Source organism: Crassostrea angulata, chromosome 4 (assembly GCF_025612915.1).
Source record: "Crassostrea angulata isolate pt1a10 chromosome 4, ASM2561291v2, whole genome shotgun sequence".
Taxonomy (NCBI): Eukaryota; Metazoa; Mollusca; class Bivalvia; order Ostreida; family Ostreidae; genus Magallana; species Magallana angulata.
This window is the reverse complement of record NC_069114.1, coordinates 7,216,683-7,333,741: the sequence shown is the minus strand read 5'-3', so window position 1 is coordinate 7,333,741 and position 117,059 is coordinate 7,216,683. Positions and strand designations below refer to the sequence as shown.

At 35.1% G+C, this 117,059-nt stretch overlaps 7 protein-coding genes across 11 annotated transcripts; 3 read left to right on the top strand and 4 right to left on the bottom strand.

The window, feature by feature from the left end:
- Positions 1-586: 586 nt before the first annotated feature.
- LOC128179603 (exportin-7-like) lies at positions 587-2,010 on the bottom strand. Its single transcript, XM_052847068.1, has 3 exons — positions 1,880-2,010; positions 1,338-1,465; positions 587-1,035 (listed from the first exon to the last, which is right to left on the bottom strand). Exons 1-3 carry the CDS (start codon positions 1,919-1,921, stop codon positions 927-929), a joined length of 279 nt encoding a protein of 92 aa, XP_052703028.1. The 5' UTR covers positions 1,922-2,010; the 3' UTR covers positions 587-926.
- LOC128180614 (exportin-7-B-like) lies at positions 1,925-13,881 on the bottom strand. Its single transcript, XM_052848744.1, has 9 exons — positions 13,866-13,881; positions 13,058-13,195; positions 12,528-12,608; positions 7,343-7,397; positions 6,960-7,119; positions 4,981-5,119; positions 3,330-3,353; positions 2,293-2,447; positions 1,925-1,978 (listed from the first exon to the last, which is right to left on the bottom strand). The coding sequence occupies exons 1-9, from the start codon at positions 13,879-13,881 to the stop codon at positions 1,925-1,927; spliced, it is 822 nt and encodes a 273-aa protein (XP_052704704.1).
- Positions 13,828-17,194, top strand: LOC128179599 (uncharacterized). The gene is made up of 3 exons (XM_052847062.1): positions 13,828-13,964; positions 14,984-15,105; positions 15,404-17,194. Exon 3 carries the CDS (start codon positions 15,445-15,447, stop codon positions 17,110-17,112), a length of 1,668 nt encoding a protein of 555 aa, XP_052703022.1. The 5' UTR covers positions 13,828-13,964; positions 14,984-15,105; positions 15,404-15,444; the 3' UTR covers positions 17,113-17,194.
- Positions 17,195-24,588: 7,394 nt separating this feature from the next.
- LOC128180291 (exportin-7-like) lies at positions 24,589-57,445 on the bottom strand. Of its 4 annotated transcripts, XM_052848268.1 has the most exons (31): positions 57,358-57,445; positions 47,723-47,869; positions 47,360-47,453; positions 46,706-46,776; positions 46,383-46,478; positions 46,134-46,211; positions 45,488-45,505; positions 44,459-44,608; positions 44,105-44,231; positions 43,477-43,550; positions 43,016-43,135; positions 42,428-42,574; positions 41,935-42,110; positions 41,246-41,303; positions 40,923-41,055; positions 40,433-40,538; positions 39,291-39,426; positions 38,967-39,040; positions 38,511-38,655; positions 37,672-37,831; positions 37,326-37,393; positions 36,664-36,752; positions 36,165-36,355; positions 35,804-35,858; positions 35,419-35,578; positions 32,097-32,235; positions 31,630-31,653; positions 30,591-30,745; positions 30,167-30,265; positions 25,345-25,472; positions 24,589-25,112 (listed from the first exon to the last, which is right to left on the bottom strand). In XM_052848268.1, the coding sequence occupies exons 1-31, from the start codon at positions 57,370-57,372 to the stop codon at positions 25,004-25,006; spliced, it is 3,342 nt and encodes a 1,113-aa protein (XP_052704228.1). In that variant the 5' UTR covers positions 57,373-57,445; the 3' UTR covers positions 24,589-25,003. The 4 variants fall into 4 exon arrangements, with proteins under 4 accessions (XP_052704228.1, XP_052704230.1, XP_052704229.1 ...); XM_052848270.1 differs by lacking the exon at positions 31,630-31,653; XM_052848269.1 differs by lacking the exon at positions 45,488-45,505.
- LOC128180293 (BBSome-interacting protein 1-like) lies at positions 57,432-59,227 on the top strand. Its single transcript, XM_052848272.1, has 2 exons — positions 57,432-57,566; positions 58,006-59,227. The coding sequence occupies exon 2, from the start codon at positions 58,013-58,015 to the stop codon at positions 58,238-58,240; it is 228 nt and encodes a 75-aa protein (XP_052704232.1). The 5' UTR covers positions 57,432-57,566; positions 58,006-58,012; the 3' UTR covers positions 58,241-59,227.
- Positions 59,228-65,568: 6,341 nt separating this feature from the next.
- On the top strand, positions 65,569-71,559 carry LOC128181083 (casein kinase I-like). 2 transcript variants are annotated; one of them, XM_052849348.1, is made up of 8 exons: positions 65,569-65,857; positions 65,994-66,100; positions 67,279-67,405; positions 68,219-68,317; positions 68,768-68,986; positions 69,589-69,663; positions 70,246-70,458; positions 71,281-71,559. In XM_052849348.1, exons 1-8 carry the CDS (start codon positions 65,693-65,695, stop codon positions 71,293-71,295), a joined length of 1,020 nt encoding a protein of 339 aa, XP_052705308.1. In that variant the 5' UTR covers positions 65,569-65,692; the 3' UTR covers positions 71,296-71,559. The 2 variants fall into 2 exon arrangements, with proteins under 2 accessions (XP_052705308.1, XP_052705309.1); XM_052849349.1 differs by having other exon boundaries at positions 70,246-70,462.
- A 6,316-nt stretch (positions 71,560-77,875) lies between these two features.
- Positions 77,876-90,685, bottom strand: LOC128180496 (probable DNA double-strand break repair Rad50 ATPase). Its single transcript, XM_052848618.1, has 8 exons — positions 90,526-90,685; positions 89,847-90,284; positions 86,240-86,545; positions 85,681-85,755; positions 85,119-85,304; positions 81,164-81,463; positions 80,728-80,847; positions 77,876-79,978 (listed from the first exon to the last, which is right to left on the bottom strand). Exons 2-8 carry the CDS (start codon positions 90,282-90,284, stop codon positions 79,553-79,555), a joined length of 1,851 nt encoding a protein of 616 aa, XP_052704578.1. The 5' UTR covers positions 90,526-90,685; the 3' UTR covers positions 77,876-79,552.
- Between the last annotated feature and the right edge of the window lie 26,374 nt (positions 90,686-117,059).

The window sequence follows — 117,059 nt, the reverse complement described above, 5'->3', positions numbered from 1 at the left end:
CCTCTGTAACGTTGTAGATGTAAACGGTTAACCCTTGGCTAGCCAAGATGTCTACAACCATTTGTTGAGCAAAAAGGTTGAAACTTACACATTAAATTATAAAAATGGCCTTCTTCCCATTAATTTAAAGAAATATTCTGAAAATTTAACTTGCTTGCAGTTCAATTAAATAATTCATGTAGCAATTATTTTATAGTTTGATCTTTAACACAATAGGGCTTCATAGTGTAATGTACTGTCTATCATAATATACTTGAAACAAAGTTCATTTAATCTTTTTATTATTGAAACCACCCCTCCCCCCAATTGTTTTATGTTGAATTGTAAAACATTAAAAAAAATTAAAGGTGACAATTATATTAAAATATGATTAAAATTCAGCCATTCAGATATTTCAGAATGTCCAGTAAAACCTTAAAGCATCCTTCAATCTTCATTATATTACGTAAGCCACGAGAGTTACTGATATATATTATGAGATATGATCATGATAAATATAAGCAAGAGCAGTGGCATTTGTTTAAATTTTTATTCCACACCATGGGGTGCATTAGTACCACACATATGGCACTATAACATTGAATAATAAAACCCATAACAATGAACAGTTGGCACTGATATACACACTCCTACACAGCCACAGATCCTAGTCTATTACCATTAGCACTTTAATTGATTCCATACACCTAAGTCACATCCATTCCAAACACCCTCGTTCCTCATCCATATAAAAAGAAGGGATAGCAGACCAATGCACCAATTTCACCACCTTTGAAAGTTGAAAATCCACAAAACCAATCACATTGTCTCCTAATGCCCCAATCGCAGCCTGTTTCAGACATGATAAGGAATGTCAATGTGAACACATGTCTGATTGGCTCACTGTATCACATGATGAGGTCACATGACACACAGCCTGCTGTGTACTAGTTCATCATGTCCATGAACTGTGTACAGTGGGTTGGACTCTGTCCGTTGGCCGCCTTCATCGAGTCGTCCACATCTCTCCTAAACAGCGACAGGTTCTGTGTGAATCTAAAGGGTGAACAAACCAAAAAATAAATTTTATATAACAAACGCTTAAAAAGAAGTATCAGCTTATGATGAATACCTGTACTTAGACTATATTGATTTTTTGCAAACGTTCTTTACAAAGAATTAATTTCCTTTGGATAGTAAACCCTATGAATTTTTTATGATTTTTACTCCAAAATTCAGCTTGTGAAAGATTGTGAAAGTAATGTCATCCATTATTTAAATCTCTCTCTCTGTCTTTCTCTCTCCACTCACCAGGTTCTCTCTCTCCCTCTCTCTCTCTCTCTCTCAACACCCTTTACTTGTCTCTATTCTTTGTGTGTAGGGACCTCTCGATTCCACTCATCAGGTTCTCAAAGCACTGGACCATGGCCTGCTGTTTGTCTGGGGGCTGGCTGGCTATGATGCTGTCCCGCAACTTGTTAAAATACTGAAAACACACATTCATTCAAACCTTAACAACAAATGACCAATTTAATAAATAATTGAATTTAATCAAAGACATTTTCTATCTCATGATGTAAAAGTGGTTATTTAATCTGGTAATTTTTAATCATAGGCACAGGGATATTTTGCAGTTCTAAGCTTACCGCATAACTAGTGTAAATTTCCTGCACACATAAATAACCACTTGTACAGTAAATATTATTCATGAGGCAATGGATATTAAATCTAGAGCTTTTTTCAAAGACTTCCCCATTTTCCAACATCAATAGCTTCATGGACCTGCAGCTCTCTAACCAATAGTTCAAACGGACAAAGACTTACTTGGAACGCTATTAGGGAAACAGAACAACATATCCTTGATTTTTTATATGCAAGTTATAAAATAAAAATGTCCTACCTCCTCGTTAAGTAGAATAAGACCCAGTAAAGGCCTTGACATGGACTATTGGTTCCGACAGTCCTCAAACATGATAATGTTGAGTACTGTAGAAAGCATCTGTAATAAAGCATGACAGTATTAATTACTAAGCAATTATGTCAAAATGGCGTCAGTAAACATTTCATTCTTTAAATATAATATCAACCAACTTTTATCCCTGTAGAAGAAATCTCAAGGTTCGCAAAACCTCAACTGTCTCTGGTATTTTATTTTCTAGATAATCTACACCTTGATTATGAAAATTGGTTGCTACTAACTAGTTCACCTCCATTAGATCGCAAAGCATAGTAGTCGTAAAGAATAGTTGGTTTACAATAGTCTGAAGAAGCATTTATCTACGGCCAAAGAGCATATCAAAAAGGAGTATTTACTTGCTGAAGGATTTCTGGGTGAAGTTCTAGGATTCGAAAAAAAGCCTCGTTTTGCTGCATGTGATTTTGTTTCTTCTTTTTGATTGTAAGGTTCTTGAACAGATAGGTGATGACTGTATCCAGCGTGGCACAGCATCCGGTACAAACCATGGTATCTGTCAAAGAGAGACACACACTTACATTCATTCAAAATGACAGGCAGATAGTTTTTGTAAATTTCCTAGAATTCAGAAGTTCAAGAGGATTTTATTTAGTCCAAGGGCAAGGGATACCAATGGAAACTTCATCAAATTCATTAAACACCAATAACTACTGCAATACACAGAAATACTCGCCCCCGTTTTATTTTCACCCCTTTCCCTCTCGTTGCCAGTGGGTGAATTTAAGACTTAGCGAATTCAAATGTCTTCAATTATCTCTCTTGAAACACAACAGTTACTGTATCTCGGCGAATTCAAGATGGGGCGAAACTGTTTACAAAAGTAGAAGGGTGAAAATTACTCGTAGCAAAAATAACCCTTATACAGTAATCATAAAAGAATAATAGATAATTATACATAAGATATGAATCTTAGAACTTTTTCTTGTATAGTCAAAATCAAAATATAAGCAAAGTAACAAAAAGATATCAATATGATCAATAAAAATATGTCCTTCCTAAAACTGTAAGATACGTGTGCTTGAGAAACTTAGGAAGTCGTAAGAAATCAAATTCTAAGAGGTAAAAAACACTGAAATCTAAAGTGAAAGACACGAATAAAATTTCATAAGATTACAATTATGAACAACACTCACGAAAGTACATGTATAATAGTGTGTTTATTTAAAACACAAAGAGATGAGACTAACCCAAGCAGTACCATTTCACCTTTCAACAAGGAATATAGTTTTGAGATGACTTAAATGAAACTAGAGATTCTTATTAAGCTACATATAAACACATATTTTAGACAGCATCAAATATAGAATAAACCATAGCATGACATTTTGATCTTTAAAAAATAAATTCCACATCCCCGAGCAGTTTGACATCTTACCTTGGATAGAGCTCCATTTGTATGCTGTTAAAACAGGAACAAACTCTTTATTCCTGTTTTTATATACACTGTTCTCCCCCTCTTAGTTTTACAGATACATACCAGCATATCAAAACGACGTGTTTCTATTTCTAATATGCCAAATGAATGAACTTGTAAAATTCATAAATAACTGAATGCACTAAAGATGAAATTGACTGACTGAATCCCATGGATGATTATTTTTATCCATGGGACATAATAATTTTTCAGAGGAACAGTTACCCTTAAACAAAGACAGATAATTAACAAATCTACCAGAAGAACTTAGCCCCTAATCACCCATCCCATTAAAAATGAACATTCTTCTTAATTTTAAGATCTGGCCATAGAATGACTCACATACAAATAAATAAAAATAAACACCATCCAAGTACATGAAGTAATACAGAGTGTTTGATTATTACCTAAAGCTGTGAGACCCTAAGATATGGTGGCCAGGATGTAGAGAAAGACTTGGGGTTCTAAGCTACTGATGAAAGCCATGTGATCGTTGGCCAGGCACTCCAGCAAACTATAGAAGTTCTGGCTCAGCTTGGGGTAGTCCTGTGAAAGTAACAGAGGTACTCAACATTAATGGACTACAAATTACAATCATTACTCAACCCCAAACTTCTCTTCAATTACATGTATTTATGAATATACATCGTGTATTTTTCTTATTCATACAGTCTCTTAATAAAACAATTAAGTGAATAATGGTATGCTGTTTAACCTTACGAAACATCGAACCTTAGAACTTTTTCTTGTATAGTCAAAATCAAAATATAAGCAAAGTAACAAAAAGATATCAATATGATCAATAAAAATATGTCCTTCCTAAAACTCTAAGATACGTGTGCTTGAGCAACTTAGGAAGTCGTAAGAAATCAAATTCTAAGAGGTAAAAAACACTGAAATCTAAAGTGAAAGACACGAATAAAATTTCATAAGATTACAATTATGAACAACACTCACGAAAGTACATGTATAATAGTGTGTTTATTTAAAACACAAAGAGATGAGACTAACCCAAGCAGTACCATTTCACCTTTCAACAAGGGCTATAGTTTTGAGATGACTTAAATGAAACTAGAGATTCTTATCAAGCTACATATAAACACATATTTTAGACAGCATCAAATATAGAATAAACCATAGCATGACATTTTGATCTTTAAAAAATAAATTCCACATCCCCGAGCAGTTTGACATCTTACCTTGGATAGAGCTCCATTTGTATGCTGTTAAAACAGGAACAAACTCTTTATTCCTGTTTTTATATACACTGTTCTCCCCCTCTTAGTTTTACAGATACATACCAGCATATCAAAACGACGTGTTTCTATTTCTAATATGCCAAATGAATGAACTTGTAAAATTCATAAATAACTGAATGCACTAAAGATGAAATTGACTGACTGAATCCCATGGATGATTATTTCTATCCATGGGACATAATAATTTTTCGGAGGAACAGTTACCCTTAAACAAAGACAGATAATTAACAAATCTACCAGAAGAACTTAGCCCCTAATCACCCATCCCATTAAAAATGACTCACATGTATACAAATAAATAAAAATAAACACCATCCAAGTACATGAAGTATTGCAGAGTGTTTGATTATTACCTAGAGCTGTGAGACCCTCAGATATGGTGGCCAGGATGTAGAGAAAGACTTGGGGTTCTAAGCTACTGATGAAAGCCATGTGATCGTTGGCCAGGCACTCCAGCAAACTATAGAAGTTCTGGCTCAGCTTGGGGTAGTCCTGTGGAAGTAACAGAGGTACTCAACATTAATGGACTACAAATTACAATCATTACTCACCCCCAAACTTCTCTTCAATTACATGTATTTATGAATATACATCGTGTATTTTTCTTATTCATACAGTCTCTTAACAAAACAATTAAGTGAATAATGGTATGCTGTTTAACCTTACAGAGCTCGATCAAACCATTTATCAAAACTTCTATAAATTGCTTCCCCTTGTTTAATGCATTTTTTGTCATCTGTTGAAATTATTTTTTAGATTTTCAGATTTAATTCCTACTTTCCTATTGATTCCTCTTATAATTGCATGTAATTATAGTAGAATGAATCCCTACTTCCCTTCCCATTACTCTTATAATTCCATGTAATTGTAGTAGAATAAATCCCTACTTCCCTCCCCATTACTCTTATAATTCCATGTAATTATAGTAGAATAAATCCCTACTTCCCTACCCATTACTCTCATAATTCCATGTAATTATAGTAGAATGAATCCCTACTTCCCTTCCCATTACTCTTATAATTCCATGTAATTGAGGTAGAATACATCCCTACTTCCCTCCCCATTACTCTTATAATTCCATGTAATTATAGTAGAATAAATCCCTACTTCCCTTCCCATTACTCTTATAATTCCATGTAATTATAGTAGAATAAATCCCTACTTCCCTTCCCATTACTCTTATAATTCCATGTAATTATAGTAGAATAAATCCCTACTTCCTTTCCCATTACTCTTATAATTCCATGTAACTATAGTAGAATAAATCCCTACTTCCCTTCCCATTACTCTTATAATTCCATGTAATTATAGTAGAATAAATCCCTACTTCCCTTCCCATTACTCTTATAATTCCATGTAATTATAGTAGAATACATCCCTTCTTCCCTTCCCATTACTCTTATAATTCCATGTAATTATAGTAGAATAAATCCCTACACAACACTAACCATTACTCTTATAATTCCATGTAATTATAGTAGAATAAATCCCTACTTCCCTTCCCATTACTCTCATAATTCCATGTAATTGTAGTAGAATAAATCCCTACTTCCCTTCCCATTACTCTTATAATTCCATGTAATTATAGTAGAATACATCCCTTCTTCCCTTCCCATTACTCTTATAATTCCATGTAATTATAGTAGAATAAATCCCTACTTCCCTTCCCATTACTCTCATAATTCCATGTAATTGTAGTAGAATAAATCCCTACTTCCCTTCCCATTACTCTTATAATTTCATGTAATTGTAGTAGAATAAATCTCTACTTCCCTTCCCATTACTCTTATAATTCCATGTAATTATAGTAGAATAAATCCCTACTTCCCTTCCCATTACTCTCATAATTCCATGTAATTGTAGTAGAATAAATCTCTACTTCCCTTCCCATTACTCTTATAATTCCATGTAATTATAGTAGAATAAATCCCTACTTCCCTTCCCATTACTCTTATAATTCCATGTAATTATAGTAGAATAAATCCCTACTTCCCTTTCTATTACTCTCATAATTCCATGTAATTGTAGTAGAATAAATCTCTACTTCCCTTCCCATTACTCTTATAATTCCATGTAATTATAGTAGAATAAATCCCTACTTCCCTTCCCATTACTCTTATAATTCCATGTAATTATAGTAGAATAAATCCCGACACATCACTAACCATTACTCTTATAATTGCATGTAATTATAGAAGAATAAATCCCTACTTCCCTCCCCATTACTCTTATAATTCCATGTAATTATAGTAGAATAAATCCCTACTTCCCTTTCTTTTACTCTTATAATTCCATGTAATTATACTATAATAAATCCCGACACATCACTAACCATCAGGTCTCTCTGGGACACAGACAACAGGAGCTTGACAAACATTCCAAACGCCTTGTCCAGCGCGTTATCTCCATACAGACGGAACACTCCAAAGTTCACATAGTTCCCACAGAGGGCCGCCTTCAACATGGAGAAACACACCGAGATTCCTTTCAATGTAGGACAGGTTAAGGAAACTTTTACTCTCGTTTTACAACATTAAAACATAGCTTTCGTGTTATATCTTCATAATATTTCACCTAGCAGCCAATTAATTCCAAATAAAAGCTGAAAGATCTATAATATCTCTTTAAACTGTTCAAGTTTGTCATTTTATATAAAGCCCAGCCACCTGAAAAATATAATTTATCTATGAACAATCATAATAGTGTAAAGGATATTTCATAGTATAGACTTGATCCTTTGGAACTTCTCCTATTGTTAATATTCTTGACCCTGAAAAAATTGAGAGTGCAAATCTTATAAACTTAAATCAAATCAACATATAATGTTATATTTACATTTGCAATCATATTTTCCTCTAGGAACTTAGTAGGGAGCAAAATCATTTAATTCCATGTAAATAATAATAGAGGTCAAAAGGTCATATAATGTGAATGTTTATTTAATACATAATGGTATTTACATAAAATGGCCCTCACTGTGGCTGTCAATCACTTTGCTGACCTCTGTACCTTAATAAATTTCTAATACAATATCATCAATGTTCATTACATATTTACATAACACATTTACAAACATCTTTAATCTGCGATTAGCCTTCAGTACAAATGTTGCTGGTTCGAGTTCCCATTTGCTAATTGGCTGTGTGGTTATCTAGACTTAGCAATGCCATTTCATCTTGTCCAACTTCATATTATAATATATTACAGTTAAAAATACTAATTTCTGTTTTAAAAAGGAGGTATTTGTACCTGTCCACCACTGCAAAAAAGCACAATTCTTCCTTTTCAATCCAAAAACTTCTTACCCTCAGACTACTGGTCACAGCAAACTCCCACAATCTGTTTGATCAGGTCCGGATAATTTGTGACCTTGACTAACTCTCCCAGCTGTTAATATGTTTTCAGCCTTGTTAACAGGCGATAAAATCATGGTAGTTACTCGGATCAGACAAAACCTGCAACAATACATGGAATTTGCATTTCAAGCCTTAATCTTTTCAAATTTCCAATTACACATTTATTTCAGTTTATTTTCAAAATCAATAAAATATTGGATATTTCTTCAGTTTTAATTCATTTAAATATATATTTCGTGGCATTGTTGGGGAATGTCACTCAGTACCAATTCCTTCCCCTAGCTCCAAAATATAAGTAATAAAAATACATGTACTATCATTAATTTTTCTTTTCATTCTTTTTGATCCCACAAATAACAAACCAAAATAACAAACACAAAGTACATGTATTTTTTTTCTTAGACAGAAAAATTTCCCCACAAAATCTCGTGATCGCACATATATATTTCAGTAAAAGAAGTAGACCAGTGTGGTTGATGCACCACTGTGCTTCAGATTCATTAAATCGTATAAACAACAGTTCTGGACTATAATGCTCCATACCTGTGGATTTTCTAGAATGTTGCAGACACCAATCACCAGCTTGTTGAGAAATTTGGCACGCTCCGTATTGTTAAACAATGATCGTCTCACTGACGCATTTGACACATTTTTCTTTTTAACAATTTGGGATATTAGTATGGAGCATGCAATACCTAACTGGGTATGTTTTTTCAAGTACTATCATATCTACATGTACTTTTGTCAAAAAATTTATATCTGATGTTCTTAATATATGTAAAACAATTAATCTCAATAAATGCATTTACCTAAAACTAAAACGCTCACTAACAGGAAATGCTTGAAACAAGTAATACAGACCCTGAAACGTGCTACTACACCTCTAAAACGAATCGTAGCGTTCCGTGCAAGAAACAACCGTACCGTTCAAAAAACGAACCGTACCGTTCACAAAACGAACCATACCGTGCAAAAAGCGTGCAAGATAATTTACGCAAGACCCGCCAGCAGACGGACAAAAAAGCGTACCGTACCGTACAACTTCCATATACGGCTTATTAACCTAATGTCTTTCGATGAATACGGACGGAGATTATCGCTGACCAGTTAAGTTCAACATTTTGCTAGCTTTTTTAATGCGGGATAAGAAAACATATACTAAGATTTAAAACTGTAATTCTAATTAAAACAGTTACAAAATATTTTAATTTAATTTCGTTTCTAAGACCGTAATCATCTCAAAACTTGCATCGCCGATTGCTTAAACATTGTTAACTATTAATGTTCACACAACTCGTGGTTATGCTATCTCGTTACCTAAGACGTTAAAAAATAGCGTATGTTTAGAAATAAATACATTTTGGCTAAACAAGGGTTGACACATTACAATATATAATTTTATATCCCTTTCAAATTAAAAAAAAATGCCGACTTAAGTTACGCGGACCTTTTGATTTGTTAATTAATCTACAGCTAAACTTTAAACCAATTAAAAATGAGAAAAGAAAACATTTCAGATCATGTTTTTAAATATATGTGGAAGTGCTGTAGTAAATAACAACCACAGATCACCAGTGACTCGAGTTATTTGTACTTCAGCTATTTATGTAGCAATAAATAAACAAAAAATCACTCTTATATGATATATCATAGAAAAATAAATGTGCAAAGTCTTAGTAAATTAAATGCAAGCATCGAACGAAAAAAGTACACACATTTCATAAAATAACTATCAACTGTATTTCCCGCTTAACTGGCAATGGCGTCGTGATTTCACATGAACAAAAACCACTCGTGCGATACACGTGTACAGAAGCTGATCAGAAACACAACATAGTCTTTCATCTTGGGTTCTATACACAACAGGTGTCACTGTCTAATTTTTTTTGGCAGTTATTGTACTTTACAACTAACTCTGTATATTTGGACGCTTAAATAGGTGTACACGAGATGCCGGTATTCACACCTTTCCACGGACACCTGTTTGGTAACTCATTACAACCTGTCGTGTGTAAGTCTGAATATACCTTACTTCTACTTTGTTTGTTTCGTGACTTTTCTTAATCTCTAAAAAAACAAAAGAACTGTAGATATGGAAGACTATCGGCGCGTGAACCCGTAGAACAATTCAGCGACTCAATACATGCGGGATTTTCACAAATATTAACTTGCAATAAAATATCATTTACCGGGAACATTAATGTACCAAAAAACTGATTAATTATATTGTAAATAGTTGAATGGGATTTTATCATTTTGCAAGTAGATATAAGCACAAACACAGCTCTTTTTGAATTAATTTCAATCTAATATGTGTGATGTGAATTAGCGTCAAAATTTTAACCGTCGAGATCAATCTGAATACATCGTCTACTGTACAAACTTTTAATCATTGTGTTGAAATCATTGCGAAAACCATGAGTCTAAAATAAATAAAATTCATACCAATAAAAATCTAATAATTCCAAATTGTTTGCACACAATTACATACACTTTCAGAGAGAGAGAGAGAGAGAGAGAGAGAGAGAGAGAGAGAGAGAGAGAAATTTGTGTTGATTATATCATTTAAATTAAAGTTTAAAGAACTACTAGTATATTATTTCGCTTTAGGTTTCTATAGTTGGTCATTTGAGCGGGATTTTATCTCAGGACTTCACCTGCTTCGCCTGTCAATCAGTTTAAGTATAACAGTACAGATCACGCCATGTGCCGCGTGCTACTTGGCTCCTCCTGTATGGCTAGAAGAAAATAATCGAATGAAAACTTTTTTGTTTTATGTTTTCTTAAATCCCTATTAAAAAGAGTGTTCCTATTTGAAATTATTCAACAATAATTTCCTTCCGACTTCATGATTAAATAACTCATGTACTGGCGATCAGAGTCTTTTTCCCTCGTTCTCGTATTATATTTGTTACTAGATAAGTTCATAATATATTAATCACTTTAAACATTCATTTGTTGATTACCGGATATTTTTCCGTGACCTGTTTTCTATAAGTCTTTGTGTAAAAAGGTAAATAAAATACAAACAGGTAAGTCAGCATCTGTAAATCGTCAGCTAAATCGCATGCATACAGTGAAGAGCGGACACTTGTTCAACAGAATGATAAATATCGCCATTAAAAGCTACTGTGGTTTCATTAATATTAAAGGGCATCAATTTTCGTGGATAAAGTGAAAATCACAGTTTCAAGTATACGTAAATTCGAGGCCAATGAACCTATCAATACAAAATGTTAATAAAAATTGCGCTTCATTGAACATTTTTAATTTTGTGGATCAACTAAACAACGAAATCCATGAAAATTGGTATTCAACAAATATTGATGAAACCACAGTATTGACTTGTGTATATCCAGTTGCGTACATATCGTAAGTAATATGCTACATGTACATGTATAGTTTAACGGAAAAATAAAAACTAATAGTCATATTTTGACTATACACGCGAGCTTAGTTTAGATAGGAGAAGCGATGACGGGTTACATGATCTGTGTATACGCACAAGTGCAGAAAATCGTAGAATCAATTTTTTAAAAATGAATAAAAATTCGTGTCATTGCTCAAAAACAATATAACAGTTGATTTCAAGATTTCTTATCTGAAATTCATTGTTTATCTTGTCATTAACTGCGTGTATTTTTACATCGTCTATTCACTAAGGGAATTTGATCGGCAATATTACTATGTACAGTACATGTAGTTCGCAATAAAGAATGATCAATCGAATTTGAATAAAGAAAAAGAAAGATGCTTGAAAAAATAACAACAAGCCGAGAAACAAGACAACGATAAAGGAAAATTAAGAAATATCGGAATAAAGTCGGGTCAATTTTTTATAGCAATTTTAAATGGATTAGAAATATTTAATGACTTCAATTCAAGTACATGATTGTATAGAAATAAAAACTTAAGATGCTATGTAAAATTATCAACAGCTTGCTGAATGAACAAAAATATATCGGATTAAAGTCAAACAGTTCCTTTTATCTATCTTAATGATTACATTCATCTAGAATTAAATACTAAGATAACAGACTAATCAAAATAAAAATTACCCCCGCTTCCCGGTTGTCACTGAGTACACGTTTCACAAAACGTATTAAAAACAGGGAACGGATGGAAGTTCTGGTTTTAAATAGATTGAAATACGTTTGTAAAATATCATATAAATAAACCAAAAATTTCATTATCATATGAGATAATTACCACCTTGCTGAAGTAGATCGGGTAAAAACTAAACGAAATTATATCGAGAAAAATCAAAGCGTTCAGGCCACGCCTACCTCATTAATAAAGCGCACTAACTGCTCACGAAGCGTGCAGCTATTTTTAGCAAAGCGTACCGTGCAAGAAGCGAACCGTTCCGTTCACAAAGCTTACCGTACCGTTCACAAAGCTAACCGTACCGTTCACAAAACGAATCGTACCGTTCACAAAGCGAAAAGTACCGTTCAAAAAGCGTAACGAACCGAACCGTGCAACTGGTGTAGTAGCACGTTTCAGGGTCTGTAACAAGTTCAGAGTTCGTAAGGAAATTTTACTATGGATGAGAGTGAAGGGTGTAAACTGGAGTAGAGGCTGAAGATTAGCTCCATTGTAAAGAAAAGCAAAGTCCAGGAAAGCTGAAATCAAAGAGTTGTCAGTATTACTATCAATATGTTGAGGCATATTTAGTTATTTTATAGATGCATTTCTCTCAAAACTCTTGTCTTTCAAGCAGCCATTCAATTCCAGTACAAAATGAAAATCTATAAATTTAAAACACTTGTAAATGTTGGTATAAACAGATAAAATAATTTTATGAAAAGGCAGTTAAAAGTTTTAGCCGTAACCATCTAAAGAACTGTGAAAAATGCTTATATTTTTACCTGTATATCATTTTTATTTTTTCATTTTAAAATTGATAATATACAAAATACAATGATTTTAATAGAATCAATAAATAGACTTGAGCTTAAGTAATTTGATCAACAAAAGTCTTTGTTTACATGAAGAAGAAGTGTTTGTTCACCTTACACCAAAAGAGTATGTTTACGTGACAACAGGAGTGTTTGTTTGTTTGTTTGTTTACCTGACAGCCAGCTTCTGGGTATCTGAACTGTATACAGGTCATCAGCTGTTTCATCTGTGGGGGTGCCGATAAAGTCAAAAGTCAGAGAGTTGTGGGTCAATCGCAGAGTAATTGAGAGATCAAGAAGATCAAGCCGTGCTGAAAAACATAAATCATGGTTTAATCATTTGATAATAAAAACTGAGAAGTAAAGTTTTAATTTACAAACAGAATTTAACCAAGATTTAAAACTCTGATTTACAGAAGAATCATCTTTATCAACCTTTCAATGATTCTATTATATCAAAGAGTAACAAGAATATTTTTTTTATGTTAATGCATGTATATATGTATGAACATGTATTGATGACAATACGGGGTTATGTATTTTTTCTGCAATGTCGCCACCTTCATATCCCACATGAATCACCAAAAAAGCATTTTATTGTGTAAATATACCTTGGTAATTTAATACTGTAAACATATCTAATATGTTTTTATCAAATAAAGAAGTTGTTTTCTGTTTAAATTTCCTAACAATGTTTGACCTAGATTCGACTAAATTATATTGGATTGGCCATGCCGTTTTATGACCACTTTACATTGAATATAACAAATGCAGTAGTGAAAAAGCCATTGCCATACCTATGAACTAGAACAATCTATATAAACACTCACATATCTGTGTGAGGTTAAAGGTAAGAGTACTCAGATATCTGATTTATCTGTCCTTATTTGTCATATTACGGGTGTGTACCTGACACGAATCTGAATCTTTAAGTCTGAATCACGTGATCCTGTACAGGTAGGAGGACCAGGAACAATTAACACCTGCGACCCGCCATGTTGGATTTTTGAAGTTTTTCTTCAGTTTTAAACATTGTGGAAGTTGGTCTATAATACCTTCTGGCAGCCTTTTTACATGCAAGTATGATTTTTTACATCAACTGTAATACATGTATCTTTTCAATAAATTTATGATTATAACAAAGGACTGCGAACGATAGCATTGTCTAGCCGCCTAACTAAAAGTCATTTTTTGAAAGTTGTCTAATTAAAGTTACTTTTTTATAATAATGTAAACATTTATGTATATTTTCATTAAATATAAATGATTTGGTCAAACAAAGCGAGATAACTTTGTATTTTGGGTTAAAATAGCTCATTTCATAATAGAAAATAACGGAAAACGGAAATGTTTTTTAAAACATCTCCCCCCCCCCCGTGAAACAAAAATTCCTTTTGAGGGGTTTTATTATTGTTATTTAGTATATTTTTACCAAAGGGTTTGTTGTTTCACGGGGGGGAACATATGTCTACAGACCGAAATACATTCCAAAAAAAGAATTTTGCTTTGTTAATTTTCGAAAACTAAGTAACAGATATGAATTAAAATGAAATTTTACTTTAATACATATCGTAAATATGTTATTAGTAATTTTTTATGCACATATTGGCCGCTAATTAAAATTTTCCTCACTCATAGAGACCGATTTCAATGAAATTATTTTAGACCCTGCGTTAGCAAAACTTTCGTTTAAGAATAAATAGTTTTATTACAAATTTTGTATTGATATAAATTGATTAGGATTTGATTATACTTTTGAATAGAAAACTTACTTTTTGAATATCTGACAGAAACTCTGAAATATTTGGATGTAAAATGTAGGCGGGAAGCGGGCTTTAGCGTTCGCAGTTCTTTTTAAATGAAAATCAAAGATGATACAGAAAAATGAACAAAGACCATCAGACATGCATGTGATGCATTCTAAGTATCCCACTTTCTATACAACTTTATTTTTTAATGGGGGGGGGGGAGCATTACACATATAAATAGTTTTAGAATAATGGGTTGGGCTTTATCAAAAATTCAATAGCTGGGAATGAACTGCCAGTATATTATGTTTACTTGTTGACAAAGAACATTAATTTGTCATCTACATATAGATTGTGGACAGAAAATGTTGCAACCATTCCATGGGCAGCTGGGGGTCCAGGAACAAAGTAAAACACCCAGAACCCGCCATGTTGGATTGTGACGTTTGGTAGTTTACCTGGATTTGACTTGAGTAAGTTCTTCAACTTACTAAAAATGTTTTGAAATTTCCATAGTCATTTTACTGAATGTAAACATTTAAGTTAAAAACCAGTAAATTCCACATTGAAACAAAAAATAGCATGTTATAGATTATGTTTATGATTTGATATTTTACATTTAAATACTCAACACACATGTGTGTACTGCCTAAATTTGTTCAAATGCATTATTAATATACATGTAATTCTATGTAATTTTGTCATCATGTGTACACATATTTGCATGTTCCATGTAACATGGATTTACATGTTCCAAATTATTCTCGTCAGATTAATATCCCTATAGAAAATAAAGAAAAGGTCAGCTGACTATGGACGGGCCCTGTAACAGCGCCCAGGATGTTGTACGCTGCACCCTGTGTCAGGACTCTGTGGGCCCCATGTACTGTGAAGTTTGTCATATACATCTGTGTAAAGACTGTGTAGAGACCCATTTCTCTGATTCCTCTAAAGTTCATAAAGTGATGTCTCTTAAACAATATTTAACCACCCTGAACTATCCCAAGTGTAGGAAACACCCCACCAAACAATGTGAACTCCACTGTGAACAATGTGACATTCTTATTTGTGCACAATGTAAATCTTCTAAAAAACATTTAGGACATATACAAGTTGACATTCTTAAAACCTTTGAAAGCAAAACGGAAAAACTGCAAAAAGATTTGCAAGAATTGGAGAAATCTATTTATCCTAAATACAAAGAGATTGCATCCAACATCCCAGTGCAGAAATCTGATCTTAATAAAAACTCCCAGAAATTGATAACAGCAATTGACAACCAAGGAGAAGTCTGGCACAGAGAAATAAACGCCATGATCAGAAACCTGAAATCTAACGTAGAGGAAATGGAATCCAAACACCTGGTCGTCCTAAACAAACAGGAAGATGAAATCACACGCACCATTTCTGAAATCACACAGACTATTGCTGAACTGAAGAAGTTACTGAACTCCAAAGATGTTTGCTTTGTCTCTGAGTACAAATCCAGGAACGCTGAATTCAGAAAATTGCCTCCAAAACTCAAAGTGTCCTTATCAAACTTTAGGCCTCAGAAAATTCACACAGATCAGCTTATCAAACAGTTTGGTTCTCTGTCAGCATTATCTTTTACAACAGAGGAACAAGACTACAGCATGCCGACCCAGGGAGCCGAGTCCTCTCCCCCAGACCGGTCATTGATGGATGATCCCCGGGTTACCACAGCTATAGACACAGGGTATAAACCTCTATACGGCGTGACGTGTCTGAATGATGAAGAAGTGTGGACATGTGGTGGTGGCAGCATGACGAAACTCTTCAACCTGCAGGGAAAAGCAGTGAAATCCATCCAAACAAAGTCAGGGAATCAGCCAGAGGATATAGCAGTGACAAGGAGTGGGGATCTAGTTTATACTGATTACTTTGATAGAACTGTGAACATAGTGAAGAATACACAGATACAGGCAGTAATCAGACTACAGGGGTGGAAACCTATCTGTGTCTGTAGTACCTCCTCTGGTGACCTCCTGGTTGTCATGGACAGTGATGATGATAAACAATCAAAAGTTGTGTCTTACTCTGGCTCCACAAAGAAACAAAGTATTCAGTACGATGACAAAGGACAACCTCTTTATTCATCTGGTGGCACTAAATACATCAGTGAGAACAGAAATTTAGATATCTGTGTTTCAGACTGTTACGCCCGTGCAGTAGTGGTGGTCAATCAGGCCAAGAAACTCCGGTTTACCTACACTGGTCCTCCCTCTACTACCAAGGGATCATTTAATCCACGCGGCATCACAACAGACAGCCAGGGTCGGATCCTGACAGCAGACTGTACCAACAACCGTATCCACATCCTGGATCAGGACGGACAGTTCCTCCGCTACATTTACTGTCATTTACGGGGTCCATGGTGTTTGTGTGTGGACACCAGAGACAACCTTTTTGTGACTGAACTTTTCACAGGTAAAGTGAAGAAAATCCAATATTACATGTAAATCAATTAGCTGCAAAAATTAGATATAAACAAACAACGTGTAACATGTAAACAATTTAACCAGATCTATGATTGGCTGTGTCTATTTATTATTAAATTATATAAGATGACAGTTTATCTATAACATGTCAACAAACTTTGTTTTTTTAACATGAAAAATGTTAAGGTCTATATCAATGCGTCAAATGTGGTTATCAACAAACTTGTTGTTACATGTTTAAATACATGTAACGAAGGTTAATGGGCGTGTAGCACTCAATTCTTTACCAGCAATGGAGCGAGGCCACAAAGGGACATCAGCCCATTACTTATAAAGAGGAGTGGTTCAGGTATATTAACCCAAGTAGAATTCAAACTGTATCTGCTTATTATCATTACTTACATTTAAGTCTTAAGATTAGGAATAGTCATGTGTCATTTTCTAACAGCCATGTTTTCTTTGATGAATGTTCAAATTTCAGAAAATTTACATCCAAAAGATTCAGGGCCTAGTTGTTTTCTCTCTGAGTTTTCTTTTGCTGAACTCATCGGTCGCTACTGAAAATTTTAATTAAACAAGTAGTATATTTACATGATGATGTTTTGAATGAATTTTGAGTTTTTATAATAAAATTTTTGCCAGAGAAATTATGTTTTAATTCATATCAACAGTTACTTTTTTAAAGTGGCATTTAATCCATATGATCAAAAATGCCATCTCTCTCTCTCTCTCTCTCTCTCTCTCTCTCTCTCTCTCTCTCTCTCTCTCTCTCTCTCTGCACAGACCCCTTAAATGTCATGGTACATGTATACCCTCTCAATATAAATATATACCAGGTATGCAACAACCTTTGTTACTGACAAAAGGCACTGGCAGGAATTTTAAAACAAGATAAATATTAAAGTACTGCTGCCTTACTGTGTCTATATTTTGGCAAATTTGAAACCTTTGAAGCATAAAATACCAGATAAATTAATTTTGGACATAGCTCAATCTTCCAATCTAATATATAGAGGATATCTATATTGTGTGATTTTATATTTGCTTTATCCAACGAGTTGAAATGGTGTATATATTCGCGAGGCTTGCCGAGCGAATATAACCATTTCAACGAGTTGGATAAAGCAAATATAAAATCACACAATCATAGATGTTCTATTTATCTCATACAATTTGATTTATATTATGAAGCTTTTGAGACAGTCCCTTATGTGACCCGAATTGTGTTTTTTTTTCAAAGATTAAAAACGATGATGCAACGTTGTGTTATGCAGCTATTGTGACCTTGCGCAATACAATTTAGTACGTCATTCCCGAGATAAATCTAACCGTTTAAATGTAAAGTTTCACTGAAATAAACCTTGAAATAATTTTTTAGCTCTAAATAATTTTTCTTAGAGCTTATTCAATTGATTAAATGGAAATTCCGAAGAGAAGACTTGAATAATCAAGTTTGTTGACATAACGTTACACGAAGTTGCGAATGCTCGTTCGAACGAGGAACAGTTGTTGATGTTCTATAAAACAGACACTAGCCTTATGATTCGAAATTAAAGTGAATAAAGATGCTTACTGGTGGTGGAATAAACTTCTTATGAAAATTATTTCGGTAAGTTCTTGTATATAAACACAACCAGAGCGCTCTGTTTTCGTCGCGTCGTCAGGATGAACTCCTTGATAGTTAACGTAGTTTGCAGTTTTATAAAAATCACAAAGCAAATTGAAAGTTGGAAGGGAGCTAAACTCATCAAAAATCTGTGGTTACGGTTGTGTATAACTTTCAAAATTGTGGTTACGGTTATGTATACCCCCCCCCCCCCCCCCAATTTCCGACGCCTATGCGACGCAGTTATGTGTTTTCCTTCATATTTGTAATTTAAATCTTTGACAAAATCCCTTTTATATCAATTTTTGTAGTAAATATAGTTATGTTGAAAGTACTAGATCTTTGTAAAAACATATAGGTCACTGAAGCGTTGAAGCGAGGGGCTGTGTCAAAAATAGTTCGGACCGGAAGTATTTGATATAGCATCACCCGTTTGATATAGCAGAGGTTTATCACACGGGTAATATACACCACACGTATGAGATAAAACTGTATAAATAACTGCAAAGTTTAGCTAGCAACGGGTGAAGATACCTGGTGTTTCTCTACCAATAATAAATATAATGATAATTCCCTTTTACAATATATATTACACTTTGTACACCGTGACATCAATGTTAGGCAGAGGACCTTTATGTCTCTCTATGGATCGATGATACAGTGAGTACATATATATATATATATATATATATATATATATATATATATATATATATATATATATATATATATATATATATATATATATATATATATATATATATTATTCTTTATACTGTGTAAAGGCCTAACGTGATAAATACACTTTAGCAGAGACATAAATAACTTATTCTTTATCTCTCTGACTTAAGAGGCATGTGCTTTAAAAGTAAGAGTTTGACAACACACGCTTTATTAAAAAAAAGTAACACTGCACAATGTTGAACCAGAAAATAAACTATATAAATTACGTCTTTTCTTTACGAGTAAAAATTGTCCTTCTGCTGCAGTCTGCATCCTCCAGACGACAAGTCATTGTATTCCGAACCCGACCTTGAAATGTCATGCAATAGTCACCAAGCCCCAAGTCAATTTTCATGCGAGGAAGGGGGGGGGGTGTCCTCGCAGCAGAAAAGGGTCTCAAAATTTGTCCTGGAGAAAAATACAGAGATTTTCTTAATTTTATTTTTTCCATTGATCGAATATGAAGAGTAACTTAATTTGGCAAACGTTTTCCATTAGCCTACTTTTTGAAGAGCCCGGGGCCTGCTAAGAATTTTGAAGAAGAAGAATGTAAGTTCTGAAATAGTCGAAATAAAGTAAGTGGGCGACGATATAATTTAGATCTAGGAAAAGAACAAATTGTATGCGCGGATCCAAGAAATTTTCTTGCGGTGTTGGGGGGGGGGGGTGGCAGAGCATGGTCCGGGATCTTTTTCTGTCAATGGAGAATAATTATAAACATTGTTAAAGTTTTCATGGGGTAGAAGTGGGGTCCAACCCCCTCCACCCCCACCCCAAAAACAAAGAATAAAAAGACGGGCATGAATTGGGTTCATTGCCAAGTGCCACAAAAATATATTTAAGAATGAAAACATTATTTAAAACTTAAATCTGGCTCTTCAGTTTTCTTATAAAAATATTTCAATATTATCAAGAAAAATTTTTCAGATGTATAATACATAGCAATACTTAATATAGGTGAGATAATTTGGAGCAGTATTTGTTATAACGAGGACAATTTATCAACTAATCCAGCACAATTACTAAAGTGACTCGACTAAAAATAAACACGGTACATACATTTATATATCGTAGATTTACAATTAACTGATTGAATACCAATCTCAATATTAATGCAAAAATTCCACATTCAGCTGCCAACTGCTTTCTACACTAGCTGCTTATTGCCGAAATGCGTGTGCTCAACATGTTTTATAAACACTAGTATCGACATCAAATATTTAGTCATCCGACGCGCAATATGCCTTGCTTTTATAATCAAGAGAATATTATTTGAGCATTTAATTTGACATATTTTGCATTTTATAAGCGCCTCCGAGTGTAATCATGGTAATATTGAGGATCATTTGAAAGGGGAGTTCAAGTTTTTTAATGTAGGACTCAAAAACAGTTTGAAATTTGTTGTTTTTTTTTATGAGTGATTGACGTTTTGTTGAAAGTGACATACATAAACAAATATAGGAGAATGTAATCATCAAATATTTAATTGTCCTTGGATATTTATTATTTACCCCCCTTTACTGCTGTCACATGAACTTTTTCTTCCGTATATCTTATCATTTGAAATGCAATAACTTTAAGCTATGTCCTGATGAGGTCATAATTGATGTCTATCTTCATCTTCGCTAGCCAAATGTCCGATTCGTTTTTCTCATCTGAGATTAAAAAAAAAAACGAATCGGACACTTGGCTACCGAAGATGGTCTTTCTTATTTAAGTTTGTTTTCGTTCTTTAATATATAAACATCTTCATGTATTTTGAAACATTGAGATAACAGACTGATCTATTTTCTTGATCCTTCGTCACTTAATGAATATCTCGGTTTTTTTTGGATAAAACATTTTAATCTATCATTTTTTTTACCTCATCATAGAGTATTAAGTTTTCATTCTACAGATCCTTAAGAGGATTGCATCATAATCAGGTGAGCGTTAAAGTCCTTGGGACTCTTGTCTCTGTATGTGTACGCACACGTTTGTTTGTATATATGGCTTTTTTTACTTGGCTTGTCACAGGTTGTTGTGGGACAGCCCTACTAGTATAACCATCTTGGGACTCTTGTCTCTGCACAATTTGTTTTTTGGTTTTGTTGTTGTTTGTTTGTTTTTATGGCTTTTTTAACTTAGCTTGTGACAGGTTGTTGTGTGACAGCCCTACTGGTATAATCATCTTGGTGTATATGAACAGTCACTGAGTGTTGATGTAATTAATTAAGTATAATCATCTTGTTGTATATAAAGAGTCACTGAGTGTTGATGTAATTAATTAAGTATAATCATCTTGTTGTATATGAACAGCCACTGAGTGTTGATGTTTTGGTTGATGTTGCTGGTTATTTCATACTGCAGATATATAGTCAGGTTCCTGACAACTGCCAATCGTCGTTGTTATATTATAACACTCTGACATAGATATATCTAACAGGTCCACCCTCCCCCTTTTCCTTAAATACACAGATACACCCACAGACATATCTTTCAAATCTTCTGGACTTTCATGAAGATAAGAGACAAAAGAAAACGCAGTTTCGAAAAATCAACACATTAGTGAGCTCGACAAATAAATCAATATGCATATTACAAATTTAATCAAATCAATTATTATCTCAAGGCGTTTGTTTTTACAAGTATTAAACTTTAATTATTGAATAGGGCCGGGGCAATAACTTAACACGGAACAAGGCAAGTTTGAGTTGCCTTTTATGAATTGTGGCTCAAATACTAGTACATATATGTGTTAGCATAGGCGTCGGAACCGGGGAGGCCACTTTGTTTGCTAAGTTAGACCTAACCATTAGGCACATAGCAGAATAGAGGGTTCAGCCACCCACTTTTTTTTCGCAGGAAACATTATTGTTCCGTAATATACGTTTGAAAGATTGAGAAGTTGGAGTCAAATGGCCGGAAAGATTCCTTGTTTTGGGAGTATAGAATTACCCCCCCTCCCCCCCTACGGATTAGGATTTTCATGATTTTGGGAATTAGGTTTTTTCTCCCAATATTTCTGAGGATCAGTCTAGCCCCCCCCCCCCCCCCCCCCACTTTCAATTTGCTTCCGACGCCAGTGGTTAGTTTGATAAGAAAAATAAAATAAAAAGCTATTTGTCAACGAATGTTAAGATTTTCAAATTTTCAACCTTAAATATTATAAATCAATTTTTTTTAATACTTTAAATGATTTTGATTTAAAAACGATAAACAGATTCCCTAAAAATATAACGAGAACTCCACTATCGCTCGACGAAAGCTTCCGATTGAGTGACTAGTCCTGAGTAAAATTGACATCCCTAGTTAAAACAAAGTCATGTTTAAAATATTTAATTGCATGATCATTCGAAATGTCTTAAACGTTTATATATTGTGCATTGTTCTTTTTTTAATAAACGATTTGTATAAATATTTTCACTTTTAGTTCAATCATTTTCCATTTCAACGAAAAGGCAATAACTTTGTACTGCAACATTGATTCCAGACAGGCAAAGTTTGGCTGTCCACGTTATTATTCTGAATACTTGTTTAATTCAGATAAATTAGAAATATTACTAGTATTTTATATCTGTATTCATAATCATATTCCACTTGCACATATACTTGTGGCTTCTAGCGGTGACGAAGCTAGCCAACCTTGGATGGGTCCGCTAATTCAGCAAGAGGTTCAGTGGCAGCTGTAAGCCCAATCATCCAAGGCCACAGCAAAACCGGGGGGGGGGGGGAAGGGGGGGAGCAAAGCTCCCGAGAAAATTTTGGGTTCTTTAAAATAAATTCATTTCTAATGTGTATTATATAAGTTCTGTCAGCTTACTGAATGGAGGGTCCTACCACTTTGTGCATTAACTGCCCAAAAAAGATGTCAAAATATACAACAGCAATAATTGTGTGGTTTTACATCATCTCTTAAAGCTGCTTGGTCCGATTTTATATCAAATTTTATGCACGCTTTTAAACGATGGCTATGCTAAGTTTATGAATAATAATAGACATTGCAGTAGTTTTACCCGTCAATTATGCCAAATTTCAATGAAGAAAAATACGTACAAAATTTGCTAACAAAACAAACGACATTAAAAGGTACCGCGTTATTTCGCCTCATGTTAAATTTCACCCCTGACGACGAGACGGGTATGGTTGTATTACGAATTTGACATCGCTTTAAATAAAGGTCAAAATGATCAGACAAATTACAAATAAACATGTGTACGTTTTGTTCGCTAATATTTCCAAAGTCTGTTCTCTTTACAATTGATGCATAGCATGCGGGTTGAATAACCCCAATCATTCGGGGGACGAAACCAAGCGGTCTCCTTTTCTAAACATTCCCGTGATGCATTTTGGTTTGTTTTTTCGTTTGCCCAAAGAGAAATTATTTTTATTTACTTTGAATATTTCTAACTTTGAAAGGAGACCGATTCTGCTCGTGTAAATAGGAGAAAGTCCATAACTTTCTAAGATAAATGATTTGTATGAAAAAAAAATTGATACTGTAATTGCAAAAAAATCGGACCAAGCAGCTTTAAATGCAAATTGTGCTCACAGGTACAGAACAATGCAGTTTTTAATCTCTAAAAACAGAACTACGCAGCTGCAGATTTGAATCAAAGACCTTAAAATATAACTAAGGGGGTCATTAGTGTCCATCTTGGCTAGCCACGCGTTTACGATCCACTGTGCTCCTCTGTAATGTCTGGACGTAAACGGTTAACCCTTGGCTAGCCAATATGTTTACAACCATTGAGCAAAAAGGTTGAAACTTACACATATATATAGTATAAATATGGCCTTCTTCCTATTAATTTAAAGAAATAATCTGAAAAGTTCACTTGCTTGCAGTTCAATTAAATAATTCATGTAGCAATTATTTTATAGTTTGATCTTTAACACAATAGGGCTTCATAGTGCAATGTACTGTCTATCATAATATACTTGAAACAAAGTTCATTTAATCTTTTTATTATTGAAACCACCCCTCCCCCCAATTTTTTAAAGTTGAATTGTAAAACATTAAAAAAATTAAAAGGTGACAATTATATTTAAATATGATTAAAATTCATCCATTCAGATATTTCAGAATGTCCAGTAAAACCTAAAAGCATCCTTCAATCTTCCTTATATTACGTAAGCCACAAATGTTACAAATATATATGAGGTATGATAAATAAAAGCAAGAGCAGTGGCATTTGTTTGAATTTTTATTCCACACCATGCGGTGCATTAGTACCACACATATGGCACTATAACATTGAATAATAAAACCCATAACAATGAACAGTTAGCACTGATATACACACGCCTACACAGCCACGGCTCCTAGTCTATTACCATTAGCACTTCAATTGATTCCATACACCTAAGTCACATCCATTCCAAACACCCTCGTTCCTCATCCATATAAAAAGAAGGGATAGCAGACCAATGCACCAATTTCACCACCTTTGAAAGTTGAAAATCCACAAAACCAATCACATTGTCCCAAATGCCCCAATCGCAGCCTGTTTCACACATGATAAGGAATGTCAATGTGAACACATGTCTGATTGGCTCATTGTATCACATGATGAGGTCACATGACATACAGCCTGCTGTGTACTAGCTCATCATGTCCAGGAACTGTGTACAGTGGGTGGGACTCTGTCCGTTGGCCGCCTTCAGCGAGTCGTTCACATCTCTCCTGAACAGCGACAGGTTCTGTGTGAATCTAAAGGGTGAACAAACCAAAAAAATAATTTCATATTACAAAATCACAAAAAGAAGTTTCAGCTTATGGTGAATACCTGTACTTACGCTACATTGATTTTCTGTAAATATGTTCTTTACAAATGATTAATTTCCATTGGATAGTAAAACCTTTGAATTTCATGATTTTTTATCTTCAAAATTCAGCTTGTGAAAGTAACGTCATCCATTTTTTAAAAATCTCTCTCTCTTACTTGTCTCTATTCTTTGTGTGTAGGGACCTCTCAATTCCACTCATCAGGTTCTCGAAGCACTGGACCATGGCCTGCTGTTTGTCTGGGGGCTGGCTGGCTATGATGCTGTCCCGCAATTTGTTAAAATACTGAAAACACAACAATTCATTGATATCTATATCCACAAATTTCCAATTTTATATATAAATATTGAATTTAGTCAATGACATTTTCTATCCCATGCATGATACTGTAAAAGTGGTTATTTAAACTGGAATTTTCTTATCATATGCACGCGGGGATATTTTGCACAGTTTTAAGCTTACGGCATAACTAGTGTAAATTTCCTCCACACGTAAATAACCACTTTAAATTTACAGTAAATAATCTTCATATGGCAATGGATATTAAAGGACTAAGTGCGGTATTATGTTTTTTTGCCTCCAAAGTTTTATTACAAGCTTAAAAAGTAAAATAAAAGATAGTTAAAATCTTATTGAAAGTAAGGATGTAAAAGTTTATCACCAAAGTGATGTCATAATGTAGAAATGACGTCATGAAGATTGCCTTATTTTGATAAATTGATGTTTTGTTGCAAAATGTGGGTGTTTTCCGATAGTTTTTCGACTGGAAAACATTGAGCGCAGGCTTCCTCAAGTACCAGTTTTTTAGTATAACGTGTTTGATAATCAGATGAAAAACATATCTTAAAATCGTACTTGAGCAGACCTGCGCTCTATATTTTGAATGCAAAATATAAAGCAAAAATGAGAATATTTTCGTTTGTTTGCACATTTGCAAAAATTAGGTCATTTGGATGACGTCATAGATTAACAGCAAATGCGCAATGACGACTAAAATCAAGATTTAAGTGATAGACATCCTCTGTTAAATGATTTATCAAGATTTGATTTTTATACGATACTATTTATAAATTGGTAAAAATTCGGGGCAGATATTTGGTGGCAGGGGACAGTTTTTTTGATCCAATTCATTGTAGCCAAGGGATGCATGTCTTCGGAACTCTGTAACTAGAATTTCCTCAGTTCCCATTCAGCACAAATACCTTTAATTCACTCTTTATAAGGCCAATCACCAATTTCTGAAGAAAATTGCTAATCAAAACCTGTAAAATTCTCTACATACTGGTTTTTATGAGATTTTGACCCTTTCATATTTTGCTAATTTTTCATGATTTTTCAGCTTTTCAGACCTCCCCCAGCTAATTCCCTGCAGAGGGTTGACCTTCCGTACCGCGTGCATGCTGCACTATCACATGTCAGAAACTTACCGGTGTAAAGTTTACAATGTCCCATCCACCTACTTTTCGTGTTATTTTACCTCCCGTCTGTAACTTGCAATTTCTCTGTGTAAAGTCAGCACAACAGTCAAAGCCGCAGGTTTCGCATTTTACTTCTGATTCTCATGTACCTAACATAAGGGGCCTACATATTGCATATCAATTTCAACAAGAGACACCCCTCTAACTAATGATAATCATTAAAAATCATTTCATAAATTTTAGCAACACTCATAAGCCTTCAAGTACAGCAACTCTCAATTTTACAAAAATATTGACGGGTACTTTATTCGAAACTGTCCCTTGCTACCTTTAACATACACTCACATTCTCTGAAAAGTCATCTTGTCTTAAAATTACAAAGCTTATGCTATTCTGAACAAAAATACACCACATTTTTCCAATTCCATTGAGGTTTAAGAAAAATATGGCCATTTAAGTGAACCCACCATTTCCACTTTCCTCTATTTAACACAGATTCACAGGGCTCTCCATAAATAAAGCATCTTTACCTTATCTTTTAGAGGTCAACTGTTGTTCAACCTCCTTAAAGCTGAACACCGCTCGTAAATAGGCATTGTCCGCCATATTTCTTTCTAATTCGCCTTTCATTCCAGAACCCCTATATAAGCCTTTTGTTAGTTAACGGTCCAACGCATTTCGATGTTCGGGTTTCACCTGTGTAGGTGCTACCCACGCTTTGCCGTCGTAAATAGAGTCCTCGAACACGCTGACCGAGTACTCGCGTACCATTTCGCAATTAGTGAAGAAAGACTCCAAGTAAAAAATGGCATCAATTGCACAGGTTAGTGCTATGCAACAAATACAGCAAAATGCCATAAATGCAGTAAAATATAAGCAAAGTAGCAATGCAAGATAACCGACACATGTACACGACTTCCATTCGACTACAATGGTCAGGGTCAACAAAGTGCTACTTTCGTTTTCTATTACACATGCGCAGTTTAGTCCAATGACAAATATCGGAGAGATGGATGTCAGTGAAACGTGGTGTCTTTGAAAACGCGAGTTTGTGTACATTTTATTGGCATTGGAGAAATATTTTCTATTTAGGTATTTATATACCCTAACTTCTTACCTATTGTGGAAGCTTTGCAGATATTTGTCGATAGACAGCCGTTGTTCGAAGTAAGCACGTGGGACTTTGCCGGATGAATATTCCAACGTACAAACGCGTACAGTACTACAGGTGAATAAATGGTTCCGCGAGAGGTCTGTAACCCTTTTAAATGCAGGAGAACATTTTATTGCCGTGCACATTTTACGGAAGAGTGATATAAAGAGTTTCTTTTTCAGTTGTGTTTTTTATTTTTTCATTTTCATTTCATTACCCCTCTTGGCGCCCCTTGAAAGACGGAGGTTTTGTCACGTCGATAGTAGTGACTTGAAAGCAACCAGGCGTAACGAAATCGGAGAGTATACCCTAGTGTGGGATATCGGAGATAGAAAACTAATATGGCGTATGCCTATTTACGAGCGGTGTTCAGCTTTAAATAAGAAACCTTATTGAATACTACATGCATCTGCTTGATATTATCATGATAAAAGCATCACATCACTTAGAAATCCCTTTACATGTATACCCTCCCCCTATCTTTTGATTTTCACAAGACGCATTAGTTTGAACACTTTAACCTAATATTATGAAACTTGTGGCAGTTTCCTTGAGTCATTTCTTACACATTATTGAAAACAACCATCACTGATATTTAAAATTGATCTTTTTTGGTAAATGGATGATTTGTAGCATTTTTATTCACAAAAAGTCATGTCGCCCTACATGTGATTTCTTGTTTTCATGAAAAACTAAGCCTATAATCATATTTAGTGGATATCTTATATATTCTGGTTTCTAGTCTCCTTTTAACTTTGCTAAATTAGTAAGACCTACAAGTGTGACATGTGCGTTTAATTAAAATGAAATTCAAACACACCCGGGTACCTGGGGACGGATGAGAATTCCATGAAAAAGGTTCAAATTTCACATGTTTTTCTACATTTTTGATGCATATATACAATAAAAGGGTAAAAAATGTTGTTTTTTGTTCATTTCAAGAGTAATTATCATAGCAGTTGTTATTTCAAGGTCAAATGTACAGTTACATATCCTACATGTAATGGTAGTGGACTCCATTGGAAAGAAGGGGTGGCTTTTTCAATTCTGTAAATACATCTAAAATACCATTTTTTTGATAGGAAGGAGCAAAAACTTGAGTTTTTTGACATATTGTATACTTTGATAACTGCATTTGTCTACATGTAAAGTTCATTTGAAATAAAAATATGCTGTTTTAAAAAAATTGGGTGATATAAGTCAGGTGGATTAATGTTATTTCATAAAATCAGACAGCAAAATGGCTGCAAATTCATAAATTGAAATGATTTAATTGATAAAAACTGTTTTAAAGTATTTATTCTTATCTCAGTAATTAACTTAAGCCTATTAATTGTCATCAGGATAGGAAATGCCTACTCTCTAAGCCAATTTACTCTAGTGGTGGTCATTCTACACATTTAAGAGGGAGTTACTCCCCTTGAATATTTTAGCTAATAAATGATGTCATGACATCTATAGCCAAGAAAATCATCCATTTTCACAAAATGTATTACTTATGGTACAAAATCCACTCAAAATTACACTTAAAGGAGAAATATGAAAATACCATGTAGTCTTGAAGGTGGCAGGGGACAGTTTTTTTGATCCAATTCATTGTAGCCAAGGGATGCATGTCTTCGGAACTCTGTAACTAGAATTTCCTCAGTTCCCATTCAGCACAAATACCTTTAATTCACTCTTTATAAGGCCAATCACCAATTTCTGAAGAAAATTGCTAATCAAAACCTGTAAAATTCTCTACATACTGGTTTTTATGAGATTTTGACCCTTTCATATTTTGCTAATTTTTCATGATTTTTCAGCTTTTCAGACCTCCCCCAGCTAATTCCCTGCAGAGGGTTGACCTTCCGTACCACGTGCATGCTGCACTATCACATGTCAGAAACTTACCGGTGTAAAGTTTACAATGTCCCATCCACCTACTTTTCGTGTTATTTTACCTCCCGTCTGTAACTTGCAATTTCTCTGTGTAAAGTCAGCACAACAATCAAAGCCGCAGGTTTCGCATTTTACTTCTGATTCTCATGTACCTAACATAAGGGGCCTACATATTGCATATCAATTTCAACAAGAGACACCCCTCTAACTAATGATAATCATTAAAAATCATTTCATAAATTTTAGCAACACTCATAAGCCTTCAAGTACAGCAACTCTCAATTTTACAAAAATATTGACGGGTACTTTATTCGAAACTGTCCCTTGCTACCTTTGACCAAGCGCACATAGTCCTTTAGAGCTTTTTTCAAAGACTTCCCCATTTTCCAACATCAACAGCTACATGAACCTGCAGTTCTCTAACCAATAGTTCAAACAGACAAAGACTTGCTTGGAACACTATTTGGGAAACAGAACAACATATCCTTGATTTTTTGTCTACAAGTCATAAAATAAAAATGTCCTACCTCCTCATTAAGTAGAATAAGACCCAGTAAAGGCCTTGACATGGACCATTGGTTCCGACAGTCCTCAAACATGATAATATTGAGTACTGTAGACAGCATCTGTAATAAAGCATGATAGTTTTAATTACTAAGAAATTATGTCAATATGGCGTCAGTAAACATTAAATGTAATATCAACCAACTTTCATTCCTTTAGAAGAAATCTCAAGGTTCGCAAATATATCTCACCATGAACCAGTCCTCAACAGTCTCTGGTATTTTATTTTCTAGATAATCTACACCTTGATTATGGAAATTGGTTGCTACTAACTAGTTCATCTCCATTAAATCGCAAAGCATAGTAGTCGTGAAGAATAGTTGGTTTACAATAGTCTGAAGAAGCATAAATCTAAGGCCAAAGAACATATCAAAAAGGAGTATTTACTTGCTGAAGGATTTCTGGGTGAAGTTCTAGGATTCGGAGAAAAGCCTCGTTCTGCTGCATGTGATTTCGTTTCTTCTTTTTGATTGTAAGGTTCTTGAACAGATAGGTGATGACTGTATCCAGCGTGGCACAGCATCCGGTACAAACCATGGTATCTGTCAGAGAGAGACACGCACTTACACTCATTCAAAATGACGGGCAGATAGTTTTTGTAAATTTCCTAGAATTTAGAAGTTCAAGAGGATTTTATTCACTGACAGTCCAATGGTAAGGGATACCAATGGAAACTTCATTAAATTCATTAACCACCAATAACTACTGCAATACACGGAAATATTCGCCCCCGCTTTATTTTCGCCCCTTTCCCTCTAGTTGCCAGTGGGTGAATTTAAGACTTAGCGAATTCAAATGTCTTCAATTATTTCTCTTGAAACACAACAGTTACTGTATCTGGGCAATTCAAGATGGGGCGAAACTGTTTACAAAAGTAGAAGGGTGAAAATTACTCGTGGCAAAAATAACCCTTTATACAGTTATCATAAAAGAATAATAGATCATCATACATAAGATATGAATCCTAGAACTTTTTCTTGTATAGTCAAAATGAAAATATAAGCAAAGGTTCAGGTATAACAAAAAGATATCAATATGATCAATAAAAATATGTCCTTCCTAAAACCCTAAGATACATGTGCTTAAGAAACTTAAGAAGTCGTAAGAAATCAAATTCTAAGAGGTAAAAAAGTGAAAGACACGAATAAAATTTCATAAGATTACAATTATGAACAACACTCATGAAAGTACATGTATAATATTGTGTTTATTTAAAACACAAAGAGATGAGACTAACCCAAGCAGTACCATTTCACCTTTCAACAAGGGATATAGTTTTGAGATGACTTAAATGAAACTAGAGATTCTTATTAAGCTACATGTAAAACACATATTTAAGACAGCATCAAATATAAAATAAACCATAGCGTGACATTTTGATCTTTAAAAAATAAATTCCACATCCCCGAGCAGTTTGACATCTTACCTTGGATAGAGCTCCATTTGTATGCTGTTAAAACAGGAACAAACTCTTTATTCCTGTTTTTATATACACTGTTCTCCCCCTCTTAGTTTTACAGATACATACCCGCATATCAAAACTACATGTTTCTATTTCTAATATGCCAAATGAATGAACTTGTAAAATTTATAAATAACTGAATGCACTACAGATGAAATTGACTGACAGGGAGACATTTGTATTTTTGTACATTTAATACTATTTCTTATTTATCCATGGGACATAATGATTTTTCAGAGGAACAGTAACCCTTAAACAAAGACAGATAATTCACAAATCTACCAGAACAACTAAGCCCCTAATCATCCATCCCATTAAAAATAAACATTCTTCATATTTTTAAGACCTGGCCATATAATGACCCACATACAAATAAATAAAAATAAACATCATCCAAGTACATGAAGTATTGCAGAGTGTTTGATTATTACCTAGAGCTGTGAGACCCTCAGATATGGTGGCCAGGATGTAGAGAAAGACTTGGGGTTCTAAGCTACTGATGAAAGCCATGTGATCGTTGGCCAGACACTCCAGCAAACTGTAGAAGTTCTGGCTCAGCTTGGGGTAGTCCTGTGGAAATAACAGAGAGACTCATTACTTACCACCAAACATCTCTTCAATTACATACATTTATGAATATACAGTGTATTTTTCTTATTCATATACAGTCTCTTCACAAAACAATTAAGTGAATGATGGTATGCTGTTTAACCTTACGGAGCTCGATCAAATCATTTATCAAAACTTCTAAAAACTGTTTCCCCTTGTTTAATGCATTTTTTGGTCATCTGTTGAAATTATTTTTTATCAGATTCAATTACATTGTACTACTTCCCTTCCCATTACTCTTATAATTCCATGTAATTATAGTAGAATAAATCCCTACTTCCCTTCCCATTACTCTTATAATTGCATGTAATTATAGTAGAATAAATCCCTACTTCCCTCCCCATTACTCTTATAATTCCATGTAATTATAGTAGAATAAATCCCTACTTCCCTCCCCATTACTCTCATAATTCCATGTAATTATAGTAGAATAAATCCCTACTTCCCTCCCCATTAATTATAGTAGAATAAATCCCTACTTCCCTTCCCATTACTCTTATAATTGCATGTAATTATAGTAGAATAAATCCCTACTTCCCTTCCCATTACTCTCATAATTCCATGTAATTATACTATAATAAATCCCTACTTCCCTCCCCATTACTCTTATAATTGCATGTAATTATAGTAGAATAAATCCCTACTTCCCTTCCCATTACTCTCATAATTCCATGTAATTATTGTAGAATAAATCCCTACTTCCCTCCCCATTACTCTTATAATTCCATGTAATTATAGTAGAATAAATCCCTACTTCCCTCCCCATTACTCTTATAATTCCATGTAATTATAGTAGAATAAATCCCTACTTCCCTCCCCATTACTCTTATAATTCCATGTAATTATAGTAGAATAAATCCCTACTTCCCTCCCCATTACTCTTATAATTCCATGTAATTATAGTAGAATAAATCCCTACTTCCCTCCCCATTACTCTTTTAATTCCATGTAATTATAGTAGAATAAAGCCCTACTTCCTTTCCCATTCCTCTTATAATTCCATGTAATTATAGTAGAATAAATCCCTACTTCCCTTCCCATTACTCTTTTAATTCCATGTAATTATAGTAGAATAAAGCCCTACTTCCTTTCCCATTCCTCTTATAATTCCATGTAATTATAGTAGAATAAATCCCTACTTCCCTCCCCATTACTCTTATAATTCCATGTAATTATAGTAGAATAAATCCCTACTTCCCTCCCCATTACTCTCATAATTGCATGTAATTATTGTAGAATAAATCCCTACTTCCCTTCCCATTACTTTTATAATTCCATGTAATTATAGTAGAATAAATCCCTACTTCCCTTCCCATTACTCTTATAATTGCATGTAATTATTGTAGAATAAATCCCTACTTCCCTTCCCATTACTTTTATAATTCCATGTAATTATAGTAGAATAAATCCCTACTTCCCTTCCCATTACTCTTATAATTGCATGTAATTATAGTAGAATAAATCCCTACTTCCCTTCCCATTACTCTTATAATTGCATGTAATTATAGTAGAATAAATCCCTACTTCCTTTCCCATTACTCTTATTATTCCATGTAATTATAGTAGAATAAATCTCTACTTCCCTTCCCATTACTCTTGTAATTCCATGTAATTATAGTAGAATAAATCACGACACAACACTAACCATTACTCTTATAATTTCATGTAATTATACTATAATAAATCCCGACACATCATTAACCATTACTCTTATAATTCCATGTAATTATACTATAATAAATCCCGACACAACACTAACCATTACTCTTATAATTCCATGTAATTATAGTAGAATAAATCCCTACTTTCTTTCCCATTACTCTTTTAATTCAATGTAATTATAGTAGAATAAAGCCCTACTTCCCTCCCCATTACTCTTATAATTGCATGTAATTATAGTAGAATAAATCCCTACTTCCTTTCCCATTACTCTTGTAATTCCATGTAATTATAGTAGAATAAATCCCTACTTCCCTTCCCATTACTCTTATAATTCCATGTAATTATAGTAGAATAAATCCCTACTTCCCTTCCCATTACTCTTGTAATTCCATGTAATTATAGTAGAATAAATCCCTACTTCCTTTCCCATTCCTCTTAAAATTCCATGTAATTATAGTAGAATAAATCCCTACTTCCCTTCCCATTACTCTTATAATTCCATTTAATTATAGTAGAATAAATCCCGACACAACACTAACCATTACTCTTATAATTCCATGTAATTATACTATAATAAATCCCGACACATCACTAATCATTACTCTTATAATTCCATGTAATTATACTATAATAAATCCCTACTTCCCTCCCCATAACTCTCATAATTCCATGTAATTATAGTAGAATAAATCCCTACTTCCCTCCCCATTACTCTCATAATTCCATGTAATTATAGTAGAATAAATCCCTACTTCCCTCCCCATTACTCTCATAATTCCATGTAATTATAGTAGAATAAATCCCTACACATCACTAACCATTACTCTTATCATTCCATGTAATTATAGTAGAATAAATCCCTACTTCCCTTCCTATAACTCTCATAATTCCATGTAATTATACTATAATAAATCCCGACACATCACTAACCATTACTCTTATAATTCCATGTAATTATAGTAGAATAAATCCCTACTTCCCTCCCCATAACTCTCATAATTCCATGTAATTATAGTAGAATAAATCCCTACTTCCCTCCCCATTACTCTTATAATTCCATGTAATTATAGTAGAATAAATCCCTACTTCCCTTCCCATTACTTTCATAATTCCATGTAATTATAGTAGAATAAATCCCTACTTCCCTCCCCATTACTCTTATAATTCCATGTAATTATAGTAGAATAAATCCCTACTTCCCTTCCCATTACTTTCATAATTCCATGTAATTATAGTAGAATAAATCCCTACTTCCTTCCCCATTACTCTTATAATTCCATGTAATTATAGTAGAATAAATCCCTACTTCCCTCCCCATTACTCTTATAATTCCATGTAATTATAGTAGAATAAATCCCTACTTCCCTTCCCATTACTTTCATAATTCCATGTAATTATAGTAGAATAAATCCCTACCTCCCTCCCCATTACTCTTATAATTCCATGTAATTATACTATAATAAATCCCTACACAACACTAACCATCAGGTCTCTCTGGGACACAGACAACAGGAGCTTGACAAACATTCCAAACGCCTTGTCCAGCGCGTTATCTCCATACAGACGGAACACTCCAAAGTTGACATAGTTGCCACAGAGGGCCGCCTTCAACATGGAGAAACACACCGAGATTCCTTTCAATGTAGGACAGGTTAAGGAAACTTTTACTCTTGTTTTATCACATTAAAACATAGCTCTCCTGTTATATATCTTCATAATATTTCATTTAGCAGCCAATTAATTCCAAATAAAAGCTGAAAGATCTATAATATCTCTTTAAACTGTTCAAGTTTTTCATATTATATAAAGCCCAGCCACCTGAAAAATATAATTTATCTATGAACAATCATAATAGTGTTAAGGATATTTCATAGTATAGACTTGATCCTTTGGAACTTCTCCTATTGTTAATATTCTTGACCCTGTAAAAAAGAGAGTGCAAATCTTATAAGCTTAAGTCGAATCAAAATATAATGTTATATTTACATTTGCAATTATATTTTCCTCTAGGAACTTAGTAAGGAGCAAAAACATTTATTTCCATGTAAATAATTTTAGAGGGCGAGAGGTCATATAATGTGAATGTTTATTTAATACATAATGGTATTTACATAAAATGGCCCTCACTGTAGCTGTCAATCACTTTGCTGACCTCTGTACCTTCAATAATTAATTTCTAATACAATATCATAAATGTTCATTACATATTTACATATAATGGCCCTCACCATAGCTGTCAATCACTTTGCTGACCTCCCTGAACAGGAGATAGCCGTTGGGGGAGGAGACGTCAAACAGGAGTCTCTGTGAGCGGCTCTGAGCGAGCTCGGCCATCAGCTTGAGTACAGGGGTGGTGACCGCCGGGTCGTGGTACCACACCTCGATCGCCCGGTGCAGAATGGGTGTGTAGGACGGGTATCTATAGATTGTTAAACTCAACATCTCACAACAAAGTTCCCCGATATCTACATCTCATACAGCTTTATTAAACAACAAAATATTTGACATTAGTTATTACTTTGTGGATTTTTTTTTTAATAGGAAAAAAGGAATGGGGAGGGGGGGCAAGTTCTCTGCATTTGTGTTTAGATTATTTGCTGACATGAAAAAATAAAATCAATTCCATCAAAAGCTTGAATAAAGGCAAGGTAATAAATGTATTGGTCCTTTTCCTTGTCACCAAAAAAATGTAACTCAATAACACAATATGCAACCTATAAAGGATACATCCAATCAAAAAACATCATGTAGCTTGTTTTGGTGTTGAAGGCGAATGCCACGCCCCTCAAATCTCGGGCAAGTCCTACCACTGCTCTCTGTCAAAACAAAACAAGCCACAATTATCAATGTGTGTTATATGTACGGTAAGTGGCAGAAATGGACTACACCAATTAATAATACTTTATCTTTAATCTTTCTCAATAAATGATAACATTAGGAAAGTATTTATGACAATGTGGTTAAGGAGATTTTCTAATAAACAGGTTTTGATAACCCAATTTCTCTGCTCCACCACGAGAAAAAGTCTGGCAAATCTATAGGACCTGGTATGGAAACTGATACATATAAAAAGACTAGCATAATTCTTCCAAGTTCAGCATTCATTCTAAAGCCATTCTATTTCTGGACAAAACAGACTATTTCTTGTTATTTGGTGTCATAGAACTAACATACAAACAATTTCAAAATGATTTTGTAAACCATCTTTTATTCATAACAATTTCATTCTGTACCTCAGATAGGTAAACTAGTTCATGGTGACTAATATAGGGGACTAGGCCTTTATTAATGATTTCAAACAAGAACAAGAGATTTGTTGGCAGGTAATTATTATCACTCGGCAATTCACAAAATTTTCTAATGGACAAATAAAGTATACCCCCACTGACCTTGGCTTCTTCCTCTTTCTGGGGCGTGTCCATGTTTGTCAGCATTGTGCCCACCGACTCAAACGCAGCTGTCAAAGAAAGCAAGTGATTAGTTCAGTCTGAGACAAATAGCAGAGAATGATTAACACAGGATATAGGGAACACAGCATGTGCAGGAGAAATATACATGTAAATGTACAAAGTATTGCAAATTACATAATTCATTATATTCTTAACTGCCTCAGTTTTGTTCTTTGGATAAAAATAAATATCATTACTCATTCTTGAACTTTAAGAATGACTAAGTTAAAGACAAAGACATGAATGTCAGAGCCAACATATTAACATATATAAATGAAGCACCTACATGTTAAAGGGACCATGAATTCTTCATATTTGTCTTCGTCATCTTCTCTGAGGTCGACCATTAAGAGGCGAGCCAGAGCTGTGTAAAACGTGGTCCTACACCTCATGTCAGCGAACGAACGGTTGTTTGCGTTCAAACCCAAGAACGGAAAGTGTTCATTCTGAAAAATCAAATTAGTTAGAGATTTCCATGAGATGACATGATTACAACGAGGGTAATCTTACATTGTTTCAGAGTAATCAAATTTAATATATTTGAGTGTCTAGAAGGTTTTTTTCATTGAATTTCAATCAGTCGTTTGAAATATTTTGGTAGATTTTTAATTCGAACAAATGAAAATAACTCTGTAGAAATTTTTGCAGTTTGTTAATAAGGGCAATTGCCCCCAAAATTCCAAATTTTGCAATTCACCAAAATTACCATATAAGGTCAGATCGACTGAAGATTAAAATGTTTTCTAATTTACTATAGGAGTATTTTAAGAGGGCACAATGGTCAAGGCCATTTTCAGCCTTTATTGACCTTCTTTAGAAAAAGAACTCTATATAAAAGTAAAGAAAATTACCTACAATTAACAAGTAAAATGAAATATGCATTTTTTCTTCACTAAATAACAGTCTATAGGTAAACAAATCATATCTTAAAATCCTAAGTAGATTTGATGGTTAATTTGTCGACCATCAAGCCTCGTTAACAATCAAACATATTTCCATTTTCAGTTTTTGCATACAAATCAAGCTATAAAAGCTTCTTTAGTAGGAATTCTTTCTCCAAACAGTTACACACTTGTAATTAGCAATTTGATACCTAACTTTAGTGAGCGACTGTTAAATACTTACCGTATGATTACTTAAAACAAACTGTACAGCATCTAGCTTGACTAATTTTCGGACAGAGCTGTAGCCCACGGACAGATCGTTTAGAAGCTGCAGGGTCTTCCATGTTATTTGTTCACTTCGGGCCCAATATTTTAAGTTTGTAATTCTACAAACACAAATCTAAATTTAATTATTTCAACAAACATAAATTTAATATCTAAACCCTTCAACTGCACAGATAACAATTGTCAAAATAACATGACAAAAGAGATAAATTTGTAGTATCCTTTCACTGATGGAAAAAATATCACATCAGTACGAAAATCCTCACACTACTGATAATGTTAATGTTAAAAAAATTCAAAATTGAAATATTTCTCTCTATTCCTTTCTTAAAAATGTTTATTCAGCATTTCTCATATTAGTTAAATAAAGCATGCACAGAGAAAGTAAATATATAAAAGTATGTGTACTTACATTTTACCAATAAAAACACTCAGTACCATAGATTCATCATTTAATCCTAACACTTCTGATAACCGTCGATAAACCTGCAAGCAAACAACACACTAAAGAACCTATACACCTAATGCAGTAGATGACATATTTGGACATGTTTGTTAACATTTGCAAATTTTTCCATTTTGATAACTGTTCATCATTTTGGTAACTTCATCTACGTCATAAAACAGTCTTGTTGACAAAATCTATTGACATTGATAATTATTCTGACAATTCATCTAAACATTATTCATTATAAACAAAACAGTTTTATGAAACAAGACAAGATCTGTATCTCACCTTAGACATTTTAGGAACTTGGTCCCCAACATAAATTTTCCTAAATTGTTCAAAAAAGCTTAATATGGCAAGGTCTAGTTTTTCACAGGCATACTGGGCAATCCTAGAGTCCACTAAATTCATTAACTGTAAAACCCTGCAATGAGAAAAACATTGTGACCATGGTACTTAAATCACTACTTTCTTCCTTATTGTACAGAATAAATACAGGTACTAACACACATTGCAAACTTCAAGTTCACCCACATTTATGATAACAAAAGGGCCTCAAAGCCTATATTTACATCTTTTAAAATAAAAGATACCAATAAGTTCTAAATGTAGGTGATAAGAATTTCAATAGCATGTTCATATAACTGAACCAGAAGATCCAACAGAAACACAAACCAAATGATATGTCTCCAGTATCAAAAGTACTCTCTCTCCCCTTACCTACAAGCTAGCTTCCTGTCAGAGGGACCCCCTCTCCCCTAACCTACAAGCTAGCTCCCCATCAGAGGGAATCCCTCTCCCCTTAACTACAAGCTAGCTCCCCGTCAGAGGGACCCCCTCTCCCCTTACCTACAAGCTACCTCCCTCTCAGGGGGACACCCTCTCCTCCCACCTACAAGCTAGCTCCTTGTCAGAGGGACACCCTCTACCCTTACCTACAAGCTCCCTGTCAGAGGGACACCCTCTCCCCTTACCTACAAGCTAGCTCCCTGTCAGAGGGACCCCCTCTCCCCTTACCTACAAGCTAGCTCCCTGTCATAGGGACACCCTCTCCCCTTACCTACAAGCTAGCTCTCCACTTACCTACAAGCTAGCTTCCTGTCAGAAGGACCTCCTCTCCCCTTACCTTCAAGCTAGCTTCCTGTCAGAGGGACCCCCTCTCCCCTTACCTACAAGCTAGCTCCCTGTCAGAGGGACCCCCTCTCCCCTTACCTACAAGCTAGCTCTCCACTGACCTACAAGCTAGCTCCCCGTCAGAGGGACCCCCTCTCCCCTAACCTACAAGCTAGCTCCCCATCAGAGGGAATCCCTCTCCCCTTAACTACAAGCTAGCTCCCCGTCAGAGGGACCCCCTCTCCCCTTACCTACAAGCTAGCTCTCCACTTACCTACAAGCTAGCTCCCCGTCAGAGGGACCCCCTTTCCACTTACCTACAAGCTAGTTCCCCGTCCATGGCGTCGTGATCGTCTGTGCTGGCGAAGGAGATCCGACCACCTATCACTGCTCCTATTATGTACACTAACCAAGATAATCGACCTGAAAGAGTGAAGAAAGCACAGGTAAAAATAAATACCTATACTAACCAAAATTATCAACCTTAAAGATTTTACAAACTATCTAACCAATTACTGTCTACAGAAATTTGCACTAATGGAGCCTTATTCCTAATGTGATTTTCCCTGTTACTTTTAATATTTTTATCTCTACCTGTATATCATCTTTATATTAAATAGTACTCTTTCTCTCTCTGTATATCATCTTTATATTAAATAGTACTCTTTCTCTCTCTCCCTCTCTCTCCTCTCTCTCTCTCTCTCTCTCTCTCTCTCTCTCTCTCTCTCTCTCTCTCTCTCTCTCTCTCTCTCTCACATTCATCATATTACCTAGAAATGACCTTGATCACCATGGAGATAACCTCACCTTCTTGTATCGTAATTTCTACCCCCTGGGTTCCTGAATTGATGGCCTCCTGATACCGCTGGGCTGCCTCATCAAACAGCTGAACCAGGAGACCACAGGTCTTCTCGTATTCACACCTCCCAATGGTAGAGAGCTATTACCAAAATGTCACCGTTACAAACTGTTACACCATACAATACACACAAACAATACTATATCTGTTAAATCTGATGCATACAGCAAAGAAAACATGCATATTTTAGTGCATTTGATTTTGTCTTACTTGAAATTCATTATCTATCTGAAATATAGGTCATGTTGTCCTGTACTAAATCATAGCTTACCTGGTCTAACTGTTGATTGATCATTCCCTGGTCCTCTAATGGATCTTCTAATCCGTCTCTACAACGTTGTAAAGAATGTACATTTTCATGCAACACTGAAGAATTCAATCAAAATACTTATACTTTGAAGATGTACATAGTTTATCATCTTAAAAGAAATCAACCTTCTACATAGTAACATACATGTACAATTAGATCCACCCTCTACATAGTAACATACATGTACAATTAGATCCACCCTCTACATTGTAACATACATGTACAATTAGATCCACCCTCTACATTGTTACAGACAGGTACTGTACAGTTACAAGTCTTGAGCCTTCTAAATTTCTTAGCACGTGTGTACCAGGCAATCTATATTAAAATAAGTTTAGATCCACTTTTTGTTAAGATTTTTTTCTAAACATGTCATTTACAAGCATGACTTATGCACTAGCTCTATACCACAAGTACTAGTTCTATATTACAAGAACAAGCTCTATTCAACAAGTACTAGCTCTATATTACAAGTACTAGCTCTATATTACAAGTACTAGCTCTATATTACAAGTTCTAGCTCTTTATTACAAGTTCTAGTTCTATATTACAAGTACAAGCTCTGTATTACAAGTACTAGCTCTATATTACAAGTACTAGCTCTATATTACAAGAACTAGCTGTGTGAGGACTATGGTGACAATGCTCACTTGATGACCACGGTGACCGACTCTAGGCGGGACATAGTGTAGGCCTTGAAGATCTCCGGGGTGTACGTCTCCAGCAGGTGGGGCTCGTTAGCCTTCACGTACGGCATGGACGCCACCATCTTCTGCCACAGGCTCAACAGGTAGTGTACACTGTTAGGCGCAAACTGCCACATTTGCTGCAAAACAAGCATCCTATACTTGTTAAATTGTCACTATCTAAATCTCTGGTACTCTTGTTAAACACAATTACAAATTCTATATTTAATCTAGGATTAGCCATCAATTCAAGTGTTGCTGGTTTGAATCCTCAATTGTTAATTGGCTCTGTGTGATCATCTACCAGGTACACTTAGCAATGCCATTTGGTCTTTTCCAACACCAAATTATAATTTATTACACTTAACACTCATTTCTGTTCTAAAAGGACACTTGAATAATTCACCATTGCAAAAAAGCACATTCGTTCCTTTTTTATCCATTTAAAAATTCTTACCCTCAGACTGGTCACAGTAAACTCTGCAATCCGTTTGATCAGTTCCGGATAATTTGTGACCTTGACTAACTCTCCCAGCTGATAATTTGTTTTTAGCCTTGCTAACAGGCGACAAAACTCATGGTAGTTACTCGGATCAGACAAAGCCTGCAACATTACATGGGATTTTGTATTTCAAGCCTCTAATCTTTTCAAATTTCCAATCACACATATATTTCAGTTTATTTTCAAACTTGATTTCTTAAAACTAGTTCATGTAAATAAATATTTTTTAGCATTGGGGATGTCACTCACTACAAATTCTTTCCCCTACTAACCATTAAGTCATAATAAATAAGTAATAAAAGCACATGTACTATCATTAATTTTTCTTTTCATTCTTTTTGATCCCACAAATAACAAATCCAAACAACAAGAACTAAGTACATGTATTTTTTTTCTTGGACAGAAAAATTTCCCCACAAAATCTCCTGACCTCACATACTAGTATATATAAGTTGACAGTAAAATAAGTAGCCCAGTGGCAGTTGATGGACCACTGTGCTTCAGATTCATTACTTAAACACATAGTAGACTAACACTTCATACCTGTGGATTTTCTAGAATGTTGCGAACGCCGGTCACTAGCTCGTTGAGAAATTTGGCACGCTCTGTGTTGTTGAACAACGATCGCCTCACTGACGCTATTTGTACCAGACAGGATAGGGCCTGAAATCAAAAACCAGCTACATGTAATTGTTAATCAAAAAATTTTTAATGTGATTGTATAAACATTGTATCAAGTCTTACATGTAGAAGCAGGGATTAATCTTTGCCTCGTTGGCATATTTTCCTTTTTAATAATTTGGGATAATAGTATGGAGCATGCAATACCAAACTGGAATGTTTTTTTCAAATACTATCATTTGTAGTCCAAAATTTTATACCTGTAAAAGTGTTCTTAATAAAACAATCTCAACACATAAATTTAGCCAAAAACTGAAACATTCATGCTCAAGGAATGCTTGAAACAAGTAATAACAATTACAGAGTTCATAAGGAAATCTTACTATGGATGAGAGTGAAGGGGGTAAACTGGAGTAGAGGCTGAAGAATAGCTCCATTGTAGCCCCATCTAGAAAAGCTGAAATCAAAGACTGGCCATTATAACCAATAATATGTTGAGGCATATTTAGTTACATGTATTTTTGGATGTATCTCTCTGAGAAAGCATGTCTTTCAAACAGTCATTCAATTCCAGTACAAAATGAAAATCTATAAATTAAACATACATGTAAATGTTGGAATAAAATGGCTTTTTAGAAAAGATAGTTATAAGTTTCAGGGGTTTTTTTCATCTGAAAACATCTAAGGAACTGTGAAGAAAGCTTTTTTTTTTAAATTTGATAATATGAAAATAGCAATCTTAACAGAATCAATAGCCAGGAGCTAAAGTAACTTGATTAACAGAAGTGTTTGTTTACCTGACCACAGAAAGTGTTTGTTTACCTGACAGCAGATGTATTTGTTGTTTGTTTACCTGATAACAGAAGTATTTGTTGTTTGTTTACTGACAGCAGAAGTGTTTGTTCTCTTGACAACAGAAGTGTTAGTGTTCCTGACAACAGAAGTGTTTGTTAACCTGACGACAGCACTGTCCGTTTACGTGACAACAGAAGTGTTTGTTTGTTTGTTTACCTGACCGCCAGCCTGTCGGTATCTGAACTGTACACAGGTCATCAGCTGTTTCATCAGTGGAGGTGCCGATAAAGTCAAAGGTAAGACAGTTGTGGGCCAATCGTAGGGCGTGGGAGATCAAGCCGTGCTGCAACAAAAAAGCCAGGTGCACATAATTCACGGTCAAATTATTGGATTATCAGATTTTAATCCACGTGTGAAAGGATTTAACCAAGTCTTAAAGTTAGGATTTACAGAACAATCATATTTCTTACCAACCTTTAAATGATACATTTACATGTACATAGAAAAGTAACAATAATATCTCACTTTAAGTCACTTTTGCATGTTCACGTACACACATCATCGACATACCTGTGAATCATCAGAGAAGTCCATGCTTTTGATGTTCCCGGCAGCAGTCTGCAATAATTCACAGGACAACTGGAATATCTCAAACAGCTGGAGGTCGCGGAAGGAGGAAGCAATTTTTCTGTGTTTGGTCAGCGACCTACTGGAGTCAGCCTGTGAACAAAGGTCAAGCATACAAAGGTCAAATAAAAGAGGTCAAGGACACGAGGTCAGATAAACAAAGGACAAGTCAACAGAGATCAAGTTTACCTTGAATTGTATTTGATGTACAGTACCTCGTATTTAGAATTCAGGAGACATTGGAATATTTTAAAATCTCATTTGTCCTTTTCAACTAATAATTTTACATAATGCCAATACCAATTTCTTGTTTTAAAGGTGAAAACCACACATTATGAGCATAATATTAAGGAAGTTCAAATACTTCAGTTTCTGTGCTGACTTCAAATTGTGGGGTGATTATGAAGAAGAAAGCTTGATTAGCATTGAAAACATTCTGATAGCAGACTGAAATTTTACATAATCACTTTTCTGATAACTATTACAATTAATATTGGATTTTCAAACTCTTTGTCCGCTTCTAAAAATAGATTTCAAGATAAAAAACATGAATGGAAATGTTCGAAATAATTATATTGTAATCTAAATAATTGGAAAAAAACAACGAAGACAAGAGCATTATGTAAAATTATCAGTCGTACAGAGCTAGAACAATAAACCACTCTATATGTTATTCTATATAATGAGGAAATGATGAAACAAGTCATGAAATGACCAGCCATTTATTTATGTCTCTTTCTTCATTAAGCAGTTCTTGGTTAGCCTAATAATCTCTCTGTAAACCCTGTGCTGTACTCTCTTTTTTCACCAAACACCATTTTCACCATAATCTTTCATTTCTTACATTTTCAAAAATCAAAAATAATCTTTAAAAAATTAAGATTTTTGCATATACTTTCAGTTTTTTTAATAAAGAATGGAGAAATGAGGCAATGTGATGAGGTAGACACACAGAGAAGCACCCAACATTACCTCACGTTCATCATCCTCCTACAGAACAATATCAGAATGGAGGAGATGAGTGTTAAAAACCCACAGGAATTCACTTTTTGTTTTCATCAAAATTAAAACATTTTTGGAGAAAAAAAAGTTCAGTTTGTAAAGAACTAAAAAAAAAAACAACTTACATTTTACTATATTTTTGCTCAAAATTATTAAAAAGATAATTCACAGGTGTCTTAACATCAAATGCAAGTTGTATCTAATAGAATACTTTTATACAGATAAAACATCATTTTGCTATATTTGTATGTACCTCTCCTTCCTGAATATAATGTGTCTCTGTATTGAAAAAACCAATGGTTTGTTTTGTAATTAATTGTAATATTTATATTGTGATTTTTTTGTTGCTATTGCAAACCACTCTGCCATTGAAAACTGTTGAGATAAAGTAGTCCGACACTAAAAAAAATTGGATTACCAAATTGAATACTAGTAGCATGCAATATCCCGTAAAATGCCTCTATCATAATCAATCACTTTACCTAAACAGCTCTCAAGGTTTATTTTAAAACTTCATCACAACTGCATGTCCTGCCTGTCACAAAACTTATTCATGACTGATTTTCTTTGATATTGCCGGAGAGTATGTAGATGACCTTTGGCCTTTAACCCTTACCTCACTGACTTGGTTCATTTCACACACCAACTGTGACAGAAGTTGTACTCCAATCATCACATGCTGGGTGGACCCACTCTACAGAATATAAATAAATGCAGGCATTTAACAAATCCATTTTCCATTTATTTTTAAAGTTTTTCCAATTTAAGCAAAAGTCAGACATTAGAATTAAAAAATTTCTGAATTAGATTGACTGGGTCTTTCTTGGTCCACCATATCCAATTGTTTCTGAGAATGTGTACATACTTGTATAAACTTGGTGACATCTGTGATGACGTTACGGAACACATAATCTTTGTCTTGAATGTCAAACCAGCCAAGTTTGGTTATCCGAGCAAAAAGCTGAAACAAAATGAGTTGATCTATACTGTATATCTGTCTATATATAAATATATCTAAATCATGAACTTAATATTTATCAAATCAATTTGAATGAAAGTAAAGGATTTTGTTTTTGGAAATAACCTCTTCAAAGTTATAAGATGTAATGATAGAATATGTAAATGGAATACAATGGTAGATTCAATGACATTGGATAAGTTCCTACATATAAGTCACACAATACACACCTGCACAAGTGCTTGTAACACGTAGTGTACCAATTTGGGGCGTGATGCCAGGTATCCCAAAACATAATTCCCTGTTGAAAGAAGAAAGAAAAGGTTCCTAAATGGCTGAATATTGATTTTTTCTACATTACAACTGATGTGCTTGTCATTCATACTCATTCCAACAGTTCTCTTTGGTCTAGAAAATTTATAATAAATACAAATATATCAACTTCTTTTTCTCACTGACATTGCAAGATTCTGTTATGCTCAAAACAAACAATAAGTTTGATATGTTTTGACTTTATTGTTAGTCTTGTGAATGTATTTACTGTACATAATTGCTGAATCTGCAATTTTGGTAGTTTAGCATGTTTAGTTTGTAAGTTAGTTAAAACAATATTTATTCTTATAGATTCAAATATATAAACATGATGATAATTACAATTGTAAGATCGGGAAACACGCCATAGGACTTATATTAATCCCTCTCTTACATACACTGCAGAAATGAGAGGTGTACAATGAGATGTAAATACAAGGAACAAAATAGGAAAATGTGTCAAAAATCAAAGTTGGAAACACTTTTTTATTTTAATTTTGAAGTTAGGCAACAGCATTAACCCCGAATGTACAAAACTAACTTGAAAAACCTGGCATGCATTAAGTGCTTACGAATGTCGATTCTCTGTTCCAAGGGTAGTGTCACATTTGGCCTTGACACCAGCTTAGTCAGTGTTGTGGCTGCCAGTAACTGCGCATACGGTGACTGAAAAACAGAAACATAACGCATAACGTAAAATTCAAATTCTCATTTTTCATACTTATCAAATCATTCCAACGTTTTGTTATCAGTTATTGTTGTTAAAATCCTTTCTTTGTTTCAACCTGACATGCAATTTTTCTTTCAATAATTTTTAAAAATAAAATTATAATTTTCAAATAATCTGCTCTCTCTTCCTTTTTTTTTAAATGAGAGAAGAAAATAAATCATTAAATATGCTGCAAATTTATATAAGTATGAAGAGATGGTCTTACATTTCCCCTTTCCAGTAAGAGTTGACATTTGCTCAAGCAGTCTGGAGAATTTGCAAATGAGACGAGTGCTTTCTCTGCTTCAGTCCGGAGATTGGCATCTGCCGTCTCGTACAGTTGTTTACACAGGAGCTCCAGTTGTAGTAACTCCTACAAAACATTGAATTTGTTTTTAAAAATAGGGCACACTTAGTCCTTGGGACCAAAGTTTTATTTTATTTTTATGGGTGCTTACCTCAAGACAGGGACGTATATAACAGGTCCAGTACAATCTCTTGATTTAGCTATATAGCTTGAAAAAGCTATATAGCTTTATAAAGCTATTCAAAATAGCTTGATAAAGCTATATATGTACAGTTTTTGAAGCAAATATTTATTGTAAGAAATGAACAAAAAATCGCAATTAACTTGCTACTCATATTTGCACAATTGACCATTATAAACTTGACCACAATTAAAGATAGTTTTAACACTGCAGCTTTTAAACACTTATAAGCAAAAAATATATTTCCATTGTTTGGGTTTACCACTTTGTGTGCAATGAGGCGTGGATAAGTATGATTTCTTCTCATTGTGATAAATTATTACCAATCAATTATCTTGTTTACCATAACTGACCTCCTTTATATTTCATTCAAGAAGTAACTGTGTGGTCATGAATCAGTTGCCCCAAAACTTTTAGTGCAAAGTCTCTAAGGAGACGCAAATTAATGAGTATTCTTTACATGCATTGTTCACAGAACAGTTCAAAGTTGAAAACTATCACTCGACTAAAGTGCAATTTTTTATACATACTGATAAAATTTAAGAAAAACTTATGACAAAATAGCTAAATGAAGCTACTCTGAATAGCTTAATAAAGCTATTTAGCTTATTCAAGCCATATAGCTAAATCTGGAGATTGTACTGGACCTGTATAATAATATTAGTATATACCAGCTGTATACGTCCCTGCTCAAGGCCACAGAGCAATTTAGCTAAATATGTGTTAACCAGTTGTTACTTCAAAGCAATTAGTAAGAAATAGCTTAAGTTTGAAATCTTAAAAGAAATGAAACGTCATTCTAGTGTAATGGTGGATGATGTATTGTTATATCTAATATGATCATTATGTCTTGTGTTGTTTTATTGTTGTAAATATATTCATTATTATATAGCATGTATTTTTATATTATTACATGTTGTAAAGTTCGGGTTCGTTGCCGACGTCGCGCGTGCGTCAGGCCGTTCTTAACAACGTCTGTTGACGGCCTGACCACCGTTACTTCTGCAACGACAGTACTGAACGGACAGTTGAAAAGCACGGTTGCTTTTATTTTGACCTCTTCATGTAGGTATTCAATATCCACCAACTCCCTCTGTTTAATTTATATTATAACAAACAACTTATTAATTAACTTAATAAATCGTCTTTTAAAACTATACGAATGTGTTTTCTCTCACTGTGAATTATAATGAATCCGAAGTGGAAACGTACAGGTTTCCCGTTACATTTTTGGGGGCTCGTCCGGTGATTTACAGTTGAGAGAAACATATTTTTTCGGTCTCTTTAAAATAAAACTCAGCAAATTCAAACTTTGTAAAAGATATTTGGTTTTAATGGCGTCAACACTTTTTAGTAATCTGTCCAACAAAGTTAAACAGTGGTTCAGCTTTAATGAACCGGAAACAAAAATTGGCGAAGAAAGGAGCGGATCTAACGGAAACATAAATATTTCCAACGAAACTCGTGATCCGTTTCATTTCGCGGAAAATGTATATGAGGTGGGTCTCGAATCAAAAAGTCCCAATTTCAGTCAAACTTCGTTTGTTGACAATGACATACCTGCGTATTATGTGGAAAACAACGAGGCTGATGCTCCTTGTCTTAGACATCGCCGACGAGAAAACCACAGGATTTTTCACACGGGATTAGAGAATGGTCAAACTGTAGGGTTTGAACGACATGTTCGAGACAAGTTTGGGTCATATTTGATTGATAAAACTCCTAATCAAAAACTACCACAGAGTATTCCAGCTTCTCGTGTGAAGCAGCCTGTTTACACGCAGAACAATCACGTGACTCAAACCGGGTACTGGGGTACAGAAAGGGGAAGTAAGAAAAACCGGTATTGTGCGAGTCAAAACAGAGAAAATTATTTTGCGCACAGTACGCCTATGGCGAATTATCAAAATGAAAATTTAATGACAAATTTTGAAACAAATAAAAATTCACAAATATCTGACAAAATGCAGTTTGTCAAACAGGGTCAGGGGAATGAAGGAGAAAATTACTTTTTCTCCCAAGGTGGTAATGAAAATGTTACTTCTCTCTATCCAAGATGGTCAGATGGGGATCAAGGTTCAATTAATTGTCCCGCTCAAAACAATTCAGGGTTGAGAATAGCAAATGATTATTCTGCTGAAAATAAACATCACACAAACCCGGATTATCCGTCAGATGTTCAAACCCCAATTCATAATTACTTTGATCGAAATGATCAACGAACCCCTGTTCAATATTCCGCAGATCAAAATAAACAAATGACCCACAATTTAAAAGAATTTCAGACTTCAGACTGTCTGATGAATGACAATTCTAGCAAACAGATGTTTGCATCAGGTGCGCGAAATCTCGCAAGTTCAGGTCATATGAACGCGAATAACTTCGTCCTAGATAAGAGACAAAGAAGAGAAAAAGAGCCTGATCTTTTTAATGGAGAAAATGTGGAATGGGCAGATTATGTTTGTCACTTTGAACAAGTGTCAATCTGGAACAAATGGTCAGAAAGCGAAAAAGCGGCACAACTCGCAATGAGTTTACGCGGTTCTGCTCAGCGAATGCTAGGTGATCTGACCCGTGATCAGCTGACAAATTATGAATCTCTAAAATCGGTGTTAACTCAAAGATTCAATCCGACGGAACGCGAGACCGCATACCGCTGCGAGTTCCGGAACCGGAAACGACTCCCAGGAGAGACAGTAGCTGATTATGGCTACACATTGAAACGACTCGCTAGTCGCGCATTTCCGACCATACCAGTTTCACTTCGTGAGGGTATTATTGTTGAGCAGTACATTAACGGGCTAGGAAGTCAAGAAATAAAACGACATGTGCAGTTTGCACACCCAACATCGTTAGACAGGGCTATATCCCTTGCCCTAGAATTTGAGGCTTTTGAAGGAGTTCAAAACAATACTCCTCGCAAACCAAAAGATACTGAATTTCACTCTGTCCGAGCTTTGATAACTTCGACCGAATCGGACAATAATACAGAAAATAAACGAATTTCAGAATTAGAAAAATCGCTCGCTCTCTTGCAAAAATCGATTCAAAAATTATCTGAAAAAGAAACTCAAAATGCCCGAGTCTCTCCTCGCCACGTACCAGGTGAAGCTCGGAAGAAAGCGGTTAAGTGCTACAACTGCAACCAAACAGGGCACATTAGTAAATTTTGCCCTCAGTCACAGACACCCGTACCCGCATCGAGTCCTCACAAAGTTAAATTCTCTGAATCCGTTCCCAAATCTGATGATTTAAACTAAATAGGGCTGAGCTCGGGGCCAAAAGCCCAGCCCGTAGAAATATAACTGACAAACTTTTGACAAGGCCATCTTTTGTTAGGTTGTCGGCAGTTTCTAAGAGTTGTTGGTTTGCTAGTGTTGAGATTGGTGGTGTGAGCACGAATATGCTCGTTGATACCGGCTCATCGGTGTCTCTTTTATCGAAGGAGATATATGAGACTTTGAGTTTCAGGCCGATCTTAACCGAGGTCGCAGACACGTTGACAACAGCTGACGGTGAACCCCTGTGTGTATATGGGAAATCTATTTTCCCACTTCGGATAAATGAAAAATACTTTGACCACCCAATTGTAATTGCAGACTTGGGGGGGCTTTCTGGTATATTGGGGTTAGATTTTCTGTCCGACAACGAGATTGTAGTGGATACTTGTAAAGGAATATTGATGTCCTCAAAGTTTAAAATTCAGTTATATAGAGAAAATAGTTTAGATCAAAAGTGCGCAAGAGTTCAGATTTCTGAAAATATTCGAATACCTCCTAGGTCCGAAATGTTTATCACTGGAAATGTCAAAGGTAGTATTTCAGATGATATGACGTGCATTTTGGAAGCGAATAACGACCAAAACGGAGGACGTGATGTCCTCATTCCTAAATCCCTTGTCAATGTCACAAAGTCGTCCGTGGTTTTCTCTGTACTCAATCCTACCGACAATGAAGTAAATTTGATTAAAAATAAAAGTGTAGCTAATCTACAAGCTGTAGATTACATTCTAGAAAATGATGAATACGAAACTTCCGGAAAACAAAATCAAGATGAAATGTCTATAAATTCAAATTTACCAAATCATTTAAAATCTTTACTAACAAACGTGTCAAACAAACTCTCTATTGTCGAGAAAAATGAGCTAGAAAATTTTCTTTTGCAATATTCTGACATTTTTGTCGGACCCGACGGTGAATTAGGTCGTACATACCTGACAGCTCATAAGATTGACACGGGTGACGCAAAACCAATTAAGTTACCCCCAAGACGATTACCAATATTTCAGCGAGATATTGCTGAGCGCGAGATAGAAAGTATGTTACAAAAAGAAGTTATAAAACCTAGTAACTCTCCTTGGGCCTCGCCTATCGTTCTTGTAAAGAAAAAGGATGGCTCGACACGTTTTTGTGTCGATTATCGGCGCTTAAATTCCGTCACCGTCAAAGACGCTTATCCGCTACCGCGAGTAGATGAATCATTTGATTCATTGGCCGGCGCAAAATACTTTTGTACGCTCGATTTAGCTAGTGGCTACTGGCAAGTGGTAATGCAACCTGAGGATAGACCAAAGACAGCTTTTGCTAGTCATAAAGGGTTATTTGAATTTACGGTAATGCCATTCGGACTATCCAATAGTCCTGCTACGTTCGAACGCCTAATGGAGATTGTACTTTGTGGACTCCAATGGGAGAAATGCCTCGTCTATTTAGACGATGTTATCGTTTTCGGAAAAACATTTCAAGAAACTCTAACGAATTTAAGATCAGTTTTTGAGCGATTTAAAAAGGCAAAATTAAAACTTAAACCTAAGAAATGTATTCTTTTCAAAGACGAAGTGTCATTTCTCGGGCATGTTGTCTCCGCAAACGGCATTCAATGCGATCCACAGAAAATCGCCGCGATCAAGGAATGGCCAGTTCCCGAAAATATTTCGGATGTTAGAAGCTTTCTGGGACTCGCTTCGTATTATCGTAAATTCATATACAATTTCTCGCAAATAGCTTACCCTTTGACAAGATTAACACAAAAGAACAGACATTTTGAATGGTCAGAGGAAAGCGAAAATGCTTTCAATACTCTTAAAAGACTATTGACAGAGTCTCCAGTATTATCCTACCCAGACATAAAAGAAACCTTCATTCTGGACACTGATGCTAGCGCATATGGTGTAGGCGCAGTGTTGTCACAGGTACAAAACGGTCGAGAGACAGTGATAGCTTATGGAAGCAAAACGTTGTCAAAATCTCAACGCAAATATTGCACTACATATCGCGAACTTCTAGCTGTTGTCCTGTTCATTAAGAACTTCAAACATTACTTATATGGGAGACATTTCCTCCTTCGCACCGATCATTCGTCTCTGCTTTGGTTAAAAAACTTTAAAGAACCGGAGGGTATGTTAGCCCGATGGCTTTCTTTCCTGGAGACATACGATTTTGAAATAAAACATAGGAAAGGTTCTCTGCACGTGAATGCAGATGGGTTATCTAGACGCCCTTTGCGCCGTTGTAAAAGGCTTGATTGTAGCCAGTGCTACGATAATATTCTGCAGAATGACAATGACAATAGCACAGAGGAGTCAGATAGGCAAACCAGTGCCTACGGCGAAACAGTATCTGCAGTTACTAATAAACAAAGTCAGGAAAACGAAAGCGATCTAAATCTGTTCAGTTCAAATTGGTTGGGTAGCGATGTAGATATTAAGATTTCACAATCAGAGGACAAAGCAATTAAGACAATACGCGACCTCATGCTTATTTCCGGTGAACGTCCTACTATAGTTACTTCAGACAAAGAATTAGATATTCTCATGAAGCAATGGTCTGTACTCGAAATTAAAAATAACGTCCTTTACCGAAAATGGGAAAACGATGATAAGTCTATTACTTTGCAATTAATCGTTCCAAAATCAATTAGAAAAGAGATCATGATTCAATTACATAATAGTAGGCTTGCTGGCCATCTAGGTCGAGAGAAAACCCTTAAGAAAATCCAGTCGCGATTTTACTGGCCTGGTATGTCTACGGATGTCCGTAGGTGGTGTCAAAACTGCATGTTTTGCCAGAAACGGAAGCCAGGTCCAGGAATCGGGAAATCTCCTATGAGACACGTCGACGTCTCAGCGCCGTTAGATGCTATTGCTATTGACATCATGGGTCCTTTACCAGTTACGGAAAACGGAAACCAGTATATTATGGTCGTTGGTGATTATTTTAGTAAATGGACTGAGGCATACGCATTGCCTGTGCATACTGCACAGATTGTCGCTGATAAACTTGTTACCGAATTTATATGTAGGTATGGTACGCCTTTGCGTATACATACAGACCAAGGTCGCGAATTTGAATCGAAGTTATTTACTCATTTATGTCGCTTATTAGAAATTGAAAAATCTAGAACGACACCTTATAGACCTCAATCGGATGGAATGATTGAGAGGTTCAATCGAACCTTACAGCAGATGCTAGCAATGTTTGTGAACGAAAATCATGATGATTGGGATGATCATCTCCCCTATTTAACGTCAGCCTACAGAACATCCGTCCAAGAAAGTACAAAGTGTACTCCTAACCGCATAATGTTGGGAAGGGAAACATCGTTACCAATTGATGTAATGGTCGAATCACCAATCAATATAGATAAACCCGCTTGTCCAGTACTATATGTTGAGTGGGTAGAAAAGGCTATGCAATCATCTTTTCAATACGTTCATGAAAAACTCCAGTGTAGTTTTGAAAAGCAAAAACGTTATTACGATAAAAATGCCAAGAGTTTGGCATATGATATTGGTTCCCTCGTTCTTCGTTGGTACCCTCCTTCCGGCAAACAAAAGTTAGGGTTAGGCTGGACTGGTCCATATGAAATTATAAGGAAAATTTCAGAAATTACTTATGAAATAAAGGATTGTAAAACCTTAAAGACAAAAATTGTTCATGTAGACCATTTAAAACAATTTAGTACAGAGGAGAGAGAGGAACAACATAATGTTCCTAATAATGACCTGTCAGCGCTAAGCGATTGTTCTTGTGAAAATGAACAAGAATCTGAACATACTGAAAACAAATATACTAGATCTGGACGTCTTGTCAAGCCCCCTATTAGATTTTCTTAAAATATACAAAAGATACTTAATTTTTTTTTTTAATTTTTTTTTTTTGAAAGGGGGTATATTTAAACTTGACAATTTTAGATACTAGTTATGAATCATTTGTGCTATTATTTTAATTACAGAATGGATTTTAACGACTTTGCCCTAGATCTTTTAGTTGATGATCAGGAGATGGACTTCCTCGATGACACTCCTGTCTTCCGACCACCAGTCACATCTACGGATTTTCAAAAGAACATAGAGTTCTTCTTCTCCCCGGACATGTCCTGTCCGATAGACGGCTGTCCCCCATCTCTCGTCTTTCCCACCAAGGCGAAGTACCAACGACATTGGACGGAAAAACACCTCCCTGAAGTTGTTTCCTACTCCTGTCCTGTATTCCACTGTAAAGTGTCTTGCCGTAGGAGGTACGACATGAAGGTCCATCTTCTCCGTGTCCACAACACTGCCAAAGGACTAGTGGAAAGCATTCTTTCCAAAAGCCAGAGAAATTCTAGGCCCAATGGATCCTTCATTAACCCTGGCATGTTTACCTTCTACGGTAGGAGCAGCTCTACTGCGGACAAGGATGTTCCTCCAATGCCGTTGGTACCGGAATCTTTGACGGTTTCTTCATCTCCTCCTGATGCCCCTGTGGAGATCCCTTGCCCGGATCCGTTGGAATTGGAACCACCAGCGAAGAGAGGACGAGTCCTCACAGTTCAGGAATATCTTTCCAGGGATCGTTCAGTCTGTTCCGTTCTTCCACTTGATGTGTCCACGCAGACCAGATGTCAGGATCTTCCCCCGTTTGCCTTCCCCGAGGTCCCCGAGAGCCAGGAAGACATCTTGGCGTACATTCAGTGGTTAGAGGGATTGTCATTCTCGGTGCAACAGAAGAAGAAGGTGGCGGAGGAGAAGCTTCGCACTATGATGTCCAACACTCCGGATCTGCTGGCGGAGAGGGAAAAGCGGCGGAAATTGGAAGCAGAAAACCTGCGTTTGCGCAAGGAACTTGCAGATCTGAAAGCGGCTCATCTTCTTTTTCCTGAACTGTGAGGTATTCTCCATTCATGTTTCCTTCTTCAATAATCCCTGTGATTTGTGACTGTGTCCTATTAACTGTAAGCGGACTTGTGCCTAATTATTTATATTTCTTGAATCTGTAATGATATTGTTTCTCTTGTAAAATTCCTTTTTTTTATTGTAACGATACATAATTTGTATCTTCTACATGTATTGTATTAAATGCAATTGTATATATGCATGTGATTATGTATGTTATATGAATAGCTCTATATAGCATAGATCTATATAACGGTATTTGTTTGTCAAAGATCTCAGGTGTTGTATTATATTTATGAACTGTTTCTTGAGATGTATATGTATATCCATGGCAATGTGAGCTTATCTGTTATTTATTTATTTTTATTACACTTTGTATATTGGACTAATGTATGTATCGCATACATTAAGTCTTAAGAAGGGGGGAGTGTAATGGTGGATGATGTATTGTTATATCTAATATGATCATTATGTCTTGTGTTGTTTTATTGTTGTAAATATATTCATTATTATATAGCATGTATTTTTATATTATTACATGTTGTAAAGTTCGGGTTCGTTGCCGACGTCGCGCGTGCGTCAGGCCGTTCTTAACAACGTCTGTTGACGGCCTGACCACCGTTACTTCTGCAACGACAGTACTGAACGGACAGTTGAAAAGCACGGTTGCTTTTATTTTGACCTCTTCATGTAGGTATTCAATATCCACCAACTCCCTCTGTTTAATTTATATTATAACAAACAACTTATTAATTAACTTAATAAATCGTCTTTTAAAACTATACGAATGTGTTTTCTCTCACTGTGAATTATAATGAATCCGAAGTGGAAACGTACAGGTTTCCCGTTACACTGCATTTTCTTGACAAAAATGATATGAATCAATTAACATGTACCTGGCAAAATAAAAACGATGTAAGTCGTTTAAACATGTTAAACACCAAAAACATAAATTAAATAAATCAATTACATTTGAAATTTAATTTTATTAGCCAAGAATGCCAAGCATTTTTCGAATATCTCTCAGTGACTATTTTTTGGGGAAGAGTGGCGGATTCAAAGTGCATTATTGACAAAAGCATCTTATTTAAAAGAACGACAGTGAAAAAAGGGGAAGGCAGTTGGGCAAAAACAACTTAATTGTCTGGATTAAACATGACACATGAAGCAAAAACCAAATTAATCAGTTTTAATTGAAAAGAATGTGATTGATCCTACCTGTTCTTCCGCCATTTTTGTTTTCCCCTCTCAAATTTTCAACGTGCTAAGCATGCGCAGGAAAATTGTAGAGCGGATAAAATCGGAATGTTTTGACGAACAATATCCCTGGGAATGGCATGAGAGCTATTCCGTTTATATCCGGTGACAAATTATTCGTTTTATCTAGAATAAGCAAAATTGACAGAAACTCATTTCGATATAAAAAGGTAATATTTTACAAATCAATACAATTTTTTTATTTAATATGCAGAGCTATTGTGCAATGTACATACAAAAACATGAAATTTCATGAAACTTCGAACCCAGTTTATGTTTTAACGTTTTTAATGCAATTCGAATTTCCTCGAATGTTTATTTTGGATACCATGACTATTTTCCTTACATACCCAGTGCCTCAAGTTTATCAGTGTCCCAATAATCTCAATTATTTTTATTTGCTTTAAGTCTTAATAAACTATTAGGATTTCAATGATTCATTGTTATTCTTCATCATCTATTAGACTTATGGAAAATTGGATCTAGGGCCTATAACGATATAGTTAAATTATACAGGATATATCAATTTAAAAAAGAAATCTTTTTTAATAAGTTTTCACCATTGACACCAAATTTTAATGTATTCATTTTTTAAATTTTGTTCTCTAGAACCAACATGCCAGAGACCAAACAAACCATTAAGGAGGTTCTCCCAAAACAAGGACTGCTGTACCAAGAGGATATGCCAACCGTGGTGCTGTGTAAGCCAAAGATACTTCCACTCAAGTCAGTCACACTGGAGAAACTGGAGCGCATGCAGCGTGAAGCGCAGGAGACCGTGAAGCAGCAGGAACAACAACAGCAGCAGCATGGGGAGAAAGACTTCTTCAGTGATTATTCCTAACCCTCGGGGAATTAGCGATGTAGTGATTTAATTACAAACATATTTTAAGATTGAAAGTTTTTTTATTTGGGAGAAAGACATACTACTGCATGGAAAAGTTGCAATGCATTGATTTAACATCTATATCTGTGTGATGGAAAGATGGATTTTTTATTATGACGTCATGGTTTTGTGCTGAGGGTAATTATATGTGAAATGAAGCTAATGGATTCAATAAATGAAGTCAAATTTCATGAATTAAATTTTGAAATCAGAGAAATCAGAATCTGCTTGTGTACATTTTACTAAATTGCTTCGGTCTTTCTCAGAGAGAGAGAGAGAGAGAGAGAGAGAGATCTTACTTTATATATCAATTTTACATATTTGTTAATTGTTGTATATCATATAATGATAAATTTGAACAGAGGATAAATCTGTACCATAATGAAAATTCAAATGTTTTGCTCAAGTTATTAATTTCGAATGACAGTCAACAAAAACTGATTTTTTATTCCATTTAATTGTTCTGTAAGTACATTGCATGTCAAAAATTACAATTTATTTTTAATAGGTTCTCTTTTTAAAATTACTTTATATAGGGTTCTGCATTTGATAGATATGTTGAGTGACTCTGAGGAAAGAGTGGAAATAATGCTACAAACAGAATTTATCATATTTTCCGTCCATTTAATGAAATCAGAAAAACTAATCATAAAGATGAATTACTGTAAACCAACTTTTGTTTGCATGCGAGAAATTTTCATGAGGTTAGCGCGAGCCTTGTCGTCGCGAATATTTCTTGCCGCGAACCAATCCTTTGTCTATAGTTTTGATAACAATACAGGTCTGGATAAGACTTGGTCGCGAACATTAGTCCTCATAAACTAGTTTATTGGCAGCTAATAGCGAAATAAAGTTGCTTCGCATGAAAATTGGTTAACAGTAGTTTATTTAATATATGCATATTCTGTTTGTTGTAAAAAAAAAAAATAAAAAGCAAAGAAAATATATCAGAAGTTATTTATTTAACATGTATCTATTAAACAATATGTGATCTGTCTTGTTGACAGTGAAACTGTTGATAAAAAATAACAAAAGAAACAGTTAACTGTTATCATTTAAAGTAGTTGTATTCAGTGCATTAACTTTATTCTAACAAGTGACAAATTTCCATAACAGGGCTGAAATATATGTCAATGCCTTGATGTCAATCACTTCCTTGATGTCACCATAATATAAAAAAGTAGACGCAACCTTAACCTGTCACTCCTTAATGTCACCATAATGTAAATTATAGACACAATCTAAACTGTCACTTGCTTTATGTCACCATAATGTAAATTATAGACACAATCTAAACTGTCACTTCCTTTATGTCACCATAATGTAAATTATAGACACAATCTTAACCTGTCACTTCCTTAATGTCACTATAATGTAAATTATAGACACAATCTAAACCTGACACTTCCTTATAACGTCAGCTTAATAAAATTAAGGTACACAATTTTAACTTGTCTGATCTTCCTTCATGTTACTACGATGTGACTAACAGACACCACCCAACCTCTCATGCAGTGTCACCAATCACCATGGCTTGACTTACACAATATGAATATGATGCTTCCTTAATGGCACCCACAATGATGTGACCAACAGGCACAAGCTACATGTAAATCTAATCCCTTATTTCACCATGAAGTGACTAATATACATATTCTTAACTGCCTCTGCCTTTAAGGTGTCATATGATCTGACATATTCTTAACATGGCTAGCAGACACAATCTAAACCTTTCACTTCTTTAATGTCACCAAGATGTGATAAACAGACACAACCCTAACATGTTACTTCCGTAATGTCACTTAGATGTGGCTAGCAGACACAATCTAAACCTATCGCTTCTTTAATGTCACCAAGATTAAATAAACAGACACAACCCTAACATGTTACTTCCGTAATGTCACTTAGATGTGGCTAGCAGACACAATCTAAACCTATCACTTCTTTAATGTCACCAAGGTGTGGCTAGCAGACACAATTTAAACGTGTCACTTCTTTAATGATACCAAGATGTGGCTAGCAGACACAATCTAGACATGTCATTTCTTTGATGACATCAAGATGTGGCTAGCAGACACAATCTCAACCTGTCTTTTCTTTAACAACACCAAGATGTGGGGCTAGCAGACATAATATAAACAACCTGTAGCTTCCTTAATTTCACCAAGATGTGGCTAGAGGACACATTCTTAACAACCTGTCACTTCCTTAATGTCACCGTGATGTGGCTAGCAGACACAATCTAACATGTCACTTCTTTAATGTCACCATGCAAGATGTGGCTAGCAGACACAATCTAAACCTGTCACTCCCCTAATATTACCAGGATGTGGCTAGCAGACACAATTTTAATATTTACAACCTATTATTTCCTTAATGGCACCAAATGGTTAGCAGACAAAACTCCAACCTTCCAGTTTCCTTAATGTTACCAAGATGTGGCTAGCCAACAAAATGTTTACAACCTGTCACTTCCTTAATGTCACCAGAATTTGGCTAGCAGAAACATTGTTAACGACAGTCACTTCCATAATGTCACAAAGATGTGGCTAGCAGACAACATCTTAATAACCTGTAACTTTCTTAATGTCACCATGATATGGCTAGCAGACACAATGTTAACAACTTCTTTAATGTCAACAAGATGTAGCTAGCAGACAAGATCATAATAACCTGTCATTTTCTTAATGTCACCATGATGCGGCTAGCAGACACAACCCGAACCTGTCACTTCCTTAATGTCACCATGAATGTGTTTAGCGTACACAATGTTAACAATCTTTCACTTCCTTAATGTTACCAAGATGTGGCTAGCAGACACAATCTAAACCTGTCAATTCTTTAATTTCACCAGAATGTGACTAGCATATACATTCTTTGCCTGCCTGACACTTCCGTAATGTACCCAGAATGTGGCTAGCAGACACAATGATTACAACCTGTTACTTCCTAATTGTCACCAAGATGTTGCTAGCAGACACAGTCTAAACCTGTCACTTCCTTAATGTCATCATGATGTGGTTAGCAGACACAATCTAAACCTGTCAGTTCTTTAATGTCATCAAGATGTAATTAGCAGACGCAACCTCAACCTCTCACTTCCTTAATATCCCAATGATGTGGCTAGTAGATACAACCCCAACCTGTTCCTAGCTGTCACTTCCTTAATTTCACCAGAATGTGGCTAGCTGACATAATCTTAACAACTTGTCACTTCCTTAATGTCACGATGATGTTGTTATCAGACACAACCCCAACCTGCTTCTTCTTTAATGTCACCATGATTTGATTAAAATTTAAGCAATTAACCTCATTTATATTGTTTTTTCATGACTTATAGACAGTCTTAACCTTTCACTTCCTAAATGCCACCATAGTGTTACTAACAAAAAAGACTGTCACTTCCGTAATGTCACCGAAATATGGCAAACAGACAAAATCTTACCAAACTTCATGTCACCAGAATGGGGCTAGCACAAACAACCCCAGCCTTTCGTTTACTTTATGTGACCAAGATGTGACTAGCAGACACAGTCTTAACAACCTGTCACTTCTTTAATGTCACCAAGATGTGGCTAGTAAACACAATCTATAAACCTTTCACTTCTTTAATGTCATCAATATGTGATTAGCAGACACAATCCCAACCTTTCACTCCCTTAATGTCACCATGATGTGGCTAGTAGACACAACCCCAACCTTTTACCTACTTAATGTCCCCATGATTTGGCTAGCAGACACAACCCCAACTTGTCTCTTCCTTAATGTCTCCATGATGTGGATAGCAGACACATCTTTAACCTTTTACTATACCTTAATGTAACCAGATTGTGGCTAGTAGACATAACCCCAACCTGTACATGTCACTTCCTTAATGTCATCAAGATTTGTCTAGTTGACACCATCTAAGCCTGTCACTTCTTCAATGTCATCAAGATGTGATTAGCAGACAAAACCCCAACCTGTCACTCCCTTAATGTCATTATGATGTAGCTAGTAGACACAACCCCAACCTTTTATTACCCTAATGTTGCCATGATTTTGAAAAACAGACAAAATCTCAACCTCTCACTTCCTTAATGTCACCAAGATTTGGCTAGTTGACACCATCTAAACCCGTCACTTCTTCAATGTCATCAAGATGTGATTAGCAGACAAAACCCCAACCTGTCACTCCCTTAATGTCATTATGATGTAGCTAGTAGACACAACCCCAACCTTTTATTACCCTAATGTTGCCATGATTTTGGAAAACAGACAAAATCTCAACCTCTCACTTCCTTAATGTCACCAAGATTTGGCTAGTTGACACCACCTAAACCCGCCACTTCTTCAATGTCATCAAGATGTAATTAGCAGACAAAACCCCAACCTGTCACTCCCTTAATGTCATTATGATGTAGCTAGTAGACACAACCCCAACCTTTTATTACCCTAATGTTACCATGATTTTGGATAACAGACAAAATCTCAACCTTTCACTTCCTTAATGTCACCATGATGTGGCTAGTAGACACAATCTAAACATATCACTACTTTAATGTCATCAAGATGTGATAAACAGACTCAACCCTAACCTGTCTCTTCTTTGATGTCACCATGATGTGGCTAGCAGACACAATTAACCCCTATCTTTTACTACAATAACGTCACCATGATGTGGCTAGTAGTCACAACCCGAACCTGTCACTTCCTTAATGTCACCATGATGTGACTAACAGATATATTCTGAACCTGCCTGGTACTTCCGTAATGTCATCATTGTCTGACTATATAACAGACACAATCTAAATGTTACACTTTACCTAATGTCACAATCACGTGGAAAACAAACATATTCTGCACATGTCACTCTAATGATTTCTTTAAGATGTGACTGACAAATGGGGAGTACAACCTGTCACTTTATGAACTATGATGTGAATAACAGAAATAATGTAATCCGTCACTCGAATTCTCTAATGTCTGTCACCACAAAAAAAGCAGGCACAGTTGAATTCTTCTCAGGCACGTAGCATCTGGCGGACCTGCCCCCCCCCCCCTTTTTTTTTCTTGCAGCAACAAATTTTCACAGAAATTTACAAATAAAAAAATGAATTATCATGGACTTGCCCCCCCCCCCCCTTTTTAGGAGTATGTAAAAAAAATTGAATGAAAATAAGGAAATGAAGAGTGAAATAGAAGTTATAAATACCCCCCCCCCCTCCCACGGAGTAGGATTTTGACGATTATGTAAAGTGGTTTTTTTTTGCTTGTCAAGAATTTTTGGATGTGTGTGCCCCCCCCCCCCTATTTTCAAAATCGATGCTACGTGCCTGCTTCTATGTTGTCATTTGTCATTATTTGATACAGTTTAAACTCTGTCTCTTTCTTCGTGTCATCATTTGTGTCACAACTTGATGTCAGTACCTGACAAATTCCTAACCTGTTATATCATACGTTTGACGTCAAGATATTAATCGTAATTCACCGAAAAATATCACTGATCGAAGTATAGATTTAAAATTGGCTCAGTATGTGATTCCAAAATTTATGTATAAAAAAATATAGCAGAAGGAGAACGAGGGGGTAATTGAGCTCTCTCTCTCTCTCTCTCTCTCTCTCTCTCTCTCTCTCTCTCTCTCTCTCTCTCTCTTATTGCACACGATGCATAATACCTAATTACTAGAGTTATGAACTAGAATATTCACAAACACCCCCTCCCCCCCCAAAAAAAAACCAAAAGATAGAAAAGAAGAAAAAAAACAAATTAACATTTGTTCCGTTTTTCGATTTGAAATGATGTGAAAATATCTACATGAACTAATTAATGCCTGATGTAAACCTAGCTGAAGTTTCCTAAGCTTTTTTGCTTATATTTCACCTCCTGTCAAAATTATAAAGGTAACCATATACATGTATATTACATGTATGTCTGACTATGAATCTCGTTATTTTGACAGAACAAAGACATGCATATTTGTTAATATAAAGACCAATTCTAGAAATTCAAGATCTATTTTTGCCACCACATATATAGCCAACATGTACTCAGTTTTGCTTTTTTGTAATGTGATGGATGCATGAAGAGATGAAAATTAATCAATACTTGACGATTATTGAAATAATAAAGAATATAACTACTTAAATTTTGACCGCGATGTTCATGATATAATTATGATTTTAATATAGTTAGCTATATATATTCTATATTATGATAAGATTAGAAATGAGAACACATTTCCAAAATAATAAATTTAAATCATCAAATTGAGAATTGTTTTGATATTTGGTGCATACTTAATAGTGTATGCATATATTTCATTTCATTTATTAATCAAATCCATTCTTATATATATATTCTATATATTATGATAAGATTAGAAATGAGAACACATTTCCAAAATAATAAATTTAAATCATCAAATTGAGAATTGTTTTGATATTTGGTGCATACTTAATAGTGTATGCATATATTTCATTTCATTTATTAATCAAATTCATTCTTATATCTATTAACTGTATAAATTATTCATTATAATTTATATAATTTCAATCATGAATGAGTATGAACTCCGAGGCGTGATTTCTAATCATTTTTTATAATTATAAAATTGTTTGCAAATCTTGTTATCCTTAAAATCCCTGTTTTGTGAGAAAAGGGTTACTTTCAGGGATTAAGTTTTATGTACACCCATTTAGATAATGAATATACTTATATTTTTTTTTATAATTAATTGCAAAAAAATAACAAAAGTCTTGGTTACTCGATATACTGGTGACAAGAAAGCTCTTTATAATTTAACAGATTCATTAAAGATTGATAATCGAAAAATTTACTTTTTTTACATCTATCAAACTGTCGTTTGATATAGGCCTATATATTAACTGAATACTTAATTAATTAAGTTATCCCTTAATTCATTTTAACTTGAAATAGCTATATTGTCTTAAGACCTGTGTTATATAATCCATAAACTGTGTCCTTATAACGATAAATACCCGGTATTTAATTTCTTGTTAGCCTATTAATTTTAGATCTTTTTAATTTTAGATTCTGTTTGATATGGTCTTCAATTTGCAATAGTGTCCTGTGGATTTTTATAGCGTGTTAAGGGGCACCTGCTTAAAATCTCATATAACCTCACCGGAAAATAACAGATTTATTAATCAAATTATATAAGAGCATAAATCAAAAATTAAAAGCGCAATTAACCGCCTAGAGCCCCGCAAATACTCGGATTTATATCCCCCTAGCAACAATGCCGCCGATCAGCTGTTTTGAGTTAAGAAGTTTTCCCACAATGCACAGCGCCCCCTTCTTTGTTGTGAAATAAAGTGCGAATGTGTCACAACTCGACGAGTCTTTGTTTTGGGATTGTGACCAACAGAAGTGATCAAACTGGGCGAAAATCGAATATGTTATAGTTTATGATATTCTACATAAACTTGAACACCAAAAACAGAACCATGGCCAGTGCAAAAAGTTCAACGAAAGGAGAATATCATGTAGCAGGAAAGTATCGATTAGTAAGAAAAATCGGGAGTGGATCGTTTGGCGATATATACCTGGCCATGAATATTGCAAATGGAGAGGTGGGTATTCTCTTAAAACACGATTGAATTCTCCCCTTAAATCCCTGGATACATTTTCCATACAGTTATTTTGTGTGTGATCAAGGTTTTCTTTGTGCGAGTTCTAACGTTATGGTGTGGGGGTCTTTATTTGTAGGAGGTGGCTGTTAAGTTAGAGTCTGTCAAAGCCAGGCATCCCCAGCTGATTTATGAGAGCAAGTTGTACAAGATTCTACAGGGAGGGGTCGGAATCCCACACATAAGGTGAGTCCAAGGAAATCCTACCAATGTAAACAAAAGATCGTCTGTTCAACCAACATATGTTATATCTTCTTTGGTGGTGGATCTCAAACAAAACAAAAGGGGCGGGGTATCAAATAGGAAAAGTTGAGTTTCATATAACTGATAAAATAGAGTTAAGGTGTTGCAAAAGTGGGTTTGGGCATGACAGCTCATTGGCCCTTCCCCAATCTAAGTAACAGGAAGTGTCAAGAACAATACCATTTAAAAACCCATTTACACAGAGATTGTTAATGCACAACATTATGGTTACCTTTATCTATATATACATACTGATACATGGGACTTCAGGCATATATATATACATGCTGTCATTGGTTTCGTTGTCTTGTTATGTTTTTTAACCAAGGCCTGGGATTATAGATAATCCTTATATCTATACTCATGGCACTGATGAATTATTTTCTTAATCTTTAGGGATGTGTCAGGACTATTGATCATGTTTACTAATTAGAAATATGTACTTTTAATTAATTATTTACAATAAAGTAAACAATTATAGTTTACTTTATTGAAAATTGCTTTTTAAGTGACTGTGTACATTTGGATTTTCTTTCTTTACTGTAATTGAATGAATTAACCAAAAGAGATTTTCTTAGGTTGAATTTTAAAGCTGAATTTATAAAGACAAATAATTAGTCAAATGATTCAGAATTCACTTCATCTATTGACACTTTAAAATAGATCCAAGTTAATCGTTAGGGTGGGGGGGGGGGGGCTCTGTGATTTGGAAAATTTGTTTTGAATTTTTGGAAGTTTGGGTCAATTATAAAAAGATGCAATATATTAAATTCGAGAAATATTTGTATTAAAACATGTTACCCTCAAATTACCTGGCCCAAGGATCATGAAGCAGTCTCAAAATTTGAACGCATACCCGGTAGTCTAATTGTCTTGTGATTGAAAATATCATAAATAATGAAATGCTCTTAAAATATGTCTCTATATTACTTTTATAATTACAAATTTTCAGCATAATGTTAAAATGATAAATACATGTACCAGTATTAATTTTAAGATTTCATGAATGATAAAAAATTTGGACTTATAAAAAAATCTAAAATGCTTTATGATCCTGCATTAGGTCTGGTTCTGAATTGACATTGTAATACATTGTAATTCTTTATTTTCTTTTCTAACAGGTGGTGGGGAGTGGAGAAGGATTATAACGTTCTAGTGATGGATCTACTTGGGCCCAGCATAGAGGATCTCTTCAACTTCTGCTCTCGCAAATTCAGCTTGAAAACCGTTCTCATGTTAGCGGATCAGGTAGATGCCAGTACATGTATAGCTTTGATTAATTAAAAAATTGATGATGCAACTATGGGTACGTTAGCCCACAGTAAGCCTTTGATCATTATGTGTAGGCCTGCGTGTTGTAATCTTCCCTGGTATCCAAAATGAGGGTTGTTGTCATAAACATTGCAACTGTTAATTATTGATGCAAGAATTGTGTAACAGCTAGATGTTTTTTATATGGCATGTTGATTCTGTCGAATAGAGAATTATTTATCACATGTACACGTAATATTTATTACCAAAAAAGTGATATCGGTATGTACCTTGAGAGAAATTAATTTACAGGCACTTTACAATGTGTTCTACAAGCTAATATTTATGGTTAGACTTGATGTAGTGTCTGGCCCATGGGAAAAAAACCCTATGAGGATATAATATATTAGTGATAATTTTCATACTCATTTCAAGGTTTATTGGAATATATCATATGTTTTAAAGAACATTGTATATCTGCTTTTTATGAGCTTCAATCTACAGTGATCTATAAAATTACTAGGTAATATTCTACAGTAGTATAAGAAGCATGCATGCAGCTGTGTTTTTCACAAAGATTGGAAAATAAAAAAAATAAAGATTGAAACCATGAGATGTGTGTGTAATTAAATCATTGACATAATGATCATGTCTACTTGAGGAAATGTACTGAAAGTAGCGGTTCTATTTCATGATAGATGGAAAATTAGAAAAATGGAGATCGGTCAAGACCTATGTACTGTATGATTTGTACTGCGTGTCCTCGTGAGGAATGTGGATTTTATTTTTTCTGTCTTATTTCTTCCGCAGATGATTAATAGAATCGAGTTTGTTCACACCAAAAATTTCATCCACCGAGACATTAAACCCGACAACTTCCTGATGGGGATCGGCCGGCATTGCAATAAGGTAAACAAAGATTTAGTCAAGATAATCCTTGATGTAAGGATAAAGACACCCAAAGCTTTTATAATCGAGCAGGAAACTTCATTCTTTATCTGTAAAGGCAGGTAGATTTATTAACGACATTTTTATTGCTGTTTGAGGGAAGGAAATAATGACACTGTATGACAGACATTTATTTAATTTTTTTGTTATTTTGAAAAGTATTTGATAAAAGAATGTGGTAAAGGAAATAAACATTGCGAGAAATGTCAAAAATTTTGTTCTCCAATTTACATAAAAAAGGTTCAAAAGATATAAAATTTCATGCAGCATGTAGGTTAATCAATTTAATAATTTGTTTCCTCAAAATACACATGTATAATGAATAAGGTATTTTGCAAAAGTAAAGAAATTGATTTGAATTTTGCTATTGATTAATTTGCCACTTTAATGCAAGTCTCACACAAATTTCAGGTTTATCTAATAGACTTTGGTCTAGCCAAAAAATTCAGGGATAGCCGCACCAGACAGCACATTCAGTACCGCGAGGACAAAAACCTGACAGGCACAGCCCGATACGCCAGCATCAACGCCCACCTGGGCATTGAACAGAGTCGCCGCGACGACATGGAATCCCTGGGATATGTGCTCATGTATTTTAACAGAGGTTCTCTCCCTTGGCAAGGGTTAAAGGTCAGTTTGAATGTTTTAAGTTTAAAGGTCATTGATTAAGTAAGCTGCCAGAGTTAAGTTCTATCTACATGCAGCCCACCAGACTGCTGAATTTGTCCAGTTGGTTCCCCTCTTTAAGCTCCAATCTGGTCATATTTATACCAGCTGAATAATCTTAAACTTTGTACAGAGTATGACACTGGAAATTAAGGAGTCTGGATGGTCAATTAATTACCATCAGATTTGCCCCAAAATTTTAGACATGATATTTTTTTTTTTTGTTTGTCAAGATTTTTTGGATGAGCTTGGCCCCCCCACTTTCAAAAACGATGCTATGTGCCTGTTAAACAATTGATTTATTATTTAGGAAAGAAAAAGACAAAATTATCTTTAATTAAAAATTTGAAAGGTTTCCTATATCTCTATAAGTCTATATATAGACCTCTTTGTATAAAGGAGATTAATGTGGTCAAAAATGGCTGCCACCATCCAGCCCTTTTAATTGCATCCTCGACAAGCAAAGTCTAGTATCTTCCCCTGATGATGGAAAGACCAAGGTCCATATTGTTTTTAAGAAAAGGAATGTACACAGTGTAAATCATTTTGGAATGAATCGTTTTCAGGCTGGCACAAAGAAACAGAAATATGAGAGGATCAGTGAGAAGAAGATGTCCACACCTGTCGAGGTCCTGTGTAAGGTAGGTCTAAAACCTGAAAATATAAAAAGAGCTGAATGCTGCGGAATCATCAGAATTCAGGAATTGTTTGGAAAACCCTTCTCTATAAATGACATCTTCACTAATATTGAAACAATTTGATTTTCAATATCAGTGTATTTGATTTTAAAAAAAATTTCTTTTCACTATTATTCTTGAAACTATGATATGTTAAAAGATCTACAAAAATTAGCATTCTCTCCCCTGCCCCTTCTCTTTACAATTCACCTGATTCCACAGAATTCAGGAAAAGGGTCTGTGATTTCTTTATGACGATCTGTTCATGTATCATGTTCAAGAGCTGTTCTTTTTGTAGTAATAGCTCTCACCCACACTCAGGCTGCTAGCCACATGCTCCAAGTTGAGTCTTTGCAAATCTTAGATCTAGATTGATTTTCAAAAAAAAAAAAAAATGCTTAATTATTTGTTGTTGTGTTGGATTGAAAATGTTATCAGCAAATACAGAGGTTGTACCGGTATTCATCAATCTCATTTTCTCTGTTATAACATGCAATATTTAATTGTGTGTCTTTGTCATTCACTTTTTACTTTTATTTTAATCAGAACTTCCCTGCCGAGTTTGCAATGTACCTTAACTACACCCGAGGTCTGAGGTTTGAGGAGCCCCCCGATTACATGTATCTGAGACAGTTGTTTCGAATCCTCTTCAGGACATTGAACTATCAGTACGATTACGTATTTGATTGGACGATGCTCAAACAAAAGGCAGCTAACTCCGCAACAGTCGCAAACGGTGGAACAACACACATGGCTACAGTTGGTAATTCATAGAAGTGACAGAGAGCATAACAGTCTAAAACTGGTTTATCCATGTGTGTCTCTGTTGGGAATTGAACTAGAAAACTCAAGTGTGATTTTGATGTTTTGCACAGTAAAACCTGATTAGGGCAAACAAGCTTGTAACAAGTTATGTTTAATAACCCAACCTTTAAAATGCTATTAATTACTTTTAAGTTAACAAATTAAAATTGCCTGTTCTTGGCTTGTCAAATATTGATATGTGTTAATTATAAATGTACACAGAATGTGTTTCCTAGTTTATATATATATCTTCAGGAAACAAATTACCCTGGAGGAAATAAATGAAATGTTTACTTGCTCACATGAATAATTTGTCACAGATTTTGTTCTGCCATTCACTTTAAAAAGATAAAAATAATGCATATAATACTCAATTAACCATAATTCTTCATTTTCTGGCACTCATCCTTGTCAAAGCCTAGACTAGAGTGATGCCCCTTTACCCTGTAACATATTGTGGCAAATCCATGGCCTTGTAAGCTATAGCCTAGCTTGTTATAGATCTGTTGGAGTTCTTTCATTTTCAATAAGTTGATTAGAGTGAATCTATTTCTAGAATTTTAAGCAACAGTTTTATGGTCATTGATCTTGCAAGTTTTTTCTTTTCTCTTCAGATGCTTCAGATGTTACAATATTAATAGTAAAATAGTTAGATTTGTTTCCAAAAATGAATTGACAATAGCTTTTTAATATATATGTCTATAGAAATTATATGATGATTTTTGTGAGAAGAATTTATAAATAAAGATTATACAAATTAAAATAATCTAATTACAGGTCGCTGAAAAATGAGGGAGAGAAAAAGGCAACAGCAACTTTAGAAATCAGTTCTTTTCTTTCTGTGTGTGAAAAAAATGGTGGATTCATCAAGTTTCTTCTAGGTCATGTGACCTACTTAAAAGTCTGGCCACCAGGAGCGCTTCATGCCGGCAATTCTCCCTACAGAGGGTGCAGCTGATTATCATCCTGTCGCTATGTAAGGAAGGATCTCGTCTTCAAGTGAAGACTCTAAAAACTGTGTTTCTTTATTGGGTGCAATTTTGCATGTACATTCAATTTTCTGTGCTATAACTGGAGAAAAAAGAAAATGGTCATGTTTAACCATTGTGTGCTTGTCCAGAAGGAGTTTCGTTGTAGGCAATTCTTACCTGTGGTTGAGTGAATTTGAAAATTGAAGAAAGAAAAGAATGAAAAAGAAATGAAATTATGGGAGGGTACATCATTGTTTGTAAGAATGATTTTATCGTTGGTGTCATTACAATGTTTTTGAATAGATTTGTACATGCAGCAAGGATCATTTTGTTCTAGGTGATATGTAGTTAGCACTAGTGCAGAGAAGGATGAAAAAACCATAGAAGATAGTTATGGTGAAGGAAAATTGTTTGAATATTGTAGATTGTTTTCAGATTTGTTATCAATAGTGAAATCGTTTGTTAACGAACACACAAATTTTACGTGTTTGTTAAAGATATAAGGTTTTTTTTGTGTAATACAACATTAACTAGTATTCATTATGTTAAAAATAAATAATTCAAAATATACATGTATATATTTGAAGGGATTAAATGGATAGTTTAAATTCACAATCTGTAATATATAATTGATTTTATTAATTCACATATTAATCTTAATTTTACGTTTTTATTTTCATTTTAGGTTGTCTATATAGTACAACCACTCATAATGTATCAATTAATGCAGATCAATTTCTATTATGAAAAATTGGTGTTTTACAAGTTTTACTTGTTGACTTGAACGTTAATCTTTATTATCTTACGAGATTTTTTTTTTTAAAGAATTGCCAAAAGCAATATATTTTGCGCTAAATGCGTTCATGAGTGGAATTTGTTTTTGCAGTGTTTTTCAGTCTGTATAATCCTGGGGTAGTCTTTTTAGTTTTATGCTTATTATGCATGTGTTATAAATTTGTGATATATATATAATTTTTTTATTGTCGTGTGAACGTACATCATGAATGCATTTTATTCTTTTACCAAATTTTCAACTTGTAGTCTTGTGTAACCATATCTGTGTGAGATGTCTGCATCGTCAATTTGTGAGTTATGTTAGGGAGAATGAATATCAAGTTGTTAAGTGTATGTAGTGATTGATATTGAAAGTTTATTTAATTAGCATGTGATATACATGTAAATATTAACATTATGATTAGAGACATAAACTCTTTATTACCCTGTCCTGGGCCTCTTAATCGACATTGAATAACCTCTTTACGTATCGTGGTTTATTAGTGATAGTATATTGTGGAGAGTAAATGAAATTTATTTCTGCTTTGGCATGATTGGAAAGAACATCAAAAGCTTGAAAGACATTTTTTTTTTTTTTCTGATGAATGGAGTCAAATTTTATATGAATGAAGAGGTCACTAATATTGTGTCTGTCTTATAAAAATATTTTTTTTATCAGCAGGAACTGTTGTAATGGAGATTATGTGAACTGTTGTATTGGAGATTGTGTGTCAGAATAATCAAAACTACCATTCATAATCATGAACACTGTTTACAGCATATGATCAACTTGTATGTGTAAATCTTCTCCAAGACTTTGTTATAAACTAACCATTATGCAAAGTTTGTTGAGTTTCTGTCTTTTCTTTTCTTTTTGACCATCTCTTGATAAATAACATTTGAAGTGGATTATCTTCAAGTTGATTATTGACAAGTAACATTTGCTGTGGATATATTTTATCACTAGCACGAATTGTGAGACATTCTTGCACCTAATTTTTTTAAAATAAATGGTAAACCTTCACAAGAAACATAAAATGACAGCTTTAATTTTTTACCAAAAAAACTAGAATAAAACAAATTGTTATAATGAAATTGTGAAATTTTTTAATTTATCATTATCATATTTTCCCCATGCATATGATTGGTTGATTGCTATCACAAAACCATTCTATAATTTCTCTTATAGACCCTACGATACTAAAATATAGATCTCACCATAGTAAAAATAGGTTTTCATGACAAAATACTGGTTTTGGCACATGCGACATTGTGACATCATAATAGCAAAATCAACACCTATACATTATGAACAAAGTATTTTTGGTAGACTGTTTAGGGAGTGAATATCATTATTGATCATTAATGGTTCATGATGTGTTGCCATACATCCAATATCAGCCTTGATACTTGTTCTGTTGGAGAACATCTGATATCAGCTGTGATATATGTTCTGTGAGAGAACAGTTGATATGTCATGATACAAATTATGTAAGAGAACATCTGATATCCGTCATGATATGAAGATCACATATCATGCAACCATGATATATTCGGGAATATTTGATATCTGACATGATATATGTGTCTGTTTGAGAATATCTGATATCTGCCGTGATATACCAGGTATGTTCTGTAAGAGAACATTTAATAGAAATCATGATACATTTCTGTAAGAAAACATGATATCAGCCATGATATGTGTTTTGTTAGAGAATATCTGTTATAAGCTATGATACGTGTTCTGTTACAGAATGTCTGATATCAGCAGCCATGATATGTGTTCTGTTGGAGAATATCATATATTAACCATATATTTCTTTAGAGAATATCTGATATCAAACATGATACATATTTTGAAGAGAAAATCTGATATAATGTGTTGCGTTAGAAATAATATCAGCCATGATAAGTGTTCTGTGAGAGAATATCTGATATGATCAGACTGGACATGTGCATGTTCTGTTCTGCTACACACATCAGCCTTTTACTTTTTCTGAAGACTCTATAAATAAATGCATCATTACTATACCCTAACATTTCATTGAATGATTGATATAGGGTTATGCACAGACTTGTCGAAACTCTGACTTTTTGCAATTTTTTAACATGTGCAATAAGTGCATATGTATCTTTATTTCAGTTCTATATAATAGATTCATGAAATTGTAATTTTGTTATGGTCAATATTTTCATTACTGACTGTTCAGCAAAGGAAAGATATCGATTTAATAGCGTCATCATTAGAGTACTTATTATGGTAAATACTGGCAAAATGCACATTTTATACCGGTACATATATACTGATGTATTTTACACTTAATTAAGGTAGTCCATCAATAACAGATGAATTTAACAATTTTGTTTGATAGAAACTACATTAAATATGTATCTTAAAATTATAATAAGGCTGACATAAACCAAACTTTGGAGTATTATATAAATGCAGTCGATTAAATGAACTTTTTTGCACTTGGAACTTTTTTAAGAGTTGTCTGCCCCTTCCAAATATTTGGAAAAATCAAATTTCTAAAAATATGTACGATAAATTATGATTTTTTTGGGCATTTAAAAAGAAAGGGAAAGCCTTTGCACTTATTTGGCACTGCACTTATTTGGAATTGGTGTTTACAAAGAACCCCGACCACCAAATTAATTTTATGATTAACATAAAACAGGTACTAGCTTGCATTTTACCAAGTTCAAGTTCAGTTTATTCACTCAGACCAGATAATTTGGTACAAGAGGAACATATATATAATACATACAAATACAAATCGTCAGAGGTACAGACAAACAGGTACATTTTCATACAGGGAAAAAATATAAATAAAAAAGAACAGACTATAGAATCACTACTTATATTAGATTTTAGTATAAAGGATCATAATAGGAAAACAACTAAGAGGAGCAGACAGCATCAAAAATTTTTGAAATAAATACACACAATTTTCTTAGCGATTTACAATTGCAATTAGTCATGAGTTCAGAAAACTTAAAAAAATTTGGTCTTTTCCAATATTTTGTGTTTATGTATTTTTTCCTTATTTCTTCTAGTGCCGAACATTCTAAAATATAATGAAATTCATCTCCAATAAGACCTTTATTACACAAAAGACATAACCTCTCATTCAAAGGAATGTTATACCATCTGCCTGTCTCTACAGGAAAACGATGGTTTGATGTACGAAATTTAATGAATTTTTTTTTAGTTTTACAGGTAAAATATCAAGATACTTCTCAAAGCCAAAATATGGTTTTAAGATTTTATACACTTGACCTCTGGAAGAACAATTTATATCATTTGACCATATTTGCATAAATTGGTCTTTTAATCTTTGATTTACAGTAGCAGATAACCATTCTATATTGACAAAATTATGGTTCTGCCAGACATATTGTAGCCCGCACATGTTCAAAATTCTTTGAATACAATCAATCCATGGGCTTTTACAATCGCTATTAAAATGTTGTGAAAATAAATATCTGTACACTGTATATACAATTTTGTTCTCGGGGCTTATTAGCATTTTCCCCCAATATGTAATTATTCTTGTATAAACATTAATATACAACGGGTAGCGCCCTGTTTCTCCATATATCATAAAATTCGGTGTTGTGCTTCTTAAATTAAGTACTGTTTTCAAAAATTTCAGATGTACACGTTCAATAATATCTAGATTTTCAAAGCCCCAAATTTCGCAGCCGTACAATAAAACTGGTAAAACAACCTTATCAAACAAATCAAATTGACAATTTACTGGTAAATTAAAATTTCTAATTTTTCTTATAACACCATACCTAGCCTTTTGAGCCTGTTCACACAAATGCTTTCTTGCTTTAATAAATGAACCAGTTCTTGACAGAACGATACCCAGGTATTTGAATTCTTTAACATTTTCAATAACTTCTCCTTTATAATAAAAAAGCTTTTTCGATGTTGGACCTTTGGAGAAAACCATTATTTTTGTTTTATTAACATTGACATTAAGTTTCCATTGAGTACAATAACTATAAAATTCGTTGAGGGCGTTTTGAAGGTCTTCTGTCGATTCCGCCATTATGACGGTATCGTCAGCGTAAAATAAAATAAGTAGTTTCAAATGTAATAATAACTCGTTTTCGATTTCATTACTAATGCTTTGTAAACCTACAATATTTTTTTCCAAAAGAAAGTTTTCTAAGTCATTAATGTACAAAGAAAATAAGAAAGGGGAAAGGTTTTCTCCTTGTCTAACACCTACATTACATTCAAAAAAATTAGAAGCAATACCATTTAATTTTACTAGTGACTTTATACCCATGTACATGTTTTTAATATATCTAAAGCATTTCCCGTTAATTCCATTCAAAATAAGTTTACTCCACAGGCCGGTCCTCCATACAGTATCAAACGCCTGTTTAAAATCGATGAAAGCACAAAATAATTTCTTTTTTCTTTTCATGAAAATATCACAGAGAAATTGTAGTGTCAAAATATGATCTAAAGTTGAGTAGTTTTTTCTAAACCCGGCTTGGTTTTCATAAATAAGATTTGTCTCAGTGGCGTATGCTTCCAGACGATTGGCCAAAATACTAGTGAAAAGTTTACCTAGACAACTTAAAAGAGATATCGGGCGGTAATTTTCCGGCTGAGTAGGATCCCCCTTATTGCAATGAAGTATAGAGTGATAAAGAACTGCAGGTAAATAATTAAGTTTTGTATTTTTCAAACGACTCAACATACTTTGTTTTGTAATTATTTTTGTAATTAAGATTTGTAAGTTGAAATTTTTTTTGAATATTAAACTACAGAAAAAAGAGATGCAGGCATTTAATGATCATTGGCTTATAGCTGTTATTTACAATGTATAATGTTGAGATTTAGAACTATTCATAATAATTATGAATATTTAATAAGCATACATTCAATGCAATCATATCTAGATTTAGAATTATTTAAGATAAATACGCGTGCATTCAATGCAATCATTTCTAGAGAACAAAAATAAACTACACATGTATCATAATTACCCGCATGTCACGCGCATGTCCACTCTGACACCTGTTACTGTTACATATTTTAACTTGCCTCAAAAACTGTTATGTGTTTTATTATAGTTTAACAGATAATTTAAAGCTATTCCCAACTTATTTACTGTTTAATGACAAATAGGGGTAGAATTTTTTTTTAAAAAATCATTTGATAAATAGAGTTATATTTCGGGGACGAAAGTCAACAAAAAATGTTATTATTTAAAAGAAAATGAGTTTTTTCATGAAAAGTGAGTTATCTTAATTGCAACATGAAGTGAGACGAAAAAGCAAGGCTTAGCAATAAAAATTTAGTCAGCAGATATTCCTGAGGAATAATTCCTCATATGCATAAGCATGCACGGACCTAAAAATGGGGTGAGGGTTCGGTGAGAACCCCCCCCCCCTTTGAAATTAAAAACTTGATGCCTTAGACATCCAAAACCCAACCCTCTCCCCGAAAGATTTTGGGTTCTACTCTAGTTAAGGAATCATTTTATGGGTTATAAATACAAGTTGGTCATGTGATCAAGTTACAGAAAGCTCACGAAGTGACCCCCTCCCCCACTTGATGCCCCATTCCTATATTCATGCATGAATTATAATAAACAAGATTTCTAATAATGATTGATTTTACTATCAAAACTTTGACAGATACATAAAAACATTGGAAAGCTGAATATCTTATAACCACTTGTATTCATGGTAATTAAAAAAGTCAAGAACATACATACACAGCACAGGACATAGTATTGATGAATGGGGATGAAACATTATTTGGCAAACACTGGAGTCAGCACCCAAGTCTATTTTAACCATGTCAAGGGAGATAATCCATGATGATCTACATCGCAGGAAAAAAATGTGCTTATCTCCCTTGACCAGCTAAAACTTCCTATTTACAACCCTTCCAATATTAAACATTATCAAATTGTATCACGTTAATTGCTCATAAAAGATAGTCTTAAACTGAAGTTTATTTAATCTGCAAGCCATACATATGTATATATGTTTCAAAATGCATATGATTTTCAAATCTAGTACACATAAAAAATCAGTTCTATATGTATCATTAAAATCAAATATTAAAGCCATCTTTATTTTGATAAAGTCATAAACATTGATAGAATTAAACTGCTTTTTCAAAAAACTTTACATTTGTAATTGACAACTTTTGACAGGAGAAAATCGAAGCAGAAATTATTGGTCTGGCCAGGTTAATAGTTTATTCAATAGGCTCCTCATACATGCTCTGTAAATCTTACCTACACACATTGAATTTCATGTCATCCTTTCTCTGTGTAATCTGAATGACTAATTTGAACTCAATTCTCAATGTTAGTTGTTTTTGACATCATATCCTGTTACATGACATCATATCCTGTCTTATTTTCACAAATATAGGTGTAATCTATAGAATCTTACGTGGCTCAATTGTCATTAATTTTGTGAGTCTTCCACAACATGAATAATTAACATCCACAATAAATTAGGAAACAAATTATTCATTACAGTAAAACATACAAACCCACAAAATAAAATCCCTATAAACTTTTTGGCCTCCCAAAATTAGTGGATTCCAATAGTACATTGTACTTTATCATGTAGAGAGAATGTTTTGTCATCAATTCTGCATTAATGCAGTTCTTCTCTGCCAAGTCCCGTCTTACTTGACAGAATTGTCATATCCCGACATTTGAGAATTATCACAGACTATAATTGTACAATGTATTCACCTACCAATGTTATATGATCCAATAAACAATAGTTTAAAGCTTGCCAGAATATATACACGTAAATATGGAAGAGTGATTTGGGCGTCTCTGATCTCCACATTCAAAACAGCATTTAATTTTGTGGATCTTACCACGAATTGCAAGAAAACTCGGAAATTATTGACTTATCTGAACACCTGTGTGAGTACCGGTACCTTCATTTAATTAGGAATACATGTAGTTAAAGGTAGACGGAGAAACCCAATTGCCGTGTGTATACATGTGTTTATCAACGGATTCAATGTTTTCGATGTATATTTCAATAAAATTACTTTTGCAGAAAGGATAGTATTTGATGATGTATTTGTTATGTTGTTGCCCTTGGCAATTCAACTTATTGTGTTATTTATATTAAATTTATAAAATCTTCAAACTGTTATCATCTAGATTTACCAAATTGTTTTTTTAATAAAGGACTGATCATTTAACCCCTCGTCCCCCAATTCTGTTACCTATGAATCATTACAAAATAAATATACACATTATTCAAAGGTCAAAAGTTCAAAACGTTCAAGGTCAATCACAACACACTTCCAAATGCTCCACTAACTGAGCATGGCAATCGGCACTAAAACTTTGTCCACATTTAGGACATGACAACATTTGTCCATTCCCAGACTGAGTGTCACTTTCCGAGTCATTGATGTCATCAAGGTCATTCAAAGAAGGAACAGTCACCGAAAGTCCAAAATCCGAGTCAGCCTTATCTGGAGGGTTTGACTCTTTTTTAGGAACACTGTGTTGAGAGGAGGGCGTACTATTGTCTGTTTGGAGGTGGTTACTGTCTACCTCATTCATATTCTGTGCAGCATACATTGCATCAACCTTTGTCCCAGAGTGACCTTGATCCATTGACAGTTGACCCTTGACCTGGCCTATAGGTAAACTGTTTGGAGGTTTGTGTTCTGCAAAGTGACTTGGACCTCTAGCAGCCAACTGTGTCTACAAATATGGACAGAAAAAGAATCTAATTATACAGTTTCCATTGCTTTAAAATTACAAAAATGATATTGTGGACACTTGTAAATACTAATGAAATAGTGATAAGATCTTGAAATATCGTTTTCAATGCTTCAAAACTTATAATTTTCAGAATTTAGTTCTGTTTTCAATATTTTATAAAACAAACCTAAACAAAGAAGATGACAAAAATGTAAATTTATTTCAATCAGTCTCTTGCATAGCATTTCCCCCCCCCAAAATAGAACAAACAATAGTTTATAACCTTGTTCTTTTCTGTCATTCATTAAATAATTTAAAATTACTTGCAATATGAAAATTAAAATTTGACTTCTACTGCTTTATATTACACTTATAATTCATAGAGGGGGGAAGTATATGTTTGCCGAGTTCTTTGGCAGCAAAGAAACTTAATAGCCACATGTTTATGAAGAATAAAGAATTTAGAGGCACAGAATTGCACCTACTAACACCCAAAAACAACTCTCAGATGTTTACCTTAACCGTTTCCCATTTGGGGTTTTATACTCATTTTCAGATAGAACGGATTGTATGATGTTAAGCTTCTGTGTATCATGTTGTTTTTTGTTTCGTTAATACATACTACAGAAAATCTATCAACACTAAACAATGCTATAATAAAGGAAAAAATGGCTAACCGGTCATAATTTGACCAGTATGCATGTGAAAAGGTTATGGGATGTTGAGAAAGACAAGGTCAAGGTCATTACCTCCATAGAAAGGCCCTGGTTGCCCTGGTTAAGGTTGAAGTCATTGTACAGCGATTGGTTGGTGAGAAGATTGTAGTCAAGGTTGACTTGAGGGAACCGGTTCCGGCTCATTGGATCTTTCTGTAAACAAAGAAATTCCCTCATTATTAGATCTCTCTGTAAACAAACAAATTTAAATTCCTTCATTATTGGATCTCTCTCAGTCTAAAAACAAACAAGCGACCAACAACCTTTTTTTTCTCTTTGATATTTTAATGAAAAAATCTGTACTTCAAAAACTGTTTTTTCTTCTTACAAAACTGTTGCAAAACAATTGAAAAGAAAGCATTAATTCTATGTTGGATAGCAATTCATTTTCAGTTCCTGATACAAAGATAAACTCTCCCTTGTACTTGTATAAACATTGAAAAGATTACAAAATCTCCGAAATACCAACCTTGCTGCTCTCAGACTCGAGCTGAGATATGCGAGTTTTATAGCGATCACGCTCCGCCTTAATCTGTCTCATCTCCTCCTCGAGTTGAGATATTCGATGCTGCGCCTTTTCTCGGTCACTGCGCTCATACTCAAAGTCCTCGGTACAGATTTGGATCTGGTGTTTCAGGGCCTCGATGGATTCTGAGTTACTGCTCAGACAGGTTCCCTCGCGACGAGAATTCACTTCCTCTCGGAGCTTTTCTACTTCCTGCGTTAGGTGGGAGTTATAAGTCAAGGCCTCATTTAATTTTGTATCCAACTAATTAAAATAAAACAACAGTAAACCAATAAGCATTTAGCCTATTATGTAAAAATACATGCAATATATTAGCTGCAATAATGTAGCCCTCTCCGACTCTTTTTAAAATCTTCTGTTTTCCCCCAAAAATTGAGAGAGGGCTACATTATTGCAGCTAGTAATATATTGAAGGTAGACAGTTGACAACATAAAACATAGATAGTAAGATGTGACTGCCTCAGAATTCTTCAATGTTGATGAAATATGCAGGTGCATATGTCTCCAAACTTTATGCTATCCTGTATTTTAGTGCTGTTACCTGAATCTCTTTAATTGAATATAGACATGCATTTAGCATCTTAATTGTTTAATTTTAATGCAAACAAAAAGCAACTACAGATTTAGTTTTTAACATGCAGTGCAATTGCAAGAATGTACAAAACTGCACAAAAAAGAAAATTATTAACACTTCCCCCCTTACCGGCTAATGTCTTGAAAATATTTACCCTGCATTTATGAAGAAATTTTCAGTGTAGGAAAACGGAACATGTTCAGATATAGCTGCAATAATCTAACCCTCTCCAATTTTTAGCTCACCTGAGCTGAAAGCTCAAGTGAGCTATTCTGATCACATTTTGTCCGTCGTCCGTCTGTCCGTCCGTCTGTCCGTCTGTCTGTCCGTCTGTCCGTCTGTCCGTCTGTAAACTTTTTACATTTTGAACTTCTTCTCTAAAACCGCTTATCCAATTTCAACCAAATTTGGCACAAAGCATCCTTATGGGAGGGCGAATATAAATTGCAGAAATAAAAGTCCGATCTGTATTCAAAGCGGAGAAAACCTTGAAACTGTAGAAAAAGGGGGGTGCATTTTTAAAAATCTTCTTCTCAAGAACTAATTAGTTCAATTCAACGTAGTTTAGCATAAATTATCCTTATGGGAAGGAAAATATAAATTGCAAAAATTAAGTGCTAATTCTGATTCAAATCTGAGTTATTACGAAAATAATAATAAAGGAAATGCGTGTTTCAATCAGTTTAATAGCTTCGGGCTCGGCATACGGTAAGAATTACCTACGGTAAAATGGGTAGGCAAGACTTGGTCTGAGCAAAACAAAAGATTGGCAGGTATTAATCTGCCAATCTCATTAAAATTTCGGGGTATTTGATGGACCAGTATATTTGTATTCGCTGTAAATATTGCTGCAAAATAATGCGTATTTGGAATTGACGATTGCCGATCTGCCCCGGCTTTTATTTTGCCACGGCCCGAGTTTGCATACCCATTTTACCAAGACTCTTATTCCATACTTCTAAAACGAGGTTCTTTGTTTAAAGCAGCCATGACATTATACGAAAAAGGGTCGATCTGACTATGATGAATCTACTTGCTATGCAACCGTTCGCGTAAGAAGGGAAATTTTTGAAACATGCAAAATATATTGGTGCCGATTTTGTGAAGTAAATTAAGGCTAAATATTTCAATGCGTTGACAGTTTTCACACATGACGTTGGTGTTAGCTTGTTCTGATTTTCGTTTCGTTTTCATTATTTATGCTTTGTAACCTGGGAACTTTAGTCTGTATTTCGTGATTTTTACGTTTAAAATAAAACAGAGACTGCGGTAAATCAAACAGTTAACAGTTTACCTGCGCAAATTAAGCAAAATCTGATGTAGGGGTACTGAAGTACAATTCATTCTATCGGTAAGTCGGCATTATCTTTTGCGTAATGGTAGATTAATGCAATAGGTTTTGTTGAGATGCTCGGCATTTTCTCGAGTTTATTCATTTTAAATAGAGTTTGATATCGCTGACGGAAATATGTAGGTATATACATGTATATATATGATTCATTTCGAAAAAATAAATTGTGTTCTTGATTTGTTATATATGTAGTGCATGTTTCTTGTGTTTATTTGTTACCCTACAATGTCTATTTACTAACCATATTTGAGTGTTAAGTTTCGAATCATAAGCAAGATACAGAGATTTGCTCACAATTCTATGTTTGTACACATATCTTAAAAGCTAAAGATTAAAAAAGTAAAAAAAATTGTCAATATTTATTACGAAAATTTTCAAAGTCTGTTCTTCCAGAAACCAACTAATTGAATTGTAAACTTAACCTTTTTAGCTCACCTGAGGGTGGGGCCACAATGGGGGGGGGGGTCGAAGTTTAACAAATGAATATATAGAGTAAATCTTTAAAAATCTTCTTCTCAGAAACTAATCGGCCAGGAAAGCTGAAACTTGTGTGGAAGCATTCTCAGGTAGTGTAGATTCAAAGTTGTGAAAATCATGACCCCCGGGGGAAGGTTGGGGCCACAATGGGGGATCGAAGTTTAACATAGGAATATATACAGTAAATCTTTAAAAATCTTCTTCTCAGAAACTAATCGGCCAGGAAAGCTGAGACTTGTGTGGAAGCATCCTCAAGTAGTGTAGATTCAAAGTTGTGAAAATCATGACCCCCGGGGGTAGGGTGGGGCCACAACGGGGGATCAAAGTTTTACATAGGAATATATACAGTAAATCTTTAAAAATCTTCTTCTCAGAAACTAATCAGCCAGGAAAGCTGACATTTGTGTGGATGCATCCTCAGGTAGTGTAGATTCAAAGTTGTGAAAATCATGACCCCCCGAGGGTAGGGTGGGGCCACAATGGGGGATCGAAGTTTAACATAGGAATATATACAGTAAATCTTTAAAAATCTTCTTCTCAGAAACTAATCCGCCGGCAATGCTGGAACTTGTGTGGAAGCATCCTCAGGTAGTGTAGATTCAAAGTTGTGAAAATAATAACCCCTGGGGTTAGGTTGGGGCCACAATGGGGGTCGAAGTATAACATATGATTATATAGAGTAAATCTTTAAAAATCTTCTTCTCAGAAACCAGCCGGGAAAACTGAAACTTGTGTGGAAGCATCCTCAGGTAGTGTAGATTCAAATTTGTGAAAATCATGACCCCTGGGGGTAGGTTTGGGCCACAATGGGAGGTCGATGTTTTACATTGGAATAAACAGAGTAAATCTTTAAAAATCTTCTTCTCAGAAACTAATCAGCCAGGAAAGCTGAAACTTGTGTAAAAGCATCCTCGGGTAGTGTAGATTCAGAGTTGTGAAAATAATGATCCCCATGGGTAGGGTGGGGCCACAATGGGGGGGGGGGGTCAAAGTTTAACAAAGGAATATATAGGGTAAATCTTTAAAAATCTTCTCAGAAACTAATCAGCCAGATGATTCTTTATAATTGTTAAGACTTTGGCCCCAGGACAATTTTTTGGCCTCACGAGAAGGTTCAGAGTTTGATGTACGTTTATATCCCATATATAAACTATTGTTAGGGATGTTTTTGAGAACTGCAATACTCAACATATGATATGACTATAAAATCATCCTGTTAGAAAAGGGACTAATGATTATAAACATAAGAATATCCAGGGGAAAATGGATTTTATTTATACAGGATCTACATGTATTATTGTACATTGTCCAGATAGTTTGTATTATGACTCCATTGAGCTGATTTTATCATAACTATTGTTCCTCAGGTGAGCGATGTGGCCCATGGGCCTCTTGTTTTAATATCTGATGTTTACTCCAAAACAAATTTTAATAAAAAAAAAATTTGGGAGAGGGCCATATTATTACAGCTAGTTCATATAAAGCCTTATACTGACCTCTTTTTTCTGGTTCTCCAGAGACTGGAGTTTGGATTTGGCCTCGTCCAGTGCACGGTTGATCGACTCTTCTCGCTCGGGCGTGATGGCCAGGGCCTGAGCGGACTCGACCTCCGACATCAGTTGTTTGATCCGCTGCTCCTGCATCGTGTTGTAAGACTGCCACCGATGATTCATCTTTATAACCTAACAATCAAATATCAGCAGTTTTTAGGATAAATTTTAATTCAAAAAAAAAAATGAAATATCATGATTTGATATTGAAATCAGATATTTTACAAGGAAACAGGACATGTGATTATTTTCACTTCTACTTCCCAACCCAATTTCTCTACCCCCCCCCCCCCCTCAATTTTCTCTAATTCTTGTTTCATTTCTTATTCTAGCCATATCTCATATAACCCACTCCCCCTTTTTTCTAATTCTAGCCATACTTCATATAACCACTACCCCTTTTTTCTCTAATTCTAGTCATACCTCATATAACCCACTCCTCCTCTTTCTTTAATTCTAGTCATATCTCATTTAACCACTCCCCCTCTTTCTCTAATTCTAGTCATACCTCGTCTAATTTGGCCTTCACTGTGTAGTTTTCCTCCCTCAGCCTATCCGCATCTTCTGGGTGTTTGTCTGAACCCTTCAGAAGACAAAACATTCAATGAGAGATAAAGCTATGGACTGGTCCTCTAATGATCGGGAAAACACAAAGAATTTAAAACAAGAATCCATAGATCAGTTCTTAACTTCAGTACTGTAGACTTATTAAATGCGAGGAATTAATATCCGCATAAAAACACGAGAAGCACGTTTCGCTGATTTTAAAATCTCGCCATTATTTTCTGAGAGTTGAGAATTCTAAGAAATAAAGAGAAAAGTCCCACGTTCGCGATTTTATATTCTCACGATTTGATGCAAAACATCGGGATCGCGGAAATAAGTACTCACGTAATATAAGGAATATACAGTATTTAAATGTGATATGTACCGGTAGTAAAGATTTTAATTCTAAAGATTGTATTCCATAGTTTGCCTACACACAATAGCTCTGATAATTTCACACAATATCCTTTGAAAAGTGAAAAATTTATAGAGTTATGCCCCTTGTCATCAATAACATGTACCTTAAGTTGTGAGCCTTGTTTTGTCTTGCTGTTTTCGAGGCGTTGAGCCATTTGCTGACACTGCGTTCCAACATCGGTAAGTTGCTGCCGTAAGTTATTCGTTTCCTCAGCCAGGGATATACAGAGCACGTCTCGAGTTCGCGAGCTTTCTCTGAGCTCTTCCACTGTAGTTGTGAGTCTGCGGATCTGTGCATCTTTTTCATCGGCTGAGCTCGACAGGGCTCGCTCAAGATCATTCACTCGTGATGCTTTTGACTCAAGTTGTTGCTGAAGAGCAGTGTTTTTCTGAGAAAATTCCTTCACTTTCTACAGATTAGAAATAAAGAATTTCAAAAACTTTAATGTAACGTTTTAATTGTTTTATTTAATGTTAAAAAAAACCCTTATGAGGAGGGTGGCTCTCAGATTAAACTCAGCTTACAACAATCATTTACAGTAGAATCATTAGATTTCGTGGTGGTTCAATTTTGGTGGAATTTATGGGTACCTCTCATCCATGAATTAACACACTCCATGAATTAATAAATTTGATTTTAAAGTCACTTTTCCTTTAGTAGGTATATGAGAGTACACCAAATTACATTCGCTAGTGATGTACCTGTAAATTTTAAGCAATCCCCAAAAATCAGCACCCACAAATTTGAATAATTCCACAGTAATTAACACACACCGCAACAAATTTTTAACAATAAGTGATTCAGAAATAAATTTACAGGAAAAAATAGAATACATTTATCAAATTCCTATATCAATAATGAAATTATTGATATAGTTATTCAAGTATAAGAACTGTATAGTATATTTTGCTTTCCTCCCTTTTAAAGTTTTTTGGAGACAGCTAGGTGGGATGGGGTTTTGAATAAGTCTTTTTTTCTTTTTTTAATTCGGAAGCAAAATAAATGTTTATTATTTCTATTCAATGAAGAAATCTGACAATGAAATTGTCACATTTTCGTGAATCATGCACTTTTTTAAGAACAGTTATTTATGAACATGATGAACTAGCTGTCACGTTGACATTTAGAACAGATCGAGGCTAGAGAAAGGATTTAGACCAGTTTTAAAGGGAAATGCCCACAAAAAGCCCCATTCTCTTATTTTAGCTAAATTAGTTAATGTTATACCCAATTTATTCATCTCCTATGCACTTGATGAACAAGCTTTAAGTAATACGTGACACTCCGTTTATTTGACAGTACAAACTGGGACGGTGTAAAAGTAGTCCGGGACATATGTCACGGACATATGTCCCGCGATGTCCCAGTTTCGTATTTCGCGTATAACTTATTTTCCAGTTATTTTTTTCAAAACCCATTAATCAGATATCAAAAAGCATCTTTATTTTAGTCGATTGTATTATTTCTGCTACATATAAAACACTAATAAGTTAAAAATCGCCAATTTTCCTTCGCCAAAAGTGTAAATGTAGTCCCGAGAAATCGACTATGTTTTTCGATTTCCGGTTTTTGTTTTGCCTTTGTTTTTACATTAAATAAACATAATTCTATAAGTTTATATACTGTATTTAAATATCAAACATTGATTTACAATATAAACATAATTATTAAGTTATTCTCAATCCCTAATGAAATTGTTTACGCATTTCTTCGCGGGACATTGCAGTTCATAAGAAACAGATAAGAAAAAGTAAAACCGAAAACCCAGCAGGGGTTGTGTATACATTTCCGCATCACGGATCAGTAAATGATGTTAGCCGGTACATGTATATAATTCAATTCAATGGTTTATTGAAATCACCATGTTGGCATACAGTCAAAATGAAATCAAATGAGAGACAAAAGAAAATTGTAACATAAAGGCTACAGCATGCAAGACAGTTTTATACAATACTTCATATATAGTCCCTGGAACTGTTTTCTCTGCTTAAACCATTTATCCAAGTAGATACATAGACGTTTTGTAGTATTATAATCACATGGAAACAATTTCTTTTATGGGATCAATACCACAGTACAATTTATCACTGAAAATATCACAATAATGAAATCGAAGATCGTCATACACAGGACAGTAAAGTACAAAATGTTTTTCATTTTCGACTAATAATTTACAAGCATAGCATAAACGTTTTTCCTTTGGGATAATTGGTTTACAATATCTACCTGTTTCAATGAATAGTGAATGTGCGCTTATTCTTAATCTTGTTAGCTGGGATCGGTTTCATGCTTTTTCAAGGAAAACTTTAAATTTTAAAATAATAAATAATCTATATAAACTCCACCTATTTGCGATACTTCAGATAGTGCATCCTCGTTACGATGCGGACCCAGGTATATCATGACAAGGTAATTCATGGAGAAAAATTAATGATAAGACAATACTTATTAAAATTTTAGCCCAATTGTGGTCATACCAGATGCAATTAGGTTGCGCACACATTTTAAATTGCGTAATGGTGGGACATTTTCAAAATAATCCAATACATTTTCAATGTCCGCGCATATAATTGCACATCACATTATTATATCATGATCAAGAATCTTAATTCTAATACTGAAACTATAATTATTGTAACAAAAATTAAATTAACCAAATAATTGTTAAATGATTTTGAGACGGTAATTGCTGCCGGAATCCTTAATGATTGAACGCATTTTCTAATATTGAGGTGATCGAACATAATACTAATATTTTTTTTAAAAATAAATATTTTACAATTCATCTCCATATGATATGAAATTATTGATAAACATGAATTTTGTTCGGAATTCTTACATGTTACTTTGCTGGGTTTCCAATTGTACTATATCTTTTCAGTTGTAAAGTAAACTGCAATGTCCCGCGAGGAAAAGCGTAAATAACTGCTTTTAATGTTAAAAAGTGACAAATAATTAAGATTTATACCATAAACAAATAATAAAGAGACAACGACAAGAAAAATTATTTAGAAATATGTTTATATAATGTATAAAGGAAAAACATAAACCGGAAATCGAAAAACATAATCGATTTCTCGGGACTACATTTACACTTTTGGCGAAGGAAAATTGGCGATTTTAAACTTATTAGTGTTTTATATGTAGCAGAAATAATACAATCGACTAAAATAAAGACGCTTTTTGATATCTGATTAATGGGTTTTGAAAAAAATAACTGGAAAATAAGTTATATGCGAAATACGAAACTGGGACATCGCGGGACATATGTCCGGGACATATGTCCCGGACTACTTTTACACCGTCCCGTACAAACTAGATCACCTAGAGAGAGAGAGAGAGATATTTGATAATCAAAGAAAGTGCTTTGTCATTGCATGCATGTCATGCCGTGTGAATCAATCGGATTCGATTTCTCTATTGAGAGTCGTTTTTGTACCAGGAAGTATCTTGTAGGAAACTGACTATAATTTACTGAATGCAATCTTTCCCAATTTTCCCATTTACGTTAATAGGTGTGACCTTACCTTCCATCACCCTTCATCTTAATGTAACTTTTTATTTAAAATTGTGCTTTGAAGCAAAATAATAATCTTTGCCAAAACAAAAAAAAACCATATCAATATTCTCTAAGGAAACACAAGACTTTTTCTTCAAAAAACAGCGATTGGTTCGTACAATCCGCCAATCAAAAGCCAAAAACACAGTACCTGTTGTAAGGTCTGTATTTCTTCCGGGTCCGATGGGGACGTTCTCAAAAGCTGTTTTAGTCTCGAATTTTCTCTGGTCAGGTTTTCTAACACTTGTTTTGACGTTCCTGGAATAAAGTCATCGCTTTCTTCCAGACTTAGACTGGCAGATAACCCATGATTGATAAGCCTACTTTGTAAATTCCTCACAATTGTTTCCAATGTCTTTAATTTCTTATTCAAGCTAGAATTCTCCTGTTTTGTCTCTTGTAAAAGTCGTGAGAACGTCTCCACTCCCCCGTGGCGGATCTTATACGTGTGGAGTTCGGTTTGGCACTGTTTTAGAAGTAACTTCATGTGGTCCACTTTTTCTTTGTAGCAGTCTCGTTCCTGTTCTAGACTTTGTTGTGAACTCAGAGCGGATTCGGACGAATTCGACCTCGTCATTTCAGTCGCCATCTGAACAAAATTTAAATAAACCTTTGAACAATGTCAGAAAAATCCCACAACACATATAAAATACTACCACAGGTACGAATGAGAGTTCAACAGTGTCTGTATTTCAGTTCAATCTATCCAGAACTGAACTAGATAGTGCCACATGCAAACAATTGGTATTGATTTTAAACCAGTCAAACTATATTTAACCGGGTAGGGAATAGGGAACTTTTGGTCTATATCATAGTAATATGACTCTTACCTTGAAGGCGAAGAAACGGGAAAATCCTCAAATCAACACGCTAGGTCCCTACGTTGTAAAAGTAAGGGCTTTTACCACTATCGACATCAATTCTAAATTTAGCAGCTTAAATTTCTAAGGGGAAATACCTTATAGTCCGTTTCAAACATCAAGCGTTATATCACAGTGTTCTCTGTAAACGAAAATGGAAATAAGACCACAGGCATTTCCTTAAAAGATTGTAAATAAAATGACTATAGTCGAGGAGTTTAAATATCTTTTCCGATAATACTGGCAAAATTTACAGGAGTGAACAGGAAGTCAACTTGCAGGTGTATTACGTTCCTTATGTGTGTGTACACGTGCATGTGCGTTCATCATATGAATTAAAGCCCATTTCTTTGAACTACTACACCGTCTAATCGAATTAACATTGTGGATTGCGTCTAAGCAGAGTTTGTATCTAGATGGGCCATCGCAGGCGACAAAATACATTTTAAATTTCCTTTTAATTTTTAAATATATTTTATTCATTGTTATATTTCTAATCAGCTATATATATAGGACCCTTAGAATACATGAATTACTTTATAAATTAACAACTGGCTCAAGTTAAAATAACTGCTAATTTTTAGGTTACTTTTAAACAATTCTTTGAAAATTTAAATACTGTTGTTTTTTCCATGAAATTGACATACTATTGTCACCTGAGTGTATATTAAATACAGGACTGGTCGATTTTGGTGAAGAAGACTGATTAGATTTTTTTTTTAATTTTAAACACGAACCCCATGCAACACATGCATTTTTCTCTCTTTCTCTTATTTTTTTTTCAAAATTTAAATTCTAAGTACTGTATTTCTTTACAATACTTTTCATTTTTTACACACACATACGTATGTGTCTATACTGAGCGGTTTTTCTTGTGGGTTTGGAAGATTTATGTTGTGCATAATTGATTGATTAATCGACCCCATTCTCTGATTCTTCTATGTTATACTGTAATTCCTTATATTACGCAAGTATTAAATTTTAATTCCGCGATCTCGCTGTTTTGTATAAAATCGCGAGAACGTTGAACATTTATCCCTATTTCATACAAATTCCTCGCGATTTGCAGTATTCTAAATACATGTACATTAATGACTGCTAAAATACGTTTAAAGCCAATTAAAGTATGGTCTTTGTTGTCGGCGAAAACCTGCACAGTAAAATGAATATCACCACCCCACCCCCTAGATAGTGCCTGTTTGGGAGGGTAACTGTTGAAATTGACACCCCAACGCTTCGTGTCGGTTGACTATGGTTTTCGAGGGGTGTCAATTTCAACAGTTACCCTCCCAAACAGGCACTATTTATTTTATTATACTGAATGTCTTAATTTTAAAGATAATTTTACTGCTATTATTATAATATAGAAATGAAGCGAATTCTACGGCGAACCGTACGCGCATAATTTAAGCGCATGTAACAATTCGTTGTGTTACTCGTTGCCAAATGTGTTGCTAACGCTGAGGGTTATAGAACGGAATACCAACTGCGTCTAAACCAATCAGATTTCAGTATTTAACATGAAAGTATAATAATACTCTATTTCATCCCCCATTCGATCCTTCAATTTTTTTTCCAAAGCGTTAAAGAACAACAGATGTACTTGCATCATCTCGTTGTAACAGATTGATACAATTATATACATACATGTAGATATAATAATGTAAAGAGTACCACAAATGATCCTTAATTCAAAATTTCCCATTGACTTTGTGGCAATATTTTTTTTATTACTTTAGCAAACATTTCACGGAAATTAAAAATGAAAAACACATTGATTTTCCACAAGAAGTACAATAAGTTTGCTATATCATTATTTAAAAGTACTCAATGAGAGAGAGAGAGAGAGAGAGAGAGAGAGAGAGAGAGAGAGAGAGAGAGAGAGAGAGAGAGAGAGAGAGTTCACCATCTCTTGTAATTAACATTGGCCGAAAGAATTAATTTTGACATTACCCCCTACATTCACTTTAAGTCAAACTTATATACTGTAGATTCATTCATGTAATTAAACGCAAGGATTTACTATCCGCGTAAAATTGCGAGACGCAACCCCCATGGATTGCAAAATCTGGCATTTATTTTTTAGACTGGGTTAAACTATAGGAAGTTATTACAAAAATTGACGCTCTTGATTTTATATTCTCGTGATTTGATTCAAAACAGGGTAATCGCTGAATTAAGTACTCGTGTAAAATAATGAATTTACAATATAGTATAGGGGTCGGAGGCAAATCAAATGTGTGCGTGTGTGTGTGGGGGGGGGGGGGGGCAGACGTATCCAAAATCTTGACAAGCAATATAAAAAAAAAATTAAAATCACCAAAATTCGCGAGGAGGGGGGCTCTACAGCTCAGGTTATTTTTTTTTTCCGATTAAAAACTTTAAAAAAAATGATTGATTGGTTCATTATGATTACATTGTATGTCTATCTACCCCCCCCCCCCCCGCCACCCACCCTTTCCCGGTTCTGACGCCTATGTATAGAGTATATTATATATTCTTTATTTAAACAATATTTTATTCAATATAATACTATTGACTGGGATTAGGCAGCAGGCACAACATATTTTAGCTCTCTCCCAACAATTAGGTCATAATGAACAAATTAAAATATTTAAATATTCAATATTTGTAATACAACACAGACTATAGAAAAGATACAAATTTAAAAAAAGAGAAAAAAAACAACTAATATTGTTATACTTTCATGTTAAATACTGAAATCTGATTGGTTAAGACGCAGTTAATAATATTTACTATTACCCTCAGCGTTAGCAACGCACTTGGCAACGGGTAACATTAAAAAATGTTACATGCGCGAAAATTATGCGCGTACGGTTCGCTGTAGAATTCACGTTATTCCTATATAAAAGCAGTAAATTTTTTTTTAAAATTTTAAAAAAGACATTCAGTATAACAAAATAAATAGTGCCTGTTTGGGAGGATAACAGTTGAAATTGACACCCCTCGAAAACCATTGTCAACCTCCGCTTCGCGTCGGTTGACAATGGTTTTCTCGGGGTGTCAATTTCAACTGTTACCCTCCCAAACAGGCACTATTTATATAATATGGTACCGGTTTGAAAAGAAAATATAAGGCTAAATGCTGTTTTCATAAATAATTACAAAACGTGTTTTGTTGCTGCATGATAAGGACTACCATATACCACTAATTCAAGTAAAAGTTGATGATCAGAACTAATTATGATATTTTTTATGGCCTAAAAAAAAGAGTATTCATACACGATTCATACTTGGGACATTTGAAAAAAAGCACTTTCAACAGAATCTGCACAATTACCACACATTGTGGTTTCTGTTAAACCATGTACATATCTGCCATTAACATAATTGCATTGTTCCTTAATTGACAATGTATTATCTTATATTTATCTATGAATCGTATGGTTCTTGGTAATAAATAATACAATACGTGTCCCAAAATTAAAAATGCATAGTATTGTAACAAGTCGAGCGGTCCTTGCCACAAAAGAAAAACACCGTTTTTCTAACACACAACAATTTATTCAGGATGGCAAAATATCAATATCACAACACAGACTAAGATGCTGACCATTTCAAACAATACAACCTGAAACCCGGGGCTGTCACCGTTTTAAAAACTACTCGTCATAAAAATAAAGAAAATGCTACTAGTTCTCGTATCTGCAGGATTTGTCGTTCTCAAGCTCAATATCAACAATAAACAGCGTATAAGAATTGTACTGACTAATAAATATTAAATGCATAAACTTGCGCCGATCCGGACAGCTAAACTCGACACACGCAGTCTAATTCTATCTGGTAAAATCACACCCCCTCCCCATTTCTACTAAGTATGCTAATTAAATCCTCATAATTTCCAGTAAACTGTAAATAACCTAGTGTCAGCCTTATCCGGACTCCCGGACAACTCGTTATAAAAATGAATAACCTATTTGAACTAATGAACTAAGAAAATCCGAACAACAATAATGCGGATTCCGAACAATCCGGACAACTCGTAATTCTAAACTTGAAACAGTTCAAATAAATATAACAGTTCCTTTTATAGACCACAACTAATAACTAGAACTATAACACTGGAAAGACTGGTCTACATGGTTGTTATACTATACGGATTCTGTCCGGACGACGAAGTCCTTATAAAAATTAGCATCGTCTACGACTAGGTTCATCTTGGCTATCTACCTTATATGGAGTTCTCAGAGGAGTGCTTAACTGAACGGGATGTGATCGAGTGATCAAATGATGCTGCTGCTGGAACTAGCCTATATTTATAAACTTCTCCAACCAATGAGTACTTGTCCTTTTCTGTCCGGACACTAACAACCAATCAAATATCTGTACGGATTCTGGACATTCCGGACAAGTTTCCTAATTTCCGAACAAGCATATCTAAATAATAAATAAACATTTTATTCCTATACAAAGCCTTGTCCGGATTAATTTAATTACACGGACACATATTTCTAAGTCAAAATACGCATATAGCTTTAATACACATCCTTGCGATATTTTACACTAAAGGAATTTTGAAATTAAGCGCCTTCTGAAGTAGTGCGCGTAGCGATACGCTTGAATACGGAAGTTCGCTACGAAGACATAGTTCATCAATCGAGGTGACAGATAAAAGCAATCACCGATCATACTGAGGTAAAAATACGGAAAAATAGTGGTCAGCATCTAAATACATGATATAATAAGGCATACAACAATGTTGATAACACAAAAATAAGTGTCAGAATATGTTTGCATGTCGATGAGTGAAGCGGTCCGTCAAACAGCATGTTCCGTACAGAGAAGTTTGTGAGCGGTAAAATGACGATTATCTCGCGGAAAGAGCATTAATTAAAATGGCATGAAACTGAACAGGGTGATTAATCTGGTAAATATAAACATGTTTAAAACAGTTATCATGTATTTACTCGATCTATTTACGGGTCAAAGCAGATAATTCGATATCGTAAAAATGTAAACAATGTACGGGGGTAGTGTCAAAACACGAACGATAATTCAGAACATGTAAACATTGGTATTTTGATAAATCACGCCTATAACAGGTCTTTGACAGGTTAACAATAAATAACTGAACTTGATACGAGGCATTTTAACCACAATTGCATGTCTGATGAAATACACAATGAAATATTAATAGAAATACTTAATTGATCATAGATGATCATATTACACCACCCCCCACTTAAAAAAATGAAATTCTCCTGAATTTAGAACAGTCTAAGTGGAACATTTTTAGCATTGATAATATTAATGACAGAGTCCATGGTCTTTTTCCTCTGCAGGAAAGCAGCCTCGAGCATTACAACGAACAGATTGTCGTCCAGAGAATGAACACCTTTTCTTGCAAGAGCACACAGTTTTTTGTAATTGTAAAATCTAAGCTTCCTGTCCATCTCTTCTTCTTTGATCATGACTGGCTTGGCTGACCCAGGAAGACAAAGGAAGTTATATTTGCAGAGGAGGGCAGATCTGGATGAGGTCAGAGAGGAAGAATTGATCACACCATCTGTCTCAAGGGAGAGGGCCGTGAACTCCCACGCCTGGAGCTTCTGATCCGAAGTCATGGTTTCCCATCCTGAAGGTGGCCAAGTGAGTTTGGGCCTATCTGGAGAAATGGGGAATGGTGCAACTCCTGACCAGTTTCTCCTTGCTGGTGGCAACAGTGGCATTACACCAAACTCTAACAGAGTTCGCGCCCGGTCCAAAATAATATGGCTCTCCAACAAGTCCATGCTCGAAGTTAAACTGGTTCCTGCAGCGTCAGAACTGGTGGAACTGGATGCCGTAGTGTTGGGGACAGCTGGAGCAAGGGGATCGGCATAAAAAGAACTGGCTGGCTTGCTTCGCTGGCTGTCTCCTCCTGTGCAAAGGGGTGGTATGTTGATGAGGGAGGCCAGGGCGTCTGGATCTGCCAGTTCCACCAGAATGGATCCACTTGCAATGCTGGCTGGGTCTTCGGCAGGAGTGTCCTTGGCCAGAGAAATTTCAGGTGGCCCTCTGAAACCCACAGGAATGGCAAAAGTTGGCTGGTCTGAGAGAATAACAGGATGTTCATTGGAAGGGGGGTCCTCTGGCTGGCTGTCAATGGTAGGGGGGCCCTCTGGCTGGCTGTCGATGGTAGGGGGGCCCTCTGGCTGGCTACCAATGGAGAAGAGATCCTGGAGCTGGCATGGAATGGTGGAGCTCTCTGGTTGACCTGGGATGGGAGAAGGATCCTGCGGATGGCATGCACTGGACATCTTAGATGGTACATATGCTGGGGGGCAGGTTCCATTCCTGATGCTCTGAAAGTGCTCAGGACCCACAGCCAGGACAATTGACAGCACTTTCTTTATGGATGGGGAGGTCACGGGAGTCATGGTGGGCGGTGTCTGGAAAAATGGATCATGGGTCAGTGTCTGGGACTTCCTCATGAAAGAAGACAGAAGTTGAGGATTCCGAGCTGCCTCTGGAGTCAGGGTGACGTTATAGACTTCATCTTCCTTGGTGATATAGACGCTTATCACTCCACCCTCCAGACTGATGGTCTTGAGCTGAAAGTCACTAGTGAGGTCAGGTCTGGAGGGGGAGTACTCCCTGGCTCTCTTCCGTGCTTGTAGGTCTTCCTCAGGCTCCTCGCTGTAGTCCGGCACGAACTTCTCCTCCGGTGTCAATGAGGGTGCACGGGCTGCCTCCCACCCCTGTTCCAATTCCTGTAGACGGCGCTTGCTCAGCTGGTTTACTCGAATCCACCTTATCATCTCAGTCCGTGCCCGCACAGCCGCATCAGCCCGCCAGGAATTAGGAGTGATCAGCTTCAGATAATCCTTGGGGTGTACTGCCAGCCAGAACCCATTCGCCTCAGAGAAGAAATCGGAAGGAAGGCTGTCTGATGAAATCCTTTTCTCCACTTTGTGGCTATCTGCGATGTGCACTTTGAGGTCACTCATACGACGCAGAGACTTCTCCTTCTTACCATCTCGGAGCGGACAGAAAGGGCACAGGACCCGCATCCTCTCATGAGGCCTCGAAATCAGGTGGTTTTTGCGGTCTCTGTTGGACTTGAACTTCTCTGGGCACAGCCAGCAGGCAAATGAAGACATGCTGAAAATGAAAACTGCAGGTAAGGCTCAGTTCATACTCTGAGCAGAAAACACAAAATGCCTGCAGATACGACACCTGAACTATATTACATAGTTCACTGCTAATAACTACTAAAGTTTTTTTAAATTCTAAAATCCACCCCCCAACCCAATATCAGGTACAACTACTGGGGGACCCTTAATAAAATAAGTAAGTAGGGACAGGGATGGCCAGCTGAACCACACAACAAAAAAACAACAAGTCAACAACATTACAACAAGACGGGGGTAAAAATAATTCTGATTAAGGAGGTTACACAAAAACACAGACCAACAGACATACTCCCTAAGGATTCTACAAGGTCACATAAAACCACGGGGTTGCATAATGGATGATCAGGCCATATGCTTATACCCTCAAAACGCGCCCGCGGACCTACAGTGCCCTGCCACTGCTACCATTGGAACCACAAATACTCCTCTAATCAGTAAACACAGATATTTAAAAAGAACAAACATATCCCCCTGTAGTTATTCAACAGGAATACTAATTGCCCGGATTTGAAGAAGAGTAATCATAATCGCAAAAACAGAAGATCAAACACTCCTTCCAGAGACATCATCTAGAAAAACATCTCAACAGGAATTGCAACTGCTCGAAGACCATGATACTTTCAACAACAAGAACAATAGATCAAAATTCCTTCCAGAAATACTACGTGTCTACAAAACCATTCCCATTGATCTCTATCAATAATCTCTTAATCCATGCTGGCACATCCCTTCCCTTATAAACAGACAGGCGGTCAATATGGTATAACTTGGCTTCTTTTCTGGGACTTCGCTTAACTCTGTAAGTGGTATCATCTATCTTCTCAATGACAACACAAGGCCCACTCCAAGGACATGACAACTTCTTGCAAACGCCCTTCTTCTGTAAAGGTTCATAGAGCCACAACAATTGACCTATGGGCAGCGAAAATCTGCTGGACTTGATATCATAGTAACGTTTCTGGCGCTCTGCACTGGTCTTGAGATTCTGCCTGGCTAATTCATGAATAGATTGGAGCTTGGTTTGAAGGTCAGTAATGTAATCATCTGGTTCTGTTTCATTTACTGTAGATGGGGAGCAAACTACAGTTTCTAGAGGCATGGTGTTGTTTCTACCTAAGACCATCATGTTTGGAGTGAAATGAGTACTACTGTGGACTGAAGAACGGTATGCCATCATGACCTGGGGCAGAAATTCATCCCATTTGTTCTGTTCTTTTTCACAATACATGGTAAGCATAGCAGCTAATGTGCGGTTAAAACGTTCTATATTTCCATTGCTCTGGGGTCGCATACTGGTTGTTCTTGTCTTATGAATTTGAAACAGCTGACACATATGTTGAAATAACTGGGACTCAAAGTTGCGCCCTTGATCAGTGTGAATCTGAAGAGGTGTACCGAATCGACAAATGAACTCATTTACAAATATTCTGCATACTGTCTCTGCTTCCTGGTTTGGTATTGCATATGCCTCAGTCCACTTAGTGAAACAATCACAGACAACAAGAATAAATCTGTTGCCTTTAAGGGATAGGGGAAGAGGACCCATGATATCCATTTCAATTCGCTCCATAGGCTCACCAACTAAATACTGTCTAAGGGGAGCTACTCTTTTGTCAGGGGTTTTCTTTCTTGCAGAGCACCTGGAACAGGTATTTATGTAATTCTCAACAGATTTCTTCATTGCAGGCCAGTAAAACTTATTTTTGATTCTTTCCAGGGTCTTTTCAATGCCAAGATGTCCAGCTGATGGAATGTCGTGGAAATATTTCATAACTTCAGTCTGTTTCTCCAAGGGTACAACAAGCTGTGTCTTAACTTCATGATTACCTGGTTGCCATTTGCGGTACAATACACCATCATGTAGAACTAATCTGTCCCATTGTTTCCATATTCGTTTTGCAGTGCACGACAGGTGGGAGATATCATTCCATCCAGGTCTATTGGAACCATCATCAAGGAGCGTCATGATCGGGGAGATGTCCTTATCCTGAAGTTGAAGCTGTCGGAACTGAGCAGGCTCCCAACCAGGCAGAGTAACTGTATTAGGGGGAGTGGTAGGTCCGCTTGTCCTCTGCTGTCCTCTTGTAATGACACAGACATGGCCTACTTCAGCATATGGGTTTGTTTCATCTCCTACATTTTCTGTCTGACTCTCAATATCATCATTGGTTTGCTGTCGTTTACAGGCACTGCATGGTTTTCTTGACAAGGCATCCGCATTGCTGTGCTTTGTTCCCGGGCGATGGACCACTGTCAGATCGTATGTACCGAGCTCCTGCAACCATCGGGCAACTTGACCAGTAGGGTTCTTCAAGTTTCTCATCCAGTTTACTGCTGCATTATCTGTTCTAAGTAGGACTGGTTGACCATACAGGTATGGGTGAAAATGCTTCAGGGCGCACACTACAGCAAGGAGTTCTTTGCGGGTTGTGCAGTAAACCTGTTCATGTTTGTTCAAAGCTTTACTGTAATATGAAACAACTTTCTCACAGTCATCCTGTATTTGGGAAAGGACTGCACCCACCGCGGTGTTGCTAGCATCTGTATCTAAAATGAAACTTTGACCAGGGACTGGATATGTTAAAATAGGGGGAGAAACAAGAGCATCTTTGAGCTTCTGGAATGCCTCAGTACATTCATCTGTCCAATGAAATTTCTTATTCTTTTGACAAGCTTGGTGAAGGGGTCGAGCAATAGTTGCAAAACCCATGACAAAACGCCTATAATAGGAGCAGAGTCCTAGAAAACTTCTTATTTCTTTTGTACTAGTAGGTATTGGCCAATCTTGAACAGCCTTTGTCTTATCTGGATCTGTATGTACTCCAGTCTCTGAAACAACATGTCCTAATACTGTGATTTCTTTTTGAAACAGATTACACTTTGATGGCTTGAGCTTGAGGTTGGCTGTTTGCAGTCTCTCCAAAACATGTTCTAATCTTTGCAGAGTTTCCTCTACTGTTTTTCCAGGTACAATAATGTCATCAATATAGATGAGGCATTCACTCCACTGAAGTCCACGAAATACATCTTCCATCAGCCGCTCAAAGGTCGAAGGAGAATTGGCAAGTCCGAATGGCATAACAGTAAGCTGATAAAGACCCTGACTTGTAGAAAATGCTGTTTTATGTTTGTCACCCTCTGCCATTCCAATCTGCCAAAACCCTGAGTTCAAGTCCATGCTGCTAAACCATTTCGATCCTGACAATGAATCCAGGCATTCGTCAATGCGAGGTAAGGGATAGGCATCTTTGACTGTGACATCGTTTAGTTTGCGATAGTCAACACAAAATCTGGTGGACCCATCTTTCTTGGTGACAAGGACGATCGGTGATGACCAGGCGCTGCTAGATGGCTCTATCACATTTCGCATCAACATTTTTTCTAGTTCCTGTTTTTCCACCTCACGTTTTCCGAATGGCAACCGCCTGGGACATTGTCTGATTGGATTGGCTGGACCGGTGTTGATAGTGTGTTGGACCAAATCTGTCCTCCCTAGGTCATCAGAGGATGTTGCAAAGACACTCTGGAATTTTATGAGCAGTTTCTTTAATTTCAGGGACTCTTCAAAATCTAAATGCTTGGTACTGCGGGTCATCAGATCAACTAGATGTTCAGGCAAACCAGAGGTGGTATTGGTTGAAGTCGTAGGAGGCTCAGCTACTCTGCAGCAATTGCCAGCAGGAGATTTCTCATAGTAGGATTCACAGGTACCTAATTTCATGTTTGGATAAAGAGTTATAGGATTGCTGCTGAAATTCTGGATTACTGCTTGTAGATCCTGTGATTTGGTGTCAACTATTCCAGGGATCAGAGAGAAGTTCTTTTGGCTGATTACAGTTGCAGGGGTTTCTACAAGGCCTAATTCTGCTAGATGGTCCTTCTTTGGAATAGTAATTGGTATTACAGACCTAGTTTCAGGTGGAATGATGACTGTTTGCTTGACTGCTACACTGCAAACCATAACTGCTTCACCTCCTGTCCAGCACTGGATATTGCCTTGATCTGTAATGAGCATCATCTTCTGCAAGTCTAGCTTCTGTACATTTTTCATCAGGAAATCTTGACCAAGTATGCCTTCATTCAGAACATCACAAACAACTACAGGCAAACTGCATTTTACTGAACCAAAAGTTACTGGAATCTCTGCATGACCGTAGATGGTAATTTCTCTGTTGTTCACATCCACCAGTGTCCTCTCTTCATCTCGGAGTCGAGGTTTGACATCAGCAGCCATATTGTCAAAAATGCTTTTTGAAATGATCGTTGCTGTCGATCCGGTATCAACTAAAAAATTTACGTAAATTCCACCCACCAACCCAGATACATAAAGGCCATCATCCCATTTCTTTTCAGTTTTACTAATATGCCCTAAACGAATATATTCATCCCAGTCTAAATTTTTCTTAGGCCATTTATGTCCATCATCCGCCGTACTCAGACCTAATAAGTCGACGGTTTGAAGTTTCCCTGGTTGTTGGATCCGTGTTGCTTCCCATTGCCACCGTAAGGTCTGTTCCTGGCCTCTGGCTTTTGTTGAAACATCGGACATTCCCTCATGAAATGATCAGGGGCGCGGCAGATGAAACAATGCCTGTTGTTCTGATTCTGTCTTCCACCAAACTTTGGCGTCTGTCCGGATTCCAGGCGTTCCAATCTCGTCAATATTTGCTTCAGGGTATCCGTCAGTTCTGGTTGAATTGTATCTGCACTGCCGCCAGAGTTACTCCTCTTGACGTCCTTATCGTCACCAATCGCTCTGACAGCCTGTTTCCGCTTTTCTCCTTCACCAAGAACGGCCTCGTAACGCTCAATGACTTCTACCGCATCTGCTATGGTCTGGCAATCCTTGTCTATGCAACGGCATTTCATTTCTAATGTGATACTTTTATAAAGCTGATTAATGGACAGTGCTTCTTGCGCTAATGCATCTAAGTTTGGGTAGGCTTTCTGTGACATTTGTCTCAAATCATCGGCAAGTGCCGCTATGGATTCATTAGAGGTTCGTCTCCTAGATTCAAATCTGGATAACCAACGATTCTGTTGCCTGGAACTTCCAAATCTCTGCTCTAGTTTGTCAACCAGTACTGCGTATGGCTGTCTGGACTCTATGGGTAGACTTATATAAAACGTGCGAGCGGGACCTCGGAGACAAGCTGCTAGCGCCAACACTCTCTCGTGATCGTTCCATCTTCCCAACTCCGCACAGACTTCAAAATGTGAAATGTACTCCTGCCAATCATCACCACCAGTAAAAGCTTCCGGTTTCAGGTTCAGTCCTCTCGCCGCTCCGCGTCTCGGCTGCCAGTCACCGCCACCTCGTCTTTCATGGTCAGCATCAAAGTATTCCTCAAGATCATTCGGACGATCGTCGTCAACTTCCGGGTCTTGAACATTTAGAATAACTTCAGGATCGGGGGATGCCATTATAACACCAAGAGATATCTCAACCACAAGAAGATACTTGAAAAGAAAACAACAACAACTTTGAAAATTATTAAAATCCCCCACCAAACAACAGACGAAGTTCGAATCCTGGATGCTGCTTATAAAATACAACATCCCACTTCTGACACCAGTTTGTAACAAGTCGAGCGGTCCTTGCCACAAAAGAAAAACACCGTTTTTCTAACACACAACAATTTATTCAGGATGGCAAAATATCAATATCACAACACAGACTAAGATGCTGACCATTTCAAACAATACAACCTGAAACCCGGGGCTGTCACCGTTTTAAAAACTACTCGTCATAAAAATAAAGAAAATGCTACTAGTTCTCGTATCTGCAGGATTTGTCGTTCTCAAGCTCAATATCAACAATAAACAGCGTATAAGAATTGTACTGAATAATAAATATTAAATGCATAAACTTGCGCCGATCCGGACAGCTAAACTCGACACACGCAGTCTAATTCTATCTGGTAAAATCACACCCCCTCCCCATTTCTACTAAGTATGCTAATTAAATCCTCATAATTTCCAGTAAACTGTAAATAACCTAGTGTCAGCCTTATCCGGACTCCCGGACAACTCGTTATAAAAATGAATAACCTATTTGAACTAATGAACTAAGAAAATCCGAACAACAATAATGCGGATTCCGAACAATCCGGACAACTCGTAATTCTAAACTTGAAACAGTTCAAATAAATATAACAGTTCCTTTTATAGACCACAACTAATAACTAGAACTATAACACTGGAAAGACTGGTCTACATGGTTGTTATACTATACGGATTCTGTCCGGACGACGAAGTCCTTATAAAAATTAGCATCGTCTACGACTAGGTTCATCTTCAAGTTGGCTATCTACCTTATATGGAGTTCTCAGAGGAGTGCTCAACTGAACGGGATGTGATCGAGTGATCAAATGATGCTGCTGCTGGAACTAGCCTATATTTATAAACTTCTCCAACCAATGAGTACTTGTCCTTTTCTGTCCGGACACTAACAACCAATCAAATATCTGTACGGATTCTGGACATTCCGGACAAGTTTCCTAATTTCCGAACAAGCATATCTAAATAATAAATAAACATTTTATTCCTATACAAAGCCTTGTCCGGATTAATTTAATTACACGGACACATATTTCTAAGTCAAAATACGCATATAGCTTTAATACACATCCTTGCGATATTTTACACTAAAGGAATTTTGAAATTAAGCGCCTTCTGAAGTAGTGCGCGTAGCGATACGCTTGAATACGGAAGTTCGCTACGAAGACATAGTTCATCAATCGAGGTGACAGATAAAAGCAATCACCGATCATACTGAGGTAAAAATACGGAAAAATAGTGGTCAGCATCTAAATACATGATATAATAAGGCATACAACAATGTTGATAACACAAAAATAAGTGTCAGAATATGTTTGCATGTCGATGAGTGAAGCGGTCCGTCAAACAGCATGTTCCGTACAGAGAAGTTTGTGAGCGGTAAAATGACGATTATCTCGCGGAGAGAGCATTAAAATGGCATGAAACTGAACAGGGTGATTAATCTGGTAAATATAAACATGTTTAAAACAGTTATCATGTATTTACTCGATCTATTTACGGGTCAAAGCAGATAATTCGATATCGTAAACAAAGTACGGGGGTAGTGTCAAAACACGAACGATAATTCAGAACATGTAAACATTGGTATTTTGATAAATCACGCCTATAACAGGTCTTTGACAGGTTAACAATAAATAACTGAACTTGATACGAGGCATTTTAACCACAATTGCATGTCTGATGAAATACACAATGAAATATTAATAGAAATACTTAATTGATCATAGATGATCATATTACAGTATATATGTACATGTATATGTGCATACAACTACATCAAGTTAATGTGAATTAAACAATTAAGACTTAGTCAACAAAAATTAAAATGCAGATAGCCAAAATATGCCGGTTTGCAATCAAATCTACATTACATGTAAGAAATGGATGACAGGTACTGTATATCGTATATAATTTATATGGTCATATATTTATATGGCTTACTATAATATTTTATGTTTAAAAATTGTGCAATGTTGTTTTCAACAACTAAGAGGCCAACAGGCTTTAAAGGACATATCGCATGTTTCTAAAGTATACGACATTTTACATTTTTTGGCTTCCTTGTGTATCTAATAATTACTCCTAACAGTTTGTTAACGGTATAAAAGCGGTAATTAGCCATAAAATCAATTTAAATTATAGCCCCGATCGTTTAAAACCTCGTTAATTAGATAGCGTGTCACGTGGTACATTGACGTCACATGCGACCTTCTTCGAACAGCTGATTGTAAACAAATTGTAGGATTAGCATTATCTTCTTTAAATTTTGACATTCATTCACCATGTAAGTTGTTTTTTTTACATGCTGACTAAATTAAAAGAATCTTATTATTGTCAACTGAGTACCATATTCCTTACACAGACCTGCCGAGGAACAGGATATCGGACTTATAACTTAAGCCAAATTTTCCCTAAAAAATATTATCTGACTTTAAACAAAATGTGTTACCAAGGACTTTTAATGTTACACAAAAGAGTATTTTAATTCCCATGCATGTATTTCTGATTAAAAAACCACCCAGTATTGTATAAATACATTTAATGACAGATTATGCAATGTTTTTAAACAGTTGTATCTTAAAATACTATAAAATCATTCATCAACTAGATAGAATGGTGTCCATGGTGTAACTTGTTGTGTCTTTTGTATAACAACCTTAAATTTTAAGCCTGAACTTGTAGAGAATAACAGTTACTTGTATACTATATCTGTTGAAATGTACATTTGGTCATTTTGAATGCAATTAAAATACATCCAAGCTGTCAAAACAAATTAAATATCAAAACTTAGATTCTTATAACAGACAAAGTCCATGGTGTAGCGTAAGTGTCCTTAGTGAAACATTTTGGAGCTAAATTGTGTAAATAATTTGATTTTAGGGTCACTATTATGCAACACAAAATACATACGGGTATACGGAAAAAAAATATTACAGATCTGTATAGAGATAACAATCAATGTTATAGTACCCTCTTTTTGTAGTACATGTATTTTGTGTTCTAAACCTACAAGAACTTGTTAAAAGAGAACTTAACGACTAGAAGGCCTTTGAACCAAGGAACCTTCGAACTACTGGGCCTTCGGACTAATGAACTTACGGACTAGTGGGCCTTCGGAGTACTGAATCTTTTAACTACTGAACATTCGATTTAATGAACCTTCTCTCTACTTGACAGACCCCTCCAATTATGATAACTATTATACTTGCTTAGGTGTAACTTTAATAAACAATTCTCATAATTAGAACTGTTCCTACAAATTTAATTTGATATTCTATTTTATTAACAAATTTGAATTTAGTTAATTTGCATCCATTTGTTTTATATATGGAATATTTTTAACAAATCCTGCTTTGAAACAGTTGGCTTAAAGCAACTCATCATACAAGCAGCCATGGATAAAGAATTTGAAGCTAAAAAGTAAGAATTGCCAGGTATTTTTTCAGTCATTATTTCGCCTTTATAAAAAGACACATTTTCCAAAAGTTTGTCCCAAGAAACGTTTGCCGCACATTTTCTAAAATTGTTCTATATTCAGATGATAACGTTGAAAAATTGTGCAAGGTATTCCGCGCGACTTCCGAATGGAGAAAAGATGCCAACATTTCCCATTATAAATCTCTGTAACAAATCTGTTTTCGGTTTTTAATTGATTTTTCTCTTGTCATTTTTGTAGACATTCCAACTGTTCCACAGACCCCAGAGAATTCACCAAACCCAACATCTCTAAAAAAAAAACAAACAAACAAACAAACTCACAAAAATTCAAATTTATTCTGATTAGTTCAGCAGAGAAAAAAAAAAGAAAAAAAAAACTGGAAGAAAAATTTTCAAATAACAGGGACCTGCAGGCATGCTTATGAAGGTATCTTAAGACTATGACCAATGACATATCTTAAGATGAACTTAAGCAACGTCTTATTCTTAAGTCAGTCCATCGATGATGTCTCAACTTAAGAGCCTTCTTAAGAAATATCTTAAATTTAAGACAAACAAGGGCTTGACTTAAGATATTTCTTTGTTTAATACAAAACAAAAATGGCTGCTGCCTTATGGTTTTTTCAACTAAGGACACGTAGACGGCGAGACAGAATATTCAGAGACCGAGACAATCCGTTAGACTACGAGACAGAAGAAGCTATTGTTAGCAAGTATAGGCTGCCGAGACATATACTAATTCAGCTGTGTCAACAGTTCGAACACGAACTCAAACGACCTACTTTGAGGTCATGTGCACTCACAGTTTCTTTACAAATCATGGTAGCATTGAGATTTTTCGCCACTGGAAGTTTTCAGGCAGTAGTTGGTGAAATTCATAACATTTCTCGTCAGAGTGTATCGTATGTACTCAGTGATGTAATTGAATGCCTTGTAAGAGTAGCCAACACTTACATATTTATGCCAACAAATCAAGGTGCCCTGAATGAAATTAAACGTGGGTTTCATGAGATAGCGGGATTCCCCAACACAATCGGCGCAATAGATGGTACTCACATCAAAATAAAAACCCCATCTACCGACGAACACCTTTATGTTAACAGGAAACATTTTCATTCCATCAATGTACAATGCGTATGTGATTCTAAACTGAAATTTTTGAACATTGTTGCCAAATGGCCAGGTGGCACTCATGATTCGTTCATTTGGAACAATTCATCTTTAAAACTTATTTTTGACAATGGCACTATTTCGGATGGGTGGCTCCTTGGTGATAGTGCCTATCCACTCCGACTATGATTGGATTACAATAACCAGACGACTGGTTTTCCCGCCCCGTTTATCGATTGATCGAAACCTACAGCGACGTAAGAAAAATCACGGACTGCACGAAATAATCATGATGTCAGACTCAAATTTCTATGGGATACGATTTGGTTGTTTCTTTTAGCTAACGTACTGTCTACATTAACAGTTAATTTAACTTTTCTTGAATGTCGCCATTTTCTCATCCCGCATGAATCACAGAAAAAAAACCCGTTTTATTGTTTAACAAATAAACTCAATGTGTATTTATTTTGCATGCCAAAGAATATTAAATATATATAAAAAAATTGAAAATCTTTAAATTATTACCTCTACATTCCGAAATACAAGTTTAAATTTAAGCTTAACTGGTGAAAAATTATATAATTTGGGGAGATATCCTTGAACTTATAGCTCAAACCACCATCTCCAAGTGGAGACTGGGAGATGGCAAATTATTCCTTTAAACCAAAGAGTATGTAAACACTGTAATTCAGGTTAAATTGCTGACGAATTCCATTATACATGTATTCTTGAATGTAAAGAGCTGTTGACACTAAGACATATACATGGTAATATCTTGATGATAAATATACAATCTGATATATTAGTCTGTCCTCCATAATTCTATTTCATCCTATTTTCATTGTATATATTGTAACTATATTTATTCTCATTAACTATTTATTGACTACCAATCTATACATTTATAAAATTTACCTCTGGCTTTTGAACTGTATATACTGATTGACCTCATGTACCATTTCATGGTTTGAATGAAATGATTTGAATAAAATGATTACAGAAATAATGTTTCACTTGTGCTTGGGTAGAAGGTTCCTTTTGGGATATGATTCTTAAAATATTATATAACTCAGTTGCTAATACGATAATTGAAAAAAATAATATTCAAGTGTTGTATTATTCCAACAATTTAGAAAAAAAGACAAGAAATAATTATTTTTTTATCCAAATATTCCAAATATTGATAATGTAATGCTTACCTTCATGCAACATTTTTTCGTTTCTTGTCAACTAGGTTCTTTGTGCGGGTTGTATGAGTTGATCAGGGTATTAAAAGCATGATTGAGCACGGACAGATAACCTGGTGGATGATAGTGTGTGCACCCAGGTTTTCAGCAAAATTATCTCGTTATATAGGTAGCGTATAATAGTGTTTGCTCATGGAGAAATGTGTAATTATGTCCAGTGATGAGCCTACTATTTAACTGGTACATGTAGGCATAAAACTGCTCAGATGAAGACACAAGAAAAATAAATCACAATCAATGGTATTTAAAAAAACCCTGGAAAACCAATGACATTTCAATAGAGTTTATGTGTTCGGGTATGTGTTAACATGTTTGTTCAAGGAGGGCCGGGGGGGGGGGGGGGTGCACTTGTGTTGGATCTATCCAAGTCTGAGGGTTATATCACAACTCTCCTTGGCAGGTATCGAGGACTCTGCAGTTTGAAATATTGAAAAAAAAATCAAACAAAATGACAACATGAATACTCTTCGTTTACAGCAAAATGATAATATATACCAGTGGGGCTGACGCACACCAACCTGTAACAAACCAAAGTTAATAAAGCAAACCCTTTTACATTGATGAGAGGTCCAAGCGCCTTAACAGTCACCTGAGTATGATTCAACCACGTAAGGCATCTGCAGAATGGCAACATATAATAATTAGATATTTACAACTACGGAGTATTTAATTTTGTACCCTATTTCTTTAGAAATCCGATTGCAATTCACAACTGTATAAAAAAAAATACGGGACTGAAATCTACACAATCCAGTTCTGACCAGTTTATTGATCGGTCAAAGCATTCAGCAACCTAGAATTTCACTGACTTCATGAAACATACATAAAAGAACGACATTTTTTTCTCTATCCAACCTACTGTTATACATGTACCTAACATTAGTTTAGTTACTTTTACTTACTCTTTACGGTTAATTCATTAATTAGTTAAAAGAAAGTTGTAAGTGTAAACAATAAAACGTTTTCTCTAATATTTTATGGAGGCTATGAAGGTAGCGATCATCATACTTTTTTTTTGCAATATCACTATACCATCATACGCAGCACAGTTAAGGCTGTCAATAAACTCCGTTCAGACAAAAAGTACGGGAAATGTGCATTATGACATCACAGTATATTACAAACCTCGAAAGTACTTATTAATCTATTTATTAGTCAAATTAACTTATACTAATCTTTTAATTAAAAACAACAAATGCTATTACTTACAATTTTGATGTCCGTTATATTGTACACACTGAAAAATAAGCGAGATGTCGTTCTCGCTGTACTACAAAATATGACGTCATATGCTTCAAAATGACGCATTAAGTTAAATCATCGAAGGCTATCGTGCAGTTTTATAGCGAAGAAAAATAAATGTCATACATTTACGGAAAAGGGTAAATGAATATTTTGTTTAAAATTATTAGTAGTAGAATGCTACCTATATAGTCTTATTTTCATTTTGTTAAAAGTATGCATCGTATAAAGAAGCCACCTCGGTTTTGTATAAAATATCGTATATCTAAAATCTGAGTACCTAAATAAATCACTTAATTGCAAGGGCATACACTTACCTGATCCCGACAAACTTTTACATGTGAATTTGAAATATGCTATGTAACTTAAAAACTTCTACGATCCTTGTAAAATCTTGCAAATTAATTATTTTTTAATGAAATTAACCCTGTGACCTTCAAAATTATTCAACATATGCATTATAAATTACGGTTTCTACTAACAAATATTCTTATCTTAAAAGGTTCGCACCGTTTTTCAAAATCTACGATATAACATCAAGTTATTTCATAATTCAGTTGTGAATTTTGACATGATTATGCCCTTGCAATATTGAATTTTTTAAATGACCTCAAAACCACAAATACATCTGCTTGTACCATGCGACTGCCATATCACGTGACCACTATGAACATAAAATATTGTACTGTTATATATATATTTTAGAAATATATTGCATTTGAGTGACTGTTATTGATTTTAAAAAGGACATGCCGGTTTAACTAAAGTATACGTGTTTTCATCACAAAAATTTGCCCATATTTTTATTGACCGCCTTAACTGTACTGCGTACCTGCATGAACCACTAAACAAGTTTTTAATTGCAGGCATGTAGCATCGGGGACAGCCCCCTCCCCACCCCCACCCCCACCCCCCCCCCCCACTTTTTTGAATTTTTATAATATTGAATTATAAGCAGAGTTCCCCCCCCCCCCAACTTTTTTGAGGAGCATATAAGAAATGGAAGAGAAAATAAGGAAATCAAGAGTGAAATTAAAGTTAAAGCGAATACTATCCCCCCCCCCCCCCTTCCGGATAAAAGATGATGTATTATAAACTGAGAGAGTAAAACGTTTTGATGAAAAAGCAAGATTCATATAAAAGTAACGAAGGGTCGAGAAAATAAATCGTTTGGTATTCTGGTTTTCCAAATAAATGTTTAGTACTGGAGAATTATGATCAGCGAGAATTGCATAAATTGCATAAATTATGAACTGACCAGTAGGCATGTTAAAGTTATCGCATATCCTCTGATAAGATATACAGAAGAAAAACTTCCATGTTCATCCCTTGACCATTTATGTAGACTATTATTACTTTTAGATGTAAAGAAACAGTACAAGGATTTAAGACATCGCACATAAGTCATTTATTAAGTAAAAAATATCAGACCATCCCACCCCACCCCACCCCCACCAAAAAAAACCCAAAACAACCCCAAAATCAAAACAAGCTAGCTACAAACCCACATATCCTGACCCGGAATCATTAATTTCACTAATCTAGAAGAACGAACCCTCTTTGTTCATTATAACCATGCATTTAGTGTCCCCGCTAGATATATTATGTATAGAGGGGCTAAAAAACGATTTTAATTAAGATTTAATGCATGTACATTCAAATTTTGCCAACAGCGCCCCTCTCTATAACATCATAATTCCTGACTATAGGGACATAAACTTCACAATTTCTGTATTTTCAATTCTTTCAATTTAGTTTTTTCACTCAAACCATGAAAAAGTACATGAAGTCAATCGTTATACACAGTTCAAAAGTCAGAGGTACATTTATAAATGAATAGATAAGTAGTAAATAAATAGTAAATAAGTATACATATACAATGAAAATACGATGAAGTAGAATTATGTAGGACAGATTATCATATCAGACTGTATATTTTGATAATGACTATTACATATTAGACTGTAAACTTGTAGTGAAGAAGAATTCTATAAATTGCATCAATTTTCGGAGTTTATACCCAAAATGTATGGCCCCTAGGGATGGTGTCAAAAATATCCCTATTCCTGTTTCCTACTAGCTGCCCTGCTTTAAATGCTAGACGTCAAATGTGGTCAATATAACTCTAGTAATTTCAGAGAAGAAGCTGAAAATGTTCAAATTCACGACACAATGGACGAAAGCAGATAGCAACGTTTCACCTGAGTGACCCAGGTAAACTAAAATGGCATGCATAATTTGATTAAGTTATTGAGGATTACAAACAGAACATATACGCTCACAGACATCATCCACAGGTATAAATTTAATTTTGCATAAAGTTGTGTATGCATACAAGTTACTTTTCATCTGTTCAAAGTTCACCATGCATCTTTTGTTATGAACATCAACTGGAAGAATTTTCATCCTACCACGTCGCCTTTACATTAAACCAAAATTATATAACATAGACGTCGGAAGCAATTTGAAAGTGTGTGTGTGTGTGTGTGTGTGTGTGTGTGTGTGTGTGTGTGTGTGTGTGTGTGTGTGTGTGTGTGTGTGTGTGTGTGTGTGTGTGAGGGGTGGGTGGGTGGGTGGGCAGGCAGGCAGAGAGGGGCGGTTAATCTCATCCGAAATCTTGACAAGAATTTTTTTTTTTAAATCCTTGAAAAGGAGGAGGGGTTTACTGCTGTTCCCCCGGTACCAACGGCTATGTATACTATACGTGCATACAACGACATGTAAAATAACATCTAGTTTATGTCAATTAAACAAGTCGTCAAAAATGAAAATCCAGATACACAGCCAAAATATCCTATATCTAATTATATCCATATAAGGTATTTTTTTTTATTATGAGAAAACTTTGTAACGTCAGGTGTCTGCCAAAATGTGCCGGTCTGCAATGAAATCGTCAGTGCAGAAATGTTCCCCTTCTCTTGAAATTGAAATAATTGAACTAAAAAAAAACGAAAAAAAAAAACAGCAAAATAATGAAATATCCCCCTTTGTACAAAATTACTGATTTATTTCAAGAAAGAAAAAATAACCACACCTCTGTAAATAAAAATGTACACGTAACATTTCAAAATGAATATCCAACAATCTAAATAAGAACAATGCGCAGCATTATATAGTTTTTGAAAATATCTTCATATGATCCATTCAAATGTTTTAAACAGATCTACGTCTTAACAAAAAAGCTACACAAAATTCATGCATATGGGGGAAAATAATTCTAGCTGTACAAAACTTGCATTTTGTTTATATCCCACATGGACATATTGCATGCTGCACTTTATCATAGATCTACGATATGTACGGCCGTGTCTATTTGAGTTAAGTCACTTAGATCATGTGCTGGATTGAGAAATTGTCCTTCATACATTTATAACAAATCCTACATCAAACAGTTAACCAAAATTAATCAGAGATCTATTAAGTATGCGTTGTTTTATAGATATATATTTTTATATCTTAAAAATATCAAAAATTAGCCCCCACGGACCACCCCCCCTTCCAAGATTATTTTTTTGGATCCGCGCTTTAAATTTATTCTCTGTCTAGAACTTAAAATGTAACAATTGGTGCACATGTCTATAACTCAGGCACGTAAAATCGTTTTAACAACGGGGAGGGGTAGACTCATCCAAAAAAATCTCGACCAAAAAACCCAAAAAACAAATCTAAAAACAAAACAAAACCAATAACAAACCCAAACTGATTACTTTAAAATTAAACAGATAAAACATATACTAGAACCGTATTTGTATTTTTTAATTTTGTCATTGCTGCTTTTCTTTTAAACATCTATCTACATGTGTATAAAAGTTGTTTTAACCAATTAAAAGAGATAAATAAAACATTGAGGTATAAGGTATGTGCATGTGCCAAATAAAGGAGACAATTTTTAACAGCATTTTAAAATTCTTTGACATATAGTCTTCCGTCAAATGGGTAGAATTAAAATTGAAAGGAATTATTTACCTTTAAAAGACTAATTCTCACCCTAGTTAAGTTAATTAGGTTCATTGTGGTTTTATTGCGGTTCATTGTGGTTAAAAGACGCGCCCGCTGGGAGAAAAAGTTACTGGCCAGGGGTGAGGCCAAGGGGCCTGCCCCACCCCCTACCCCCACCTTGGCCTTGACCCTTGGTGCCTGTAACACAGTCTAGCTTAAATTGTTTCGAGCATTTCAGAGCTTACAATGAAGAAAGTTTGACAAGAGTTCCCCCTTAATTTTCGATGGAAAAAAATACAAAATTTCTTTCTTTCTCCATGACAGATTTTTAAGCCGCTTAAATTGGGGCTCCATGCAACTTGCGTACCATATGACATTGAGAGAAAAGAATTAGTTTTTATTGAACAGTGATTTATCAAAATTTATACCGAAGTCGGTATAAAGTGCCTCGAACGGGAAGGTGAGCCTACCCGAGAATTAGGCTGCTATAAGCAGTGGACGCAAGGCGAGCAGTCCCCCGAACTACTCGAAACACGCCTTTATATAGTGTGAGTACACAAAAGAAACGATCAGCCAACCATGAAATGTTACCATACACCTTATTGGATAAAATTACAGGTGATAAACCTATCAGGTAAACCCTAGTAAAATACGTTTTGAAATAAAGACCAATATGGCTGACCTGAATAAACAAAATAGCACTTGAACCGTAATGTAAGTGTAAAATAGCTTATCACAAGAATTGAAGTAACTATTTAAGTATCTTATATTACATTATCCCTAGCTTAGTTAATTTTTTATGCAATTTACGATTTTTAATAAAATAAACATATGGTATAGGATGAGTTTTATCACACAGGCATCTAGGCGCATAGGCCCCTCTAAATTGTATCCCCCATTAGTCCGAAATACTTGACATTTCCTGGCTTTTTTAACGTTTTCGATATTTTGCATGCCAAGCACTTGTATCAGACCGAGACACAAATGTCCTCTGACATTGTTGTCTCGAGCATAATAATGTTACAGGGTGCCAGGGACCTATATACTAATTAGTATATACGTCCCTGAGGGTGCATATATGTGAAAGGGAATGTTTTATTATATTATTACATACATAGTAATGTAGCAGGCAACATGGCTTAAAAAAACACCATTTGCCTAATTTGCCACTAAAAATATTTTTCATTATAAAAAAAGAAATTTGAAACTAAATTTTCTTTATTAATTTTACAGAGAACGTGAACAAACACAGGGAGTGCTATCACACTTAATTTTCTTAATTTTTTTTATCAATACCTGAAATATATCGCAATTAAAATTGGGTTGATTTCATATAGCTAGTGAAATATGACCAATTCAGTTCAATTCAAGTTAAGAACAATTTCTCGCCAGTGCATTGTTACCGCATAAAATTATAATACGAGGAATGACGTAACAATGCATTGGCAAAAAATGGTAGTTGGCGAGAATAAGTTAAACACCAGTACTATTAATAAATACATCACAAATCTGAACACAGTTACGATTTCATTTTGATCACAAATGCGAAGTTACAAGATGATTTAATGTGTGTATCAGTGTCATGAATCAGTAACTAGAGAAACACCATGTATCGTCACCCTTGGCTAGCGAAAATATCACAAATTATCATGATTATAGTATAAATCTGTAACAAAACTATGAGAGCCGATTTTTGTTTGTTTCCAGTGCTTGACCTTAGCATGCTAATCTGTGTCCAAAATTGATTTAACATTACTACAAAGGTTTCAAATGCGCCAAAATATAGATGCAATCAAGCATAACTGTTGAACAAATTCCTGCCACTGGCTTTTGCAGGTAAAAAACTTATTGCGTACCTTATGTTTATCTTTATATATATATATATATATATATATATATATATATATATATATATATATATATATATATATATATATATATATATATCACTTTAACCAGACATTTAATGGCTTTGTGATAGAAATTCAGAGGCCTGTGCATTAAGGGAGAGAGAGAGAGTCATCCACTTATTAGATAACATTGATGACATTTTCATTTCTTGGATTAAATACTTTATTCAATAGTCAATATGTTGATTTGAAAACATAATATCTTTGGCTTAAATTTTTATTAAAGAAAGCTCACAAAAATACATTCAAAACATCATCATGTAAATATACTCATTGTTTAATTACATTTTTTCAGAAACATTTGATTAGTTCAGCAGAAACACTCAGAGAAAAACAACAAGGGACTGGATATTTTGGATGTGGATTTTCTGAAGTTTGAATAGTTATCAGAGAAAACATGGCTGATAGAAAATCACACACGACTACTCTAATTCTTAAGATTAAAAGGTAAGTAATGATAATTAGCAGAGACAGTTTGAATTCATATTGGGTTAATATACCTGTATCACTCCTCTTTAATATGTTTTACGGTGCTAACGTTCTGGCCTTCGCAGCAAGAATTACACATTCCTTGCATCATTGTCAACCCAGTGTTATTTAGGTATCAACGAACGTCAAAGAATTTTTGAGAGACTACTGCTCTAAAATAAGTGTGCCAAATGTACTAATTTTAATAGCGCAACCCTCTACCTCTCGATCGAGAGAGAGAGAGAGAGAGAGAGGGAGAGAGACCGGTCTTTGTTTGTAGGTTGTGTAATTTCCTACTTTTAAATTTAATGGTTTGACTATATGCAATATATACATAAAATTTTTAACTGTTTAATTTTTCATTTTATTCCTTTTTAATTAGTTCAAAAGGTCCTATTGATTATTTCCTCCCTAATCATATACTTACCTGCCTACTCAGTACATGCATGCAC

What these genes read in the sequence shown, in the direction of transcription:
- LOC128180291 (XM_052848268.1), bottom strand. An exon ending in TTGTTTTAAGTAATCATACG is followed by an intron (nt 37,832 to 38,510) that starts GTAAGTATTTAA and finishes TTGATTTTTCAG; the next exon opens with AATGAACACTTTCCGTTCTT. An exon ending in ACCCAGAAATCCTTCAGCAA is followed by an intron (nt 30,266 to 30,590) that starts GTAAATACTCCT and finishes GCTTTATTACAG; the next exon opens with ATGCTGTCTACAGTACTCAA.
- LOC128180614 (XM_052848744.1), bottom strand. An exon ending in TGAGGGTCTCACAGCTCTAG is followed by an intron (nt 3,354 to 4,980) that starts GTAATAATCAAA and finishes CTGTTTTAACAG; the next exon opens with CATACAAATGGAGCTCTATC. An exon ending in CAAATGGAGCTCTATCCAAG is followed by an intron (nt 2,448 to 3,329) that starts GTAAGATGTCAA and finishes TCTCTTTGACAG; the next exon opens with ATACCATGGTTTGTACCGGA.
- LOC128180496 (XM_052848618.1), bottom strand. Translation starts at nt 90,284, where the DNA reads ATGGCGACTGAAATGACGAGGTCGAATTCGTCCGAATCCGCTCTGAGT. An exon ending in AAATACAGACCTTACAACAG is followed by an intron (nt 86,546 to 89,846) that starts GTACTGTGTTTT and finishes TCTAATCTGTAG; the next exon opens with AAAGTGAAGGAATTTTCTCA. An exon ending in TGAAGGCCAAATTAGACGAG is followed by an intron (nt 85,305 to 85,680) that starts GTATGACTAGAA and finishes TTTGATTGTTAG; the next exon opens with GTTATAAAGATGAATCATCG.
- LOC128181083 (XM_052849348.1), top strand. Translation starts at nt 65,693, where the DNA reads ATGATATTCTACATAAACTTGAACACCAAAAACAGAACCATGGCCAGT. An exon ending in GTCGGAATCCCACACATAAG is followed by an intron (nt 66,101 to 67,278) that starts GTGAGTCCAAGG and finishes CTTTTCTAACAG; the next exon opens with GTGGTGGGGAGTGGAGAAGG. An exon ending in CTGTCGAGGTCCTGTGTAAG is followed by an intron (nt 69,664 to 70,245) that starts GTAGGTCTAAAA and finishes TATTTTAATCAG; the next exon opens with AACTTCCCTGCCGAGTTTGC.
- LOC128179599 (XM_052847062.1), top strand. Translation starts at nt 15,445, where the DNA reads ATGGACGGGCCCTGTAACAGCGCCCAGGATGTTGTACGCTGCACCCTG.
- LOC128179603 (XM_052847068.1), bottom strand. Translation starts at nt 1,921, where the DNA reads ATGTCAAGGCCTTTACTGGGTCTTATTCTACTTAACGAGGAG. An exon ending in TTATTCTACTTAACGAGGAG is followed by an intron (nt 1,466 to 1,879) that starts GTAGGACATTTT and finishes GTGTGTTTTCAG; the next exon opens with TATTTTAACAAGTTGCGGGA. An exon ending in CACACAAAGAATAGAGACAA is followed by an intron (nt 1,036 to 1,337) that starts GTAAAGGGTGTT and finishes TTCACCCTTTAG; the next exon opens with ATTCACACAGAACCTGTCGC.
- LOC128180293 (XM_052848272.1), top strand. Translation starts at nt 58,013, where the DNA reads ATGCCAGAGACCAAACAAACCATTAAGGAGGTTCTCCCAAAACAAGGA.